At 44.3% G+C, this 144,179-nt stretch overlaps 3 protein-coding genes across 6 annotated transcripts in view; 1 reads left to right on the top strand and 2 right to left on the bottom strand.

Annotated features, from left to right (window-relative positions):
• ACACA (acetyl-CoA carboxylase alpha) overlaps positions 1-9,355 on the top strand; it is a 235,849-nt gene extending 226,494 nt beyond the window's left edge. For all 3 annotated transcript variants that reach the window (XM_081219599.1, XM_081219598.1, XM_081219597.1), the window contains 2 exons: positions 4,515-4,651; positions 6,525-9,355. In XM_081219599.1, the coding sequence (XP_081075725.1) occupies positions 4,515-4,651; positions 6,525-6,648 (261 nt within the window). In that variant the 3' untranslated portion in view covers positions 6,649-9,355. The remainder of the gene's footprint in view (positions 1-4,514; positions 4,652-6,524) is intronic.
• A 16,341-nt stretch (positions 9,356-25,696) lies between these two features.
• Positions 25,697-130,386, bottom strand: AATF (apoptosis antagonizing transcription factor). 2 transcript variants are annotated; one of them, XM_081218202.1, is made up of 12 exons: positions 130,156-130,386; positions 128,943-129,125; positions 126,088-126,513; positions 125,493-125,630; positions 93,438-93,552; positions 91,450-91,657; positions 90,745-90,909; positions 87,814-87,897; positions 61,133-61,200; positions 58,843-58,923; positions 50,849-50,920; positions 25,697-25,988 (listed from the first exon to the last, which is right to left on the bottom strand). In XM_081218202.1, exons 1-12 carry the CDS (start codon positions 130,244-130,246, stop codon positions 25,925-25,927), a joined length of 1,695 nt encoding a protein of 564 aa, XP_081074328.1. In that variant the 5' UTR covers positions 130,247-130,386; the 3' UTR covers positions 25,697-25,924. The 2 variants fall into 2 exon arrangements, with proteins under 2 accessions (XP_081074328.1, XP_081074329.1); XM_081218203.1 differs by lacking the exon at positions 125,493-125,630.
• A 4,589-nt stretch (positions 130,387-134,975) lies between these two features.
• LHX1 (LIM homeobox 1) lies at positions 134,976-141,079 on the bottom strand (the record flags this gene model as incomplete). The annotated part of the gene is made up of 5 exons (XM_081219801.1): positions 134,976-136,555; positions 136,939-137,104; positions 138,463-138,740; positions 138,839-139,065; positions 140,910-141,079. The coding sequence occupies 5 exons, from the start codon at positions 141,077-141,079 to the stop codon at positions 136,176-136,178; spliced, it is 1,221 nt and encodes a 406-aa protein (XP_081075927.1). The 3' UTR covers positions 134,976-136,175.
• Between the last annotated feature and the right edge of the window lie 3,100 nt (positions 141,080-144,179).

The raw sequence follows: 144,179 nt of genomic DNA, 5'->3' as shown, positions 1-144,179 counted from the left end.
AACCCCAAAACTGGCGCCTTTCCTCGATTCTTCAGTCAGGGATGGATATTGTACACTGTCTCTCGCAGGGTCTAAACCCTGGCTTTGCCTCAAGAAGTGACCCTCTGGTCCTTAACTGTGGTTACTGGCAGGGAAAGACAGTGATAGGCATCTGTTAGCCGTGCTGTGTGTTTTCTTCATAGAGTTTTTTTTTTTTTTTTAATCTTAATCCTGAAAAAAGAGATTCACACTGTGATGTTATATAACTGAGCAGTAGAATTCTTTTGTTTCCCTTAGAGGAGTCTGTTACCATGAGTTATGGGATTCTGTTCGAGTCCACAGGGACAGTCCCGTTGTAGGGGATAGTAGGGTTTATGGTTCACAGTTTCACTGCAGGCAGAAGAGAAGCATCACCAGAGCTCCCTGAAAAAATAGCGAGAGCTTAGATTTAAATTGGGTCATAAGAACAAGGCACACATTTGTTTCATGGGCACGTTTCTTCTCCTGATTCTTAGATCCATAGTTTAACGTATGTGGTTTTTCGGACAAGCTGATTTTTCCCCCAAGCCCAAATTGAGAAGAATGTGGAAATTGAGAAGAATGTGGTATTTGGAATCTCACACTTTTTGGATCCCAGCTTTACAATTTACTGGCTTAGACATACTTAAGCCTCCCTTTCCTCATGTGTAAAAATAGGGATGTTTATTTCACGAGGTTTATTGCGTTTTAAAGGACATCATCTAAGTGTCGGGCACCACGTTTGGCGCTCAGTTTCCTCCTCCCTCAGCACAGCACGTTAGAAGGTGGACTGAGAGTTTCAGTGCAGCTGAAATGGTCTTGGTGGGAGCCATGTGCCCAGTAGATTCTCAGTCGGTGTTCTCTGACTTGGCGTGCTCTAATTTATCCATGATCTAGGACGCCACAGTGCACCCTTACTGTCCAGGAAGCTACCCATTCACTCTTTTTAAAATTTTTATTTTTTGGCTGTGTTGGGTCTTTGTTGCTGCGCACAGGCTTTCTCTAGTTGCAGCGAGCGGGGGCTACTCTTCGTTGCAGTGTGCATGCTTCTCATTGTGGTGGCTTCTCTTGTTGCGGAACACGGGCTCTAGGCACGCAGGCTTCAGTAGTTGTGGCATGAGGGCTCAGCAGTTGTGGCTCACAGGCTCTAGAGTGCAGGCTCAATAGTTGTGGCGCATGGGCTTAGTTTCTCTGTGGCATGTGGGATCTTCCCGGACCAGGGCTCGAACCTGTGTTCCCTGCATTGGCAGGCGGATTCTTAACCACGGTGCCACCAGGGAAGTCCCAACCCATTCATTCTTAGTCTGGATTTCCAAATGAGATGAATCGTCAGTGGAGGCCCTTGTGAGGAAGATAGAGGAAAAAGCACCGTTGATAGGGTTGTTTGACTTCCACTGTCCCCAAGCTTCCCGTGGACAAGTCTCATGCACCAAACTGCTGCTCTAGGGCCAGGGAGCGAAAAGGTGAGGCAGAACCTGGGCAGCACGCCTTGGGCCTGGGGCTGAGGCTGGAGTGGCTCTCAGGAGGCGGGGCTCTCAGGAGGCGGGGCCAGCAGGCCACCCCACCCACATGGCTATTTGCTACTGTACGCCAAAGCCTCAGAAAAAATCTCTTTGCTCAGGTGTCTCCAGGCAGCTCACAAGGTGACTTATCTGCAGGGCATGGTAGTCACGGCTCACCTCCCTCAGCCTGTGCCCTGGTCACTCCCAGGCCCTGCTGTACCATTGAGTCAGGAGGGCTTAACAGCAATCCGATACGTTAGAAATGAAACTTTTCAAACAGGTCATTTAGATTTTGTAAGATAGACTAATTCCTACATACAATTAGTGAGCTGAGTAGTGCCAGAGATACTGACCCACTGATGCAGAGCGGGATATAGTGCCAGCTGAACACGTACTGTAAGGCCACTGTTGTGACATTTAATTATTGCTATTTTATTGGTATTAAAATGTTCTGACTGGGATGAGTGCAGGCAGGTGACATAGGGGCCCAGGCCTGTCATGAGGTTAGCACCCAGCATGTCACACGTGGTTAAAATCCACAGTGGGAATAATCAGCCACGTTCTCATAAGTTTAAGGAGGGAAATGTAAACAGCATAGGGTTGCCCGCCCTTCTGGCCGGAATGATGATTCCTACAGCTCCGTTCCTGGAGGGCGAACTAGGAACTGCAGAGTCCCTGACCCTCATGGGGGAAGCAGGCTCACACAGTAGCGGAAACCCTCCCAGGTCTGTCACAAAAAACCTGTGGTGCCGTGGCGCCTACGTTTGTTGATTCTTCTTGCTAAAAACGCTGTTGGCTAGGATTGTGACCCCATGGCCTTCGTGTGCTCTGTGCTGTGGTCAAAACTTGACCAGGGTTTGACTTGGTGGTCATCACCCAGTCGTATTCTGAGTGAACAGCAAATCTTTCATATAAGGGGTCTATATTTTCAAAAACTTGGAATGTGTTGCTTTAATTCTGTCTGGGAACTTTCCAGTGTTTAATTTAAATACCTAGCGTATCCTGGCTACAGGAGGGGACGGCAGAAGAGTTTTCTCTGGAGGGCAGCTGGCTTTCCAGTGCAGTGTCTGAGCATCCTTAGAAGCAGCATCTCGTTAGCTAATACATTACACCAGCCGAGGAGAGTTATCTTAAGCCACAATTAATCTGCTCCCTGGCATATGTTGATAGGAAACATCATGCTGTTTCTTAATTAAAAGCAAACGGATTAAAAATGATTAATAAGAGTATTAAATATTCTCTTAAACTAAAGGCTTTGGGATTCTTGGGTCAATCTAGGTTTTTTTTTTTCATTCTGAAACCCAAGAAGCATGCACTGTTTTCTTTTTTCCTCACCCCAAATCCTCATAAATAAGGGCATGTGCAGAAGTCCAAGTTACCATGATGGAGACGGAAACGTCAGAGTTCAGGGGCAGTGCTTAGGAGTGCAGGTGCATCCATCCCCGTGTGGGGTGGGCAGGAGCTGGCACGTGGGAGTTAAGACAGCCACACTGTGGGAAACATCACCACTGCCACCCTTGTCAGTAGAGATTGATTGATGTGCAAAACGCTTGCGTTCAGCCTCAGAGGTGCCGGGCAGGACGCGCAGCACAGAGAGGTGGGAAGGCCCCCTCAGCTTCGCACTGTCTGGGCCGCACCACCCTGACCAGGAGAGCTGATCTTTTTGTCAGTGATTACAAACAGAGATGGGACAAATTTGGGGCCAGAAAAAGAACTGGACACAAGAACTAGAAAAGGCACGTTGCTGAGCCTTAATCCTGGGGCTCCTTAATCCTTCAACTGTGAAGGACTCCTTAAGGGTTGTTAGAAACGTGGACATCAGTTACAGGACATGTAATAAACAAGCAGCACCGCGAACTCGCTGGCCAAGGTGGAGATGGGGAAGCGAGAGTCTGAAAAGAAACCATTATTTTGAAAGGCCTGGAGTAGAACCTTAGGAAACGGCACAGCACCCGGTCTCCTCCTGCGTGACGCCTCTGGCGGGCGCTGAGAACGGAGCCTCCGTGCTTTGCAGGCCCTGGGGTCCCAGCCATGGCTCGGGCGCCTCTGCTGGAATCCAGGCTTCCTGAGCCACCTCCCGAGCTCCCTAACGCACCCACCTGTTAAATTACAGCGCCAAACTCATTGGCATTCTGACTCTGACTCGGTTAGTGATAACAGAGGACAGCGCACCTTTAAATGACGAGCTTTGTGTTTAATTACCCAAACAGAATGACATAAATATGAATGAGCCCTAATGGCGGTAGTTGGTTTTCCGGAAACCATTAACAAAACGATTCCTAAATGATTTGTAAAGAAAATGAGCAGAGACGAGAGCCAGGAGAAGGCTATTAGGTTTCTAACACACTCCTGAATTATTATGTAGTCAACTACCTGGGAAATGCTCAGCTAAACGATCTTGAAAGGAGGAGGTGAGAGGTGGTTTGTTGAGACTTTCAGGGTGATGGACATCCTGACCCTTCGGAAAACTCTCACAGAAAGCGAACTGGGGTTTAGGTTTCCAACCGGCGGCAGGACTCCCCTCACCTCTGGCCTCCTCCAGCTCTATGGCAGGAGGCCTCCACGGCCAGGCTGCTCACCTGCCACACACCCCGCTGGGACTAGAGACTTAAACTTAGGAATTGTGACTCAGTGCCTCAAGAAGCACACATTTCATTTTAAAAACACCAAGTAAACAGCATTTCCCTCTCAGTCTGCACTTTACTGAACAATCGGTCAGGGGACTAAATTCCCGTAGCCTTTGTGGAACAGGTAGGGGGATGGGACCAGCGTCCGTGTGAGCACGGATGCCTCTGGGGGGGCCCAGGTGGACACTTCAAAAGCAGGGCAGGGAAGACGAGGAAGGCCCCTGTCTTGAGGCCTGCTTCCTCCTCCTGCAAAGCCAACAGTAATGGAGAGCTGAGAATGACCTTTACGTTGAGCAGGCTTTTGCAGTACACTTCCCAGATGGAGACTAGTCAGGGTGTCCAGCCTGGCCTGGGCCCTGGTGTCCAAGCAGGCGTCATCTGTTTGCAGGCCTATGTTTGGGACAACAACAAGGATCTGGTGGAATGGCTGGAGAAACAGCTGGCAGAGGAAGATGGCGCTCGCTCGGTAATAGAGGAGAACATCAAGTATATCAGCAGAGACTACGTCCTCAAGCAGATCCGCAGGTGAGACCCGCGGGGGCGGGTGGGGGTGCTCCTGGGTAGAAGTGGGACTCACTTCTCGGGGACGAGCGACTCAAGGACAAACGGTGATGATGCCTCGTAGTCTTTGTGGTCCCTTTCTGTTTGGGACGGCACAGAAGAGCCCTGAAGCACAATTCTCGCTCAGCTGCTGGTCCCCAGGGGCACTTAGTAACGATGGCTTAGTTCATTGTGCCCAACTGTTAGCTCCAAATGCAGATACTCAAACTGGATGAACGATTCTGTGAGGAAAAGCTGATTGCGTCATAGTTTCCTTGGAAACTACCTTCTCCCCTCCTCCAGCCAAGAGTTAGTTGTGTTTTAGAGGCTTCCATCTTCTCCACAGGCTGGGTGGTGGAGACTGCTGGGGACATTTTAAAAACTTTTTATTTGGACACATTTCATTTACAGAAAAACTGCAAAACTGAAAACAGTACAGAGAACAAATCTGTACCCAAATGTGCCTGGTATTTACATTTTACCCTTTTTGATACATCATTTGTGTGTGTGCTTACTCTTTTGTATGAGTAAGCACACTCGTGTGTGTGTATGTGTGTGTGTATGTATTTCTTTTTCTGAACCATTTAAGGGTAAGTTACATATGTCATGGCCCATCATGGCCCTTTACCCCCAAATAGTTCAGTATGCCTTTGCTAATAGGGATATTCTCTTACATAACCAGAGTAAAATGATTTTTATAAATTGAACATTTTATCTAAACCACCATTTGCAGACCATTGCTCATTTTGAGTTTGTCTGATGTTACCTCATGATTAGATTCAGGCTGTGCATTTGCAGCCAGAATATTACATCCGTGATGATTTGGCTTCACAAGGTGCCATATCTGGAGGCACATGATGTCATAAGCCTATCCCAATGTTAGTTTCCATCACCTGATCAAGCTGTTACTCAACTTCTCCACTGTATAATTCCTGATTTTCCCATCCCCCTTGAACCTAATAAGCAGTCTGAGGAGAGACACTTAAAGGCCATGCAGATTCCTGCTCATCAGAATTTCCACCTAGATTTAGCATCCAGGGATGATTCTTGCCTGATCCAGTCTTTATTTATTTATTTTTATTTTTGGTTGTGTTGGGTCTTTGTTGCTGCACGCGGGCTTTCTCTAGTTGTGGCGAGCAGGGGCTACTTTTGGTTGTGGTGCGCGGGCTTCTCGTTGCGGTGGCTTCTCTCGTGGAGCCCGGACTCTAGGCATGCAGGCTCTAGAGCGCAGACTCAGTAGTTGTGGTGCACGGGCTTAGTTGCTCTGCGGCATGTGGGATCTTCCCGGACCAGGGCTCGAACCCGTGTCCCCCGTGTTGGCAGGCAGATTCTCAGCTACCGTGCCAGCAGGTAAGTCCTGACCCAGTCTTTACAGTGAGGCCGCAAAAGGGCAGTGTTCCAACTCTGCACAGTCACATCTCAGCACCCCAGTTCTCCTGTAAGCAAAAGTCCTCGCTCCTCCTCCATTTAGTATATATTCGTTATTGGTGCAGACTAGTGAGTGTCTTTTTTCAATGGTTTGTAGTTCATTATTTTGATGCCCCAAATGCCCCAGATTTAGCCAGTGGGAGCACCTTCAAGCTGGGTCCACTGTCTTTGTGACTTGACCCCATCGGGGTTTTGGTTTTTGCTTTTTGAGGTTACTTCCTCACTTTCTGACGTCACAAAATGTTTTGGGTTCATGTGGTATCGTGCTGCTGGGGATGTTTTTCAAGCAGGAAAATGAATCAGGTGAGGCAGGGGCTGCAGGGTCCGCAGTGGCCTCTGGGAGCAGGTTTCTCGGGCGGTTCTGAAGCTACGCTGACCTGGGCATTGCTGCCTCTCTCTCATCCTCACCGTCCCGAACCTTCCCCTCCAGCTTGGTACAGGCCAATCCAGAGGTCGCCATGGACTCCATCGTCCACATGACCCAGCACATCTCGCCCACCCAGCGAGCAGAAGTCGTTCGGATCCTCTCCACCATGGACTCCCCGTCAACGTAGGAAGAGCTTCCTGCCCCCCCCCCAGCCCTGCCTCCGGAGAAAAGGGCTAGAGCCGCCTTCCACACCTGGAGCCGCTGTAAGTAGAAGGCACACGAGACCAGCACTGGAGTCAAAGTGGCATTGTGCTTCCCCTCGATGTTTTCAGGTTACGCATGACATACTGGGACGTAGCGTCACAAGCCCCCACTCCAGCCCACCGGTCACACCTACCCCGTTCAGTATTTATTATTACCCTGGCTGTGACGGCAGTCCTCTCTCCCTGCCCAGGACCTAAGAAGGCAATGACGGGTACAAGCACCTACCAAGAGGTCTTACTACACGCCAGCAGGGCCACCCTCCTGTCCTGACCGCCCCTCGGTCCGGCCCCAGGAAGTGGGAGCTGTTGCCAGGCGGTCAGCAGCCCGTGCTCGCCCCGGCCCCGTGAGCCTGCAGCCCCCGGCAGCAGAGGAGGGCCGGGGCCGAGGCCACAGGCCCAGCACCAGGCGTGGGGAGAGGAGGAAGCCTCGGGTCTCTTGTTTCTTACCCCCCACTCAGCCCGGTGCACACCAGGCACCCAGTTTCATCACACCAAGGTACTGCTTATGAAGAAAAATTAGAGCATGAAATCTGCAAGCTCCATGGAACTCAAAGATGAGGGCAAAACCACGATCCAAGAAGCAGAGAAAGCAAAGGGACCAAGTCACTGTTGTCGATTTCGGGGCCTCACCCTGGGGCTCCCTTCTCAGAACAAGCGCAGAGGCGGGTGACCTGCCACTGCCCCGTGTGCTGCTGCTCGGCTAGCTGAGATGCCCGGGGGTCCCACTGGCAGTGCCGTAGCCCGAGTGGGCAGAGGCGGAGCCAGGGGAGCTGCCCTCCCCGTCACTGATGGAAAGTAGTCACCGTGCGACAGTCTCTCTTTTGAGGACGCGGAAGGTTGTTACTGTTAAGCCTGGAGCTTTGATCGTTACAGGAAGTGAACGGTGCCTACAGGGCCATCGTCTCTGTTTCTGGGGCCACTCTTCTAGCAGCTGACACTCTTACTCACTTTGGGTCTCGTCTCTTCCTTGAATGTACACGGGCACAGCCGGTCTCCCCACGGCCACAGAAAGGAGCCCTGGTGACATCAGTGCTCTCGGCTCTGGGAACTGGCCTTCCCCGCTTTGGGGAGGCTTCCAGGGAACACAGAATCCATGTGACCTTAAGCTTGTCCACAACCCCACCATGGTGCTGCTGTCTTCCAGGCCCACGGGTCCCTCCCTGGCCTCCTCATGGGTGATGGAGAGTTTATTTTCAACAACCAGTTTATTCAAGGAGAGAGCTTACTGATCCCCCTGTCGGTGTTCCTGAAGCAAGAGTGGCAGGTGATCAGGGCTGGGGTAGCATCCGGTTCCTACAGTGCAGCTAATTGCATTTGTCACTGATGACCAAGGGGGAAATGACTAAGACGTCTGAGAAGCAGCAGTATGAATACTTCCGTACGAGCTACGGTTTTGAGCCTTAACCCTACGGTTCACGCACAGGAAAGAGCTCCACTCCTCCCCTCGGGAACTGTTTGTGCAGATGGGCACCGTGCGGCTGGATGGGTTGCCACCTGCCCCCAGGAGCCTGGAGCCTCGGCCCGGCTGCCCTGCTGTGGGGGTTCGGCGCCATCCAAGCCAAGAAGGGCGGGAGAAGGTGGGGAACAATTTTCAGTCCAGGAAGCACGTCCACTGTTGCTGGCGTTCGCTAACCCAGTAAGCGTGGATTCACCTTTGAGCAGATAATTCCTCTACACTTTTCTACAATAAATAAAATTCCACACACCTACAGGTGGTGTGGAGTCCTGTGCTTGCCCTGGCATTTCTTCGGGGCAGAGGGCGGGTGACACTTGTTTACCTCCCCCCAGCCCCCAACAAAATTATGACACATTAAAGGAATACATTTAGTCTCTAGAACTTGGTGATGCTCACCACCACCCCATCCCCAGGGCGCCTCACTTTAGGTCTTACCTGGACAGGGCTCTTTCCTATGGAGGAGTCAGGAAGAGACACAGCCCATTACACACACGAGGTCACCGAGGCAGGAGGAGGGTGAGCGATGTATCAGCTGAGACTCGCCTGAGCTAGGATCACCATGTTGTCCGCTCACTTCGGTCACAAAGCAGCCTTCACTTGTCTTACTGAGCATTCGATGTACGCACAGCCTGATGAGCAAGGAGCTTCAGTCAGATGTATTCTTTTCATGTTTTGTTGAAATAAACCTCCACGTTTGTAGATGAGTCACTCACTGTGTGTCACTTTAGCCCACGCCCAGCACGTCACTCTGATTCCACTCTGAGTAGGGGAGCTCTGTAAGGGCGAGACCTACCCCTGCCGAAAGCAGAGCCGGTGTAAGGATAGTGGCGCATGGTGCTTCTTCAAATGACACCATTCCCAGCCTGGGCAGTTTTCGGGTCCACATACCGTCCTTGATGGGCTGGGCGGTTTCATGGGTCTTGAAGTGAACACGAAGGTTTGAACCTCTGGGTTTGCATGATTTGTGGCATTTTCTGGGTCAGGTGAATAGCAAACCATTTTCAGAGACCACTTCGGGCCCCCTTTATGGAGAGGTTTTAGATTCTCTGAATAATTTAGCTACTTCATGGCTTTTGAACACTAACTTTGGGCACAAAAAGGCACTAGGGGCAGGAAACTCAGGCTTGTGTGCCTTCAGCCCTCTGCCTCAGTTTCTATGAATCCATGTGGTTGAAGCAGGAATAACATCTGCAAAGAAAGGCGCGGGCCACGAGAGAGGAGGGAGGGGAAGCCTTTGCTGACTATTAAACTCGGTGCCGGCTCCGTCTCTCTTTAGGATGTACAGCAAAGCAAAGGGGGGCTTTTGGCAATTTACAAAATATTTATCAGTTTGAATCACCCTAAGCTAGATGTTCTGGAAAGGGGAGCAGGAAGGGAGATTCAGGATCCGGGGGAAGGTGCCGCTTTTTGCCTCCAGCTGCTGCTCTCCATGGGCGGGGGATGCTGGGTGGCACAGAGGCCTTGGGCCTTCTCTCCCCGCTAAGCAGGCAGCCGAGAACCAGACCCCAAGTGTAAACTTGGCGCCATCCCTACTCTCGGCCAGCACCCGTCGGTGGTTCTCAGGAAGGTCAGCAGGATTCATGGGAAGAGTCCACGGCTGCCTCTGGGAACCTGCCTGATACATACGGTGCTTTACCTGTTGTTGGGGAATGCCATTTCCTTCATGAGTCTTTTTAATAAAAGAAAGTTTAAAGCTTTCATTAGTATTACTTTGGGGTAATAAGGAAAAGATTGAACAGCGAGGGTTCCATCTTTTGGGAAATGGGATCTAAGCTGGGCCCACACATCTTTCCCCAACTGAAAAACAAGAACACAGTGACAAATGCCAGTGCCTCATGACCATCACGGGGAGGACCCGAGATTCCACACCAGGCTGTGGTGAGAGGCCTGGAGAGGTGCTGAGCTGGAGGTGAACCTCCATTCAAATGCTGGCTCCTCAGCTTGGGCACCAGGAGGGTAAAACCCAGGCCTGCCCTGATCCACATGGTGAGGCAGAGGGTGCTAAGGACCACGTGAGTGTGCAGACAGTGAAGGGCTGAAGCCTATGGGCAGAGAGGCTTCCAGCTGGGAGAGTAAGGCAGGTGCCCCCGTCAAGCACTCGCATCTGCAGTTATTCAAGAGACGCTAGGAATGCTGGCTAGGAGCACAGCAGTCACCTGGGAGAGGAGGGACAACGCAATGTGAAAACCAAGTAGGCCACAGAGCATGATGAGCTTTAAGTGCTGGGCCAGGAAACAAGGTATGTTCCTGAAGAGAGTGGGTCACCTTTGATGGTCTGGGGGCATGGGGAGATTGGGTGAAAAGGCTTAGAAATCAGCCTAATTAAATGAAAAGAGCACAACCCTGGGTACCAGGAAATCTGGCTCCAAGCTCAGCTCCACGTGTGTATGTCCCTGAGCTGCAGGGGTCACCCAGGAGGGTAAGCCCAGGCCACCCCAGGAAGCACAGAAGTAGTAATGGGCGCCTGTCCACTATTTTCAGTACTCCACAGATCCTACATATACCTCAGGTGACAAAGGCTCACCATGCTCTTGTTTTTCTGGTAACTAACTAAGACATTTACCTACCCAGGAAGTGGTACTGGCTTCCTCATGCTGGCCAAAAGCTCCAATGGGCAGTTAATAAATAATGAAAACAGGACATCTTCATAAATGCAGTATTTCAGTAAGCAAAATCTTCCAAAACATGGGGTTCCCTGTGGTTCGTGGAGGGGTGGAATAGTTACAGAGCCTCAGCTCTGAGGGGACTTGGGACCCACCCAGTGGGCTCAGCCCATTAGGAACTGTAAGGAGATGAGACAGATGGCAGCTCAAAGCAGGTCGGATGATGGGCCTAATCCCAGACATCCTGATTCTATGACTGGCCTTCTGGGGCGACCAGGAAGGACTGGGGTGAGGAGAGACGGAAACAAAGACATCCAGGCCCTGAATTAGGAAAAAGCTAACAGAGCATTTTTGCCCATACTAACAAGTACTTTTGTAGCCATGTGGGGATACAACAAGATGAATGCGACCTAGAAGAGAGCTTTCGCCCTTGAAGACTATGCAAGTGACACATTATGCCAGATACAAAATGGGAAATATTGGGCGATTCCACTTATATGAGGTATGGAGAATTATCAAATTCACAGAGACAGAAAGTAGAATAGGGGATACTAAGGGCTGTAGGGAGGAGGAAATGGGGAGTTATTGTTTAATGGGTGCAGGGTTTCAGTTTGGGATGATGAAAAAGTTCTGGAGATGGACAGTGGTGATGGTTGCACAACAAAGTGAATGTACTTAATGCTACTGAACTGTGCACTTAAAAACTGCTAAAATGGTAAAGTTTATGTATATTTTACCACAATGAAAGAGAAATTCTGGAGTTGTAAAGTACAATAACAAATGAAAAATTAACTAGAGGGACTAAATAGTAGACTCAGGAAGGCAGAAGAAAGAATCTGTGAACTTGAAGATAGAGCAATAGAAAGTATCCGACATGAAGAATGGAAAGAATAAAGAATGAAAAATGAACAGAGCCTCAGAGATCCATACAACAACATCAGGTGTAACAACTGATGTGTAATGGGAATGCCAGAAGGAGAGCAGAGAAAGAGACAGGAAAAATATTTGAAGAAATCATGGCTGAAACCTTCCAAATACGATGGAAAACAACCTGCAGATCCAAGAAGCTCAACAGATCCCAAGGAGGATAAATACAAAAAGATCTATACCTAGACACTTCATAGCCAACCTTTTAAAAGACAAAGTCTTGAAAAGAGCTAGAGAAAAACAACTCATCATATACAGAAGAACAACACAACAAATAATAAATGACAAATAACAGCAATGGAAGCCAGAAGGCAGTGGGCCGATATATTCAAAGTGCTACAAGAATTTAAACAAACAACTGTCAACCAAAAATCCTACATCCAGCAAAACAAAGATGAAATAAAGACATCCCCCACCACCACCAAAAAAGGGGACGAATTCAGTGATAGAAAATTTGCTTTATAAGAATTAAAGGCAATCATTCAGATGATTCCAGACGGTAATTTGAATCTACACAAAGATATGGAGAGGCACTTGAAAAGGTAAATATATGAGCAAATATAAAAGACTGTGTGTGTGTGTTCTCTTTTAACTTTGTAAAAGAAATTACGTAAAACAATAATTATATTGCTGTATTTTGGGGGTCTATAGCATATATAAATGTGATATGATAATTAGACAAAGGGGAAGAAAAATTGTGCTATATCAAAAACAAATTCCTATATTTTATCAGAAGTTAGTATTTATCTCAAATAGATTGTAATGTAATCCCTAGAACAACCACTAAGAAAATAACTTAAAAATATATAGTAAATGCAAATGATATACCTAATAGGGGGTTAATATGCAGAATATATAAAGAACTTCTACAATTCAACAACAGAAAAACCCAAATAACTTGATTTTAAAATGGGCATACAACTTGAATAGACATTTCTCTTAAGATTAAATACAAATGGCCAAAAAGCACATGAAAAGATGCTCAGCATCACTAATCTTTAGAGAAATGCAAATCAATCACGAGGTATCACCCCACACCCATCAGGATGGCGTCTATCAAAAAAACAGAAAATAGTGTTGGCAAAAATGTAGAGAAATTAGAACCCTTTACACTGTTGGTGAAATTGTAAAATGGTGCAACCACTATGGAAAACAGTATGGCAATTCCTCAAAAAAATTAAAAATAGAATTACTGTATGACCCAACAATCCCAATTCTAGATATATATATCCGAAAGAATTGAAAGCAGAGAACATTATGCTTTGTGAAATAAGCCAGTCACAAAAAAGACAAATACAGTATGATTCCATTTATATGAGATATCTAAAGTAGTCAAGGGGTTTCCCTGGTAGTCCAGTGGGTAACACTCTGCCCTTCCAATGTAGGGGTCACGGGCTCAATCTCTGGTTGCGGAACTAAGATCCTGCATGCCGCATGGTGTGGCCAAAATTTTTTTTTTTAATAAAAAATAAAGTAGTCAAAATTCATGAAAAAGAATGTACAATGGTGGTTACCAGGGGCTGAGGGAGAGGAAAATGGGGAGTTATTGCTTAATGGGTATAGAGTTAAAGTTTTTGCAAAATGAGTAAGTTCTGGAGATCTGTTGCACAACAATGGGAATATACTGAACATTACTGAACTGTACACTTTAAAATGGTTAAGATAGTAAATTTAAGTATTTTACCACAATTTTTTTAAAAGAATAAATACATAGTAAATACAACAATGGAATTAAAATGGCATACTACTTGACACAAAAGAAGGCAATAAAGGAGGAACAAATGGACAAAAAACTTATCAGTAACTACACTAAGTTTGAAAGGACTAAACACTCCAATCAAAAGGCAGAGACTTGGGGATTCCCTGGTGGCTCAGTGGTTGAGAGTCTGCCTGCCGATGCAGGGGACACGGGTTCGTGCCCTGGTCCGGGAGGTTCCCACATGCCGCGGAGCGGCTGGGTCTGTGAGCCATGGCCGCCGAGCCTGCGCGTCCGGAGCCTGTGCTCCGCAACGGGAGAGGCCACAACAGTGAGAGGCCCGCGCATCACAAAAAAAAAAAAAAAAAAAAAAAAAGGCAGAGACTGTCAGACTAGATACAAAAAAACTCAACTCTATGCTGTCTACAAGAAACACACTTTAGATTCAAAGACAAAGTATAGAAAAACATATACCATATAAACAGTAACCATAGGAGAGCTGGAGTGACTATATTAACACTGGAGAAAATATACATTAAGATAAATATCACTAGAGACAAAGAGGAAAAATTATAATGATTAAAGCATCAATTTGTTAGGAGCTACAACAATTATAAATGTATACACAGCTAAAAACAGAGCCCAAAATACATAAGGGAAAAATTAACAGAAGTAAATAAAAGAATAGGACTTCCCTGGTGGCACAGTGGTTAAGAATCCACCTGCCAATGCAGGGGACACAGGTTCGATCCCTGGTCCAGGAAGATCCCACATGCCATGGAGCAACTAAGCCCGTGTGCCACAACTACTGAGCCTGCACTCCAGAGCCCGCGAGCCACAACTAGAGCCCATGTACTGCAACTACTGAAGCCCACGTGCCTAGAGCCCGTGCTCTGCAACAAGAGAAGCCACTGCAGTGAGAAGCCTGCGCACCGCAACAAAGAGTAGCCCCCGCTCGCCACAACTAGAGAAAGCCTGCGCGCAGCAACAAAGACCCAATGCAGCCAGAAAAAAGAAAGAATAAATAGACAATTCAACAGTAACAGGCCCTTGGATCAATAACTTCCATCCTAAGAAACTGGGGGGAAAAAAAGAACAAACTGAACCCAAAGCGAGCAGAATTAATGAAAAAATAAAGACTAGAGTGGTAACTGATGAGATAGAAAACAAAAAATAGAGAAAAATTAATAAAACCAAAAGTCAGTGCTTTGAAAAGATTTTTTTAATTGACAAGCAAGATGAAAAGAGAGAAGACAAAATTTCCAAAATCAGAAATGAAAGAGGAGACCCTACTAGTGACCTTGTACTGAAATTAAAAGGATTATAAAGGAATTTTATAAGCCACTCTATGTCAACAAATTAGACAACTTAAATAAAATGTCCTAGAAAGACACAAATTTTCCAAAACTGACTTGAGAAGAAACAGAAAATCTGAATAGACCTTTAACACGTTAAAAAAAAATTAGTAATTAAAAACCTTCTCACAAAGAAAAGCCCAGTCCTGGAAGATTTCACTGCTGAATTCGCTGTCAAATATTTAAGGAAGAAATACCAATCTTTCACAAACTTTTTCGAAGAACAGAAGAGAACATTTTCCAATTCATTCTAGAGGCCAGTACTATCCTGATACCAAAGCCAACAAAGACATCACAAGAAAGGAAAACTATAGACCAATATCTCTCATGAAGATAGACAGAAAAATCCTTAGCAAATACTAGCAAATTGAACCCAGCAACCTATTTTTTAAAAATTATACACCACAGCCAGGTGAGATTTATCCCAGGACTGCAAAGTGTGTTAAAACATCCAAATGAATTAATGTAATACACCATATTAATAGAATAAAGAACAAAAACCACATGATCATCTTAATAGATGCAGAAAAAGCATTTCGTAAAATCCAACAGCCATTCCAGATAAAAATTTTCTACAAACTATGAAGAGAAAGGAATTTCCTCAACCTGACAAAGGGCATCTATGAAAAACCTCAACTAATGTCATACTTAATGGTGAAAGACTGAATGTTTTTCCTCTTAAGATCAGGAATAAGGCAAGAATATTAACCCTTGCCACTTCTACTCAGCATTGTATCAGAGGTTCTAGCCAGTGCAATAGGCTAAATAAATAAAAATTAAAGGCTTATATATTGGAAAGAAAGTATTAAAACTGTCTTTATTCACAGATGAAATGATCCTGTGGGAGGAATCCGTTTTTTAAAACTAGAACCACCAAAAAAATCAACTTCATTTCTATATACTAGCAAGGAACAATCCAAAAATGAAATTAAGGAAAAACATTTCATTGACAATATCATCAAAAACAATAAAATACTTAGGAATAAATTTGACAAAAGAACTGCAAGATGTGTACACTGAAAATTATAAAACACTGCCGAGAGAAACTGAATATAAATAAATGAGATATTCCATGTTCATGGATTGGAAGACAACATTGTTAAGATGGCAATTCTCCTTAAATTGATCTATAGATTCAATGTAATCCCTATCAAAATCCCAGCAGGCATTGTTATAGAAATTAACAAATTTATCCCAAAATATACATGGAAATACAATGGACCAGAATAGCCAAAATGATTTTGATAAAAATTTGGAGGACTTAAACTATCCAATTAAAAAACTTTCACTGGTGTAAAAACAGGCAAATAGAACCTCACATTTATGGTCAATTGATTTTCTACAGAGGAGTTAAGGCAGTTCAACAAGGGGAAAAATAGTCTTTCCAACAAATGATACTGGGACAGTTGGATATGCACATGCAAAATTATATTTTTAGACCCTCACATCATATGCAAAAATTAACTCAAAATGGATTATAAACCTAAATGTAAGAGTTGAAACTATAAAACTTCTGAGGAAAACAGGAGAAAAATCTTTATGACCTTGGGTCACGCAAAGATTTTTTAGATCTGACACCAAAAACAATCCATAAAAGAAAAAAAACCTGATAAATTAGAACATCAAAATTTTAAATGTTTGTGACTCAGAAGACAACATTAAGAAAATAAAAAGGCTCACTACAGACTGGGAGAAAATATTTGCAAATCATTTTCTGATAAGGAATCTGTATTTAGAATATATAAAGAATTCTTACGATGTAATAAGACAAGCAACTCAATTAAAAATGAGCCAAAGATCCGAAAAGACGTTTCACCAAAGAAGGCAGATACATGAATGGCTAATAAACACATGAAAAGCCATTCCACATCACTAGCCATTAAGCAAATAGAAATTAAAGCCACAATGAGAGCCCACTGCTCACTAGAATGGCTATAATCACAATATAGACAATAAGAAGTGAGGCTGTGGAGCAACTGGAACTCTCACATTGCTGGTGGGAGTGTAAAGTGGTGCAGCCACTGTGGAAAACATTTTGGCCATTTCTCAAAAGCTTAAACATAAACTTACCATATGACCCAGCAATTCAGAAACGAACACAACATTGTAAAGCAACTATACCCCAATTAAAAAAAAAAAAAAAATTCCACACCTAGGTATCCAGCCAAGAGAAATGAAAACATGTTCCACAAAGACTTGTGATTGTTTATATCAGCTTTATACACAACGGCCGAAATCTGGAAACAACCCAAATGGTCATCAGTAGGCAAAGAGATAGATAAAATATGGTGTATCCATACACTGGGTGCCAGTCAGCAACAAAAAGAAACAAATTAACCACGTATGCTCTGCGGGATGAACCTTAAGCTCAGTGAAAGAAGCCGCACACAAAGACTACATATTGTACAATATGATCCTATTTAAATGAAACATCCAGAAAAGACAAATCTATAGCTACAGAAAGCAGATCAGCCATTGCCCTGGGGCGGGGATGGGACTGAGGATTGACTGCAAACCAGCACAAAGTTATTTGCTGGGGTGATGAAATGTTCTAAAAATGGAGCGTGTTGATGGTAGCACAGCTCTACAAACTTACTAAAAATCCTGGAATTGTACATTTACAATGTGTGAATTTTATGTTAAGTAAATTACACCTCAATATCAAAGCTGCAAAAAACTGTAACCAGCAAGGAGTAGGAGTGCACTAACCTTACCACCAACACCCAAGAGCCTGCCTGCCCTAACAGCCTCTGCTGCTGTTTCCACAAACCCCTCCTCCGAAACCCACTGTTCTCTGTGCGGAGACCCTCGCAGACTCCCCAGGGAGTGGTTTATATTCCGCTCACAGCATCGCTTGTGCAATGACTGTCTTCCTGTCTACCCTCCCACAGGACTCAGATCCTCCTACAGATCCAGAGCTGTGTCCACTAGCTCTTCCCTCCCAGTTCCTTGAGAAAGTCTTGTTGAGAGAAAAGCAAGACCCCTGGTGATCTCTCATGTAGGAATAAAGTTTAAACTTCTGTTCAGCAGCTAAACACAGAGACTGACCCTGGTACCTTTCTAAGTTAATCGAGTTACAAAATGATCTTTTTAGGATCATTTCGCTTCTATGACCCATTTTATTACTACTTTTCCTCCAAATCTATTCTGGTCTACCACCCCCTGATCTCACCCAACCAAGCCCTGCCTGTGTCTGAGAAGGCTTTGCTGGGACCAGGCAGGGGCCCAGCAGGATGACACCCGGGGTGAGGGCTCCAGTCACCTGCAAGCAACCTTGGCCGTCACAAAACTTGGTACTTACACGCACGTTTCACAATAACCAGGCAGAATCCTGCACTTTGTTTCTGTGACCTCAAATCCCAGCAGAGCCCTAGCTGATGCTCTTCCCTACAAGCCACAGCCCTGCTCCAGGCCCAGGCTGGATTGATTTACTCAGCACCCGACAGGCGTGTAAACAATATTACATCACAGGTACTCCTGCTGGTCCAGATGCTGGCTGAGTGGTGGGGAGACCCTGAAGAGGGAAATTCGAGCTTGGCCGGCCGTCAGGGAGCTCCGCCTGGCGTCACAGCCAGCAGTGAGGGGACTTCACACCTAACCCTGGTCACAAGCTCACAGGCTCAACTAACCACCAGCGGGGCCTAGCCGGGGCAGAGCAGGTGCAAACACTGCCCGGGTCGCCGACCCCTGCGAGCGGCGCTGCCTGGAGGGAAGGTGCCTGCCTGCCTTCCCACAGGGTCTCCCAGCCCCAGGAGCTGGACTGATTTGGCCCTGGGTGCTGCAGACACTACCTCCACCGCCTGATACACGCGCATACAAAAGCCAGCCACCGAAACCACGCCTAGGCACACACAAAAGCGCAATTATGGGAGGCAGAAACCTCTCAACGCCAGCCTTGCGCCTGAAACTCCACCCTAAAATATCTGCATGCTAAGTGACAAGGACAGTTACGCTGTCAAAGGGAGAAGATCAAAGTGCTGTCATCTTTTAATTTAATCCTTTTGTTGCATCAACGGTCTTAAGAGGATGAGAGAGATCAGAATAAAAGTGGAAACAAACTATACCTTTGTGGGTGTTGTGCTTTAGGCTTTTTTTCCCCTCAGTTTGGGCCACAAAATAGGTCAGCTCCATTACTGATCAGCCTTCCCACAAATATTTAAAACAAATTGAATCGCACACCCAATACCCATCACAATTACACCAGGCACAATAACTAAATTAGCAATTCAACAAAATAATTGGAAATGCGATTCTCTCTATCCCACCAGTCTCCCTCGAGGGTTTAGCCAATCTATGGGGGAAAACTCAGCTTTCCTAATTCTGCAGCTAATTAGAGACACACTTGTAAATGAAGTTGTTTGTCTTAAAGTGGAAATTCTCTTCTGGGGGTGGGGGAGAGGGAAGGAGAGAGGAGGAGAGTCCTTCCAGTCCGGAGCAAGTAGATAAACAGGTATCAAGAGCGCAAGCCTGGGTTCTCAGGAGCAGCCCTGTCTGCAATTAATAAAGCGTCACTGTTTCGCCGTCACTTATCTGGTAATGAACGACTTCGTAACAGCCGGCCTGGCCGATGGCCTCGCTGAGAGACGCGTGCCTTTTAAAGGCCCTCGAGACCGGTCGTGGGGAGCTGCAAGGCACTGCTATTTAGGGACCCACAGGGCGACAGGAGGGTCAGCGCCGAGCCCAGGCGGCATCAGCGCGGCCAGTTCCCGTGTGGACCTCCCCGTTGGGACCCGAGGAACCAAAGGCTCATCCTCCCAGGAAGCGGAGGCTCCGGTGCCAAACGACCCCCCGCCCCCGCCCCCGCCCCGCGTGGACGGCACCTGCGGGGTCACGTGGCCCGCCAGGCAGACGGTGACAGTCTGCCTCGGCCCGCTTGCTCGGGCCACTCCTGGAGAAGCAATCTTAAGGTTTCAATTAAGCTGTCCTTGGCCTCTTTTTGTTCCTTCAGAAAGGCACATCTCGGTTTAATTGCATAACTGAGAACTAGGCATTGCATTCGTCTCCTTACCCTCCTCCACGAAGACCAGGATGTGAGCTTAACACGCAGACTCTCCGCAGGGCTGCGCTCCCTCCCCTCCCCTCCCCTCGCCTCGCCTCGCCTCCCCTCCGGCCGGCGCACACCTGGGCCCGCGCTCCCGCCGCGAACAAAGGCCTGACCTTAGCAGCGAGGTCGGCAGATGAAAAGCCTCCGCTGCCGAGACCCTCCCGGAACATCACAGCGCCCAGGTGGGGGGCGAGGCGGCGCGGAGGCTGCGCGAACGCCGATAAGTGAATTCAAAAGCACCTGCTCCTACGGCTTATCTCCCCCAACAATATGAACTCGGAGTTATCACATGGAAAGTGTTCCGCATTAGCCTTACGTTTAGCTCTTGAAACCAAGTGCAGTGCGCTACAACTTTAAAGGACACAAGAGTCAAACTGGAAAATAATTTTCTGGCCTCAGGGGGTCCGTTCCCGGCCTAAACCCTCAGGAGGAGAGTGGGGCCAGGTTCGCTCCCAGGCTCCCCTTGGCCACGCTGGGCACCGAGGCGGGAAACCCCTCGCTTCCTGCCCCCTCGTGAGCCCCAGTTCACACTCTCGGCCGCCTCCCGAGCCTGGAGCAGGGCCCCCGACCCGGCTGGGCCCTTCGGCCTCCGGACAGCGGCAGCTCTCGCCGCCCCACCTGTTAGCACTTACCCGGCTCCAGCTCTGGCGTTTGGTGACTTGTGAAAGGCTGGGAAGTACCCGCATCGGCCTCATCTAGCCAAGCCGGTAGCCACCAGCCACGCTGCAAGGGCTCAAAAGCCACACGTGGCTGGTGACTACTGAATGGCCTGGGCTCCCATCATCCCCGTAAGTGCTACTGGACAGCTGTGGCCTAGACCCTCTGGACGCGCCTGGGGTTAGAAGAGGCTCCCCAGGAGGGGAAGAGGGGAAGGCAGCTGGGCCACGAAGGCGCAGGAAGCAGCCCTAGAGCCCGGAGCCGCCCTCACCGTGGAGGCCCGGGAGCCACCGAGCAGCGGCCTAGGTGCGGGGCGCTCAGCGTCAGCCCCACCTGTGTACTAACGCCCCTGGCCATCCTGGGGTCGGCGGGCTCCTGGAAGCCCACGAGCACCAGGGCTGCTGACCTCCTGCCAGGCCGAGCTCTCGCCCTGTAGAACCGGAGCCCTGGGAGAGTGATGCTGAGCCTGAAAAACGGCCAGAGCCTGGGCTGCCAGGAGTCCCGCCAGGATTAAGAGAGGCAACTCCAGCGCAGGTAATGGGTCTGATCAGACCGAAGTTAGAGGATTCAGGACTCACTCAACTGAAGGGGGGAACAGAGCCCCACTAGAGACCAGGTCACCTGCCCAAACAACCCTGTGCCCCGTAAACCTCCCCCAGCGCCTGCCACAAAGCAGGAGGTCAACACATACCTGAATGAATGGATGGGAAAAACATTCCTGCATCGGTGCTAGACCCAAGCTGCCTTTCCATAGAAACAACTGCTTTAGGACGAGGAGGTCCTCAGGAACCAGCGTGGCTGACCCTCACAGTACTGAGGAGGACCTCTGAGCCCCAGAGGTCAAAAGACGTCCTCAAGGTCACACCCTGGCAGCTCTGAGTTCTGATCCAAGGTTCTTGCCACTACGCCACCTTCTGTTCAAATCTGTCCTTGACTCAGAATGTCACATCAGCGCCCTCAAGGATGAATTCTGTGTCCCCAAGTCTCTGTGAGAGCCGGGTAACACACCCCTAAACACCTCGGGGAGGGTAGATGAGGGCGGCAGAAGCAGCTAGCGCCACGTGGTGGGGAGACTGCCGGCCGAGGGCAGCCTGAGCTCCTTTCCAGCCCAGCCATAAAGAGGAAGACAGGGATGGAGGAGGGTGGGCAGGAATCTTAATGTGTTACTGTCACCGTGCCTATTGGGGACCTTATATTCTTTTTCTACCCTATCGGTAATGTGGGATTTTTTTTTTCTCTCTACGTTCTTTTAAATTCTCTTTTCTGAGAATTCAGTGTCCTTGACCTCAACAAATGAAATGAGAACCCTGAACCAAGGAAATAAACCAAGCAAACTTCTCACGAATATAAATGCCGCTGAGGCGATGACATTATTAACAGACCCCACAGGATGGGCAAGGAAGGCCCGGTAAAGGAAATCTACAGATATGCAAGAGAAACGAAGTTAGATACGGCATACTCACTCTGCATTTGCACCACTCCCCTCCTCTCCAGACAAGGAGCAAGTAACGAGGGCTTCATCAATACAGCTGTGGGACAAACTGAACATATACAAATCAGCAGGGTGATATGGATCCCCTGGACGTAAGAATTAGTTAATGAACTTACCAAATTACTGGCAATTATTTTTGAAATGTTATGAAGAAAGACAAAGCAAAAAAAAAAAAAAAAGGAAATGAGGCAGGTAAGATTTAAACAAAAAAAGAATGACCAAGGCAAACTCAACTTAATGCCTAGCACAACTGCCCCCCCCACCCCGGTACACAAACACACACATAAATCAAAAAGTAAAAACACAAACTCAGATTCAGAAAACAAGGTTCATTCACTTTAGACAAGGCTCACTGCTTGTATTTGCCTTTCTTGAACGCCATGTGCACAGGGTAGCCTATCAGGGTGTCAGCAGACGGGCGCAAGCTGCCCTGGCAACAGAACACCCACGTTTCTGCAGCCGCAGCCCCCGGCTCCTCCGTGACACCCTTTACCTCTACTCTCTCTAGTTTTGCTGAGATGTAGCTGCCTCACCTGTGGGCCTGGCCCAGGGAGACACAGATCTTGGTGTCCCACGTACACAGTGACCCCTCCATGGTGGTGAAGATTGACGAATGTCCCATTTGCATCCATTGAGCCTCAAACTCAGCTCCCTTTGGATGAAATGGTAAGAGATAAAGAGGCAATCATCTTGGATAGAAGTCATATGCGGAGACCAGGAAACTCAACCACTAAAAGGAAACTACTTTTCCAAACTGGAGATGCAGTGTCTGTTGCTGAACTGGTCGGAGCTGGCTTTCTCTGGTGTTCTGTTGGCTCTCAGGGTTTCCAGATGATGCTCAACAAGCGTTCTTGGTCGGTGACCTGGAAAGAATGCCTACGCACCAAAGACAGTATGGGGAGGAACATAAACCCATACAAGGCAAGGAAAACCCACCAGAGAGATCCCCAGGATGAAGGCATTGAAAGTAGCAAGAGCATGAAAACCAGTGGGGAGAGTGGAGAGAAAATTATATGCGATCTAGCAGCCAGAAAACAGATAGGAGGGTCGGGGAGGGAGAGGATGGTGTCACTTCCTATTTGTCCACCATCTTTCATTGGAGCATCTCAAAGCACATTACAGGCAGCAGCTCTTTAATCCTCCCAGAGGAGGATGCTGATTTGAAGGGTTCCCTGGGGAGCAAGAAATAAACGACAGGATCAGACTCCAGGGCCAACCTCCTCTCTGCCTTTCAACACCCTTTGTTGCAGATGGTCCAGCCTAGGGCAGGTGAGAAGTGCAAGGGCCCTAAAACAAGCCTCCGTCATACGGACCAAGAGCCTTTGAAATATTTGGACTCTTTCACTTGGTTCACTTTACTCCCAAAAATCTATGCCAAAAAACCCAATAATTTAAAAAGACAACAAACAAGCTTTATGCACAAATATTTTCCTATAACATTATTCATAATAGCAAATAATTATAACAATTTAAGTGTTCAACAAGAGGGGATCTGGTTCAGTACTGAAGAGACATGCCCCCAATGGAATTATTAGTTAGCAGTTAAAATACTTCAATGAGATCTGCAAAAACGTGGAAACAACCTTCCCCTCTACTATTAGTATTAAAATGCAGAATACAATGTACCACTGGTTCTCAACAACGCTTGTGTGTTATGCGGAGGGGGACATGCTGCACGGACATTTTGTTTTTACTGTTTTTAAAAGGGTAACATTTCAAACAGTCCAGAAGGAAAAGCAAAGTCTTCCACCTGCACTGCTCCCTGGGCCCTCCCCGCAGAGAGGAGTCTACTGGGTATCACAGCATCTATACTGAAGAGGGCTACGGAGGAATACAGGTCAACTACAAGAAGGGGATCCTGCTCAGTGGTGGAGCTACAGCCGAGTCTTATTTCCATTTGTTCCTTCCACTTTTCTGTAATTAATTTTTGACGTAAAATAAACCAAGACGAGAAACCAGCCTTAACTTCTCTATCCCGAAGGGCAAAGCCCACGGGCTGCTTCCGGCCCCGGGTGCAAACCTGGGCTGGGTGGGCCCTGCGGTTTCCTCACTGCTCTGATGGTGTCTTCAGGGGCTGTGGTTTAGGAGGGTCATGCGTGAAGGAGTCAACTGGACAAAAAGAAAATAAGCCAACTCCGCACAAAAGGGAGGAATGCTTCAGTCAACACTGAAAAAGGGCCCTGGATTGAAACTCTTGATAACAGTTCTCAACTCATTTCAAAGTCAGCATTAGCCACCAAAATGTAAAGTATTCGTTTTATTAAAATGCAAATCAATCAACTAATCTGTCTTTCTAGTAACAGTTGAATTGCAGTATCCGTGTCAATTAAAATAGTTTCCAATTTATTCTTGGCTGGAAGGAGGGTGGTCCTCTGAATTTTAAAATGCAAGCCTCCCTTTACTGAAAATTCTATCCGTTCTCATCTCTCCTGATTTTAATTCATTTTAATTAAACATGATGGACTCCAAATATTTTGAAGTACCTGCTTAAATTTTTTTCTTCATCAGGTAGAGAGTGACTGTGACAAAGGTTCCATCTCTTTAGGAATCGTGGGTCTGCATCATGCTCACGGGAAGTGCCGGGTTAAGAGGTTACTTACTTGCTGTTCTAACGTGGGTTTATCCGGGATCCTCAGGCTAGATGGATGGGGTTGGATGGTCTATATTTTAAAAAGTGATCACAGTGAAGGGAGTGACTGTGGGGGAAATCTTCTGTTTCCGTTGAGTGATCTTTTAGGTAACTGGAGACACACTGAAAATTAAATGTTTCCCTGACAATCAAGCCCAAGAGGTTAACTTACCAAGACAAGAAAAAGAGATCAGGATGTACCAAGGTCCAATTAACGTGAGATGGAGAAATCCTCCTACCCCCATATGCCCCGTCCGAGCCCAGCAGACACACTCAGATGTTAATACTAAACTGTGATGCAGATTACATTCCAGACTCACTTGGTTTGGAGCCCAGCCTCTAGGCGCTGTGTCGCAGTCCCCAGACACCACGTCAATGACACGTGGGATTCCTGGGCACAAAAATCTGTCACTTGATTTTGACATTTTAAAACAATACCAAAACCTGACTCTAAAAACAATGACTAGTTATTAACTACAACTGCCCTCAGCTGCCTGTACGCAACATTCCTTTAATTCCATAGCTCAAAATACAGATTTGGGCAAAGGACCCAGGAGACGGTCGGCCTTGAGTGCGGGCAGCACACATTACTTATGCAAGATCGGCTCATTGCATACTGACCACAGCAGGCCAATAAATCCCCCTTATGGGGATTTAATTTCCAGCTTTTGACCTTTGGATGAAAAACAAGTGAATCATTTCCCCCTGCTAGATTTACACCAGAGCTAATCTCAATAAAGTGATTTAGGAATGGTGAGAATGGAAAAGGACTCTGGAAGAATCTTTATGGGTGAAAAGAGGAAACAAGAAGCTAGAGATTTGTATTTAGCAACAAATAGGCAGATGCCTCCAAGCTCCAACGCCTCCGGGGCGCAGCTGACAGGTTTTGGGGGATTCCCTGCTCCTCACAGCCGCAATCAGTCGCTAAGCGCAACTCACCCCGAAAGCCACATCTACCCTAGGATTATTCCTTCCATGAAGTATTTTATATTGTGAAAGAAGGCCATTTGGCTGGGAAAACAATGAAAACCCCTCCAAAGAACCTGTCACCCTGCGGGAACGCTACATCACTCACTCTGTGCTGCTTAAGGAATCGAGTGTCGCAGCGGCGGCGACGGTAAAAACACTCTTTATTTGTGGTGGTTCAAGGCCGTGGGGGGGCGCGAGCCCTTTGCACACGGACGCACCGGTGACACAGATGCTGGATTCCAGGTTTCCAGGCACTCGTCAGGCCCGTGTTCTGAACAGCACACGTTCCCGGGATTTCCCGAGTTCCTCTCTGTGGGGCTGGGTGTGCGGAGGTCCTGCCCCAGGCCCCGGGCCACAGGGAGATGGGCGCCATCAGTCCCCGTGGCCTTCGTCAGGGGGGTTGAGTTGGCCAAAAAGAGATCGATACAGCTCTGTCCTGGAAGACAAACGAAACAAACTGGTTAACGTGTTGGTTAACTTTTCAAGGTTAAAAAAGAACCAAGAAGCTGGGAAATACCCCAGTCTGATTCTTCAATTGGAAACACAGCCACATAATTAAAAATGCATCCCACAGCTCTTATTCACAAATACGAAGGAGGGCAGGAACCTAGAAGCGGCCAAACAGCAGAATATGTAAATAGTCCAGAGTGGCTGGATACCCTGTCTCCAGGGAACGAGTTTTCTATAAGTTTGCCCTTTACACACAGGCTCTTCAAGTACGAAAACAAGATTGAATATTTTAATAGGATGTATGAGACTGCCACATGAGGAGGAGGATTCAGTCAGACATGGGATGCAGGGGATATAATTCAGTTTTCATACATTTTCTTGGACTTGGCAGTACTTGAAAAACAATGAAAATGACCCAGCAACAAGATTCCAATTACCAGCACACGTGCAGCTGCTCGGGCACCAAGGCTCTTCCCCATACCCCGGCCCTTCCGCTATTCTCCATCTAATAAATAATTCGATTGGCTAATTTATTTCTAAAGCTGGGTCTGACGTTAAAAAAAAAATCCTAACATGCCAGGGTCTTGCGTCCCTGAAAATGAAGTAAATGGCCACTTGCCACCTCTGTTTCCACCACCACCTGGCCAAAGGCACCTGTCGGGGTGGGCGAGGCCCTCCCAGCACCAGCACCGAGCCCGCAGCTCCAGAACACTTCCCTGGATGGAGGGCAGAGTCTCCCTGTGGAGATGCCAGGAGCCAGGAGGGTCCAAGCAGGTCAAGCCCACAGGGAGGCAGGGACCACGCCCGTGCCCTCGGGGAAGGAGGGCAGGCACCTGGGCGAAGGCCATGGACCAGCAAGTAAACGACCTCGACCTCGGAGAAAGCTGTGCCTGCTCTGCTTATGTTTTCAAGATCTACAGCCTGCCCTCCTCGTTAGGAAAACAGGCTTTTCCTAACAGAACTGCTCTCATCATCTGAGAGTCATCATCAGCAAATCTGATTTTCAAAACAAAACAGAAGACAAAAAAAGCCCCACCCTTCAAACAGCTATTTTTGGTCCAGCCAGACTTCAACACAAAAACTTACAAGTGTTTTTTTTTTTTTTTTTTTTTTAAGGAAAGAACTTTTTTATTAATTTATTTATTTTTGCTGTGTTGGGTCTTCGTTTCTGTGCGAGGGCTTTTCTCTAGTTGTGGCAAGCCACTCTTCATCTTACAAGTGTTTTTGAAGTCACCTTACTATAGTGGTGTGTACCAAAAGAGACATTATAATTAGAAAACCCAGCAATAGGAATAGCATATTGAAACTTTTTGAAAGGGAAAAGTCTTAAAGAAGGAACCACAGAAGCCATGGATATAAACAAATCTTATCATGCTGGGGACCACGTGGCAGGCAGGGAAAGTGCAGCCAGAAAACAGTGGGTCTCCTGTATTATTATAGGAATTTTATTGCAAGAATTTGCTGGTGCCCTCAGCCAACCATGGTGCCCCTGGACCTATAAACAAAGGATGCAGGTTCACCCGGAGCTCCAGGGTCTCTTTTGTTCCTGAGCTGTACACATCTGCCTGGCTCGGCCTTGGCCAGGCCCCGGACATGTGCGTACTAAGACGGAAGGCAGCTTCAGACCACATGCAAATGAGAGGCAGGCAGCCTCCCTTCCAGAGGCAGTGGCTGCCAAATCACCAGCTCCATCACATAAAGGACAGCGATGCCCTGCCCAGGCGTCACTTTATCACGCGATGGCCTGCCTACTTGCCAAAAAGTACAAGTCTCTCTAGCCATGTCCACAAAGAAATTAAATGGTGGTAAGGGGAGAGTCACCATGACAAAGAGGACAGTGTGGCTTTAAGGCTGCGACATCTGATGAGAGGGAGCTGCAGAGGCGCCATGCCATTTAGCCCTTCACAATCATCCCTTCGCAGCCTCGCCGTGCTCGCCTGCAGCAGACCCCATCATTACCACTGAGCAAATGCTTCCTCTCCGCGCGGTGACATCAGCAAACCGCCTGGGCGAAGGCGGCAGTTACTGCCCGCAGCAGGGTTCACGTGTCAGGAGCAGAGAGGGAAATGCTGAAACCCATGTTTTGATAGAACATCATTTCACACTCAGGTGGGCAAAGCTGACAAACATGCAGCTAGCTGTTCATGGCAAAGCAACTTGGAAAGCTGAGTGGTCTGGGTTCTTAAAATATTTTTACAGAAAAGAGAGAAAACATGAGTAAGGGATTATTCCAATCTAAGAATCCCCAAGCAATTTCAACTTTAAGTCTTCCTCACCCATGACCACCAATCAGTTCAAAGTCTCTCAAACTTCCCTGCTCCTCCAGGCTCCATGATTTCAGATCGTACCGTCTCTTACCCAGAATGCGGTGCGAGCCTCCTAAGCGACTGTTCTGTTCCCGTCTCCTCTTCCCCCGCCTCCATCCCCCTCAGCCCCAACTCTAAGGACTCTAGAGATGGACAAAGCAGACCCTCCTGGGGTCCAGGAGCACCACCAGGATGAAGACCCCCAGACTCCGGCTGCTCAGCTAGGCCCCAGCCCCGCTTTTTCCCTGAGGAGGACCCGCCGGGGACAGAGCTGGGAAAACCACGGCCACGAAGGGTGGGGTCCAGGGTCTGGTCCTCGAGCCTCTCTGCGTACCCCCTAACAGAACTCTACAAAATCCCGCAGCCCCTGCACACATTTTTACGTTGACATATAAAATTTTTCTTGATGAAGGTAATAGTCACGAAGGATATCATTACCACAAATCTGTGACCACCAACCCTTAAAATAACTCACATCCCTTTTGTAACATGCCCAGTGGGATCTATATGCCATACCGATCTGATGTCACCACTCACTTAAACAACCCATAAACAAACTCTTTAATTTGGGAAATGTATAGCATCTTTCTCTTTTTAAACTTGTATTTCCATTTGATTTTTCCCTACAGATTTTTGTCCTAATTGTTTTATGCTTGAAAGTCTTTTATGGATCACACTATCATACTTCTTGGCCACAAAAATAAGTGTGCAAATTGAAACACTTTTTGAAATTTGAAAAGTTGAAATATTTTAATTTCTTGGGACCATAAGGCTCTAAGTAATTTTTAAAAATTACTTCTGGATTGTGTTATCATTACAATTATTATTAGGATACAACGGATATATACAATAACAATATAATAAAATGTAGTATAATTTTGGTAACATGTTAATATACATAAATATGTAAAATGTTACTGGAAATTATCTCTCAGTGATATGGATGAGGCTTTCCCCTCCATTCCCGTTCCATGGATGAATATAATTTATTGCTAGAATGAAAGAGGGCTCAGCACCAATTCTACTCCTATTTTTTAGTTTCTGCAGACAGAAGTGATGAGAAATCTTGCCACACCAACAAGCAGACGTGGGAATGGGAGAGTTTTGTTATAGCAAGGGTACTCAATTCTTTTAAGTCCTTCTGAATTAACCCCCCCCCAATCACAGAGATCTACCACCAAAACTTCGTTTTAATGATCTACCAGCTGACAACTCAATCAGGTTCTCCTGCAATTTTGCTGAGAATAAGGACCTGGAAGCCACCTGACCGGCAGGGCAGAAATTTCCTGGGTCACGGCCCGTCGCAATCCCTATACCGTATTTTCACCAGTCCTTTTGTGAGGTTCCCCACTCCAGAGTAACGTCCCATGTCAGGGTAAGGAGGGGCTTCGTGTCTGGAGAGGACAACCGCCAACGGCGAGGGAGAAGGAGAACTGGCAGCTCCAGCTCGGGCAGGCTCTCAGGCAGGGCTGCTGAGAGCCTCTCAGGAAAGAGCTGGAAATTGGATTCCTGCCACCTCTCTGTGTCTCCTTTCCGGTGGGAAGATCTCTGCACGGCCCAGGAGGAAGACTGAGGCGGGGGGTGTCCTGAGCGTTGCCCCAAACCCAGGCAGATGCTAGACCTGGGGCCAGTGCGCAGGGGAGAGGAAGGCACCTGGAAAGAAACAGGATGCGTCCATATCCCTATCCCATCCCAAGGCAGGAACACAAAACTAAAAACAGAACTAGGTAATGAAAAGCCACCCTGGGACAGAGGGTCGGACTGCCTTCTGCTGCACAAAGCATTTTCCCCTGCAGCACCCTTCCTGACCGGGACTGAGCCACCCACAGAAGCTAAACTATCAGTCCTTCAGGTTAACCTCATCTCCATCCGATTCTCCAGGGTAAGTGTACAGTTTAATACTTGAGGTCCCCTTAAGGCTATGCATAATGAAGTTGGGTTTTTAAATATATAATTCCTGCTCCCTATCACATTAAGAATCAAGATTGGAATCACTGAGCGGAAATGCCTGCCCCCCTCGGTCACCCTCCCCCCACACTCCTGGCCTCAATGGCCAGTGGGAATGTCCACTGTAGAAAATGTATTAACGTGGGTATCATGCAGGAGAATAACCTACAGAGTAATTAACAGGACTTGGACCTAAGGTAGAAGGTCGATAGCAGGGGCTCTTCCTTGAATTAAAATTTAACTCACCCTTTATTGCAACCTACAAAAGCAAGTAATGAGCACTAACATTTTTATTTCTTTTAAACTGTCATTTAGGCTATAGAGGGGATAATTACCTATCTCTAATGTAGTAGGGTTTTATAACCCTTAGTGAGGCATTTTCTAATTTAATATTTTTACTATATTATCATAAAACCTGTTTCTGGAAAAAAATGATCATGGATTAGCAGCCATCTTCCATAAAGACAGAGAGAGTGTGCGTGCGTGTGTGTGTGTACTGGGATTCGGCTTATTTATCATGTGACTCTTGTGAAGAGACTTAAGTGCGCCCAGTAGAGCTGGCTGTGAGATGCCATCACTTGAGTGGCGGGCAAGGTTTGAAGCAGCACTAAACAAAACACGGGTGGACGTGCGTCATGGTGCCGTCCAGCCACGCGCACTCCTCACTGACCGCGACACAGACCAGGGGCTTTCACGCCATCATCAGGGCAAACAGTACAAAGGAGCACCTGAACCCTGCAGAGGATATGTGCGGTGGGGGGGGGGGCGCGTGGGACTGAAGGAGCCGCGCAGGCCTCGCCCGACACCCCGCTCCTCCTCCCCCTCCTCAGGCCCGGACTCCCCCAAGCTGCACCCTGTGGCCAAAGGCGAGCAGACAGCAGGGAGAAAGCAGCCAGGCCACCACTCCCTAAAGAAACCTGCACAGCCTCCAAAAGTACATCCCATTCTCCAAGCAAGTACGATATGCAGGGATTTCAGCATGTGCCCGTAGAAACAATATCGCTACTTTCCTGATTAAAACTATACACAGAATTTGTCCTTGATTAATTTCAGATTGTTCATTAGTTACTTCACTGGGGGGGTGGGGGGGTTGTCCTCCCTAAATATACAAGACGCATCCCAGAGTGTGCCGGGGGGGGCCCTCCCTCCCCCATAATCCCCTCCCCTTCCCTGCACACCCGAGGGCCCTGTGCCGCGTGCTTCTGCGGAACTTGATGTCTTAGACATACATTTGAGAATCCAAGGGTGACGAAATACACAAAGGGAAAGTGAGACGAAGGGCTCCAATTCCAGCAGCACTCGTGTCCAGCAGAACCTCGACGAAACCCGAATCCCTGTGAGTCAGTACAGACACAGCAAGAACAGAAACTCACACTGACCACTGTGGTTGCTGACTGCAGATGTACTTTTAAAAATCACTGGCAATGTTACTGATGCATGTTTTTTCACGTTTGTGTTTGGAAAACATTTTACTTATTAGTGCGGCAGAAGCTTATAAATGTGTATTAGGTGAGGATGGTCCCTGGCCTCAAAGTATAACACAAAGGTATAATAAATTCATAAAATACACAGGAATGCCTATTTGCTCTGCTAGGTTTCCGTAGGATTGCAGAGACAAGAATGACGCTGCAGAACCTGCGTGGGGAAGGTGAACGTATCAGGTAACTCTGTCTGGACAGTCCCCTCCGCTCGGAGAGGTGGCAGTGTCCTCCCTCTCGCCGGGCGCCCCTCTGCTGCTGTGGGACCCCTCCCACAGCCCAGTCCTCCAGAGCCAGGACGGACAGCTCCTTGATCCTCCCCGTGGCAGCATTTCAACCACGGCTGCCTTCCCCTGACTAAATCTGGTCTCTTCTGGGTGAAAAGAAACAGTTCACTCCATTCCCGCTATGACAGAGCTGGAGTTCTCCTGCTGGCCTGGCGGAACCCCTCGGAGCCCTCCAGGTTGCCGAAGAGCTGACGGGGAGGCCCTCGCTCTCCGAGCCCACACCCACGTGTCTGGACAGTCCAGGCGGCCCAGGTGTGCGGGGCCAGCGCTACCACCTCCTCTGTCCTCCGCCCGTCCTTTCCTGGCCTCACAGAGCTTCTAGTCTCTCTGTTCTGCCTGACAACGTGCCCAGGGCATCCCAAGTGCCAACTGAAAAAGATATCTTGCCAGTCATCCCTTGGCACCAAACCAAGGGGTCCTCCCAACCTAACCTTCTGGCTGCTTTGAGGTCTGCCCCCCAAATACTAGAGATGAGACGGCACCTCCCTTAATCTTTCACTCCTTCTGCTCCTCTGACCCCAATCCATTCTACTCTGTATCAGAGACTTTACAGGCGAGAGGAAGATGCCTGAGAACTGTTTCTGTGACCTAAGAGGGGAACTATATTGGTCCAGATGGCAGGAGGCTGCCCTGCGCTCCTGGGGGCCGCGCGCACATCACAGCAGCGGGATCAGAGGCAGGGCCCACCCTCCGGGCCTTCATCTCTCAGGGAGCCTGCGTTGTGAGGAAGACGACGCAGGCAAAGGGACAGAAAGAAGTACGTCCTGTAAGGAGGGAGCATCACGTAGGACGACGTAAAAAAGAAACGACGAGCAGAAAACTCACAAGTCTGGAGTGCAGCCGAAAGGCCAGCCCTGAACAAAAGGTGGGTCTCGGGCTTCTTTCCCGAAACGCCGGCACGACTGCGTACCAAAACATCACACACACACACACACACACACAACCAAGAAACGTGAAAAGAGAGGAAAGCGACCTTCTCTTACTGAGGTCTTATTTCTTAACAGGATCAAGTTAGCAAAGTAGTAGTGACTCAGAGAATGCCCTCACCTATCACTAAGTACCTAAATCTGGACCCAAGGCCAATCTCCCATCACAACCAGGCTCGACTGACTCTTCACAAGCTCCGAGGCAGCCCACCGCAGCTGCCCAAATCTGCCACAAGGTGGCAGCACACGACGCGTTTCTCAGGCTCCCAGCAAACTGTGGCCATAAATCACCTGGAGTGCCTGCTCTCCTCGCCATCCTCCCCAGCGCTTGAAGGAGACTCGGGAAGGTCTGTTCCATTTCGCTCCTTTGGTCAGGTCAGAACCAGGTCCTTCAAACCTCTGCAAATGCTTTTAGCCCTACAGCTTTAAATTACAGATGATGACACGGCCTCTGGCCCGTCTCCTAAAGATCAGACCAACTCAAGATTTATAAATGCTCAAAGATGCAGGTTCAGGCCCCAAACAAAGGAACTGAACGGCTGGGAGGAGGAAGGAGAGGTGAGAGGGAGCGAGGGGTGAATCTGTAAAGGTTTTCTCCCCACTTGCGCTCCCTCCTTGCTCCCAAGCCAGTTAACAAATTCACTCCACTTACACGAGGAAGAAAAACACTGGAAACTTTCATCACCCCTACCACTAGTTTCAAGTCTTTCAAATTCTTTTAAAGAAAATTAATTTACCTTGGTGGGTCTTGCAAAAAAGTAGAGGGGGGGTGGGAGGGACTGTTGACAAAAGGGATGTCGCCTCCTCTCCTGTGCATTAATATTCCATATTCCTGGGATGATTTCCACTTTCACAGTTTCACTGTTTTATAACAGATTTGACACGAGAGAAGACAAATGGCCTCACAAAGGAAAGACGACAAATCATCTCACCGCTTTTAGCGGGGTCTTCTCTTTACTTTTATTTATTTTTATTCTGTGGCTGGGCTGCGGAGCTCTCTGCCTTGCTGGCGATGTTTAATATTAACGCCAAGCCCCCGCGATGCTGGCAATAGAGTTGGCCGGTGTTGTGTTTACAGCTTTGTGACTGCTGGCTTCAGGAAGATGAAGCTCCTTGTCCAAACAGCAGCCCCTCTAACAGCTCCTGTTAAAAGCCAGGGGATGCTTCGCTGCTTAGATGTGAATCACTTCCTTCAACCCCACGGAAAGGGAGGCTGACACTGAGTTACATTTGTATCCCTATCAGGAACGCTGCCCAACGACCCAGGACGGGACAGGGGCTGGCGTATGACGATTCTCTCAGCTCCAGTTTAAGGCTACTCTGAGGGGGTCAAAACACACAGAAATTAACAAGGGTATCTGTCCTCAACCCACAGAGTTTCAGCGAGGCATTCCATTACTTCTGGTGATATATTGGAGGATTTACTTTACCAAAAATACCCAGTCTTAATCCGAACATAAAAGCAGCAACTACTGAGCACACAAACACCGGCAGCAACTCTGGGCGGCCGTGCCCCGGGCTCGGCTCAGCCTGCAGGACACAAAGGTCACCATCCACATGCTCCCCCCAGGGTGCGACTGCCCCTGTCCCGTTTCTGCTCTGCCCTCTTGGTCTTTTTTATCTTCCTCCCATAGCCCTTCTCCTGGGTTCTGTTCTAGGCCCTCCTCCCTTCTCTCTCGACCCCTCCCCTGGCCAACGCATCCACGCTCTCAGCCCTGCTGGTCTCCTGGGTGCAAAAGCCGCCTACAGCCGGAGTGCCCACATCCCCACCTTGGCACTGCGTCCAACTCCAATAAACTGGCCACTGACGGCACCAGGCCCTCAGGGTGATTCTGCCACCCAAACTACCTTTGTTAATCATGGCAGCGGATTCTCTGTTATTCATGTCCAACACTTAACTGTTTAATGGCAGGAAGCAACAAAGTTATAGGTGCAAACACCACATTTTCTGATTAAAAACTAAAATCCTCCCTGAGATAGGGATCTTGTCTGGACAGTTCACTTACATTAAGTGATAGAATGCAAACTGAGGCCCTCCACCTGTCACTCTGTCTTGGTTTTTAATGGTTTCCTTCAAAGAACTTCCTCCTCTCCTCCGTAAATCAGAGGAGAGAAATTTGGAAAAAAGGTTTCTCCCAGACACCTGCCAGGGCACCTATCCCCAGGAGGAGTGCCCAGGAGCCCTCAGCTTCCGGGTGTCTGCAACAGGGCCACCCCCCACCCACGCGCCTCGGTTCACCAGCTAGTCGCTGAAGTCAGCAATCTGATGACCTCAGCCAGTTATGGGACTGGTTTTTAAAAGCCTGGCTGCTCCGTGCAAAATGAGTGGTTTGCGTTTCTGCCCCCGGAAGCTGGTGACTCTGTTTTGCTGCCCGGCTGTGCCTCCCCTGCAGGACAGAGATCTGGGTGAGGACGAGGAGGCCGAGCGCCGCCAGCGCCGGTAGGAGAAAGTGTGTATTGATTTCTCCCTCCTTTGAGAGGAGCACAGAGCGTTGAAGAACAGCTGCTCCTCTCCGCAGCCTTTCACATTCCACGCGCGACAGAGGGCCCAACCCCCGCCCGCCTCCGGGAAGCAGAAAGGGGCGGCTCCTGGGTGCCAGCGGCCACCAGGCTGCCTGGTCCACTGTGTGGACTCCAAACACCCCAGGCCACGAACGCCTCCCCTTCCTCGGATCCAGTAATTTCCCTCTCTGGGCTGACGTTTCCTCATCTATATTGGAAAAGAAAGAGCCTTCAGTCGTATTTACCTTTTAAGTGGAGGTGCCCAGAGGGAAAAAGAGTTAATGTTTATAAAGTGTTGTGCTCCCCAGAGGAAGACAATGGATGAAACACGAGGTGTGGCTGGCTCATTCAAGACCTCGTTTCCAGGGTGGTTAGTAACAGCTTCCCAGTACAAATGCCCTGCTTCCGAGCACCTGGAACTCAAAGAACACTCAGGCAATGCCCTTTATCTAAATATCCTTTTTTGCTGCGACACTTAATACCAACACTAAAAATAACAAAAGGAAACCAAGGACTATTATGCCTTGTTAATGCACATACAGCAGCCATTCCAGAAGTGTCTTCTTCTTAAACCAAACAAATCCTGAGAGCATTCCAAAAAAGCTGACCTACAATGAGAACTGGTCACCACAGAGCCCTGTCTGAACACTCCATGTTTCCACAGTAACTAATAATTTGTAGAAGGGCCACCAGAAACCAAACCCGGCATGGTTATCACAGCCAAGATGGGCAGGAGAAAACCGACAATATGGTACAAGTTTGTGGTGTACACTCTTGGGAGCAACTGAAATACAAGAGTCTTCTTGAAAGACCTTTTCCCAGAGTTCATCCTAAGTTAAAAGACCTCCAAAACTCTCTAAGTAAAGGATTGGGCGTGACAAGTCCCGGAGCTGGACTCTCCTTATTTCGAGGGCTTTTCCAATGTGGCCAGGAGCGAAGAACAAACTACGGAGCCGGCTCTCAGGCGGTGCGACATCCTCACGTGGACACAGAGCCCGCGGAGGATTAGGGTCGGCACTGCCGGTGAACTGCCGTGTACAGAGGGCCGTGGGACCAGAGCAAAGTGCGGACGGTCCCCGACTTACAACGGCTCGACTCAGGAGGTTTCCACTTTACGACGGTGCGAAAGCAATGTGCTCTTAGTAGAAACTGTACTTCCAGTTCTGAACCGTGACCTCTCTCTTCCCGGGCCGGGGATGTGCGGCAGATCCCCTCTTGTGATGCTGGGCAGCGCAGCCCCCGGTCAGCCACACGATCCCGGGGGTGGACAACCGGCACACTGACAACCACCCTGTGCCCAGACAGCCCTCCCGTTGTTCACTCTCAGTACAGTATTCGATCAATGACATGAGACACTCAACACTTTATTATGAAATAGGCTTTGTGTTGGATGATTCTGCCCAACTGTAGGCTAATGTGAGTGTTCTGAGCATGGTTAAGGTGGGCGAGGTTCTGGCGTGAGGTCAGTAGCTGAGGTGTATTAAATGCATTTTCGACTTATGCTATTTTCAATCTGCAATGGGTTTATCGAGATGTAACCCCACTGTAAATCAATGAAGATCTGTATATTAGAGCTAGATGACTTGGAGAGATTTTAGTAAAAGAGGCAAGAAGCCTTTGTCCGTTCATCTTATAGGGATTGTCTGCAAAAATAATCTTACCAGCAAATTGCTTACAAGCAACAGACTCATAAGCTGAAGGCCTTTAAAGGCACTTCAGACAGGAGACCTACAGCCAACTCTTCTCAGGTTTGCACAGAAATGGGTATGTCTGTGTTGCAGGCAAAGGGACAATGACATAATATGTACACATGGGAAAATGTAAATTTTGTTTATTTACCTATTTGTACAGATATCATTAAAACAGTCCTTCTCAGAAACAAAAAAATTACAAAGAACATTTCATTCTCAAGAATCCAATGAGCAAGAAGGACTATTTTCACTTTATAAAGAAGGAAACTAAGGCCCAGAGACAAGATTTCTTCAAGGTCACACTGTCTGTGAGCTGGGGCAGAACAGGTACTCAAGGACCCCGAGTCAGTCCTCTAGCCCAGAGAAGGCTGACATCAACTGGGAAGAGACTTAAATTGTTTTGCAAATAAAACTTCTGCTACAAAAATGCTATATAGTAAGTAAGGCAGGATTCAACTGGAATCAAAATATATTATTGCAAATGTATGAGTATAATACCATACATTTTTACTAAAATCTCTCCAAGTCATCTAACTCGATAATACCAAACACAGGATTATAGTAAACATACGCATACTATTGTACTTTGACTTATAAATGAAGCATTCTTAGCAAGAAAAAAACCCGAATAAGTGTTTTCGGGTTAACAGTACCCGTAATAAGTACTGTTAGAGAGGAACAAATAAAACAGGGGTTCAAGCACAGAAGAGCCACACCTCAGTCGGGGGCGGGGAACCATTAAAGGCTCTCTGGAAAGGCTGATGTGTACCAAGGACTACGAACCCTGAAACAGGAGAGGATGCAGGCAGGGCAGGGGTGAGGAGATGCTCCAGTTCCTGTGAGCAGAATTAAGAGACACGAGCGGGAGGAGGAGGGAGTGTGTCCTGGGACCTCAGGGGCCGGCAGGACAGCACAAGGAAAGTGCACACCAGACCAGGTGATGAGGAGAGAAAGGTAGCAGGGTGACAAATCACTGCAGGCCTTGAGTGGCAGGTTCGAGTATGGCTTTTACGCTGTAGGCGACAAGGAAAAGAATTTTCTAAGTGGTATTTTAGGAAGGTGCAATCTGGCAATGATGCACAGAACTAATTAAATCAGACGGGGGGTCAAGAGGCTGTTGGTGTTAACAGTCTATGTGGGAAGAAAAAAAATCTGGGCTCACAAAGAAGCCGTAGCGGGCTTCCCTGGTGGCACAGTGGTTGAGAGTCCGCCTGCCGATGCAGGGGATACGGGTTCGTGCCCCGGTCCGGGAAGATCCCACACACCGCGGAGCAGCTGGGCCCGTGAGCCATGGCCGCTGAGCCTGCGCGTCCGGAGCCTGCATGTCCGGAGCCTGCGCTCCGCAACGGGAGAGGCCCGCGTACCGCAAAAAAAAGAAAAAAAAAAAAGAAGCCATAGGACTGGAGAGTAGAGACCACTGAATGATATATGAAAATAAAGTTCCAAGCAGACCAAAAGTAAGAAATCAGAAAAAAGCGAGAGAAAATATCAGCGAACAGCTCATCCTGGGATCCAGGAGGGAATGCCTAAGCATAAAAGCAATGAAAAACACTCCTAAGAAAAAGGTGTTATATATTAGATCACATAAAAAGTAAAACTTACACATGACCAATAAAGATCGTTAATACCAACAGGTGAGCAAACGGGGAGAGCTACAAAAAATAGGAAATATGGTATATAATCATAATATGTAGAATTCACACAAACTGCAAAGAAAAATTAAACCCAAAGAAAAAATGGGACAAAGGATAAAAACAGAAATACAAATGATTAATAAATATACAGACTCTTCAAGGCTATGATTAAATGCGAAAATAAACATTAGATACTTAGGCCAGTGCCTAGCACACTGTAGGGCCTCAGTAAAGTGTCACTGTTATTGAACTCTCCATATCAGCAAAGGTAAATGACATGAGCCTCAGGTGGGGGGGGCGGTGTAAATCAGTACAACCTATCACGAACCACTGAAAGTACATCACTTTGCTGTATACCAGAAACTAACACAACATTGTAAAACAACTATACTGCAATAAAAAAACATTTTTTTAAAGGTTTTGCCTTTGACCCAGGAATTATCCTTCTACTCCTTAGAACCTATTCTAAAGAACAAGCAAAACCTAAAACATGGATTTCTATATAAATATGTTCACTGCAGCATTCCTTAAAGAGAAATAAAAACAATCAGAAATAACCTAAACGTCCAAGAATAAATATTCCATAATTGAAAATTATAAAGTCATTAAGATGTCTTTAAAATATTTAATGGTATTAAAATGCTTATAATATAAAGCTAACTGGAAAAAGGGATTCAAACATATATGAATAAATCTTTATAAAATATACACACAAAAAGTTCTGCAAGAAAATATATTAGTAGTAGTAATAATATTCAATTCCCAGTAGCAGATAACATGAATTTCCTTTGTGCTTTCTGTATTTTCCAAATTTTCTTCCATAAGAATGTTCTGTTTTTGTTTTTAAGATTTTTTTTTAATTTTATTTATTTATTTATTTATTTGTTTATTTTTGGCTGCATTGGGTCTTTGTTGCTGCGTGCGGGCTTTCTCTAGTCGCGGAGAGCAGGGGCTACTCTTCGTTGCAATGTGCAGGCTTCTCATTGCGGTGGCTTCTGTTGTTGCTGAGCATGGGCTCTAGGGGCGTGGGCTCAGTAGTTGTGGCTTGCGGGGTCTAGAGAGCAGGCTCAGTAGCTGTGGCGCACGGGCTTAGTTGCTCCACGGCATGTGGGATCTTCCCAGACCAGGGCTCGAACCTGTGTCCCCTGCACTGGCAGGTGGATTCTTAACTGCTGTGCCACCAGGGAAGCCCAAGATTTTTTTTTTTTTTTTTTTTTGGATATGGACCATTTTAAAGTCTTTATCGAATTTGTTACAATATTGCTTCTGATTTATGTTTTGGTTTTTTGGCCGTGAGGTAATGTGGGATCTTAGCTCCCTGACCAAGGATCGAACCCACATCCCCTGCACTGGAAGGCGAAGTCTTAACCCCTGGACTGCCAGGGAAGTCCCTTTTGTTTTTATTATAGGGGAAAAATGTAGTCTCTAAGGAAAGAAGGTGACAGGCACCTGAATCCGGAAGAAGGAGAACTGTCAAGAGCAAATGGACTGAATACACTGGACCAGGTTTCAAAGCTAATTATGAGGTTTAGGGTCTTTGGAATCAAAGAATGGTGTAACCATAAGAGCAGGCCTGGAAATTCAGTGATTCACACTAAACTGTGAATGGCTTAATAGGTAAAACCTTCTTATATAGAAAGCATCTTTATTATAACAGAAAGAAAGAACCATTTTAATGCAAGCAAGTTTTTAATGGAGAGAAAGGCTCTGTGTATGTGTGCCAGGGGTGGGGAGGCAGCTTCCCTTTGGCACAGGATTCCCACGTATTTCTAAAAGCTTGCTGTCTGCCCTCTTAGCACAGCAGGCAGCGCACCTGTCTCATAAAAGCTTGCTGACTTCTTGGGCTTCCCTGGTGGCACAGTGGTTAAGAATCCGCCTGCCAATGCAGGGGACACGGGTTCAAGCCCTGGTCCGGGAAGATCCCACATGCTACGGAACAACTAAGCGCCGTGCTCCACAGCTACTGAGCCTGCACTCTACAGCCCGCGAGCCACAACTACCGAAGCCCGCGCGCCTAGAGCCCGTGCTCTGCAACAAGAGAAGCCACCACAATGAGAAGCACCACAACGAAGAGTAGCTCCCGCTCAGCACAACTAGAGAAAGCCCAGGTGCAGCAACGAAGACTCAACACAGCCAAAAATAAATAAATAAAATAAATAAGCTTGCTGATTTCTTGAAAACAGGGGCAGGGGTCAGGAGCCACACTCCCAGATGCATAAGCCAGCTCCCCTACAAACTTGCTGTTTGTCTTGGGCAAATTACTCAATTGCTCTGTGCCTCAGGATTCTTACCATAGAACATAGACAATGTCAACCACTTCAGTGGTTTCTTATAAGGACCGAATGAAAATACATATCAAGAGTTTAGAACAGTGTCTGACGTACAGTAAATGTTCAATAAGTGGAATCTGAGGGAGTTCCCTGGTGGCCTAGTGGTTAGGATTCCAGGCTTTCACTGCCGTGGCCCGAGTTCAATCCCTGGTCAAGGAACTGAGATCCAAAAAAATAATAATAAGTGGAATATGAAGTTATCATTCCATGCCATTTCACTGCCAATCAGAAATAGGGTGGCAGACTTAGGGTGGATAAATCAGAGCAAAGGATGAACACAAAAACTGAGATCATCTGCACATCTTAGCAACCCAGGCTGCTCAGGTGGCTCAGTGATCACTGTGGGCAATGTATTCATAATATGAACGGATGACTAATCTAAATTCAGGTGAAAAACATTGGGTGTTGCCTACCTCCTTCCAAGTTACTTCACTGTGACTAATACAGTATCTATAAGATACTACATTTTATTTTATTTTTTTTTGCGGTACGCGGGCCTCTCACTGTTGTGGCCTCTCCTGTTGCGGAGCGCAGGCCCAGCGGCCATGGCTCACGGACCCAGCTGCTCTGCGGCATGTGGGATCTTCCCGGACCGGGGCACGAACCTGTGTCCCCTGCATTGGCAGGCAGACTCTCAACCACTGCGCCACCAGGGAAGCCCAAGATACTACATTTTAAAAGACAATAATAACAGAATACAAAAACTTAAAAATAATAATTCCTTAAGAGAAACATTTACACTCACTTTAATGAATGTGAAATATCCCTTTGGGAGAAGAATAAGATTCACAATCTTTTGAAGAAATGATGGGAACTTGACTGCAGAAATGAGCACTATAGTTAAGAAACCCTATTCTGAGGAAAGATGTATCTGTTCAGCATCTACAATCTCTTTCTAGGAAATGTGCTTTTCTCTCTCTACAACTTGCTTGGAACCAAGGCTTGAATTTGAGAATGCAAATTCTTCAGAACTGTGTGAGGACTGCAAACCAGCGAACAGGAAATATGGAAGAAACGAGAGCAGTGCTTTCTTTGCAATCCAGTTTTAGAACTCTGGCCCAAGTGTCAGGTTTGAACTTGAGAATGTTCTCTTTGTCCTTTCTGACGTTTCTGGAGGAGGAAGGCCCCAGGCCCCCTCGCTCCGTGCTGGACGCCATCTTTAATGATGATATATGGGGGTCCTTTCCCTTCAGCACTGCTGGGGGGTCAAACGTGTGATGCCGCCCTCCCGGGCATCAACAAGCAAATTATAAACTGTGTCAATCCGAGTTAATGCAAAGCTGTAATCCTCTTTAACAAGAGATCAAATCACTGCCCTGAGTTATGTTCATTCTGTAATCTGATAAGGAAGAGAGGGAACCTCTAATAAAAGAGTAATGGATGCCTTTAATGACGCTGGGGAAAGACAGCACCAGTGCCAAGTTTCGAGCTCGTTCCTGCTGATTAGATCAATGTTGCGTATTTGCTCGGGCTTGTTTCACCTGTCAGAACAACCTGTGTCTTTTTAGGAGATAAGAAGCCTCAGAGAAAACATCTATATCTTAACCATTCTTGCTCTCAAGTTTTTAACCAACGAAAAATGCTCTATGGAGGGTATTTCTGGGGTTATTAGCTGATGGGCTCTCAAATGCTGAGCAAACTTCATCAGAATATTTCACCTCGATTCAGTGCATTATGGCTAATAAAAAAGGAGGGGGGGGTAAAGTAGGTAACGGGGAATCAAAAATGGTCTAAGTAACCTCTGGATTACCAATTAGGGAGAAAAGAACACCATCAGGAGAGTGGTAGAATGTGCCCATACTTAGGGTACAGACCCACACACAAAAATGGCCCGCGGAAGATAAATTGCCTGTACAAATTCTATTGTACCGAGGCACTTCAAGAACAACGTGGCAGTGATGTTGACAAAGCACTTTACAAGGCTGGATTACATTTGTACATTTCTAAAACTCCAGATGTAAAACAATAATGTATTTGGTGCTTAGCAGTTATCATTAAAGGATTCTCTCCTTGTTCTTGCTAAAGCCAGTAGCTTTATAAAAGGAGAGGGGAAAGTGGTTTTTTATCTGGGGGCAGAGAGTGGGGGTTAAAATGAAAATTCTTGCTGTTCCTACTGAGAATTGAAGTTCTTTGCAAAGGAATGGAGTACCTACAAAATGTTGATATTGCTATCATTTTTGTAATAAGAAAAAAAGCTTCTTAGGAAAATACAATAACCTACCCTTTCAATGAACAGTACCAGAACTGGGTTTATGTAATAAATGCTCTCTGAGGCAGAAGTAAATGCAAGGCAAACACCAATTTTCTTAGGCACCAGGCTGACTGCTGACGCTTAGACCCGTTCTGTGCTGACAACAAAACCCACACGCTGACAGAGTAAGCAGTTCCCATGCATTCCCTGTCCCAAATCTGGGGCGGTGGCCAGTTCTGAGGAACACATCTCCACCTGACTCAGAGTCTTACTCAGAATTTACTTCTCCTACTTGTCACACTAGCATTTTACTATCTGACCTACATCTACTCAGCAAACGAAAAAGAACGAACTTCTTTAAAAGTCTGCCTCAGAGGATCTTTCAAAAACACAGGCAGAACCCCAGATGATTATTTCCACAACCGACAATTTCTTCCTTTTGTTAGAACCATAATAAAAGATCACCTGCATTTTCACTTCACCCTCCCTCTCTCTAGTCTAACAGCACTCCAGGGCTTTCGCACCATGTAAAGTGAGCTCTGCTTCTAAAATGTCCTTGATAAGCTCAGAATAACTTCAATAGTCAGAGAAGTGAACAGCAATCCTGTACATCATGCAAGTAACACACTGACCTGTTCTCAGTGGTGACAATACGCTTAGAGGGATTCTCTGCCAAGGAGACATCAAGCCCTTTGTCCTCCTCAGCCCACTGATAACTCTGCCTCTACGGCATCACATGACACTTCTGCCCTCTTCGCACAGATGACTCTGAAGGGCAAACAGGAGCTGCTCTGGGAGATGTGCTGCCCCGTGCCAAGAGTACCTGAGGGTCCAGCAAAGCCAGCGATCCTTCTTAGATGCGTGGTAACCCCTCTCTCGCACGCAACACATGATACAGGGGCAAAGTTGAATTTCTTTTCTTTCCTCCCAGTACTGAGAGGCAGCTATGCTAACCACCATACCACCAACGCCCCTCCCCCCAGTACTGGGAGTGTTCATCAGGCCTGCAATAGAAACCACCTGCCTACCTCCTAATACGGACCAGCAGAAGTGTCAGGGGTCACATGAGACTTTCACTAGCAAAGGAAACCTGAGGGCCTATAAAGGCATTTAAATCAGTATGCAAAGCTCACCTACAGACGCCCCAAAGGGAAATCTGGTAATACAGGAGCAAACTGGGCTACTCTGCATTTAAAAAGACTTTTTAAAAAATAGATTGCTCATACAGAAAAAAAAAAAAAAAAAAAATAGATTGCTCGAAGAGAAAATTTCCTAGCATGAGAAAAGAATATGTATCAGCAGAAATAGGAAGACGCCACTACCTTTCTAAAGATCCTTTTACAGATAGTACCTCTTCCTCCACTAAGGGTATTTTAATACCCTGTGTGAAACATCTCTGCTTTCTCTCCCTTCATGAGAGCTATGTTCTAGTCTCAAGTCAATTTGACCAAGTCCAAATTTGAGCTCAAACTGGACAACGGACATGGGGGATTCAAGGATGAGTAACCATACTGGGATTCCCCCCCCTTCTCCTCTCTTTATTAATACTGGGTATTCATCCAACTTAGGCACATGTGTGGAACAACAAATTGGACCCAAGACACAGCTAAAGAGAAGGGCTTCTCTCTCCAGACCTGGGTATGGTAGGAACCACAGGTAGAGTGGCCTCTGAGAATAAGAAATCAAAAGGGCTGGAGGGGCTTCCCTGGTGGCGCAGTGGTTGAGAGGCCGCCTGCCGATGCAGGGGACGCGGGTTCGTGCCCCGGTCCGGGAAGATCCCACATGCTGCGGAGGGGCTAGGCCCGTGAGCCATGGCCGCTGAGCCTGCGCGTCTGGAGCCTGTGCTCCGCAACGGGAGAGGCCACAACAGTGAGAGGCTCACGTACCGCAAAAAAAAAACAAAAACAAAGGGGGGGGTGGCTGGGACGGAAGCTACTAGGGTATCAAAAGCCAGTTTTATCCAAATGGCTCACAGGGCAGAAGGCTTAAGGGGAAGAAGCTCGTTCATTTATGTGATACTTCAACAGAGAAAATCAGGACCTTCCCGCCTCCTCCTTATATTATACTTTTCACAATGAACATGTCCTAGTCTGTTGATAAATGTAAAAAAAAAAAAAAATCAAATACTACAGAAAGAATAGACTAGAAAGTAAAATATGTCTTCCACTCCACCCTGCCCAGCAATAAACGCGTGAAGAGTTTGGTGTACACTGTTTCAGAGCTTCTTATTTTTTTTAGTGACACTTAATATGAATGCATCCTCATGGCAGGAAATTAGAGCGAAAAAGAAGTATGAGAAACAAAAAAAGGTGACAATCTCCCTTTGCCCTTTCCTCCTCCCAGTCCCTTCCCTGTAGGTAAACATTTTAAATATTATTGATGTATAACGTATCCATACATACGTATACATATACAGCTGTTTAATATTTACTTTAAAAACATAAATGGGTATTACATAAATGGATGATTCTTTTTCTAGTTAACAAAATAACCTGGAGATCTTTCCATGACAGTATAATATTTTTTTTGGTAAGGCACCACGTTTTCTTCAATCGTACATGTTTATTTACTCAGAAGTAGGATTATGATATAGTATTCTGTAGCCTACTTATTACATTAAACATTATGTTAATATGTACAGCTCCACTTCCTCCTTTAACAGTGGCTTATAACTTCAATGAATGATTTTCTGTGATTTATTTTAACTAGTTCCCTACTGATGGTCATTTGGATTGTTTCTTATTTTTCCCCATTATAAACAATGTTGCAATAAAGATCCTTGATACAAAAATATTTGCAAACTTGCTATTTCCTTAGGTCTCCTTAGGTCAATTCCTAGAAGTGGATTTCTCTGGGTCAACAGATACATTTACATTTAAATTTTTGAAAAACACTGCCCAACAGCCCTCCAAAGTGATTTTGCCATTTACATTCCTAACAACAGTAAGTGAAAGCATCTGCTTCCTCACACCATCGACATGAGTGATTATCACTTTTAATGTTTTCCAATTCAATAAGAAAAAAATGAAATCTCATTATTTTAATATCCGTTTATTTGATTAATGAGATTGACAGTCTTTATATTTTGGGGCCATTCGATTTTTCTTTTATGATTTCTAAGTTTGCTTGTTGACATATGCTTTACCCATTATTTTTATTGGGATATTCTTAGAGGTCTGTAAAAACTCCTTCCATGGCATTCTTACACAATACTGTTACATTGAACTTTGTCTTCTCAGTTTGTCATTTACTTATAACTTTGTTCTGGTATCTTTTTCACTGTGACTCTCATGTAGTCAGAGCTACCAGTACTTCCCCCGTGGCTTCTGGCCTTCGTGTCGTGCTTACAAAGCCTTTCTCTACTTCAAAATCATAAAGAATTCTCTGTTCATACATGCACACCAAGAATGACATATCTGTAACTTTGTTCTACTCTACCATAGATACAACTATAAAAATGGGTTGAATTTTCCCAGAAGTTTACCTTCAATAAATCTATAGCATCATTTAAAAAAAAAAAAGGGCTACCCTGGTGGCACAGTGGGTGAGAGTCCGCCTGCCGATGCAGGGGACACGGGTTCGTGCCTCGGTCTGGGAAGATCCCACATGCCGCGGAGCGGCTGGGCCCGTGAGCCATGGCCGCTGAGCCTGCGCGTCCGGAGCCTGTGCTCTGCAACGGGAGAGGCCACAACAGTGAGAGGCCCACGTACCGCAAAAAAAAAATTTTTTTTTAAATAAATAAATAAATAAAAAAGAATGATATATCTGTAACTTATCAAAACCAGAACTATTCACTTGGAGAAAAGTATCAATAGTATGCACTGATGCTGAAATGAAAGTTTCCCATTCCTCAATATTTTGTGGCATACAAAGTGAGAAACCAAATAGAACAGTGCTAGATTATTTCCAGTTATGGAATTACCTAAACAAAAAACAAAATAGGCCAAGCTATGAAGGCCTCCTTCTTAAGATACAGTTTTTTAAAAAAAGATACTACCTAACACTACCTACAGGCCCTGGAATATTTGATACCAGAAGCAGAAAGAGCTAATACTCACTTACTCTGCCTATAGTTAGTCTGGCCTATTCAGACTCTGGAGCACGAGCAGTAACGTGGATGTCTGCCCCTGTGTCCTCAAGAAACACAAGGCAAAGGGAGTGTACTTGGTAAAAACAAATGCTCAGTTCTCCAGCTGTAACACTTTTATTAAATTCCTTGTTACAAAGTGGCTAAACCACCTGGAGAACAATGCTGATAATTAGCAACGTCCACAAGGGAGAGCTTTTTCCCCCACAAACACCAAATGCCACACTGTTACCCAGCAAACACATTCCCAACCCCTCCTCCCTTGCCTGCTCTACTTGAAGTGGCAACATAACAGAGTTACGGCCAATGAGATATGAGAAGTTGTTTTTGGAGGGCATTCTGATAAAAGAAAATCAGTATGGCTGACACCACTCCTTTCCTCTTCTTCCTGCCTGGAATGCATACGTGATGGCTAAGGCTGCAGCAACCACCTTGCAACCACAGGGGGAAGACCAAGGTATGTTGGCCTTAATACTACTGAGAAGGGAAAAACCAATGGCAGTAATTACCTGCCACCCCTAGGATTATTCTGTCAGAAAAATAAACTCCCATTTGCTTATACCTCTGTAGTCATATTTTATGTTTCTTGCAAACCAAGCCCTACATAATCCTAAATAATAAAGTCGTTTTCAAATAAACTTTATGTCTAGCATATAGTAGACCCTAAAAAACTATGAGTGAATAAACAAGATTCTGGAAAACTAAGTGTCCGGAGGTATCAGGTGACTCAAGAAACATCCCAGCTATGAATGACAGTCGATTTCTACATGATCTAGTAGTACTATATTCAAAAGATGCCACCAATACTTCAACTAGGTTTCACTTTATGCCTGGGATAATAATGTCACCTTAATGGATTTTAGTTTTCAAGTGCCTAGTTTTCCTTTTCTATTGAAGTAATTTTTTCATGTCATCCTGACAGAGAACCTAAGAAGCATTCATTTTACTCTACTATTTTTTTAATTCGTTTTTTCTCTTGCTTTTATTTATTTACTTATTTATTTACTTATTTATTGGCTGCGCTGGGTCTTCGTTGCTGCACACGGGCTTTCTCTAGTTGCAGCAAGCGGGGGCTACTCTTCACTGCGGTGCACGGGCTTCTCATTGTGGTGGCTTCTCAGTGGCTTCTCTTGTTGCGGAGCATGGGCTCTAGGCGCACAGGCCTCAGTAGTTGCAGTACGTGGGCTCAGTAGTTGCGGCACGTGGGCCCTAGAGGGCATGGGCTTCAGTAGTTGTGGTGCATGGGCTCAGTAGTTGCAGCGCGTGGGCTCAGTAGTTGCAGCGCATGGGCTCTAGGACTCACAGGCTTCAGTAGTTGTGGAGCGGGGGCTCAGCAGTTGTGGCTCTTGGGCTCTAGAGCACAGGCTCAGTAGCTGTGGTGCACGGGCTTAGTTGCTCTGTGGCATGTAGGATCTTCCTGGACCAGGGCTCGAACCTGTGTCCCCTGCACGGGCAGGAGGATTCTTAACCACTGCACCACCAGGGAAGTCCCTCACTATTATTTTTAAAAACAGATCAGACCCAGAAATAAATGGAAAAACAAACAAACAAAACCCAGCCAGACAAAGGCATTCATTTGCAAAGCACAGGAGAGCATAGGAAGTCACAAAGATGTGCGTATAAATGGACTCAGTGCCACTCGTAAGCTATTTTGTACTCAAAGCACTGAACAAATGCAAACAAAAAATTGATAATCATCATGTTCAACTAAACTTGCACATCTACTACTTTTCAAGCAAGGGGGGAAATCTGATGGGGTTTATTAGCAAACTAAATACTCTCAAATAAAAAGGTTGAATGTAGCTTGAGGGATAAAGCTGGCAAAACCCACATGTGCCTACATTATGACCAATAATTTCACTTGGTGAAGACTTATGTTTTAAAATGTCTACCACAGCATTACAACAATGATAATTAAAAACAATTTAAATTTCCAACAATTAGTGAATGGCTAAATAGGTAATATTATAAAAATATTACACAGTCATTTAAATCTTTGAATAATTTTAATGACATGAAATGGTCACAGTATACAAAATATTTAAAGAAAAAATCACAATACAGAATATAATTCTATATTGTTGAATATAATTTTAATTATATAAAAAGAAAAATAAGAACATACTAAAAGGGGGACTCAAAGACTGAAAGGAAATATTCTGAGATACTAGAAGTAGTTGTCTCCTATGTATGGGTATGTGTACATACACACATTTCCTATCTCTATACGCTGAGAGAGCCTATGAACAATGACACCCAGAACAATGAGCACCCCAGCACCCAGACCTTAGGTTCTAAAAACCACAATTCACTAAAAAGAGTGAGGACTCCTTGGAGAAAGACTGATTCCAGGGCTGGAGCAGAGAAAATATAAGATGAGCCTAGAACACCTTGCTGTGGTGGAAGGTAAGGAAGCACTCAAGGAATAATTGGGGACATCTCAAAAAGATGCAAGCCAGCTTGAAGGGGCTTCTATTAACCTGAGACAATTTTAAATCAAAATAAATAATGACAGTAACGGATCATAATTAACTGAATAAAATAAAATAGGAGAGCATGAATCCATACTGATATAAATGAATAAATAAATGCTAAATAAATCAAGGAGAAGGAATATGGATAGATAAATAATATTATAAAAATATTATGATGTAGTAGAATGCCAACTAATAAATACAGAAGGAATGATTCTTTAAAAAGTGGTTATCTCCGAACTGAGTACACGTATACATTTTCTTCTGTACACATTTCTATCTTGTTTCAGCTTTGTAAAATGAGCACGTACTTCTTTTGTAAAAATACTCAAAATAAAAAAAACCTCAACAGCAGCCTGAACAAACATAACATAATGCACATCTCTAGAGCAATCTTTAGACCCATTTTTTTTTTTTTTTTTTTTTTTTTTGCGCTAGGCGGGCCTCTCACTGTTGTGGCCTCTCCCCTTGCAGAGCACAGGCTCCGGACGCGCAGGCTCAGCAGCCATGGCTCACGGGCCCAGCCGCTCTGCGGCATGTGGGATCTTCCCAGACCGGGGCACGAACCCGTGTCCCCTGCATCGGCAGGCGGACTCTCAACCACTGCGCCACCAGGGAAGCCCTAGACCCATTTTTAAAAGGAGAACATATGCATAAAACCCCCAAACACATGAAGCAAGTGTGTGTGCTGTCCTAACCCATCTGTCTAGAGAAGAGCTCCGATGTCCTAGGCAGGTGGCTAAAGTTAAAAACAAAACAAAACAGCAAAAACAAACAAAAAACCCACCAGAGGCAGCACTGAGATTTACGGAAATTTTGTTTTGGTCTTACAGTAATGATGGGAGTGAAGAGATGTGACGAGGACCCTTGCTATGATGCCAATGACAAATGGTTCACTGATAAGAAGAAATGGAGAGGGCGACAGGCTATAGAACAGGTCAATATCGGGCTGTCATGAAGCCATTTGAGACATATAATTAATCTCTTACTCACCTGGCATCATCATTCATTGTGGTATGGTCAATAGGTGCCATGAAGCTCAGAAGCTTGCTAAGGATGTGAAACCTAATAAAGTAGGAAACAAACAGGCAGTAACATTAGTAACTATTAACCTAGAAAAGAAAATACACCCTACCAGGTAACAAACTCCAGAACTGATCACAGGTGTATCTGGCTCCAGAGTGCAACAGGGAACAATTCATAGGCACGAACCACTCACGACCATAAAAACACTTTTTCCTTAAAACTACAGGAGAAAAGTGTGATAAAAGCACATTGTGAAGGACAGTAGCTCAACAGAGCTCCAAAGCCCCAAAGAAGAGCAGAGACACCCATGCCCTTGAGCAATCTACTAGCCCTGAAACATCACTCCAGACAAAGACAACGAGGAGAGGACTACCTCATCGTCCCTCCTCTACACACACCTCAATCATGTTTCAGTGTCATTAAAGCTACCTACGGGCCGTAGCACAGGTAGTGGCATACCATTCAAATGGAACACCTCACCACCACCATCACTCACTAGCTCCCTGAGTCAGAAAAGGCTTCCAGAATCACCTTCACTCACTAGCTCCACCGGGTCTTTCGTTTCGCCCTTTTTTTTTTTGGCTGCACTGGATCTTCGCTGCTGCGCGGGCTCTCTCTAGTTGCGGCGAGCGGGGGCTACTTTTTGTTGCGATGCATGGGCTTCTCACTGCGGTGGCTTCTCTTGTTGCAGAGCACGGGCTCTAGGCGCGCGGGCTTCAGCAGCTGCGGCACACGGGCTCCGTAGTTGTAGCTCACGGGCTCTAGAGCGCAGGCTCAGTAGTCGTGGCACTCGGGCTTAGTTGCTCCGCGGCATGTGGGATCTTCCCGGAGCAGGGCTCGAACACGTGTCCCCTGCATTGGCAGGCGGACTCTTAACCACTGCGCCACCAGGGAAGCCCCTTGCCCATCTTTAAATGACGCGCGCAACTGAGTACATAACAAGTCTGATCCCTAGATCTTCAGTCAAGGTGTTACAGAAATTTAAGTTATGTCACCTCCATCTCCCACCAATAGAAAAAAGGGGTATTTTTGTACAAAGTGCTTTGAGATCCTCTGGTGAAGGGGGGCTGAACAAATATTTGACTTTATACAGAAGAAATTACACCAAAGAGAATTCAAAGAAGGCATCCCTTTCTGTTCATTATAAAAGGAGAAGCTGAAGGACAATATGCATAGGATATTGGTTGGCCAAAAAGTTCATTTGGGGGCTTCCCTGGTGGCGCAGTGGTTGAGAGTCCGCCTGCCGATGCAGGGGACACGGGTTCGTGCCCCGGTCTGGGAAGATCCCACATGCCGCGGAGCGGCTGGGCCCGTGAGCCATGGCCGCTGAGCCTGTGCGTCCGGAGCCTGTGCTCCGCAAGGGGAAAGGCCACAACAGTGAGAGGCCCGCCTACCGCAAAAAAAAAAAAAAAAAAAAAAGTTCATTTGGGTTTTTCCATGTTACGGAAAACCCAAATGAACTTTTAGCCCATCCCAATAAAATTCTAACCAGAAAAACTTGTTCTTGGGCAAAACACTATCCACAAAAAAATATGATATAAATATTTTCACATGTGTAATGTTTTACAGTTTTAAAAACATTTTTACACACATCAAAGAATTTGATTCCCTACTACACCACCAATAGCCAAGCCTCCCAAATTTCATTCTTTTTTTTTTGTTTTTTGTACGCGGGCTTCTCACTGCTGTGGTCTCTCCCGCTGCGGAGCACAGGATCCAGACGCGCAGGTCCAGCGGCCATGGCTCACAGGCCCAGACACTCTGCGGCATGTGGGATCCTCCCAGACCGGGGCACAAACCCGTGTCCCCTGCATCGGCAGGAGGACTCTCAACCACTGCACCACCAGGGAAGCCCTCATTCATTTTTTTAACAAATGAATTTAAAAGAATAATAGTGATGAGATTTTTCCCATTATAAGAGTAAAACAAAAAGCATAATTCATTACAGAAAATTTGGAAAACAAACCAACTGAGCACACACAAAAATACATACATAGTTCTTCCACCTAGAGAAGAACTGTTATTAATATTTATTAATATTATTATTTTGTTAATATTTTGGTTAATTATGTTCATTTTATATAGTAATCCATACACACACATAATTTCATATCTTTTTTTTTCACTTAGCATTGTATCTCAAAGCTATATACAAAATTCCAGGAATGGAAGTACCATAACTATATTTTCATATATTTGAACATTCATGTTGCTTCCAATTCTTCACTTTTTATAAGATGCAACAACAAAGTATCTGTTCACTATACTTTTTTTAATGTCTGCTATCTCCTAATTATAAAAAATAATATATAATTTCAAATTAGGAAATGTATAGAGAGCTGACAAGTTCCCTGTAGTCCTATCCCCCAGGAATAACCACTGTTAATTAAATCACTGTTAATCATTGTTAAGTTTGTCTGTGGCATTCTCCATATATAAGACAAATACAAACTTTATATATTTTCACATAAAAATGAGACTGTAAGATACTTAATATTCTGCATTATGCTTTTTTCCACTTTGTCATATTCTATTCTTTTTCATAGTTACAGGATATTCTGTCATGTCAATATATTATAATTTATTAAACCTCCTATTGATAGGCATTGTACAGCCTATCCCCTTTAAAAACCATATTAAACAGTGCGAAAGTGAAGACTTTTTAAAACTTTTTTAGAAATTCGTTTTATTGACACATAGTTGATTTACAAAATTGTGTTAATTTCTGCTGCATAGCAAAGTGATTCAGTTACACACACACACACACATTCCTTTTCATATTCTTTTCCAGTATGGTTTATCGCAGGATATTGAATATAATTCCCTGTGCTATACAGTAGGACCTTGTTGTTTATCCATTCTATATATACTAGTCTGCATCTGCTAATCCCAAACCCCCAGCCCATCCCTCCCCCACTGCCCCCCACTTGGCAACCACAAGTCTGTTCTCTATGTCTGTGCATATGTTTCTGTTTTGTAGATAAGTTCATTTGTGTCATATTTTACATTCCACATATAAGAGATATCACATGGTATTTGTCTTTCTCTTTCTGACTTAGCTGAAGTGAAGATTCTTATATATAAATTATTGTATGTTTGTTCACACATTTCTACGGGATAAATTTTGAGATGTGGAATTGCTTTGCTGGTGAATCGAAAAGTATGCATATTTAAAATTGAAAAAGTAAGCTAAATGCCCTCCCAAAGGTTACGTTAATGTACAAGACTATAATTATTTACATAACCTTTTTATTTAAGTATAAAGTGTAAGTACAATTAATAAATATATTTTAATGTCTTTAGGCTTCGCCAAATTTCACTGTTCATCTGAAAAAATGAAAACTCTTCTTGGCTGTGTCCAAATACAGGTTTAATTTACTGTCTAGACAAAGACTATGAACTATACCTTATAGTTGTGTTGTCCAATCCGGGAGTCACTGGCCACATGTGGCTACTGAGCACCTGAAATGTGCCAAACTGAGATGTGCTCCAGATTTTGAAAACTTGAGATGAAAAAAATGTAAAATATATCACTAATAATTTTTAGAACAATAAATTGTTGAAATAATATTTTTTATATATTGGGTTATGTGAAATATATTATCAAGTTCACTTGTTTCATTTTTCCCCTTTTTTAATTGTGGCTACTAGAACATTTAAAATTACACATGTAAAGGTATTTTTATTGGATGGCACTGCTCCGTGGAATACCTTTACACTTTAATAAAATATATTCAATAACTATTAGCTGCATGATGAAAGACAGGCTTTAAGAAGTAATCAGATTTAGTAATGTGTACTTAATACAATGCATTTTACCTAATCTCAGTGCTACTGAGGATGGATGCATGTTTTAGTATTAAAACCTTTTACCAACCATACTAAGAAGAGATAAATATAATTTTGTTGCTGAAGAATAGACAAACACAAAACACAGTATGACACCTCATTATTAAAGGCCCAAGAGCTTAATTCATTTACATTATGAATTCTGCTTAAATCATGATCAAATCCAGTTACAGATAATGCTGAGTAAAAGACTGATAATCAATAATGATAATTACTTCCCAAAACCAAAACATTTCTTTTTTTTATAAGTTATTTTCTAGCATCCAACTAGCAAATTGCCACACCCAGTCTGACCAGGATGATGCCACTGACCTGCTACCATTTAAAGTAAGGTTTCCACGAGGTGATGTTCATGTTTGCTAGGACATTTCTTTGCTCTCCAACCCTATCACACAGAGCAAAGCTTGCTCACTGGTGGAATCTAGTACCAGTGATGACAGTTGGGACATCCTACCAGCTCTTCTGGGGGTCTAATTTAAGGAAGTTATTTATGATACTCTCATCTAGCCTGGGCCCCTTGTTAAATCCATCATGGCAGAATTCTAATGTAGCCAAGGTATCATTTTGGTGGCTGCAAAGGTCCTGGCCAGAGAAGTAACTCAATAGCCACAGGTTAGAAGCATGGGCTCTGGAATCAGACCAATTAGCTCAAATCCAAGTTTGTGCTTGCTAGTTCTGTAACGCTGGGTGAGTTACTTACCTTCCGAACTACTTTACATGAATTAGCTAATTCAATCTGCATAACAATCCTATGAGATGTGCCTTTTATCATCATGCTAGGTTGACAGATGAGAAAACTGAAGCACAAAGATGTAAAGTATCTTGCCCAAGGTCTAAAGGCCAGTAAGTGGAAGTGTCAGATTTCAAACCTGGACAGTTTAGCATCAGAGCCTATGCCTTTTCTACCTCGGCATGTAAATTGCTTTGCAGTGCCCAACAGAGTTTTATAAATGTTAGTTGTCGCTATTGCTAACAAGATCACTCTCATTCTGACCACATCCTGCACATTCATGTTCACAAAGAGAGCCAGGTGAATATGGATGATAAAACCGCAAAACAATTCAAAGCACATGACCTTATTTATTACTTTTCTTTTTACTTCTTATTTGGCAGTAATTTTAGGCTTATAGAAAAGTTGCAAAAATAGTGCAGAGAACTCATGTATATCCTCACCTAGCTTCCTCTAATGTAACAGCTTACACAAGTATAGTGTAATTATCAAAATTAGGAAATTAACATTGGTACAATACTATTAACTAAACCATAGACCTTATTCAAACTTCACCCCATTTTCCCTAGTGTCCTTTTTCTTTTCCAGGATCCAACCTAGGACCCCACATTGCACCTAACTGTGGTGTCTCTTTAAGTCTCCTCCAATCTGTGACAGGTGCCCAGGCTTCCTTATTTTTCAATGACTTGCTACAGTCTATGAAGTCCGAATTCTGAGCTTGCCCACAATCTAGCACTCACTTATTCATACAGCCTCATCTCCTGCCATTCCCCCATACTCAGTTTAAGTCTCTGCCAAAACAAATGAACTGCAGTTCCCAAAATGGACGTGTACACTCTCAAGTCTGTGTTTTGGCAAACATTATTCTTTGTGGCCTTTCCCTAGGCTAACTCTTCCTAGTCTGCTCACTTCACACTGTGAAGTGTGGATGCTGCATCTTACAGAAAGTCTTACGTGACGAGCGTGTTAATTTTACTGTTATAATCATCCAAAAACATGTCTACGAGAAACTACGGTAGACAGTTAAGGTTGGAACTGTCTTGAAAAAACAGTATAATACTTGCCCTCAAGGGACACACAATTATAGCTACTTGCCCTAATAGTTTTAAAACTCATAAAAATATGATAATGTAGAAAAGGCAGTTTTGCCACTCTCAGTTCTTCTGAAGAGCATATATTTGCAACAGCAACGTCAACAGATAAACATAAGAAACCAAAGAAGCTAACATTTTCGAATGCTTCCTACGTACCAGACATATTCACCTTGTTTTAATCCTCAAACCAAATCTATGAAGTAGGGATTAGTATCTCCACTTATTAAATGAGAAAAGTGAGGCTCAGAGAATAAAGAGCAACCAAAATCATAGAGCCAGACAGAGCCAGTCTCCTGATTTGAAATCCTGGGCTCCTCCCTCTAGAGAAAATTTAAAGCCTCATAAAGCTATTAAATTAATTAATTAGAAGTACAGTTGATCTATAATATTATTAGTTTCAGGTGTACAACATAGTGATTCAATATTTTTATAGATTATACTCCATCTAAAGTTATTATAAAATAATGGCTATATTCCCTGTGCTGTATAATATATGCTTGCTCCTTATTTATTTTATACACAGTAGTTTGTGTCTCTTAATCCCATACCCTTATCTCGCCCCTCCCTCCTTCCCTCACCCCACTGGTAAGCACTGGTTTGTTCTCTGTATCTGTGAGCCTGTTTCTGTTTTGTTAGGTACATTCGTTTGTTTCCTTTTTTAGATTCCACATGCAAGTGATAACACAGAGTATTTGTCTTTCTCAAAGCTATAATTTTAAAAGCACAGTACTGGAGAAAAGTCTAATCTCAAAATTAAAGAATAGGTACTTAATCAGCCTGGTCAATTACAAAGTACTAGTAATAACATTCTTCTTTAAATCCTTCCGGGGTGGGGGAAGGGTACAAAAGAGACAGGTACAAAAGAGGCATGTATGTGAGTGAGTAAGTAAATGAACATTCCAGGAGGAGACTGATCCAGTCTTGGAATAATAACAGCAATAATAATGACAGGACTGATGGCAACAGACACGTATATAGCGCTCGCTGTGTCCCTGGCACTGTTCTAAAAGCTGTATATATACTTACTCATTTAAACCTCACAGCAACCCTACAAGTCTCGTACTATTATCATCCCCATTCTACAGATGAAGAAACTAGCACAGAGAGTTTAAGGGTCTTGTTCGGAGTAACTACTAGAGTGTCATATCCCAGACTGTCAAAGCTGGGATTCAAACTCAGGCAGTCAGGCTCTTGAGACCATGCTCTTAACCAGTACACTGAAAACAAACTTGGAGAAGTATGAAGACTTGGAAACTTCAACATATGAAAAAACATAAACAAATTCTAACAATTTAACCTGAGATTTAAGAAAGTGACTTTCAATCACAAGATGATGAAAAGCTACTTTGCACTTCTGCAAAGTTAAAGAAAAATAAGCACTTCCTGATGAGTTTTGTTAAATACTAAAACAGGTTAATTGAAGTAGTGAAATCTGCTTCTCTGAAGCTATTTTAAAATGAGACAGATCCACATTTGTCTAAAGGGAATGTAATGACAGGTAGGCTCTAATAAGGATGTGGGATTAGCTATCCATCTAAAACTGTCCTAACACAATGAGTTTAACTTTTTTCTTTCAGTGTGCACCTGAATTACAAGTAGTTTCTTTGACACTGAGGCCCTGTGAGAGTGATTATTATGTAATATACAAAAATAGTTACAAGGAATCTAAGTCTGAAAGCATAGCAATGTCACTTCTACTCTTGCCCCATCTTTTGTCTCCATACTTTTAAGACTCCTTCAAGGGTTCACAGGGTTGAGGGCTTTCCTACACTCAGAAATGTCTCTCTGTTCTCATATAAATTATATTCCTCATCTCATTTAAGCACAGTGTTAACATTCTCTGGAATCCTTCATTTTTACCTTTTTAGCATATTGTGTACACGTATGGCATCATGAAAATGGACCAATATAATTCTATGTCTAAATAAGACTCCAAAATACAATTTTCATATTGTTCTAAAGAAATCATTTTTTAAAACTAAGGCAATTTCAACAATCTTGTCTTATTTCCTTACTATTTCTCTTTCAGGGAAATGCAAATATCATTTAACCCATCCATTCACAACAGTAGAACAAGAAGTAACTGAAACTATCTTTCCATTACAGAGTAAAAAAAAAAAAAAAACGGAGTCTCAAAACAAGCCTCAAATATTGCTTTAGTTATTTTTCTGCTCCTTAAAAACAGAATCATCAAAAGAAATAGAAAAATAATGTAAGAGCCAACATGCAAGAGAAGAGATAAGGATAACAACACACAAGATGAACATTTTTTCTAAAAAGTAACTCACCGAAGTTTCCTTCCTTTGCTGGCTTTCCTATCTACTTTCTTGTGGATTTTGCTTCGTAACTTCTGGATTGCAAGCCACTGCCTAGGAAATTCACAAGCGATGTTATGCATCATCACTAATGGAAATAGTTACATGTATCGACAAATGGGAATTTTTCTCACTAACAACACTGCAGAAAGAAATCATCAACCTACATCAACTTCCTCAAGATAGTCTGGGGCCAAAGCGACTAATCAACAGAAGAGGATTTGTGCAATGGCTTAAAGAAACAAAAACAAAAACAAAAACAAATGGCAGCTGGGAAATTCTACAGCAAATTTGGTTAACAATGCTCCTTAGTATTTGGAGTTACTGTGACAAGCACTAAATCTACCAATCTGCAGGAAAACCCATCAAACTGAGTATAGCTGCTTGGGTTTGCTTTTAATGTTTTAGCTGCTCGGCCTGTTCTATGACTAATACTGCAGCTGCTGTTTGGGTTGAGCACGTGAATTCTTTACATCTAACTTTCCCGCTGTTAACGCCCAACTGCTTTTTCTTGTGCTTTCCACTTTTTGCTAAGTGTTAAGAATTATCCACTATTGATACTAGTTTTACAGTCATTTTATTTATTTAATTTTCATTTCAGCCATAATATTTCAGAATGTGTTGTTCAAAGGTAAGTGCTTTTTTTCCCCCAATATAATCTCAATACCACTGTTACACCTAAAAAAAGTTGACAATAATTCTTTACTATGAAATATTCACTCTAAATTTCCCAGGTCGTCTCAATTTTACAGTTAGTTTGCTTGAATCAGGATCCAAACAAGATTCATATATTCTGCAGTCATTTTATTTTACTTTTATTTTTTTAACATCTTTATTGGAGTATAATTACTTTACAATGGTGTGTTAGTTTCTATTGTATAACAAAGTGAATCAGCTATACGTATACATAGATCCCCATATCCCCTCCCTCTTGAGTCTCCTTCCTACCCTCCCTATCCCACCCCTCTGGGTGATCACAAAGCACCTGTCTCCCTGTGCTATGCAGCCGCTTCCCACCAGCTATCTATTTTACATTTGGTAGTCTGCAGTCGTTTTAGATTAAAAGAAATTAATTTTTCAAATAAAAGATACTGGGCTAAGAAAATCTTCATATATTGCTCATATGAACAAATGTGGGGGAAAAAAAAGGAAAAACAGCAGCAGCTACTCATCTTACCTGATTTACACAATGAAAATTTAACATCAAAAAAAAAAATCCAGGGAAATCCAATTACTGTAATCTTAATATAATCTTAATTACCATAATCTATTTTATTGTAAAGTCAGATAAACGTACAATATAATCATCACTTAAATGCAATTTGCTCTATCACATTAAATTTATGGTGAACAGCTCTCTATAGCATTCCAGAGATATACAAAATATCAACATCCTACCCTAAAATTCGTATGTTTTACTCACACAAAATGATTTCATCCACACAAAGTTTTCACTGTGATCTCAAGATGTGGCTCTGCCCCAGAATCCCATTCTGATACTTGCAGCTTTTGTTTCCTTTCATGCTTTTGCAAATTATGGCTCATGGCCATTTAAATGTACACTATTCATTAGGTAGCACTCTAAATGTCCTTTTTATTTTCCAGCCACAGGATGAAGCATACACACAAGGGCCTTCCTTCACTACTTCCATTCTACCCTGACATCTGGGTAATACCACCACGTTCCATTTCTAATTGTGCCACAGCTTTCACTGGAGGGGCGGAGGTCTAAATTAGGGCAGACTCTCCCAGAGCAAGGAACCTGTTGTGCACAGTGCCACGTCCTGACAGCTGAGAGCATGCATCTGGGTGGATGCTTTTTACCCACTGGTCAGAGATTGATACAGATATAATCACAGCCCAAACCAGAGAGCAAAGAGATTAAGAAGGACTTTGTGAAACAAACCCTAAAATAAACACCTATGGGCATTTTATAATCTCTTATTCAAACTGCACTTAAGGCAATGTAGGGTAAACAATTTCCATCACTTTGTCTGTCTAGCTCTTGTTATCTTGCTTAACTTTTTTTTTTTTTTTTTTTTGGCTGTGCCGCATGACTTGTGGGATCTCAGTTCCCTGACTAGGGATTGAACCCGGGCCACGGCAGTGAACGCCCGGAATCCTAACCATCAGGCCACCAGGGAACTCTCAACTTTTATAATTATAGGGTGAATCGTTGCCTTGTAGGCTGAATTAAGGAGACTCAGAGGGAGAAACTATTATATAGGCTACTTGCATGAATAGAAAGCCATATCTAAATTACCTTCCCATGGCCACCTGATCATTGGGATCCAAGGAGCTGGTCTTCCGTTCTATGAGTTCTCGAAGGAGCTAGGGGAAAAAGGAAAGCAAGTGATTTATTTATCATCATCCAGCACCAACTGACTTTAAAAGAGCACAGGAGGAATTCTGAATGGCATAGTGACAGCTCTAAACTACAATCAATAAGGGACAACTCAGTGGCAGGAGCATGACTGAATTCCCATTAACCCTTTCATATTTATGTATCTTTAAAAAGAGCTATAAGCAATAGCTGAGAACAAAGTCCATTTGAAAGACTTATTGTACTGCAGTTCATTTCAAATGGATCAATGAGTATGCAACATTCCCTTCATTGTTTTTATGATTAGTTTTGTCCACCTCATCGATAACAGTGGAGAATCTATAAAAGGTCAGGTGGGAAGCGCTGGGTGGCAAAGAGGAAAACGCATCAGCTTCTCACCAAGAGGATAATGGTACATGGTTAACTTCTGACCTATAACCTCCAGCAGTCAGGAAGGTCTTCCTTAGGCAAAAAGCCTTTATTAGATATAACTAGAAGTGTGGACTTCACTCTCTTGCTTTCCACAGCTGGTACCCTAGCATGCTTACTAATAAATAATTTAACCGTATATGACACCAACACATTCACAGCCACAACAACTTTAAGAAGGAACCTAAAGAAAGTCGTATGTGCATACTGGGAACACAACACAGAGAGCCAGTCTCTCATCCCCACAACTAACTCCATGGGAACTCTAAATCACTCTCCTACTCTCCTCTTAATACTGGGTGTCCCACCGCATGCAATCAAAGCCTAAATATGTATCTTACACACAGATTGAAGAGCTTGCATTGGATCTTAAAGTCCCACGTGAGAAGAAGCAATGGATTTAAAAGTTAAACACTAAAGAAGGAGAATTTTAAATTACAATAATAAAACTAGATACCATCTCTCCTACACAAGTGCTATATGCAGGGAAACAGCAACAGAGATTAAAATTCCAAAAATCTTCTGAGAGGGACTTCCCTGGTGGCACAGTGGTTAAGAATCCATCTGCCAATGCAGGGGACACGGGTTCAAGCCCTGGTCCGGGAAGATCCCACATGCCGCAGAGCAGCTAAGCCTGTGCGCCACAACTACTGAGCCTGTGCTCTAGATCCTGTGAGCCACAGCTACTGAGCCCTCGTGCCACAACTACTGAAGCCCACGCGCCTAGAGCCCACACTCCGCAAGATAAGCCACCGCAATGAGAAGCCCGCGCACCGCAATGAAGGGTAGCCTGCGCTCGCCGCAACTAGAGAAAGCACGTGCACAGCAACGAAGACCCAACGCAGCCATAAATAAATAAATAAATAAATAAATAAACAAACAAACTTCTGAGAGAAATCCAAGGGAAGACACTAAAATAAACTCCTTCCTGCTTATCACCTGTCAATAACACAGGTTTGACTTTAAAACTTGTTTCTTCACAAAAATAAGTAATTATTTTGTAGGTAAGGCACGGGAGCAATATAGACACAGTTCATCAAGTTAAACAGCCAAAGTCTGTGGGAGGATAAGGAAGGAGGGATAAATTCCTACGAAAGTAGTTCACTCTCTAATTGTCACTTGTTTATGTAAGTAGGCACTGGAAGAAGCAAAACAAATTTGTAAAAATATTCATTTCCATATAGGACGAACCTTTATTGCAAAAGGGAAAAGGATATCTCAATCGCAAATAAAAAACCTACTGTGATGTTTTCTCATTTGCTTACATTATTACTACGATGGCAATTATGTTTAAAAATGCGGGGACCAGAGGCCTCTGGTTTATTATCACTAGAAAACAGCAAGCTATTTCTCTGCCCTGTTTATCTGATTGACTCCCAACATCTTTCTGGCAGCCAATCTATCAGTTTATCTCCCCTACTTCATCACAGTCACTTCTGGCAGCTAAATACAAGATCCAAATCCAGTGTTACACAGACACATGATACAGGAACCCTATGTAACACCGCTACTCTATAAACAGCTGCCCTTAAGGCTAAGCCAAAACGGGCTCTGGTTCCTAGTCAACATGATGTCAAAAGCAAGGTTAGGGGAGGCGGTGGGGGGGGTGGGGGGGTGGGGGTGGGGAGAGGTTAACAAAAATAATTTTTTCTTTTAATAAAAAAGAAGAAGAAAAAGAAGAGAAAACAAAATAAAAAAGAAGGAAAATAATGGAATCACTACATCTCATTGCCCTTACCTTGTTCCAGCCACATAAGAGATAACAGCCACGATTCCTGGTTTTCCTAATAGTCTCTGATCCCTTGAGACGGGGGCCATCACGACCACTGGGAAGGAGAGCTCAGGGAAAGCTGCCCCAGCACAACGTGGGAGGCTGGAAACGGGAGCCCCATGACCGCAGTGGGTCTGTTACACTCGCAGTGGTCTCTGCAGTTCCAACACCAAGCTGGTGCAGCATTTACTCTCAAGCATCCTGTGTACTTTACATATTCTGGGTTGCATTTTCACTACCGAAGTGATTCATGGTTAGGAAGAGAGTTTTATTAGTCTATCTGGCTGAGTCTAGTTTATTCAGTCCAATGTTTCAGAAGACCCTGTTGTGTGCAAGGCAAGAATAAGAAAGTAGCAAGAAAATAAGTAAACAAATGCTTCTCGTGGCTATTGCTATTTCCCACAGCTCTGACTATCACTGGGCTTAAATTTGATTAGGAAAAATGCTTTCAAAAAAGCTGCCGAATAATGAAGTTTTAGGGATACTGCTGAAGAACTTAGCTTTGCTTCTCAGTTCAATTTTCACAGCTTAACTTTATGACCAAACTTTTCCATTAAAATTCCAGTTTCTGTTAGTTACTGGAGCTTTTTATTTCAACAATGATGATACAATAGTCCTAATTTTCTATGTGATTTGGAAAATGGAGAGGTATATGAAATATTTTTGTTCCAGTCTGTTATAATTCCTCCAGAGAGTCAATTCAGAAAGGCTTGATTGTTTCTCTAGTTCTAGGGGAAAATCATAGATGTAGTTGGGTTTCCAGGTCAGCCCACAAAAACCTATTTAACCCATAACAACGTATGTGAGGAATGGCACCAATAGTACTATTCAGAATCGAATCAACATTTATAATACTTTGCCTGGAAGAATGCATGCCAGAATCAGTTAAAAATGGCAGTTTGAACACATTAGTCTATCTCTTCTCCCTTCTCAACTCCTCTAAAAGACAGTAGAGGGAAAAAAATAAATGTATTAACCCGCAAGGAAGAAGAGAAAAGGGAGAGCTAATGAGAGTAGCTTTTCACAAATTTTCAAAGACAGTCAGGAGATGAAGGAGTAAAAGGAAGTTATCACCCAAATGTCCAGGGGGAATAAAGGTGAGGGTGGAGCTAATGAGGCCCACAGAATCCCTGTGAGATGAGCTCTTGGAGGGCACTTACCCTGAAAGGTGGAGAAGGGGGAGGGGGGCAGAACCACTGGGCCTTCTCCATTATCCCACACAGCCAAGTGACCACCCCACAGGGAGAGAAGACGCTTTATTCTCTGGAAAAACGGAGACACAAAAGCTCCAAACTGAGAGATATGAGGCACGGAAGGCTGAGATGGGGCATAAGGGAAAGGCTCGATGCTCACCTCTAGGACCTTCTGTCTCCTTCCCCCACCCCTCTACACAGAACGCTAGCACCATGTGTAAAACTTCCTAGGCAGGAGAGCAGAGAAGCCTTTTCTGGAGAAACCGCATGGTCATCCCCTGTCTCCCCAGAAAATAAGACTTCCACGTTCTGACAACCAAGACATTAGTTCACAGCAAAATTATATATAAAGGAGCCAGAAAGCTCTGCCCAGGTTTCAGACATACTTTTGAATGCCTTACTCTGAAACACAAAGGGACAGTTAAGGATCACCAGCATCTGAGGAAAGCCTCAGACACAGACCAAAACAAACAGAAAAAAAAGGGACTTAAGAAAGCAAGGCAGAGAACAAACGAAACAAATGCACACAAAAAAAAGAAAGAAAAAGAAAAGAGAGAAAAGAACTCACGATGGATGACCTCAGAGAAGTGAGAGAAGACACATTTCCACAAGAACGGGATGCTATGAGAAAAGAGTAAAACAAGAAATTAAACGCAAAACAGAAATGTTTAAAAATTTCAGTAGAATAACTGGAAGATAAATGTACAAAAACCTCTTAGATATAGAACAAGAAGGCAAAAAGATGATATCCCCTTGATTATTTGTGAGAGAAGAAAAAAACTTAGAGGATAATCCAGAATGTCAAACACCTGCCTAACAAAGGCTGGGGGAAAATTATTAATGAAATAATTTTAAAAACTTCCCCAAATCGAAGGACGAGAATGAACCCACCACAATCTAGTGCAACCTAGTGCAATGAAGGAAAAAGGACCTTTTGTAAGATACATCATCGTGAAATGTGGAACTCCAGAAGCAAAGAGAAGATCCTAAATGGTTAGAGGAAAAATAGGTCACATGTAAAGAGGGTGACCACATGGCCCCAGCTACCCCAGAGAGTCCCGGTTAAGGCCTGCTGTCCTGCTATTCTTTCAGGCTAGCACCTCAAGGGTCCTAGTTTTGACAATGAATTATAGAGTCACCCTAAATATTAAGGACTGTAAATCTAAATGGGATTAGACATCTCAATAGCAATAACAGAGGACAGCAGAGCAAGGCCTTCAAAATTCTGAGGAAAATAACTTTCAACCTCAAGTTCCATACACAGCCAAAATACTAACCAAGTATGAGAGTTACATAAAGCATTTCACATAGGCAAGGACTCAACAGTTTACTTTCCACACGCTCCTTCACAGGAAGATGTGTCTCAGTAAAATGAGAGCACATGGCGAGAAGGACGAAGACAGGGCTTCCCTGGCAGCGCAGTGGTTGAGAGTCTGCCTGCCGATGCAGGGGACACGGGTTCGTGCCCCGGTCCAGGAAGATCCCACATGCCGTGGAGCGGCTGGGCCCGTGAGCCATGGCCGCTGAGCCTGCGCGTCTGGAGCCTGTGCTCCGCAACGGGAGAGGCCACTACAGTGAGAGGCCCGCGTACCGCAAAAAAAAAAAAAAAAAAGAAGGACGAAGACAGGAGATGTTAGAAAACAGGTCTACCTCAGGCAAGAAGGGAGGCAAGTCCCAGGACCACAGGTGGCCCAGCCCCAGGGAGCCTGTTCCAGACAGGAAGAGTCCAGGGAGCTCCAGGAGGAAGGGGGAACATGATAGGTTAAGTACACCTTTTAAAAGCGGGTATTATTCGCTCTAGGAAAAAACAAATTTGTAAGGAAATGGAATCATAGTACATCACTTGTGAACATTTATTTAATCATATATTGGAAACAATTGTTTTCACAAAACTGCGACAATAAGTACAACAGAAGAATGGAGAACTGAAGTACTGGGAGTGAGGAGGGAGCAGGCCCTCACTACCACGATGGGAAATCAAGAGAGGATTTGAAAAATGACGGACATCAATAAATCAACAGCCATATAAACACGTTATTTAAAACCATGCAAGTAGGACCTCCCTGGTGGCGCAGTGGTTAAGAGTCCGCCTGCCAATGCAGGGGACACGGGTTCGAGCCCTGGTCCGGGAAGATCCCACATGCCACGGAGCAGCTAAGCCCATGCACCACAACTACTGAGCCTGTGCTCTAGAGCCCGCCAGCCACAACTACTGAGCCCGCGTGCCACAACTACTGAAGCCCGCGTGCCTAGAGCCTGTGCTCCGCAACAAGAGAAGCCACCACAATGAGAAGCCCGTGCACTGCAATGAAGAGTAGCCCCTGCTCGCCACAGCTAGAGAAAGCCCACATGCAGCAACGAAGACCCAACACAGCCAAAAAATAAACAAATAAATTTATTAAAAAAAAAAAAAGCTCTTATATTTTTCTGTTCCCTAAAACATGAAAACATACTAGAGATAATACCAATAACATTTATTTTGATTTGCTGCAGATAAAGCCAAATAACTGTTTAAAACTTTATTGAGCTATAATTCACTTACGATACAATTCACCCATTCAGAGTGTATATAATTCAGCACTTTCTAGTAAATTCAGAACTGTGCAATCATATTTAATTTTAGAACATTTTTATCCCGCCTAAAAGAAACCCCATACTAGTTGTCATCCCCAGTATCCACCAGCCACATACCCCCAGTAGCCCTAAGCAACCACTAATCCTCCTGTCTTTATAGATATGCCCATTCTGGACATCTCATATAAAGAGGATCATATAATATACGGCCTTTTAGGACTGGCTTATTTCACTTAACAGATTCTCAAGCTTTATTCACATTGTAGCATATGTTGATACTTCCTTCCTTTTTATGGCTGAGTAACATTCCTTCGTGGATGCCGTGGCATCGTCCACCGCTGCGTGGAGCCACAGATGCAGAAAACAAGCTTACGGTCACGATAAGCAGGGGGTGGGGGATAAACTGGGAGACTGGGAATGACACATACGCACTACTATATATAAAGCAGATAACTAATAAGGACCAACTGTATAGCACAGGGAACTCTACTCAATACTCTGTAATGGCCTATATGGGAAAAGAATCTAAAAAAAGAGTGGATATATGTATATGTATAACTGAATCACTTTGCTGTACACCTGAAACTAATACAACATTGCAAATCAACTATACTCCAATAAAAATTCTTAAAATTTTCATGTTTGTAATCAAATTCATCATACAGAGTATTTTTGTATGATGTGCATAAAAAATATTCCTTTGTGTATATATACCACATTTTGTTTAGCCATTCACCACTGAGGGACATTTGGGTTACTTCCACTTTACGGCTATTATGAATAATGCTGCTATGGACATTCATGTACTAGTCTTTGTGTGGACACATGCTTCCATCTCTCTTGTGTTTATACCTAAGAGGAGAATTGCTAGGTCATACAGTTAACTCTACGTTTAACATTTTGAGGAACTGCCAGACTGTCTTCCAAAGATGCTGCATCACTTTACCTTCCCACTACCAGCATATGAGGGGTCCAACTTCTCCACATCCTTGCCAGCACTTGCTATTACCTGACTTTTTCATTATAGCCACCCTAGTGGGTGTAAAGTATTATCTCATGTGGTTTTGATTTGCATTTCCCTGATGGCAAATGAAGTTAATCATCGTTCTGTGCTTACTGGCCATTTGCATATCTTCTTTGGAGAAATGTCTATTCAGATGCTTTGCCCATTCTTTAATTAGGTTGTCTTTTTATGATTGAGTTTTAAGAGTTCTTTATATACTCTGGATACCAGTCCCTTATTAACAGCCATTCTGTGGATTGTCATCGAAGTTTTTAACTTTGATGTGGTCCAATTTTTTCTTTTGTCATTGGCGTATTTGGTATTGTACCTAAGAAGCCACTGCCTAACCCAAGGTCATGAAGATTTACTCCCATGTTTTCTTCTAAGAGCTTTATAATTTTAGTTCTTATATTTAGATCTGGGATACCATTTGAGTTAACTTTTATGTGTGGTATAAGGTTGGGGTCCAACTTCATTCCATTGCATGTGGATATCCAAATGCACCGTTTGTTCAAGGACCATTCTTTTTTTTTAAAACAGATTTATTTTTTTATAGATTTACTTTTATTTGAATACATTGTTTTTTGTGTTTTTTGGCTGCATTGGGTCTTCGTTGCAGTGCGTGGGCTTTTCTCTAGTTGCGGCGAGCGGGGGCTACTCTTCGTTGTGGTGCGTGGGCTTCTCATTGCAGTGGCTTCTCTTATTGCTGAGCACAGGCTCTAGAGCGCAGGCTCAGGAGCTGTGGCACACGGGCTTAGCTGCTCTGCAGCATGTGGGATCTGCCCAGATCAGGGATGGAACCCATGTCCCCTGCATTGGAGGCGGATTCTTAACCACTGCGCCACCAGGGAAGTCCCTTCAAAGACTATTCTTCTCCCCACTGAATTGTTTTGGCACCCTTATCAAAAATCCAAGTAATTTTTAATGCATTTGGTTTTATAGCCTCATATTCCCTGGCTTTCTGAATTTGTAACCCACAGTTACTGACTCCTACCTCTCAGGTTTCCATGGTTCATAGCCACAGATGCTTGAGATGGAAAAAAGGCTGGGGCAACCCTGTATGTAACTTACTTAGCCTCACTGAGTCAGGATTTTTCAAACTCCCTCCCCAATACATAGAGAGCATATGAAAGAAGTGCAGTCAACCCCTCTTACGTGTGTTTCAGCCCCTCCCTTACTGATAGCTATACAAAGTGGATTCACAAGGCTTGGGTTTACTCTTCCTACAGCTTCCTCTCTAGCTCCCACAAGAATTCTTAGTGAAGAAATATCTATTTCTGCTCTAACTCCTGCTTTACTACCCTTTTTTTTTTAGTTCTCAGATCTCCAGTCTTTCAAATTATACCCAAAAGGAGTCATCTGCAATTTTCATACTATATTTGAAGCATACAAAAGATAAATCCACTATATTGTCCACACCTATAGTATAAAATCGCCACAAGATGACCCAGTGCCCATAGGTAACTATTTTTTCTCTGTCCCCTTTGCACATTGCCCACTCACTCCTCAACCAACTCTGCACCACCCAACAGTTCTGGCTCCATTATTCTACTGAAACACCTCAGGCCCGGGTCTCAAGATGCCCATGTCTAATGGACATCTGTCACGACTCATCCTTCTAGACTTCTTGAAGCAGCAAGTGACGCTGGATATTCTCACCTTCCCGAAACACCCTTTTCTTGGCATCTTTGAGGCACCTCCTTCGTTTTACGCCATATTCAGCCAGCTCGTCTACCCAAACGTTAAATGCTAACAACCCTCAGACTCAGTTCCAAGCTTTCTTTTTTTTTAATTAATTAATTAATCAATTTATTTATTTTTGGCTGTGCTGGGTCTTCGTTCCTCTGCGCAGGCTTTCTCTGGTTGCGGTGAGCAGGGCCTACTCTTCGTTGTGGTACGCAGGCTTCTCATTGCAGTGGCCTCTCTTGTTGTGGAGCATGGGCTTCAGTAGCTGTTGCACGCAGGCTCAGTAGTTGTGGTTCACACGCTCAGTTGCTCTGCAGCATGTGGGATCCTCCCGGACAGGGCTTGAACCTGTGTCCCCTGCATTGGCAGGTGGATTCCTAACCACTGTGCCACCAGGGAAGTCCCAAGCTTTCTTTTCTTCTCACTCCATGTGCTCCCCCCCAAGAATTTCATTCTATTTTCAAGGCTTCAATGACCTAAGAGTTATCCCTGGAATTCCTTTTCCCTTACACTCAATATCTAATCTATCTCCGAGACTTATATATGTGATCCACCAGTTCATGAACCTGTCCGTTTTTCTCTATGTCCACTGCCTGTACCCTAGTATAGGCTGTTATCATCTTCATTCACTCCATAAACATTTAGCACATTGGGGAAGCAATGAAGAATGAAACAGACGTGCTCTCACCTGAGTTAGTGTAGTGGGCTCCTGGTATCTGCACCCGCCCCTCCTTCATTTTGTTCTGCTCCGTACAGAGTGATGTTTTCAAAATGCACGTACGCCAGAGTATACAATTCTTATTGCAGCCTAAAGGCCCCTTTACCTACCTCTCCAGCCTAACCTTCCACCTAGGTGCTCCAGTCCCACCAGCACTCCTTCTGTACCTGAAATGCTCCCAGGCTCGCTCCCACCATGCAGCCCTTTTTTGCACCTGCAACTGCCTGGATCACGCTTCCCTAGCCATTAACCGGCTTACATCCCACCTTCTCTCCTCATTCGCTAAATCTCAGCTCAACCACCGTTTCCTCAGGAAAGCCTCTCTTAACTGCACCCCACTATACACATTCACATGATGTTCTTGCTGTACTTAATTTACATTTTATTAGTGGATTACATGCCTATTGTCCATTTCCTCCACTGGCCAACTGTCTACCTCACAGAGAGCAGAGAATGTATCTGACTGTGCTCACCACTCTATCCTGTCCACTGGCCACAGAAGGAGTTCAATAAATATACATACACACAGAGGGGGAAAAATTGCTTCTGGCAGAAAATATTGAATTTTTGTTTACTTTACCACACACACACACACACACACACACTCCTTTTGTTTTTAAACAAAAGAAATTGTACTTTGTAATACCCTGCCTCTAATCCAGAGCACCACTACGTACCCAAGCAACTGAGGAACCTCCTTGTTTTTATCACTACCGATTACCAGCACCTCCTCCTCCTCAAACAATATTCTCCTTCTCTCACATCTCACACAAGGCCTAGAGAACTGGGTGGTTTAAGTGGGTAGGAATTACCCTTTTTTTTAACCATCCCAAGAGTACCTGAATTAAAAAAAACAAAAACAAAACTGTTTAATCCAAATGAATGGAAAGATCTTAAACACCTCTCATTATTTTACTGTTAAAATGATGTAGATCTAGCCTCCCTCTTGGGTCTCATTTCCCAAAGGAAAAACTTGGTTCTTCTCGGGAAGAGAAGAGAGGAAACAGATCTTTTGTGCTTCCTCTAACCACCCCCCACACCCTGACCCCTTCCTGTAGTATTTTCAAGCTGTTTTTTTACTACAAGAAAGGTGTCTTGACATCTTTATAATAAAGATCTGAATTAATTTCAGTATAGTGTTTTCTATTTAAATATCTTTTATCTATGAAATAGGTTTGTCAAATCTCAGTTGCAGGTTTCCATCTCCCATTTTCTAAGGTCTCATGCTTCCAGATATGAGCTTTCAATTCCGTGAGTGAGTGCGCCCCATGGTTCAATGTAACTGTAAACATTTGCCAATGAGTCCGTAAAACGCCAGGGCTTTGGAGTCTGACATATCTGGGTTCTGAATTCCAGCTATGCCCGTTACTAGCTGCGTAGTTTGGGACAAGTTATATGACCTCTCTGAGTGAGACTCAGTTTCCTCATAATAACTGTACCTCAACAAAGTTGATTTGTGATTTTAAAACATGTTAAAAGTAAAGCACTTAGTAAAATGTAAGTATTTCAATAAAGAGAAATACTGTCAACATCAGATAACAATACTCATCAGATAATCACAAAATGCAATTTGGGACAAAAAAATTCAACACCTTCCAGAGCTGAATCACGACAGCTGCTAACAACAACAATGAACAAGTACAGTAATTCAATGTTCCTTTCTACTGGTTGTCAACAGTGGATAACAAATAAGATATGAAATGAAGGAAAAGCAGAATGGAAGGAAGAAAATGTAAAAAGCACAGAAGATTCACAAAAAATAGTGAGTCAATACTTGCAAAGTAGGCTATTACTTGCAGAGCTTTCCCAAACTAGGCCATGCTAAATTGGGGCAAAAGCGATGCTCTCCCTTATCATTTATTCTATTAGGACAACTAACTGCTCTTCCCTTTCCATGACCTGTGACCACACCCCCACCCCTGCTCCCACAATCCCCTCCTCCTCAGCCTGCCCCTCAACCTCACCCTCCAGATCACCCTCTCTATCCTTTTGCAAGGGCCTGGATCAAACGCCATCTCCTCCCAGCAGCCTTCTCTAATTCTCCCAGACTGTTATTAATCTCTCCCTCTCCTGAATTCCTTATCACCCCCTCGCCAAGCACTCTGGTTGTCTATGTTCATGTCGTCTCCCTTGCTTGGCTGTAAGTGTCTTGAGGGCAGGGTACGCTCTCACTCAAATCCTCTCCTCCCACAGAACTCCACGCACGGCCTTGCACACAGTGACTATTCAATGATATTTCTAAAAGCAAAGAGCTGCGTTCTAGATACTGTGATCAAAGATGAAAAGCACCCAACTTCTGCAGTGGCAATTACAATATTCACCAGAATAATAACACAGGGAAGAGTGGAGGGAAATCAGGGTGTATGAATAAAACCCAAGTGCACCTTACTACTGACGTTACAGATAACCCTCCTTTGCTTACTAAAATCAGAAAATGTACAGCTAGAGGCTACCACTGAAAAAGTCAGCCTAACTCCGCCTCACTGTCCTTGGTCTCTAAGGATTTGATTAGTTTTTCCACTTTCTGATTCAGTGTTGCCTCATGCCTCCACTCCAGGGCTGGAGCTAAGGCCTGTGATTTGGAAGGGATGATAAATCCATTCACTGAATAAAGTCACATTGTTTTCTCAGCACAGTTCTAAAATATTTCAAAGGCCATGATATTTCACTAGGCTTGGCCATTTGGGTTAAAATTTATTAGTTGAAACAGAAAACTTTCTCATCAGACCCCATATGTTCCATTAGTTGTGATATATAGTGTCTCCCAATGTCTAATTATTAACTAGAAGTGTAAGTAAATCACTATCAGTATTAGGCTCCGATGTGTGAAGACGGAGTGGGAATTAGGCAATTCGACTGCTAAAGAACTTCTTTTTGCCAATTTGTTTTTCCTTTCTTTTTCCTACACGTAGAAAGAATTGTACAAGGACTAAGTGACTGCATTAAGCCACTCTTCCTTAATCTGTACCAAAAGTAACAATGTGCCAGGAGTGCTACTGTTTAGAACTTCCAACAGCCCCCATTTCCAGTATTCTGTCCCTTGGTCACCAGGCAGATGTCCTGGTGTGTGTGTATATATATATTTATTCTATCTATAAAAAAGGTGAGGAGGGGGCTTATATATCCTTTGGGACACCAGCTCAATCACTGACTATTTCTGGGCATTCTTTGGCAATGATTCTTTTAATGACACCATACAGCATACCGTTTGTACCGAAAGAATAAAGAGGGAGTCATTCAGAACTAGAGAAGATCTTACTAGAAAGGATTCACAAGTAAGAAACCGGAAGGGCAGTACTAACTTGTATTCTGTAATTAGGTCCTTTAAGGATTAAAAGCCCAGCTGAAACAAACCTCAACCTCTCCTTCCGGGATTCAGACTCCAATAATTCCTCAGCCCCACCAGGAGCGATAACCCATGGATCCTGCCACCTTTTCAGCACGCCTCCTCCTCTCCTCACACGCTCCCTTCTCTCCTTACTCAGGTGCATGTGATTCCACAGTCCATCAGGATAGTCACTCCTGGTCAACATCCTCGACTCCCCTGCACGCTGTCCCTTTGTCATACAGATTCACAATCCCTTGAGGATTGATGTGTCTTGGAATCCAGAACTTTTTCGATTTGGGGGAAGGTGATACAGTGTATATACCCCATAAACGTCCCAGTGAAGCCTGGGGCAGCAACCCGAAGTCAAACACATTAATATATTTATGCAGCAAAATACATGGAACATTTCCACTAAGTGGAACAAATAAAGCCTTATAAGTTTCTATAGCTTCAGAACCATTCAGTTCAGATGTTGCCACCACAATGTTCTACCAAACTTGCCAAAACAAACAAAACAAAACACTATGAGTTTCCAGAACTCTTTGAATTTCAGAATTGCAGATAAGGGATCATGTACCTGTACTTCCTTGGCAAAACCCCAAACCATGTTAAATCCCAGTACCTGCATCCATGCGGCTGAGCTGACTGGAGAAAAAGACAAGGAGTGAACTGGTCTCGCTCACTTTAACATCATTTCCACCAGCCTTACGTGGGTCTTCAGCGCTCCCGATAACTCCACTCGGTTCCCCACCTACTCACTCTCCCGCTCGCTTAGGTGACTCTGCCACACCTCCTCTTTTCTCAAACCTCCAGCCCCTGCACTCCGCTAAGAACCTCCACATGCCCCTACCCCACAGCTACTTGCAAGGGCAGCTACACACCTGCCTTCCCTCCAATACCTATGGACGAACTGTCCATCAGACCAACCCCTCTCGACTGTGTACTCACCAGCAATTCTGACCTCATTCCTGAAACACGCATGCTGTCCTCTACTGGATCATTTCCATCAGGAAACAAACAGCATACAAAGGACGTCTACCTTAGAACCAAACAAAAGACTCGCTCCTGACCCTCTGCGACCCCATTTGTTCCCTTTAGCGCAAGCTGCCTCGAGACTGTCTATACTCACTGTCTCCAACTCTTCTCCCTCTGTTCTCGCCTGAACCCGCTTCATCACTCTACCAAAACAGTTTTTGTGAAGGTCACCAATGGCTTCCACGGTGCTAAAACGAATGGTCAGGACTTCCCTGACGGTCCAGTGCTTAAGACTTCGCCTTCCAATGCAGGGGGTGCGGGTTCGATCCCTGGTCGGGGAGCTAAGATCCCACATGCCCCTCGGCCAAAAAACCAAAAACATAAAACAGAAGCAATATTGTAACAAATTCAATAAAGACTTTAAAAATGGTCCACATCAAAAACAAAAAAAAATTTTTAATAAATAAATAAATAAAAGGAATGGTCAATTCTCACTCCTTATCTTACTTGATCTATCTGCAACATTTAACATAGTATGTCACTCTCTTCTTTAAAAAAAAAAAAAAACTTTATTCAGATACAGTTCACGTACCATACAATTCACCAATTCAAACTGTATGATTCAGGGCTTCCCTGGTGGCGCAGTGGTTAAGAGTCCGCCTGCCGATGCAGGGGACCCAGGTTTGTGCCCCGGTCCGGGAAGATCCCACATGCCGCGGAGCGGCTGGGCCTGTGAGCCATGGCCGCTGAGCCTGTGCGTCCGGAGCCTGTGCTCCGCAACGGGAGAGGCCACGGCAGTGAGAGGCCCGCGTACCACACACAAAAAAAAATTGTACGATTCAATAGTTTTGTATATTCACTGAGTTGTGCAACCATCACCACAATCAATTTTAGAATATTTTTATCTCTCCCAAAAGAAACCCATTACTCATTAGCTGTTTCCCCCCATTTCACCCCCAACACCCCCAGCCCTAAACAACCACTAATCCACTTTCTGTTTCTATAAATGTGCCTATTCAGAGCATTTCATAAATCATATAATATATGGTGGTCTTTTGTGAATCCCTTGCTTCACTTATCACAGTGCTTTCAAGGTTTATCCAGGTTGTAACAAGGATCAGTACTTTATCCTCTTTATGGCCGAATAATATTCTATTATATGGATATACCACATTTTGTTTATCCATTTATCAGTTGACAGCCATTTGGGTTGTTTCCTTTGTGGCTATTACGAAAAATGCTGCAAATATTCAGGTACAAGTGCTGTGTGGACATGTAATTTTATTTCTTTTGGGTATATACCTAAGAGTAGAATTGCTAGGTCATATGGTAACTCTACGTTTAATGATCTGAGCAACTACCAAACTATACGCCATAGGGGCTGCACCAAGTTATATTCCCGCCAGCAACGTATGAGGGTTCCAAATTCTCCATACCCTCCCAAAGCCTATGATCTGTCTTTTTTTCTGTTTTGGTGTTTGTTGGGTTTTTTTCTTTCTGGCCGCGCTGTGCGGCACTCGGGATCTTAGTTCCTAGACCAGGGATGGAACCCATGCCCCCTGCAGTGGAAGCATGGAGCCCTAACCGCTGGACCATCACGGAATTCCCTCATCTGTCTTTTTTGATTATAGCTATCCTAGTAGTCAGTGAAAAGTAGTATTCACTGTTGTTCTGGTTTGCATTTCCCTAAAGACTAATGACAGTGAGCAAAAATCTTTTCCTTACTGGTCACTTAAATATCTTCTTTGGAAAAATGTTTATTCAGGTAATTTGCCATTTTTCAGTAGGCTATTTACTTTTATTATTGAGTGTAAGAGTTCTTTATATATTCTAGATACCAGTCCTTTATCAAATACATGATTTGCAAATATTTTCTCCCATTCTGTGGGTCTTTTCACACTCCTGACGGTAACTTTTACAGCTCTAAAGTTTTCAATTTCAATGAAGTCCAATGTATCTGTTTTTCATTTTGTCACTTGTGCTTTTGTTGTCATATTTAAGAAACTATTTCCTAACCAAAGGTCATGAAGATTTATTCCTGTGTTTTCCTCTAAAAGTTTTATAGTTTTAGCTCTTGTATTTACGTATATGATCTACTTCAAGTTAATCTTTGTGTAGGTATTAGGGAGGGCTCGAACTTCATTCTTCTGCATGTGGATATCCAGTTGTCCTAGCGTTGTTTACTCAAAAGACTTCTCTCCCCATCGAACTGTCTTGGCACCCCTGTCAAAAATCAATTGACCATAAACGTAAAGGTTTACTTCTGGATTCTCAATTGTATTCTATTGATCTATACGCCTAACCTTATACCAGTACCACAACATCTTTATTACTGTAGCTCTGCGGTAAGTTTTGAAATTAATGAGTCCTCCAACTTTGATCTTTTTCAAGACTGTTTCAGCTATTCTGGGTCCTTTGCATTTCCATATGAATTTTAGGATCAGCTCATCAATTTCTGCAGAAAGGCAGCTGGGATTCTGATAGAGATTATGTTGAATCTGTAGATCAATTAGGGGAGTACTGTCATCTTAACAATATGAAGTCTTCTAATCCATGAACATGGGATGGCTTTCCATTTATTTAGGTCTTTTAAAATTTCCTTCAGCAATGTTTATAGCTTTCCGCATACAAGTCTTTTACCTTCTTGGTTAAATTTATTCTCAGGTATTTTACTCTTTTGGATGCTATCATAAATGGAACAGCTTTCTTAGTTTCCTTTTCAGATTGCTTACTGCTGGTGTATAGAAACACAACTGATTTTTGTGTGTTCATCTTGTATCCTACAACTCTGCTGAATTTATTTATTAGAGCTAGCAGCTTTCTGGTGGCTTCTTTGGGATTCTATATATATAGGATCATGCCATCTGCAAATAAGAGATAGTTTTACTTCTTTTCCAATTTGGATGCCTTTTATTTCTTTATCTTGTCTAACTGCCCTGGCTAGAACCTCCACTACAAAGTTGAATATTAGTGGCAAGAGTGGACATCCTTGCCTTATTCCTAATATTAGGGGAAAGGTTTCTGTCTTACCACTGAATAGGATGTTAGCTATGGGTTTTCACAGATATTCTTCACTAGGTAAGGAAGTTCTCTTCTATCCCTAGTTTGTTGAGTGTTTTTTTTTTAATCATGAAAGGATGTCATATATTTTTCTGCATCTATTGAGATGATCATGTAGTTCTGGTCCTTATCTATCAATATGGTATATTACATTAATTGATTTTTTTATACCTTTATTGGAGTATAATTGCTTTACAATGTTGTTAGTTTCTGCTGCACAACAAAGTGAATCAGCTATATGCATACATACATACATTAACTGATTTTTAAATTTTTATTTATTTATTTATTTTTGGCTGTGTTGGGTCTTCGTTGCTGCACGCAGGCTTTCTCTAGCCGTGGCGAGCGGGGGCCACTCTTCCTTGCAGTAAGCGGGCTTCTCATTGCAGTGGCTTCTCTTGTTGCAGAGCACAGGCTCTAGGTGCACGGGCTCAGTAGCTGTGGCTCGCAGGCTCTAGAGCGCAGGCTCAGTAGTTGTGGTGCATGGGCTTAGTTGCTCTGCGGCATGTGGGATCTTCCCAGACCAAGGATCAAACCCGTGTCCCCTGCATTGGCAGACAGATTCTTAACCACTGCGCCACCAGGGAAGTCCCACATTGATCTTTGATGCTAAAACAATCTTGCGTTCCTTAGCTAAATCCCACTTAGTCATGGTATATAATCTTTTTTATGTGTTGCTGGACTGAGTTTGCTAGTAGATTGTTGACTTTTACATCTATATTCATTAGTGATATTGGTCTGCAATCTTCTTTCTTTATGATGTTTTTGCCTGGTTTTGGTATCAGGATGATACTGGATTTCCTCCTTCTTGAAACACTTTGATATGGAACCTGGGAAATCACTCTTCCTTTATTCTCTCTCATCTTCTCAAACACCTTTGTTGGGTCCTCTCTCTCCCCAGCCTCTAAATGTTGGAATGCCCCAGGATTCAGGCTTTGAATCTCTTCCCTTTTTCTCTCTACCTTCAGTCCCTAGGTGATCTCATCCAGTCTCACAGTATTAAATACAATCTGATGGCTCTAAGACTCACACCTTCTGTTCAGACCTCTCCACGAACTCCAAAATTATGTCCATAACTACCTCTTCAACAACTCCCTATGAATGCTTCAGAGGTATCTTAAACTTAATGTAACTGATTTAGAATCAAAATAATTAAAGCCAACACAGTCCATGGGGGGAAAAAAAAACTAGTATAACCAAAGCTGAGTTCCAGATTTCTCCTCCAAACTAGCTTCTCTCACTGTTTTTCCCCATCCCAGTAAACAGCAACTTCATCCATCCAATTGCTCAGACCAAAAACCTTAAAGTCCTGGACACCTCTCTTCCCACACTCCACACACAATCTATCAACCAATCCTGTCAGTTGAACTTTCAGCATAAATTCAGAGCCCAACCACTTCTCAAAGCATCCTAGCTCCAGCTACCACCATCCCTTACCCAGACTATCATGAGAGTCTCCTATTTCCTGTTTGCCACCCTGCCTCCTTAGAGTGTATTCTCAACACAGTCCTCAGAGTGATTCTTTAAAAATACTAGTCCAATCTTGTCACTCCTCTGTTCAAAACCCTCTAGTGGCTCCCCATCTCAATCACAGTGAAAGCCAAAGCCTTACAGTGGCCTACAAGGTCCTTCAGGACCTGGCCTCCCATTACCTCTCTGACTTCCTCTCCTATCCCACTCTTTCTTACCTACTCACCTCAGTGGCACTGGCCTCCCCGATGTTCCTGGCACATGCCAGCCTCTGCAATGTCTCAGAGACATTGGCACTTGCCATTCCCTTTGTCCCCAACGCTCTTCCCCCCAATACCTACATGGTTCTGTTGCTCGCTGCCCTCCCGGCTCTGCTCAAATATCACCGTATCCCCGGGCCACCCTATGTGAAAACAGTAACCATCCCATCCCTACCCTAGACCCCCTTCTTTCATCGTTTTCCACTGCAGGGTCACACTATCATCCTGTCTCTAAGCTAGAATGAATGCTCATGAGGGCAGGACCTGGCTTTGTTCCAGCCCCTAAAAGAGCTCCAAGAGACCTTTCTGTGATGCTGGGAATGCTCAGTGTTTGCACTGCCCACTACAGTAGCCACTAGCACACGTGGCTGCAGCACTTGAAATGTGGCTAGCGTGACTGACAAACTGAAGTTTCAACTTTCTTTTAATGAATTAACTACAATTTAAATAGCTACACGTGGCTAGCGGCTACTGCATTAGGCAGCACAGCCTAGAACAACAGTTACTCAATAATATACAGTAGATACTCACATATTTGCTGGATCAATTAATGGAAGAAAGAAATCTGAAGGCTTTTCTTCTCCTTAACTTTTTATTACAGAAAACTTCAAAAATACACAAAAGTTGGCTACAGCAAAATGAACCCTCAAATACCCATCACCAACCTGAATATGCTCCTCTTTTTTTCCTTTTTTTTCGGGGGGGAGAAGGAAGGATTTATTATTACTTGCAGCAAGTAAGGAGAAGACCAGGGATCTTTCCCAAAGCAGTGTCTCCCTGAATGCTCTTCTTCTTCTTCTTTTTAAATATTTACTTATTTATTTTGGCTGTGCCAGGCCTCAGTTGCAGTGTGCGGACTGCTTAGTTGCGGCCTGCAGACTCTTAGTTGCGGCATGCAGGATCTAGTTTGCCGACCAGGGATCGAACCCGGGCCCCCTGCATTGGGAGCTCGGAGTCTTACCCACTGGACCACCAGGGAAGTCCCCTGAATGCTCTTCTAATCTGAAATAGGTTTCAGTGGATACCGGCATCTCAATACTGGCTTCTAACAATGACTTTATGCCTGGAAAATAGTGGATTTATACTATTATCCAGAGTTTATATGTAACAGCATCTCTTACAGTCTTTTACAGGTTACTGAGACATGACTTTAGGAATTAGATTAGGTGTCTGTTGAGGGAAAACCTGTGTGCTAATGAATGTCTGAGGCACGTTTGTGAGAAGACAACACTAGGCAACTACATGTACGTTTTTATATCAATGACCTGATTGCTCTCTCGCACCATTTATTTTCTCCACTTAAATTTTACCAAAGTCATACTTTTCAAGAGGAGCTGTGTGACTATACAAACTTGAGGAGAGGGCTTCCCTGGTGGCGCAGTGGTTGAGGGTCCGCCTGCCGATGCAGGAGACACGGGTTTGTGTCCCGGTCCAGGAAGATCCCACATGCCGCGGAGCAGCTGGGCCCGTGAGCCATGGCCGCTGAGCCTGCGCATCCGGAGCCTGTGCTCCGCAACGGGAGAGGCCACAGCAGTGAGAGGCCCGCATACCGCAAAACAAACAAACAAACAAACAAAAAAACCCCAAATTGAGGAGAATCTTGCTCTTGTTAGATGACACAAATTCCTTGGGCAGGGGGTTTCTCTTATTAGTCTTTGTAAACCTAGCATCTGGTACAGCAGTTGTTAAGTGAATGAAGTTCATAATTGCACAAAAGTGGTAACACGTGAATTGTCAGAATGCAAACAGATACACTGGATCTCCAATTTCCTAAACAGATACAAATCTGAAAAGGAAACACTCAAGTGGATTTTTAAGTGTGTCAGATCAAAAGGCGGCAGAATACGCTAGAAAGAAAATCAAACTGGGAACAAGAGCACATGGGTTTCAATGTCCTAAATGGGGTGATCGTATCCTAGTCACTTACTTCCTCTAGGCCCTAGTTTGTAAAAAGTCAGTTTGGCATTGATGATTTTCAAAGACGCTATCTAACTTTACAGCAATTAGGTTCTATTCTAGATCTACAATACACACACATATTTTAAGATGCTTATTAACTTCCCCTTTCTATGCTAAGTCATGGTCCCTATAATTTACTTTAAAGGAGCTATACATTGAATATAATTTCGCAAGGAGACATCATGCCCACTTTAGTAAACACGTAGTGTTCCCCATTTCTAAAGTGGTAAATTCTTTACTTGGGTCTACTAAAATACTGCTAGAGTGCTGTGTTTAATTTACACTCAGCCAGCTGATATTGGGCTTATTAATAGTACAGAGAAGGCAATTTTGGCCACACATTTCCCTAGTAAACTGCCAAGGTACCCCTTGTGTTCGAAACGTTTCTTCGAGAGTTCTAAGCCAATTCTTATCTCTTTCCTAGCTGGCTCCATCAAATGAACTAATTAGGCTTTGTTCCGAGGTTTTTTTACCTTTGTACTGAAGTTAGGCTCCAGTGTTTTTTGTTTTGTTGTTTTGTTTTGTTTTGTTGCGGTACGCGGGCCTCTCACTGCTGTGGCCTCTCCCGTGGCGGAGCACAGGCTCCGGACGCGCAGGCTCAGCGGCCATGGCTCACGGGCCTAGCCGCTCCGCGGCACGTGGGATCTTCCCGGACAGGGGCACGAACCCGTGTCCCCTGCATCGGCAGACGGACTCTCAACCACTGCGCCACCAGGGAAGCCCTCCGGTGTTTTTTAAAGCAAGGAAACTGAAAGAAATCAGGGCCAGTCGTGTGTGCCTTCCCCTGACGCTGCCGTGTGATGAAATTTCTCGACCTTGAATTTAAAGTGTGGCTTTTGGGCTCCTGTTCTGTGCAGCCTGCACAACAGTGAGCCCACGCTGGCAATCCAATGCCATCCAATGCCATCCAATGCCATCCAATGCCGATGCTGATACTGTACTGGGTCTAAACACTGACGGATCAACAACAGCAGCACAGGAACTAGAATGCATCTCAAATAAAATTCTTACACATGGTCAAAAAATAATCTTGTAATTATTAAAACTGAGGTTTAATTGGACATTGATATTGGTTTGGAGTTTGTTTGTTTAACACCTTTATTATGTCTTAAGAAATCTAACTGATTAACTCTCTTCTATAACTTTTTTTTTTTTTTGGCTGCATTGGGTCTTCGTTGCTGCACGTGGGCTTTCTCTAGTTGCGGCGAGCGGGGGCTACTCTTCATTGCGGTGCACAGGCTTCTCATTGTGATGGCTTCTCTTGTTGTGGAGCACGGGCTCTAGATGTGCGGGCTTCAGTAGTTGTGGCTCGTGGGCTCTAGGCGCGCAGGCTCAGTAGTTGTGGCGCACAGGCTTAGTTGCTCTGTGGCATGTGGGATCTTCCCGGACCAGGGATCGAACCTGTGTCCCCTGCATTGGCAGGAGGATTCTTAACCACTGCGCCAACAGGGAAGTCCCTCTCTCCTATAACTTTAACTGTGATTTCAATCTTCAAATTTGTGTACTTCACATTCACATCCTCTCTAAAGTCACCATAAAGGTCTATATGTAATAAATGTTATCAAAATTTTAAGAAACATCATCCACATCTCAAATAACAGCAACATTTCAAAGTCAACCTAAAAATGAAATACTGCTCTGAACAGAAGGGATCTGTTTTCCAACAACAAATTAAAAGGAGGAAGTTTAAATCAAACTTTAAAGCATACTCTTAGCCATCAACTGAACCACTGGAAAGATACATGCCAACAAGAACACAGTATTGCCTTAACCGTAGGAATGGCTTCACACATCCCTTATTCACACTACGATCTAAATGCATACAATTAAAGCCACAACATCAGCCGTCCGTATTAATCACTCACCAATTTAATTAAACCAGCTTGTCACAAAGCTTGCCTCTTCTCTATTTCTTAACATTATTGACTTTTAATAGTTCACTGAATTAGTAATTACTTGTTTATGGCACTATCAAATGTCTTGGACACAAAAGTCCAGCGTGTGGCATGTGGTCAGTTACAGACATGTACTGATGGCAAATGAAAGGAGAGATTTAACCCATCAAAGTGGTCATCTAAAGAACAGAACCTATTATGCCTTTCTCCAGACGCTCCTGGTTAAATTCAAAGTGACAGGACAAACCAGATCAAAACTAAACAGAGCTAGAAGCAACATACAAAATCCTAATGAACCCTCAGAAATCCACGTACCAATCTGTCAATATCTAAGCTCAATTAGCCCTTTCAGAACAAAATACCTCATGAAGTGACAAGAAACTAGTTTGAGGTCTTGGCTATGAAAAGAATAAAGCCCGTCACTTTACCACACGGCATATTGTTGCTAAATGCAGTCATATCTCAACATGGAGATCTTGGGAGGATTAAATAAAGACGTGAGTCAAGCACCTGTCTACTCAGTCCAGGAGCTGGCACATAACTAGTGTTCAGTAAACGTTAGTCCTCCCTCGATTCTTTAAGAACTCAGGCCTATCAAGTCAAAAATCAATGGATGGTTTAAAAAAAGCAAATCAAAACAAACAGAAACTTTAAATGGAGATATACAGACAACACATCTTAAAAGCACTTAATGTTAAAAAAGTAGCAAACGGGATCGTGAAAATGAAAAATAAATACTGAACATTTCTGAATGGCTCATCCTTCATGGTCATTTGCAACCTTCATATTTTGTGAAATCATCTTCAGGGATGAGCTCTGACGAGAGCTAAGCCAGATGCAAACCGATTCCATCAGGGGGTGAGACTCGGCAACGTTTGCAGCCAGTGAACAGTTTCCCTCCTGAAACCGTCACCACCGGGCACACTTCGGGCTTTCAGCAACTCCAGTTTCCAAACAAGCCAGTAACACAACTAGAAAGCTAATTTTTTCATTAGAATTGTTAAGAAACCAGGAGTTTAATAAATTATTTGCCTTCAAAGGGAAAAAAATTACTTTCTAACACACATAATATTTCTTCTGGTTCTAAGAAAATGAAGCTTAGCTATTTACGAACTGAAAGCTGTAATACTCTAGTGAAGTCTTTTTATGGCTCACGAATGAAATGTTTAAGAAATAAAGGTATGTGAAGAACAGGACTTGACCTAAGCAGTCTTGAGGTCAAGTACTAGTGCTGCCATTTACGATATGACTTGCAGGAAGTTACTTAACGTCTCAGGGACTCAGGTTCTTGTGTGGTTCTTTTCAGCTCAAAAGCGGTATGATTACTTACAATATCTGATACTCCTCAGTGCCCCCTCTCTCTCTATGTATATGCTTACACACACATACACATATACATGTACCTTTATTAAATAATGCAGACATATTTTTTAAGTTGTAGTAACTTAAGGCCCATTGTGAAACAAAGAGAGTGTGTATGTGTTGGGTGTTCTGACCCTGAATACCATTCTCAATGGTGAGGGCATTTACAAAGCCTTGTGACACCTGAATTAACCAAGTAAGCCTTTAAACCCTTACAATGAAACATTAAAATTCAATGTGACTATAATCTCTTCCTTACAAAACATGGACCCAAAGAGTCTGGCTTCAAGTATGGTTTAAAAAAAAAAAAAAGGCAGATGTATTATATTCACCACCCAGCTCTTCCCTACGACCACATAAAAAAAGACAAATGAAAACTCACAGGCCCATTGTAATACATTGTACCACTTCTGAATGCAACACTTAGCTCAGGCTTACTACCCTGACAAATAAAGGAAAGCACTTTATGAAGCCAGTTTAATTGGGAGGTGACAGGAAACATACAGCCATGTTCTCTAGCCTTATCATTGAACTGGCTTCAGTTCCAATCTCTGGCAAATCCCACTCAACAGAAGAAATGAACCAGGTCAGCAGAACAGGTGCTACGTTGTGTCTGTCAAGGGCCTGGCATCACCACAATTACTTGCACACAATGAAGCAGTAATCTTTACAGATCATCTCTCCCAAGAAGCATATTGGGGAGGGGGAGAAAAACTGAAGGGAGGAAGGCAGGGTCGGGGCAGGGGGGATGGTAGTGGGAAGAAGAGCAATAGGAGGCAAAGAGAAAAGGCAAGAAAAGAAAATGAATGTGCAGCTGCCTTGCGGCTCAGCAGATGTCGGGATGTGATGATGTACGAGGCTAGGATACGCTGTCCTGCTGCCAAAGAGTGGTAAGTGATTAAAGCCTGCACACTTCTAAGCACCGTATTTAGAATCTGCAGGGTTTCGAGACTTGCACCCATTCCTTGCTGTGCTGCCAGATGTTGGCAACTGGTTCAGTTCCTACTGACTGTGCGTGGACGACAGCAGTTGGTACGGCAGCAAAGCAATCTGGAGAGCTTCCGGAGACGCTGTACATTCACAAGTGTCCCCCATCGTTCACCTTTACAGAAGGCTGAAACAACTCCAATTTGCTGCCACTTCCCTCTTGGGAAACAGCCAAGATAAAGTTGCACCTGGCAGCCCCATTTGTTTCACGCAGGTGTTTCAGCTGCCTTGCTGACCTCTATTAGTTTAAGTTTTAATTTAGATTAACCCCAGCACCCCAATTAACCAGCAAGGGGAAAAGCTAAGATGTGACTAGTCATAACTGAAATCAGAATTTATCAAAGTTAAAATTATTAATTGGGATAGAGGGCCAATCAAGTAATGCTATTTCTTTTTCAGCAGACCTCCAGGCCAAAAAAAAAAAAAAAAATATATATATATATATATATATATATATATGTAAATATATATATCTTTCAGACTAAGGATTGCCAGTAGAAGCAACGTCCCCCCCAGTAATTTCAGTTTATTTTATTATAAGCCTATTTATGATGCACTTTCCATTGAACAATGTACACTTCAATTAATGAAGACCGCAATATTTTTGATTGTCTCCCATGATCTCACACACAATTATACAGCATTAATATCCCATATCAGGTACTTCCTTAGACACTCTAGCACAAAACAGAACCCCCTACTCTTCTGACAAATGGATATAATGAGAAGAAAAGGAAAAAAAGAATCAGGACCTCTGACTAGGAACAGCTGGGGCCACATCCATCCTCTTTCCTATACCCTCTCATCATTACTTTTGAGACTTAGCAATAATTTTATTGAACATCACAGAGTGAATAGCAAGATTAATAAAAAGTCTCTCTTTTTTTTTTTTTAGGGCAAAACCAGAGGCATCCCCAATATAGAATCACTTGTCCTACTTGCTTCACAGTGTAATTTTCCTAAGTTCCTTCCTTCGTATCCCATATACTACATAGTACTGTCGTCATAGCTAAACCTCCAACAAGCACCTGCAAATTCTTCAGCAAAAGTTAACACTAAAAATTCAGCAGAGGAAAAAAAATTCATCTTGATAAAATAATGGCTCAATCAAAACTGGTTTATCACTGCTGAGCAGCATCCTCAACTCTCCAGAGCTAGAGAGGGTACATCCTAAAGCACATTTCATAAAGAAGTATGACTTATCAAGAGACCCAGGATTACAGGAAATTATTTTAGTTCTTTAGAACAGCCCGGATGTTTAGCCTACCTTAACGGTCACCACCATCATCAGAAAGAGCAGCACAACAGCAGATCACAGCGTCAGGGAAAGAACAGGGGAAGTGTTTGTGAAGAGGTATTGAGAACGGGACTAGATTTCAACCTCTAGCAATTCCTTCTGTCTTCAAAGCACTACACTACTATTATAATCAACAGCAGCAGACAACCTCAATAAATATAAATACTTAACTGATGTGAACATGCACACATACACAAAATTTTCAAGAGAAGAGACTTAATAGGTTAACAGAACCAGAAGTGCAATTCAAGAATTCTGGGATCCCGGCCCTTCAGCTCCATTTCCTTATCTAATAGTAACAGGACGAGAAAACAACCAACCAAACAAACAAAATCCTCCATTAACATCATCAAAGGCTGCTGAGAGAGAATAAACCACCTGATGCAAAGAAGTTGAAACTGTTTTACATATAATTCACACTCTGAAACAACTAACAACGTAGCTGTAGCTATATTCATTTCAAAAGGAAAAATATAAAAGTAAAGCACTAAATCCAGAACTACACAGTAAGTCGATTCTGCACACTAGAGTTCTAACTCCCTATCTGACTCGATCCTTCCAAAGTAAGCTACCTTTTGGTCAGAGAATTCTATCAGCTGTTGTAAAATGCTAAAGCCTGATTTATAACAAAAGAAAAGAGTGTAAAAATCATACCTGGTGGTAAAAGTCATCATCATCAAAGATTTCTTCATCCAGGTCCTTCAGGTGGGCACTGGCAGGGGCTTGAGGAAGGATCTCCTATATCAATGAGAAGGAGTAAATCCCAATGAGGTTACCAAAGTAATGCAGCTACTACAAATAATGTGTATAACAGTCAAAGCACTATTTTCCTTAAGATATAAAGAGCTCTTCAAATTAAAGAACAAGGACTTCCCTAGTGGTGCAGTGGTTAAGAATCCACCTGCCAATGCAGGGGACATGGGTTCAAGCCCTGGTCTGGGAAGATCCCACATGCCACAGAGCAACTAAGCCAGTGCACCACAACTACTGAGCCTGCGCTCTAGAGCCCGCGAACCACAACTACTGAGCCCTCATGTCACAACTACTGAAGCCCACGTGCCTAGAGCCCGTGCTCCACAACAAGAGAAGCCACTGCAATGAGAAGCCCACACACCGCAACTAAGAGCAGTCCCCACTCGCCACAACTAGAGAAAGCCTGCGCACAGCAATGAAGACCCAATGCAACCAAAAGTAAATAAATTAATTTAAAAAAATTGAAGAACAAAAACAATGCAATGGAAAAACAGGCAAAACATTAATAGGCACTTGACAGAAAAAAACACAAGCAGTCAACAGTTATACAAAAATATGTTTAATCTAATTCTAATTAAATACATGCAAATTAAAATGAGAAGACACCGTTTTTCACCTCTAAAACTGGCAATCTTCAGTAGGAAAACACAGCTGGTGGGATTGGAAATTAATGCAGCCTTTTTGAGGCAATTTTACAACATCTATCAGGATTTAAAATGCATATTCTCTTTGATTTAACACTTCCACTTCTAGAAGTCTATCCACATGTTCACACAAATACAAAAATAAAAATGCTCAGGAATGTTTCCTATAGCACTGTTTCTAAAACTAGAGACAACATAAATATCCACTGTTCAAATAAATTATAGTACACATCCATACAATGGAATACTCTAGCCATTAGGAAAAATGAGGTAGATCTCCATGTAATGACATGGAAAAGTACCTAGAATAATTTAGAAAGTTGTAAGATTTTACATATAGTTTATAACAAAAGGGAGGGGATATGGGAACATATGTATATGTGTAACTGACTAAATTTGTTATAAAGCAGAAAAAAAATAAAATTAAACTTTAAAAATAAATAAATTAATTAATTAAAAAAAACATTTTATATATTTATACACACACGTATATATATCCAACCCATTTAGTTAAAAAAAGACAACCATATTTTTATAAGTGCATACGTGTTATATGCGTGTGTGTATACATATTTATATATACAAATAGAAAATACCTGAAAGTGTGTTACAACTATGAACATTGGTTAAACCTGAGGAGTGGAGTTTTTAGACTAGGGGGAATTTTACTTTTCATTTTAAATTCTTCTGAACTTGGGCTTCCCTGGTGGTGCAGTGGTTAAGAATCCGCCTGCCAATGTAGGGGACAAGAGTTCAAGCCCTGATCCGGGAAGATCCCACATGCCGCAGAGCATCTAAGCCCGTGTGCCACAACTACTGAGCCTGCGCTCTAGAGCCCCCGAGCCACAACTACTGAGCTTGCATGCTACAACTACTGAAGCCCGTGCACCTAGAGCCCGTGCTCTGCAGCAAGAGAAGCCACTGCAATGAGAAGACCCTGCAGTGCAACGAGGAGTAGCCCCCGCTCGCCGCGACTGGAGAGGGCCCACGCGCAGCAACGAAGACCCAACCAGCCCAAAATAAATAAATAAAATTAATAAAATTTATAAATTCTTCTGAACTTAAGAAATATATTAAGTATATATTCCTACTATAAATAAAAGAGTTTCCTTTAGACAGAAGAATCTGCCTATTTCAATTCTGGATCCTCTTCTGGAGCGTCTAAACATCCAAAGGAAAGCCTAAAGTACACGCTTGCTTCGATACTGGCATTCCTAAAGAAAAAGCTTTAAAACTGAATTTTACAAATTGGATTACAGGGCTCCCCTGGTGGCACAGTGGTTAAGAATCCGCCTGCCAACGCAGGGGACACGAGTTCGAGCCCTGGTCCGGGAAGATCCCACATGCTGCGGAGCAACTAAGCCCGTGAGCCACAACTAATGAGCCTGCACTCTAGAGCCCATGAGCCACAATTACTGAAGCCCGCAGTCCTAGAGCCTGTGCTCCGCAACAAGAGAAGCCACCACAATGAGAAGCCCACGCACTGCAACGAAGAGTAGCCCCCAATCGTCGCAACTAGAGAAAGCCTGTGCACAGCAACAAAGACCCAACACAGCCAAAAATAAATTTTAAAAATAAATAAATTTATTTTTAAAAAATTGGATTACAAATGCTTCCATGACCAGACTCAGGTCAAACTCAAAATTAAGAGAAGGCTACGGGGCTTCCCTGCTGGCGCAGTGGTTGAGAATCTGCCTGCTAATGCAGGGGACACGGGTTCAAGCCCTGGTCTGGGAGGATCCCACATGCCGCGGAGCAACTAGGCCCGTGAGCCACAACTACTGAGCCTGCGTGTCTAGAGCCTGTGCTCCGCAACAAGAGAGGCCGCGATAGTGAGAAGCCCGTGCACTGTGATGAAGAGTCGCCCCCGCTTGCCACAACTAGAGAAAACCCTCGCACAGAAACGAAGACCCAACACAGCAAAAATAAATTAATTAATTAATAAACTCCTACCCCCAACATCTAAAAAAAAAAAAGAGAAGGCTACACACAATAATAGCTTCATCTTTTAAAAACTTTCCCCTCCCACATATTCTCAGTTTCTCAACAATCTAGGAAAGTAGTGCTTTTTTCCCTTTCTTTCACTGACTTCTTATACCCAGAGGAATACCTACAAGGAGATAAGATTTTCCAGTTAATCAGCCTCCTAGAAACTGCTCCCATAATCATCATGCATCACAGTTCTTACCGGCTGTCCTGGCAAACTCTCTGGGACAGGCTGGGCTGCCGGCTCAGGTTTGCCAAGAACTCGGTAGATAGAGCGCTTGGTCTGTGTCCTTCGAAGTAATCTTTCTTTGTCCATCAGAATATGATCAATCTGAGTCAAGATTGAACGTTCAAAGGCACCAAAACCCTGCAACAACATTAAGCAGTGTCAGATAACATGGAAAGTCTCTGCTGAAGGCAGCTACGTTGGTTTTCCTATTTTTCTGTGTCAGCAGAGAAACAGACAATCCTCCTTCCAGGAGGGACTTTCTGTTAAAGACTGAGTTTGTGAATGGCTCTAACTGTTCTCAGAAAAAAAAAAAAAAAAAATTAGTCCCTAAGCAGGTCTTATTAGTTTCCTATACCCAGAGATTAACTTCTGCTCCTTTAATAATAATTGTTTTAAAGTCCATTTCTTTCAAGTATTTTGTATTTTCAATACTTACAAGACCACAACTTCTAGAATAAAATACTTTTTCTAATAAAGTTGAAATCCCATGCCTGAATGGTATAAACCCCAATGGATTAGGGTTAGGGTTAGCGTTAGGGTTCAGTAAATTTTTCTACAGAAATGACTGATTACTATGACACTGAGGCATCATCCATATAAGGGAGCTGTACTTCCAATTTCTCACAGCTGCTTCAGGTTGCCATGACCTGCCTTACACACATGAGTGCACACACTTGCCTTCCCCAGTTTTCCAGAAGCCAGCTTGGTCTTATCGTGCCACTTCTGGAGCGTACGGTTCCTGTAGACGGTGAAGTCGGCGAAGCGCTTCGCTATGAAGCTGGGGTAGTCCTCAGTCTCCAGCTTCCTCTTTGCTGGGGCCCTCCTCTGCTGCTGCTGCTGCTTCTCTTCTACGAGCTCTTCATCTTCACTGGAAATCTCCTCCTCACTGGAAAACCAGTAAGAACACTGAGTCCAATGTAAATAAACGTTACCTAAATAAATACTTAGGCATGGGACTTCCCTGGTGGCGCAGTGGTTAAGAATCCTCCTGCCAATGCAGGGGACACGGGTTCAAGCCCTGGACCGGGAAGATCCCACATCCCACAGAGCAACTAAGCCGGTGCGCCACAACTACTGAGCCTGCACTCTGGAGCCCATGAGCCACAACTACTGAGGCCTTGTGCCACAACTACTGAAGCCCGCGCACCTAGAGCCCACGCTCCACAACAAGAAGAAGCCACTGCAATGAGAAGCCCATGCAACTGCAACTAGAGAAAGCCCACATGCAACGAAGGCCCAATGCAGCCAAAAATAAAATTAATTAATTAAAAAAAACAAAACAAAAAATCCTAGGCTCACATGCAGTCAAGAGTATTTGGGCTTTCCCTAAGCTGTCTGCATCTTAAATAGCACGGGAGACATGAGGACGGCTTTTTTGTTGCTGTTGGAAGAAAACGTTCGTGAGGTCAAACAAAAACTCATGTATCTTTTCAAATAAATATAAAAATAGACGGTTTCAAAATATTTTTTAAAAAGTAAGCCAACTATAAAAATAAATGAGGTTGTTCAAAATATTATTAGAAATGCACATGAACCAGGCCTATACTGCTACAGGAGGGTTTTTAAAAATTAAACATACAATCATACTTTTATGACCTCAATCCCCACATCAAAAAGGGAAACATGTCTCCCTGTAACTAACGACTCAGGAAAGCTGAGTAATATTGGTTGAACCAAACGAAGAGAAGCAGAATGTGAAGAAAACTCAAAGGGGTAGGCCACAGAATCCGAGCTAGGCTGTAATACCCTCAACTGTGTGAGAGAGCACTAGAGCCCACAGCTACGGAGCCAGCTACACTGCCTGGACCACCGACCCCAGCGCACAGGAAGTGCTTACTAAATGTGAGCTCCTCTCCTTTGTCATTCCAACTAATTCAGTAGAAAGGTACAGAGCAGAGGAGAAGCCCGACGGAAAGCAGCAGGCAGGTACCCTATGCCGCAGGCTCAAACAAAGGGGGGAGGTAGAGGAGAACCGTCATCAACTGGGATAATTTCAGGAAGGGAAAACATGTTTTCTTCTGCTATTTCCTGAAATGTTTCCACCCTTCGCAATAACTGCTTCTTCCTTCACTGAAAAGTCGACAGTTGTGACTGGCAATTCCATGTATGGGCAACAAAGTGCTTCACAAACGTTAATTAAGCGTTCATGTTAAAAATGTGCTTTCACGGGCTTCCCTGGTGGCGCAGTGGTTGAGAGTCCGCCTGCCGATGCAGGGGACACGGGTTCGTGCCCCGGTCTGGGAGGATCCCACATGCCGCGCAGCAGCTTGGCCCATGAGCCATGGCCGTTGAGCCTGCGTGTCCGGAGCCTGTGCTCTGCAACGGGAGAGGCCACAACAGTGAGAGGCCCACATACCGCAAAAAAAAAAAAAAAAAAAAAAAAAAATGTGCTTTCACCTATAATCTCACTAGATCTAAAAAGAAGGCAAGATTTTTGCAGAAGCTTACAAAGAAGCTTAGGCACAACTATGCATAAAAATCCAAAACCTAATTCCCAATTTATGTGTCATCCTGGCCACCAATTAAATGTAAGAGGCTCTTTCTATTTTACTAACATTAAGTCCGGTATCTGCCTGGAAAGGACTTGACTTTCTTTTTCATAAATCATGGGAAACCATTCAGATGAAAAGAAAATGAGCAATTCCATAGTTCCATTCCCTCCTTACCTTTCTGCTTTGGGTTTTGTCCCATCTACTAGGTATCTAGTGTCTGGATACTGGAAAAGCAACTCTTCCTGAAGATCTACCAATGACCTCAGCAATGCTTTAAGTGCCTTGTGACCTGGGAAATAAAGCAGAGAGAAGGAACAGTTAATTATCGACAGTTCTCCAAAGTAGGTGATGCCTATGACGCTGGACTCCTGAGCAGTACTGGCTGAGGGGGTGGGCACAGGGTACGCCCGGACTGAGAACTCTCTGAAATACAGAATTCCTGAAAGGAAATAATAACAGTGCCTACCTCATAGGGTCGTTGTGAGGAACAAGCAAGGTAACAATGTGTAAGGTGATTAGAAGAGCGTCTGCAGTAAACTGTGAGTTCTTAAAGTTAGTAAGTTTGACACACTCCTTCCCTGCCTGTCATCATAACCAATCATTTTTTTCCTTTGGTGCTTCTTTCTCAGATATTTTTCTACAGGTTACCCATTGACCTCTTGGATTATCCCTTTACTGATCGACTCCTTAAGCAATTCCTTCTCTTCTGAAGAGCACAGCTTAGTCCTGGGGTCCCTACCACCACCACCACCCCCCTCCCCCAGGAGATCTCTTTGCTGGTGTGAGCTACCGCCTCGTTCATTCAATCTCCCAACACATACCCTTAAGGAAGGTTCCAGTTCACGAACAGAAACCCAAGTTAATGACTTACTGTTTGCAGTACAGTCATCCCTCGGTATCCACAGGGGATTGGTTCTAGGAGCTCTCCCCCAGGATAACGAAACCCACGGATGCTCAAGTTCCCTGTATGAAAGGGTCTAGTATTTGCATGTAACCTACTCGCATCCTCCCACATACTTTAAATCATCTCTAGATTACCTACAACTAGTACACTGTAAATGCTATAAAAATCGTTGTGAATACTACATAAATAGTTGCTAGAGTTGCTGCAAATTCAAGTTTTGCTTTTTGGAACGTTCTGACATTTTTTCTTTCCAAGTATTTTTGATCCAAAATTGGTTGAATCCATGGATGCGGAACCCAAGGATATGGAGGTTCCATTGTACTGAACTGTGTATTAAAAATTTGCACACCAAGAATACGTTCTTACCTGATTTTCCTCACAACCAAAAGGATGCACGTGTAATAAAGCTGGTCAGGATTAAGTTTAAAGTCTATGACCAAGAACTTTCAGAATAAAATCTGGCCCTCTGAGAACCAAACTCTTACCTTCTTTATCAGCAAAATCCTACTAAAGGGGCTAAATAGACATTGATAACTACTAGCTAAGTTTTGACAGCACTCAGACATCTCTCTTTATAATCAAACTTTCACATTTCCAGCAACTGCCAAGAAAATCTTCACATGGATGCTCGATCACTTCCTCAAACACACCATGTCAGAAACAAAACTCTTTTTTCCAACCTAATACTTCTCCTTTGTCTGATTCTCTCACCTCTGTTTAATGTTTTCACAGGAGATCACTGACATTTTGGTGCCCTTATTCAATATATTCAGTCAGTTGCTAAATCCTGTGGTTTCCATACTTCCTATCACTAACAGTTGTCCATCTGTCTCTGGCTATGCTTCAATCACTCCTTCCCACTTTCCTTTAAGTAACTGTAATCTTCTCACAAGCATCCTTACTCTCATTTAGCAATCCCTACATTCATTTTTATTTTATATTCTAGGCTAACTTCAGCCCACACGAACTTCAGTTTAAGTGATTTTTATGAATTTGATTCTATCTCTTCTGCTTCTACCTTGCCCAGCATGAGTAGCTTCCTCACTATTTTACATCTCAACCTATTTCATATGGGACACCAACACATGACTCAGACAAGTTCTCCAAACAGATCACACTGCAGCATTCCATTTCAACATACGGCTAAGAGCTTACCTGAGAAAGCCTCCTCGGATTGGTCAGAAGGAACTCAATAACCCAACAGCTACTTTGCATTCCTCCAATAATCTCTGTATAAGACTATATAGGGACTTCCCTGGTGGTCCAGTGGTTAAGAATCCGCCTTCCAATGCAGTGGACTTGGGTTCGATCCCTGGTCAGGGAACTAAGATCCCACATGCCTCGGGGCAAGTAAGCCTGCACGCCACAACTACCAAGCCTGCATGCCCTGGAGGCCACGCGCCACAACTAGAGAAAAGCCTGAGCACTGTAACTAGAGAAGCCCGTGAGCCACAATGAAAGATCCCGCATGCCACAACCAAGATCCCACATGCCACAACTAAGACCCGTCGCAGGGACTTCCCTGGTGGCACAGCGGTTAAGAATCCGCCTGCCAATGCAGGGGACACGGGTTCAATCCCTGGTCTGGGAAGATCCCACATGCCATGGAGCAACTAAGCCCATGCACCATAACTACTGAGCCTGTACTCTAGAGCCTGCGAGCCACAACTACTGAGCCCGCATGCCACAACTACTGAAGCCTACGTGCCTAGAGCCCGTGCTCTGCAACAAGAGGAGGCACCGCAATGAGAAGCCCGCACACAGCAACAAAGACTCAACACAGCCAAAAAAAATTAATTAATAAAAATAATAAAATAAAATACTGTTCTTGTATCCAAACAAAAAAGGACTATATAAATACAACTTGCTTGTTTAAATGTAACAGAAGACCCTTGACCACATCTTTTCTAAATTCCACATTCTAATCCTTTTATAATCAGTACGTATCCACACCACTTGGGGGGACCTGCAATACCTAAATATTACCTGAAAAAAATCCAAAACGCCTTGTGTTCTAAACCCAGGTTCTTAATCTGTTACTCTGAATCTTAACAAAACAAACAAACAAAAAAAACCTTTCCACCAAATATAAAAATAAAAAGTTACTCTCATGAAGAAGAAAAAAGTAACACAGAATTATTCTTCGGACAGTTTTGGGGAAATGGATTAGGTACAAACAAGATGAGTAGTACACAAGAAGAATAAAAAGAATAAAGATATAATAATTTTAAAGACAAGAATTACTTTAAATGTGCTAAGTGTGTAACTAGGATAATGCAAAATTATGTATATATACATATGTAAATTTTTAAAGTAATGAGGAAAGCAGAGAATACAAATAACTACAAATATTAGGTTACCACAAATGATCATCTATGAAAAGAGCTGAATATTATAAACAGAGATTCCATATAGCTAAGGTTCTGAAAGTTATGTTACAGCCAGAACCTTAAGAAAATAGAAGAGACACTAATACTTGGAAGGAAGCCCATGAAAACGCAGAAATCTCCTCTCATCCAAATTCTGTGCAAATATGAACCACTGTTTTTATCTCCTTTTCTAGAAACAGCTACATCTTAAGAGAGCCCATGTTCTCCAAAATGAAACTACAAATCAATTTTGCATTTGCAAAGTAGTCTTCAAAATTCCCAAGACTAAACCTTGAAAATATTAGGCTATGTGAAATAAGTCAGCTGCAAAAGGACAGATATTGTGTGATTACACTTATATGAGATATCTAAAAAAATGGTCAGGGCTTCTCTGGTGGCGCAGTGGTTGAGAGTCTGCCTGCCGATTCAGGGGACACGGGTTCGTGCCCCAGTCCGGGAAGATCCCACATGCCGCGGAGCGGCTGGGCGCGTGAGCCATGGCTGCTGAGCCTGCACGTCCGGAGCCTGTGCTCCACAACGGGAGAGGCCACAACAGTGAGAGGCCCACATACCGCAAAAAAAAAAAAAAATGGTCAAACAGAATACAGAAGGGTGGTTACCAAGGGCTGGGGAGAAGTGGGAATGGGGACTTACTGGGGTTTTTTTTTTGGTTTTGGGTTTTTTTTTTTTTGCGGTACACGGGCCTCTCACTGTTGTGGCCTCTCCCGTTGCGGAGCACAGGCTCCAGATGCACAGGCTCAGCGGCCATGGCTCACGGGCCTAGCCGCTCCGCGGCATGTGGGATCTTCCCGGACCGGGGCACGAACCCATGTCCCCGGCATCAGCAGGCGGACTCTCAACCACTGCGCCACCAGGGAAGCCCGGACTTATTGTTTAATGGACACAGAGTTTCAATTTGGGATGATGAAAAGGTTTTGAAATGGACAGTGGTAATGGTTGCATAACAATGCAAATACTGGCTACTGAACTGTACACTTTAAAATGGTAAATTTTATGTCATATCAATTTTACCACAATTTTTAAAAACACCTTAAAAAAATCCTAAGACCAAAGTAGTAATAATTCTACCATCCCAGTCTATCTCTCTACAGAAAAAAATCGTCTACATTCCTTCAACCTGGAGCCTAGTCCAGAAGAACAATGGAATATTATTCAGCCTTAAAAAGGAGAGGAATTCTGACATGTTACCACATGGATGAACCTTGAGGACATTATGCGAAGTGAAATAAACCAGTCACAGAAGGACAAATACTGTATCATCCCACTTACATGAGGTACCTAGAATAGTCCAATTCATAGCAATAGAAACGGTGCTTGCCAGGGGCTGGGGCGAGAGGGAAATAGAGAGTTGTTGTTTAATGGGTATAGCGTTTTAGTTCTGCAAAATCAAAAAGTTCTGGAGACTGGCTGCACAACAATGTGAATATATTTAGTACTACTGAACTGTACACTTAAAGCAGGATGGTACATTTCATGTTATGTGTCTTTTTACCACAATAAAAAATCATAAGAACAGGAAAATCAAGTGCCTGTCCCTTACTTCCTCTAGGTACCATGTGTCCATGATCTAAAATATGAGATCAAGAACCATGCAGGGAAGAAGCTGCAAAGCAGCTCATAATGTTTATAGCTGCTTGCCCCCAACAAGCAAGTCATAATTTGACTCTCACATGTAACATAACCAAGAATTCGGAAAACGTCCAACAAAAAGACTACTACTTTTAAGGGCCACTTTCAGGTAGCTACACAAGCCCTTTTTTTATTGTTCAAGTCAGTTTTAAAAAATCCATCGCAGATATATTAGACAGCATATCAATCCAACAAGAAAGCAGAGAGCCAATATCAGTAAATCAAAGTGTGCCTTTCTGTTAATACTCTCTCATATGTTCTCATTTTATACACCCCTTCACCCAGTCAGAAAGTAGCCCTAAAGTATTTAAGCTCCATTCAGGGATAGCACCACCATGCATCAAAGTGTCAAGAGACCTACCAGAGGTGAAATCTGCAATTCTGTGCTTCTAACCACCACCAAAAAAAAAAAAAAAATGTTTATCCAAGTCAAGTCACCAGTGGCCAACACATGGACAACCTCCTGCGAAGAGATTTAGAAGCCAGAGCCCAATTCTCGTTTCTTTGTGATATTAGGGCCACATTTCCTTCTAGTAAAATTTTCTGTAAAACCTGAAGAGACGATGAGCCATCCTCTGCTGGTCGCGGTAGGCCTCCTGGAAGCCAGAGCTGACGAGGATGAGGAAGGACTCTCTCCTAGAGGCTCAAATCCAGTAGTGAATTCTTCCCAGCCAAAAACCAAACCAAAACAAGCAACTCTCTTTAGCATTCATAGAGGCTGAATTCTATTTGTTCAACCCTATGAATGAGAAAGGGAATGGAATCAACAGTTTCTAGTTCACCTCTAGCTTTTCTCCTAATTAGCGTCAGAGTTAAAAGTTAAGAAAAGCTGCAGATACTTTCTTCTTGTTCAAAAGAACAAGCCCAAACAGTAATACTGACAGAATTCAGAATTATGATACAGTGGAGCCTTCACTTTGTAATTCTTTGTTGAAGAAGTTAGGGCACCTGGCCACAAAACAAATGACGACTGTCAAGAACATATATGTTTATTTTGTCTTACATGGTCCATTTCCAGAGGCTTTTCCCTTAAGAGGAGATTAAGAAGGACACATGCCTCACCTTATTACCAAGATTCAACCCAAGCACCTGGGCACTGGCTTTAGGAATAATTTCCCAAGTAGAGATTAAAAAGGAAGAGTACTTTACTAAGGGCCAGAGCCCTGTATCCTAACTGACACTATCACTAACTAGTCATTTTCCACCGAGTGGACCAATTTAATCTCTCCAAGTCCCAGTGGTCTCATCTATAAAATGTAGATAATCCTTTGCCTGCTTATCTTGCAGAATTAAGGTGAAAAATAACAAATGCTTTTATATATTAAGGTATTCTGCAAATTTTTTAATGCTGTAGAAAGAGAAAGTATATTACTATCACAAAATCAGCATCTTTCACATGGTGAAAATCTCTAGCTCTGCTTGTTCTGATCTACAGCAATAGGATTGAACTAGTATTCATACATTCCTATATTAAGTATTCATTTACATGCTACCCATATGCCAGCATTCTATATATAAAATGTCACCAATCTAAAAACCATTTTCACTTAACAGCTTTATTTTTTCCCCTGATTCATCGAGGCTGTTCGATGTAAACAAAACTGTAGGCAGAGAATAAGTCTGGACATGGGCACACAGTTCATTAATTAGATTATAAACCAGTAAGTAAAACTTCTGGCAAGGGGATGGAGGGCAACGGGAAGAGCAAATGTCTAAAGTAAAATAAAATAAAATGTCTAAAGTAAAATTCCCATTTTACACTACTGTCGTACTAATATAAAGGAAAAAACCTTATCAGTTTTTAAATATCCACACCATTATTTTTAAAGTAAATCTGCAAACATACAATTTATTTATGTGCAAGTAATATAAACTCCCACATTCCTATTACCCCAGATATATACACTGAGGTAGAATATACAGATTGCAAGAGCATTTTTTTTTTCTTTCCTCCTTCCAAAGTAACTCTAGGACTGCAGCTAAACTATAGGTCAAAAGGACACACGATATACTGGCCTGAGAACAATACTTTTCATTCAGATCCATACAAGCCTGCCACTTGCAGTAGTCATCCCCGGCAATTAATCCCCCAAGAAAGACGTTTGATTAAATCTTTTCAAGCAAATCCTTTGCTTTGCTTTTGTTAGTTCACTTCTTGTCAACATCCATTAAAATATGCCTTTAATTCTCCCACAATCTTAAAAAACACCGATTCCACTGTCTTCAACTTTAATCAACTGTATGGCCGGCATTTTTCATTTCATAATAATGTGCTGCTTGGAATTCAAGAGGCAGGCTCAGCATCAATCATCTGGTAAGAATTTTTCCACTGCAATAAATATGCAAATGAGGAGAGCCAGTCAGTCGTATTTCAGGCCCGACTTGCTAGTGTTTTAAAAAAGACACAAATTTATTAATTGCCGGTGGCCAGAGGAATCCTATTACTTTGGGCATTGATTACAAAGCTGTGTGAGTGATTATTGTGCAACTCGCGGGCTACCCAGGCATGAGGAAAAATTATTAAAGCAAGGCAGAGATTATCAACTCGGAATAACAATAAGCCTTAACATTTAGGCCCTAACTTCTTCAACAAAGAATTACGTGAAGGCTGCACTGTATCATAATTCCGAATTCTGTCAGTATTACTGTTTGGGCTTGTTCTATATTCCCCAAGCAGAATGCCGTTACCAGTAAGAAAGAGCACTGCAGGTTACAAATTCCTTAACACCCACTGTGTGGATGAGTCGCTATCATTTCCAGTGTGGGTGCAACTAGAATTTTTATATATCCGCATAGGTATACACATACACAGGTGTGGGCACATATATATCCCCCCGATTTATTAGAGAAACAGATGTACTCTTAGGAGGACCATGTTTCGACTGAAACAGTAGAAGATTTTCTGTCCCACTGTGTTGGTTGGTTGTGTGAACCAAAAGTAGGATTTTTTTTTTTTAATGGTACAAAATCACCACCAGGATAACTTTTCCAAAGCAGAGCGTGGGGACTTATATTCTAAAATCATGACAACTAAGCCAAAAGCAGACTTGGGTTTTCCGACCTCAGGGAGCCCCACGGCGGAAGGCATGCAGTCTGTGCAGGGGTCTATGGAGGAAACGATTTGATGGGCTAATTCTGAATGCAAAGTATTTTTGTGAGAAACATTCAGCCTAAGACATATTAAATCAAGTAAGAAAGAGGACTCAGTGGACAAAACTTATTTTTTCTCTTAAGAGAATGATGTAGGGAATTGGGGAGTAAGTGGAAGTTGAAATAAGGGAGAGATGAAGAGACATAGGATAAAACATGTTGGGTGAGCCCCCTCACAGAAAGAAACCAAAAGGAAAAATCCTTCCCGTTTTACATTACTGTCGCACTAAGTAACATGATAGATAGTGTGCATTTGAGTTCTGTGGAGGGACATCCCACTCAAGCTGTGATTTCTGACCAGGTATGAATGTGTAAGGAAGGGAAAAGAAGTGCAGAATTTCTTAGGTTTCCCTGAACACTCTCTCAAATACCTTGATGAAGTGTGTCAATAAATCCTTAAAAAGCCCTACAGGACACAGCAATCTAACTGATCAATGTACTTCCCGAAATCCACTAGCTACCTTCCGTTTCACAGTTCCTAGACAACCTCCATTGTTCCAGAGTACTTACCTGAAAAGGGAAATTTATTTTTCCCCCTTTAAACAGAAAGGGTAAATGCTCAGAGCACGAGGTACTTAAAATCCAAGTTTATTTACCACAGTAATTGTTTAAACTGTCTAATATAGGAGTTACCTTGGGAGAGTGGGGATACTTTCATTTTTATTTGATACACTTTTGAACTGTTTGAATATTTTATAAGCACATATTACTTACAATTTAAACTATTAAAGTTTAAACTCTGAAGTAAGGGAACTTGTTAAAAATAAAATTAAAACCACAATCCAAGTAACCTTCTGATTCATATAAAATAGTCTGATCCTTTCATATTAAAAATCCTTTAAATAAACAGGTAGTGAACTGTCCCGAACCAAGTGCCCAAATTCTCTCTACAGTATGGGTCTGGAAATGGGGGTTCCCATGCATTTAATCCTTCCTCTCTCAGTATCCTTCACAGCATTGCTACAACACATATTGTACTGTGCACGTTGTAAGCAGCTTGAGACACAGACCTTGTCCTGCCACTCTAGCAGCCAACACATCACTTGGGCCATAAAAAGTACTCTACAAATATTTCAGTTCCAGAGAATTGATGCCCAAGTCACATGACAGAACATCTAACTACACTATCATTTCCAAATCTAAATGCTGACAAGCAAACAAAATGTGGACTCCCTATCTGCTACCTTCAATAACTGTGTATCCTCAACAAACTGACCTTTTGTTAACGGAAGCAAGGGAATCAAACTTAACTTTTTCCTGATTTGAACACGCCAACTATAAGATGTATAGGCTACTCCTAAGAGTCTCGAAACCACTATATCAGATCTAAGAACTTACAAACATGAAAATAATTAACAATTTTTGTTAGGCATGTTACAATGCATTCTCATGAAAACAATCATTATCGCCACTTGGATAAACTGAGGCTCAGAAAATAAAAGATTATTGGGATATTTGCGTTCCTTTTAATATTAGTGAAGGTAAGCACGCTTCTTCATCAACCCAAAAATGAAACACGTTGAGACGTTGCTTTCATGTAAAAACATTTAAATGATGCTTTAAAAGTGGTTTACCTATCTCCACATCTTGCTGTGAGCATCCTGAGGCAGGGACTGAACCGCTCACCTTGGTATACTGGGTGTTGGCAAACGGCAGACTCTACATTGTTGAATGAATAACTGAATAAAAATGACATCCTAATATTCTTTCTGGCATGTGCTTTTTGTGTGTGCATTTCAAATCTCCAAAGAACTAACTATAAGTATAGTACCAGTATTTATTTATATAACCCTTTTAAGAAGAGGGAAACAAATACTGTGGCCACAGAGCTATAGCCTAAGAAAAAAACTATTACCACTATTAAGATTAATAGCTAACACTTATCAAGGACCTACTAAGTACCAGACACTAGCCTGAGCACTTTTCATGTAGTAACTCATTTAAATCCTCACAACAATCCTTTCAGGTACATACTATTATTATATCACCATTATACAGATGAAGAAAATGAAACACTACTACAAGCTTTAAAAAAAAACCTGTACGTTTTTCATTTTCTAGATCAATGTACCCTTATGGGATATGTATCAAAACTACCTGGAAAACGAAATGAAATTTTCAATTCCAAAAAAATGACAAAACTGCCCTCCTCCATACCTCGACACAATAAAAAAACACTAGTGAGGGGACTTCCCTGGTGGTCCAGTGGTTAAGACTCCACACTCCCCAATGCATGGGGCCCGGGTTCAATCCCTGGTCAGGGAACGAGATCCTGCATGCTGCAACTAAGACCCAGCTCAGCCAAATAAATAAACAATTTAAAAAACAAACAAACAAAAAACAGTAGTGAGTTTCTGTTAAAATGCTGTATCTAAATTTGGTCCTCACACGTGAAAAAACAAAGGGGAGAAACTAAAGAAAGCCCAAATCATATGGATGGAAGGCAGGTCCTGTAAGACAAGATAAAAGAATATTTGCTTAACCCGAAAAAGAAAATGTTAAGAAATGGATTAATAGTCTCCAAAATTCAAACGGCCAAATACATCCAAAAAAAGATGCTTAGCCTTACTTAAAAAAAAAAAAATTAAAACAATGTGATAGTTTTCTGATAGTGCTTGATGCTGGCAAGAATGTGAAGGGGCACTCTCCATACACAACTGATAAGAGTTAATTAGCACAACAGATCCAGAAAGCAATCTGGCAAAATGTATCAAAGTTTTACACACGCATACCTCCTGACCCTACTATTCCACTTCTAGAAATTAATTCTAGAGAAATAATCAGATAAGAAAGCAAAGAGGTGGGTACAAAAACATTTTTAGCTTTTTTTTTTTTTGCGGTACGCGGGCCTCTCACTGTTGTGGCCTCTCCCGTTGCAGAGCACAGGCTCCGGACGCGCAGGCCCAGCGGCCGTGGCTCACGGGCCCAGCCGCTCCGCAGCATATGGGATCCTCCCAGACCGGGGCACGAACCCGTATCCCCTGCATTGGCAGGCGGACTCTCAACCACTGCGCCACCAGGGAGGCCCGTATTTTTTTTAAAGAAAGAACAGGTGGGCTTCCCTGGTGGCGCAGTGGTTGAGAATCTGCCTGCCAATGCGGGGGACGCGGGTTCGGGCCCTGGTCCGGGAAGATCCCACATGCCGAGGAGCAACTGGGCCCGTGAGCCACAACTGCTGAGCCTGCGCGTCTGGAGCCTGTGCTCCGCAACGGGAGAGGCCGCGAGCGCACCGCGATAAAGAGTGGCCCCCGCTCGCCGCAACTAGAGAAAGCCCTCGCACGAAACGAAGACCCAACACAGCCAAAAATAAATAAGTTAATTTTAAAAAATCCTTCCCTAAAAAAAAAAAGAACAGGTGAGAAAGACATATTTATTAACATGGGAAGATGGTTCTAGTTCAACGTATCCTTGTGATCTCATTTACGGTTTAAAAAAAGGTTAAATTGACATAAATACCTAGAAGAATATACACCGAACTGCGAGAGAGAGTTCTCTCTGAAGAGCACTATTAATAGAAAGGAAAAAGAGGACTTTCACAATCCATGTTACGTATTTCAGGATTAGGTCAGGGGGAGGGGGATAATTAGTACTGTTTGAAAAAGAATATTTTTTTTTACTACAAACTTCACTTTAATAATTTTTTTAAAAGCTGATAAAGATTAAATAAATATATTCAAGAATACAGAGAGGTCTTCTGAGGTAGATATAATTCTTCCTGTCAACAGAATAATCAAACAAAAAGACAGATTAAAATAAAATTAAAAAAAAATTAGAAGTGGCCATACATTTGATTGACAAGGAGATAACCCATCCCTAGAACTAATTTAAAATTTTCCCTGTATGACTCACAAAAGAAATGCGAAAGACCAATAAATGTAAGGAAAAAATGTTTACCCTCGTTAAACACTGGGAAATGTAAATTTTTTAAAAACGCAAATTAAAAGAAGCAGAAACCATTTTCCACCTATCAAAGTGACAAAGATGAAACAAAATTATAATATCCAGGGTTGACAAGGATAAGGGAAACTGACATTCATATAAAGAAGATGAGAATGTAAACTGATCTAGCTTTTCAGGAGGGCGACTTGGTCATACAGATCAAATGCCTTAAAATATCCTTAAAACACATACTAATTCCACATCTAGAAATTTATTTTATGAAACAAAGTAATCACAGATGTGAGTAAAGATTTACTAATAATAATGTTTATTGCATTATTTATAAAAATGAAAACCTGGAAACAATCCAAATGTCCAACAATAAAGAACTAGTTAAACTACCCATATGATGGAAAGTCTCTGCTGCCATTAAAAATAATGCTGTAGAACAATATTTAATGACATGGAAAAATATTCATGATCTCTGTTAAGTAGAAAAAAGCAGACTGCAAAACAGAATATAGAATATGGTTCCATTTTTGTTCTAACTACACACCCACAGGGGGAAAGAAAACCAGAAAATATTTATACCATATACCAAAATATTAAAAGTACATAACTCCAGCTGCTGAGATTGAGGAAGATTATTTCCTTACTTTTCCTTGGCCATTTTCTAAATTTTATATAATGAATATGTAGCACATTTATAATAAGAAAAACACATTTTTATCTTTTTCTTTATCACTTAAAAAAAGTCTTGCCTGCCTATAGGGGAGGGGCTAGATCATCTGATCCCCCAAGGGCCCTTCTAGCCCTCTTACTGAAAAAGCAGTACGCAGGAATGATCTTTAGAAAAATTGAAGGATGCATTTACGACTCACACTCTAAGCCTTCTGTTTTACAACAAATTCATCTCCATATCTCTCCTGCCTTCATTCCTTTAAGCTCTGGCATTTATTCCATTTCTTTATTCCCTCATACTTTCTTTAAAGGGAAGATTAAAAAAACACAGATTAGAGTAGTTCAGACTATGTGCATAGTGACGGCCTAGAGCAGTGGTTCTGAAGCAAAGCAGACGTCATACTGGCCTTGCCTCTAACTGTGTGGCCTTAACCAGGTTACTTAACCTAAGACTTGATTTCCTCTTCTGTACAACATAGTTATCAGCGAGCCCTTAGTTCACAGGCTGCCAGGAGAACTAAATGAGACATTCGTAAAAACTTAATACAGTGCATGGGGAGTAGTGACAACTAACAAATGGGAGCTATTTTTATTATTTTTAGAGGATAGTGGCATCCTGCATTGTACTTGCTCAATAAAATACCAAGATAGAAAGAAGTAAATTAACCATCCCGATTCTCAAAAGGTCACTTCTGATTTCTTTTCCCTCGTGTCCTTCTACCACATGAGCCTTACTGAGGACACGGGAAATGCTTTCTAATCACTCGAGTTAGCACGTTTGTCTCTGCCCTCTTCCAAACCCCCACCACTGCTGACATTCACATAGCACAGATTATGTACCATCTTAAGGACGAAAGAATCTTTAATATTATCTGAACAGCCCCTCCACCTATAAAAATTTTCCTCGCATGAAACCAGTGTGAATAGCTAGTAAAAACTCTTCTCAAAATAGTAGCATTATGGACTTATCCAGAAGCAAATTTATTCAACTGCCTCAAGAAAAACAGAATCTGGGAGATTTGAGACTTAAACAAACACCAAGCGAAACAATCAATATTACATGAGAGCAAATGAAAAATTACCAAAGAACTCAAACGAAAGTCAAGTGTACTCCAAGCATAACAAACTTTCAAAGCAAGTAATATGGGCAAACTTATTTGGGGACAGGTAATAAATATAATAATTATAATAATCAAGAGAGAATTATGTCTAAAGGTATCATGACATACTGACTTTCTCTAAGATAATTTATAACTAACATAATAATAGCCTTTGCTTTTTTTCCCCACACCTCCCAATCTCCTCTCCTTGTTAAACTTCCATTAAAGCTTAATGGAAAAATATATATAGTGTAAGAAAGTATATATTAAATATATTAAAATATCTGGAAGAATACACCTCCATTGTTTTCTCTGAGAAGGAGGTATGGGGATTTGGGAAAGTGGAAGAACTTTCACTTTTTCTTTTGCATACATCTCTACTGTTTATGTATTTTTTTTACAGTGAAGATTTTACATATACCTTTATATATAAAGATATATGTAAAGATTTTACATATATATTGTAATGGAAGACTATAAGGACAAATTAAATTAAGTCCCATAAAAGCCCTAGCAAGTTTCATAAATATCAGGTGAAAAAACGTCTCCACTCTTTGGAAAAATGCTTTGCAGCTTCTCATGGTATTTTTAAAGATGGACTAGCTACTGTTGGGAAAATACATTATGAGTATGTAAGCATTAGCCATGGTTGAAACTGGAAAGCAGGAACCTGCTAAACCGGTGATCTGATTTCACATTTCCAACTGCTTTTATTCCATCTAACATATCAAGACGGAGACCACCTCCGGCTTTGACCAAGGCGTCCAAAATAAATGGTAACAGAACCCAAACACTTTGGAAAGTGATTTCATGAAAAAGAAACTCAAAAAAGGAATATTATGAAACAGCATACTTGACATAAGCACAGGGGTATGTTCTTCTAGATGTCTGGGGTTATTTGGATTATGAAAGGCAACCTCATTTATCAGTACAACTACTATTACCAAGAGGAAAAAAAAATCTGCAAATTCAGAGTAAACAGAATTATGCCTCCTAGATTTAGCCAAGTGAAACAACCAACAAAAACCAAACACATAAATTCTCTATGTCTTTCAGAGGTTTTTTCCCCTTTAAACAAAGGATTTACTTTCTGGTCTTCCTGTGGCCCCCTACATTTGGATCCCTCCCTCCTACTTTGGTACAATGTATCCCTAAGTAGTTTCAATGAGTTGTGAATTAATTGTCATTCACAAGCCAAAAAAAAAAAAAGAAGAAGAAAGAAAGAAAAAGCAAGATTAGCTGCAATTGCCACTACAACTGAGAAACTTGCATCTTGCACTCTTACCATGTAAATAAGGCACAGATCCTGCAGGAACATGCCAAACACCAAGATTCTTAATTAATGGAGCTCTTTAATGTGCAAATCAGGAACAAATTGCAAGTTCTGACTTGCATTGATTATGAAAACATTAATTGAATGAGCAAGACCCTAAAAAAAAGACACAATCCTAAGTCTTCAAAGAGACCAAACGAATACAAAGCTCTGGAAAACAGACAAGTCTGACCAATGTGTAAAATGCAAACCTAAAACTGAGGCCTGCTCACTAGTACACAATGAATTTAAAAACGAGAAACAAAAACCTCAACAGTTTAATCAGAAAGCAATCACCATAAAAGCATCTATTCCACCAACATCTAGCATTAAGCAGAAAAATGACTGTTCACTCCAGAAGCTCAGACACTGCTTTAAGGAAAAAAACCCACTTTATATATATACACACTTATATGTATATAGGTATAACAAAACAATGCTGTCTCTTTAAAAAGAAATTCATCCTATATAAATTATAGCCATAAACTTTTCCTGCAGTGCAGTCTAATTAATTCTTGTTCTATACACAAAGGGAAATGCTGGGTGACAAATGGGTGTGAAGCCAGAAAGCTGCCAGGTCTGCAAAACATTTTCTACTTCAATTTATAAGCAATTTTGCAGTAAATCATCAACCAGAACCTGGAATCTCAGGAATCTCTGAGTGTCCAAACCACATTATATCACTTATCAAAGAGAGAAGGAAAAGGAGTTTAAAGACATCTCATTTTTCAGTTCTAACCCACATCAAAATCTAGAAGCTCTGCATAATCTATTATTCTCTTCTATGTAAGGTTTTAGTACCAGAGATATATTTTTCAAGCAAAAATGACACTATAGGTTGATGTAGCCCATTCCTCCATCCCTAGAAGTACTGTATCATGTACCCATTACCATAAGAAATATTCCCAGAGTTATGTGGGAATAACCACACAACTATTTACACCCCTCCCTCAATCTAAGCAAAATGTTCACAATCAAGCCAAGCGGAAGGGTTCAGAGGCAAGCCGGCGGACAAAATTTAGGCACCAAACACTCCAAGGAAATGAGTCTACGGAAGAGGAAAACAGAAACTTACAGGAAACAAAGAAGAAAGCAGGGCTGCCCCTTTGTAGTCAAACCCTTCCCCCACCCCTAACCTCGGCCAGCCACTGATCTATTCTCCATCCCTTTAGTTTTACTTTTTCCAAAATGCCATATAAATGGAATGTTAAAGTATACGTATAATATTTTGAGACTGGCATCTTTCACTAGCATAATACCTTTGAGATTCATCAGTGATGCTGCGTTTATCAATATTTTGCTCCTTTCTATTGCTGAGTAATGTACCACAATTTATCCGTTTGTCTACTGAAGGACATTTGAGCCGTTTCCAGTTTTTGGTGATTACGATTAATGCTGCTAGAAACACACACATACAAGTCTTTGTGTGGACGTATGTTTTCATTTCTCTAGGGAAAATATCTAAAAGTAGGATTGCTGGATCATCTCGTAAATATGCGTTTGACTTTATAAAAAACCAGCTTTCTTCCACAGTGGCTATACCGTTCTGCATCCCCACCAGCAATGCACGGGAGTTCCAGTTGCTCTGTACCCTTGCTGACACTTGATGTTGTCAGGTGTTTGTTTTGAGTCATTGTAATAGGTATACAGGGGCATCTCCTTGTGGTTTTAATTTGCATTTCCATCAACACTAATGATTATGTTAAATCAACATCTTTTCATGTGCTTATTGGTCATCATATATCTTCCTTGGTAAAGTTTCTGTTCAAGTATTTTGCCCTTTTTTTTTAAAGGGTATTTTTTATCGTTGGGTTTTGAGAGTTCTTCATATGTCCTGGACACAAATCCTTTGTCAGATGAGTGATTTGCAAATATTTTCTTTCAGTCTGTAGCTTTTCTTTTCATTCTGTTAATGCGTCTTCCACAGAGCAAAAGATTTACTTCTGATTTAGTCCAATCATCAGTTTTTTCTTTTAAGGATTATGCTTTTGATGATCTAAGAACGCTCTCTAACAAAAGGTCATGAACATTTTTCTCCCATGTGTTCTTCAAAACACTTTATAGTTTTATGCTTAACATTCAAGTTGATGAACTATTTTGTGTTAATTTCTGTATGAAGTATGAGCTGTAAGTTGAAGTTCACTTTTTTTGCAAGTGAATGTACTATTGTACTAGCACCATTTGTTGAAAAGACTATCTTTTCTCCACTACCTCTGCACCTTTGTGAAAAGCCAATTGCCTATACTTGTGAGAATCTATAGCTGAACTCTCTATTTTATTCCACTAGCTAAAATAAATTTAAAAGGAACAAACCCACAAAGGAAGGACAAAGTACAAGCACACCTTGTTTCATTGCACTTCACAGATACCCTGTGTTTTACAAATTGAAGGTTTCTGGCAACCCTGTATCGAGTGAGTCTATAGGCACCATTTCCCAACGCATTTGTTCACTTCGTGTCTCTGTGTCACAGTTTGGTTAGTCTCACAATATTTCAAACGTTTCCATTATTATCATATCTGTTTCGGTGATCTGTGATCAGTGATGTTCGATGTTACAGTTGTGACTGTCTCGGGGTGCCACAAACCATGCCCATAGAAGACGGTGAATTCAACTGACTCTTGAAATGACAGCAAAGGATTTAGAACATTACATGAACTTAGCTGATAAAGCAGTGGGAGGGTTTGAGAGGACTGACTCCAATTGTGAAAAAGGTTCTACTCTGAGTAAAATGCTATCAAACAGCATCGCCTGCGACAGAGAAATCATTCGTGAAAGGAAGAGTCAATCACTGCAGCAAACTTTGCGCCCCCCCCCGCCCGCCTCCCCACAATCAGTCAGCAGCCATCAACAAGGCAAGACCCTCCACCGGCCAAAAGATTACAACTCACTGAAGGCTCAGATGACAGTTAGCATTTTGTAGCATTAAAGCATTTTTTAATTAAGGTATGCAGATTTTTTTTAGACATAATGCTATTGTTATTATACACTTAGTATAGTGTGGCCATAACTTTTATATGCACTGGGAAACCAAAACAGTCATGTGACTCACTTTACTGAGATATTCACTTTATTGCAGTGGTTTGGAAATGAACCTGCAATATCTCTGAAGTATACCTGGATAAGAGACATGACGGCAACTAAGTTTTGTAAAAGCTAAAAAGCCAATGACTACACGGTTATTGTAATGTCGGAAATTAAGAAGACTGACCATGCCAAGCGCTAATAAGGATGTGAAGCAAGTGGAACTTTTAGACACAGCTGGGAGGACTGTAAAATGGTATAATCACTTTAAAAAACAGCTTGGCAGTTTCTATGAAAATTAAACATGTTTACCATGTGACCCAGCCATTCCATTCTTAGTTCGCCAGGAGGCATGGAAGTATATGTCCATACAAAAACATGCACACAAATGTTCATGGCAGCTTTATCCATAACAGCTAAAAACCAGAAACAAAACAAAGCAAACGTGCTATATCCATATAATACTACTACTCAGCAATGAACTACTGATATAGGCAAAAACATGGCTGAATCTCAAAATAATTACACTGAGTGAAAGACAAAAAGAGTACAAACTGCATGATTCCATTTATAGAAAACTCTAGAAAATGCAAACTAATCTACAGTGACAGAGAGTAGATTAGCGGTTGCCGAGGAATGGGGAGGGACAGAAAGAGAGATTACAAAGAGGCTGAGGAACTTCTGGGGATGAGGAATGTGTGAACCGTCTTGACTGTGGGGATGGTTTCTCGGGTATACACAGAGGTCAAACTGTACAGATGCTGCTGACAGGTGAAGTAGGACAAGGACTGAGAACTGACCATTTAACTCAGCAACATGGTGGTCACCTGTGACCCTGAGGAGGAGCAGTTTTGGTGGAGCAAGAGGGATACAGGCTTGACTGGATCACGTTCATGACAGAACAAGAGAAAGGGGCTCAAGACAGTGAGTACAGACAACTCTTTCCAGGGATGCTGTTTACAGGGTTAGGGTTACAGAAATGGGACCTATATGCAGTTTACTGTATGTCAATTATAGCTCAATAAACCAGGTTTTTTTGGGGTTTTTTTGCGGTACGCGGGCCTCTCACTGTTGTGGCCTCTCCCATTGCGGAGCACGGGCTCCGGACGCGCAGGCTCAGCGGCCATGGCTCACGGGCCCGGCCGCTCCGCGGCATGTGGGATCTTCCCGGACCGGGGCACGAACCCGTGTCCCCTGCATCGGCAGGCAGACTCTCAACCACTGTGCCACCAGGGAAGCCCCAGTTTTTTTTTTTTAAGCAGATGGACAAATAACTGTGACTTAGCAAACCTGAGCTAGTTGACCTTGGTGCTGGCAGTGAAGAAAAAGAAGCAATCCCCTCACGGTCCACAAATACAACCCCAGAAGCTTCAAGAACTAGCAGTGCCAGGCACCTCTAGGAGAGTAGAGGAAGGTAGGGCTACAAACAGTCAATACACCTCTTTACTCAGGCAGACGTTTAGAGGTTTATCCCTTGAAGAGAGTTAAACACAGGGTCTCTGGACAGGGGGACACCAGACACAGTTGAGGCAAGGGCATAATTCTCGAAACGGGGAATAAGCAGAAGTTCACAGATTGAATGCTGAGACCCCCAGCCTACCCACCTCCTACAATGCTGGCAGCCAGACAGGAGATTAGAAGTTCTCTAGCAACTAAGATCCCATAAAGAGCAAAGATCTAAAAATACTGACATGCGGGTTTCCCCACATGGCCCAGATAGATCACTTTACAATGGAAACCACAGACAAAGAGCCTCATCCAAACATACAAAGCTGCTAATCAGCTTTTGAGTACCCACTCTTGAAAGTCACCAGTGGACAAAAGATCACCAAATATTTGAAGAAAACATCTAACATATTACATCCAGGTTAAAACAAAAGAAAAGAAAGCAGCTTGGAGGAAACAGACTACTCAGGAAGAACTCTTAATGCTATGTGTATATATATATATATATATATATATATATACACACACACACACACACACACACACACACACACACACACACACACACACCAGGTATATCCCCAGAGAAATAAAATGTATGACAAGAAATAAAAATACTTAACAGATGAGAAAATAAAGCTGAGGAAATGTCTTAGGAAGTGGGCGGGGGGGTGGAGAGAAAAGAAAAAAAAAAGACAGAGAGAAAGAACTGGAAAACTGAAGAGAAAAAAAAAGAAAATCAGAGGAAAAGTCTAACACTAAATGATAGGCCTTGCAGAAAAAGAAGAGAAAACAGAGGGAAGAAAAATCACTAACAAAATTTCCAAGGGCTGAAAGATACGAGTCTCCAGCCTGAAAAGGCCTGCAGGCACTCTGCACAATGATGAAACACATCCACAACAAGGTGCAGCATCATGAAATTCCAGAATTCTTTGGACAAAGAATTCAAAACAGGGAGGAAAAAACTGTAAGATCAGGGATCAGAATGGCTTCTGACTCACCAACAGCAACTTTGGAAGGTGGAAGGCAAAGGAATATTCTATAGACTTCTATACACAGTCAGTGAGTCAATCAATTGTGATGATAGAGTAAAGGTACTTTCAGACTGTCATCAAGGTCTAAAAAAGTTTCCCTCTCATGCATCCTTCCTCAGCAAGCTATTAGAGGGTGTGCTTCACCAAAATAAGGGAATAAGCCAAGAAAGATCCTGACAAGGAGATCCACACAAGTGGGAAGTGAAGGTAATCCCTAGGATGGTGGTGTAGGGAGATCCCAGCATGATAGCCGGGCACCGGAGAAGGGTAACAGTCCAGATTAGAGCAGGTCAAAAGGTTCTGGGAGATGGGGCTTCCCTGGTGGCACAGTGGTTAAGAATCTGCCTGCCAAGGCAGGGGACATAGGTTCGAGCCCTGGTCTGGGAAGATCTCACATGCCGCGGAGCAACTAAGCCCGTGTGCCACAACTACTGAAGCCCACGCACCTAGAGCCCGTGCTCCGCAACAAGAGAAGCCACCGCAATGCGAAGCCCGTGCACCGCAACAAAGAGTAGCCCCCGCTCACCGCAACTAGAGAAAGCCCACGCACAGCAACGAAGACCCAACTCAGCCATAAATAAATAAATTTTTTTTAAAAAAAGGTTCTGGGAGAGACTTCTTTAGGAAGGTAAGCTGGCAGAAGAGCTGATGCAACTGATTATCTTGAGGGGAGATTTAGACAACACGAGAAAAGTTCAGGCTTGAATTACAGCATAGAAAACAAAATAAACAAAAAAGTAACAGTTATTAACTCTAGAAAACAAAATGATGTGTGGGAAAGGAAAAATAATCACGGCATATATATTACACTGCTCAGCTGTGAACAGTGTTTACACAGACATAATAATGTAAACACTGACTACTGATCTAACCAAATTACAATACAACCAGGAAGGGACAGAAAGTGTGCGTTGAGTGTAGTAGGAACAAGGGCTAAATCCGCATTTTCATAATGAAGAGTCAATAAATAACGCCTAAAACTGAAAAATCTAGTAGAAATGAAACATGTCAATTAGAGATATGGAGATAAATTCATGAATTCAAAAAATAATAATAATAATTTAAAATATAATTGTTGCTTTAGGAGAGTGGGTTATGTACGGCAAGGTAGTGGAGTGTACAGTCAGCAGACATTAGTTTTCATAACAAGCTCTGTAGAATTATTTGACTCTTTAAATTGTATACATGTTTAAACTTGGATAAAAATGTAAAAGAGAGGAAAAAAGTCCAGAGTAAACAGAAAAGCTGGTGGAGATAGGAATACTTCTAAGAACTAAAGTGAATATAAAACAAAAGCAAAAGAACTTTAAATGTACATAATATACTCTAAGTATATTAATTATATAGAAAAGGAACACTCAGAAAACAAAAGATCTTTTAGAGATTAAAAATATGATTGCGGGCTTCCCTGGTGGCGCAGTGGTTGGGAGTCCGCCTGCCGATGCAGGGGACATGGGTTCGTGCCCCGGTCCGGGAAGATCCCGCATGCCGCGGAGCGGCTGGGCCCGTGAGCCATGGCCGCTGAGCCTGCGCGTCCGGAGCCTGTGCTCCGCAACAGGAGAGGCCGCGGCAGTGAGAGGCCCGCGTACCGCAAAAAAAAAAAAAAAAAAAAAAAGAACTAGGAAATCAAACTCAAAATTTTTCTGAACACAGACACAGTAAACCACAGAAAGATGGAACGTGTCAGAGAAAAAACAACGCTAATCCAGTTTAATACCTAAAAGAGAGCAAAGATGATGGAGGGAAGCAAATTAGCAAAGAAATATGAGAAGAGATTTTCCCAAAACTGAAAGACCACACAATCTTCAGATTAAAAGGGCCCAGTAAGTACTCAATAAAATGAATAATAAAGGACCCATACCTAGACATAGCTTCGGGCAATTTCAGAAAACCAAGAATAAACAGAAGATCCCAAACATTTCCAGAGAACAAAAACAAGTCACCTACAAAGGAATGAGACTCAAACCAGCAACCACCTTCTCTTGGACAACATCTGGATGAGAGAAGACAATAGGGCATGTGGAAGGCTGAACAATGGTCCCCGAAGACGCCCACATGCCATTCTAATCCCCAGAACCTGTGAATACGTTACTTTACAAGGCAAAAGGACTTCCTCGCAGGTGTGATTAAGTTAAGGATCTGCAATGGGGAGAGGATCCTGAGTTAGCCAGGTGGGCCCAATGTAAACAGGAAGTCCTTACCAGAGAGAGGCGATAGGGTCAGTCAGAAAAGGAACACTTGGTGTGATGGGATTGCTGGTTTTGAAGAGGGAAAAGAGCCATGAGCCAAGGAATGCAGGCAGCCTCAAGAAGCTGGAAAAAGCAAGGAAACAGACGCTCCCCCAGAGTCTCTGGAAGGAGCACAGCCCTGCTGACCACCTGGGTTTTAGGATTTCTAGCCTCCAGAACTGTGAGACAATAAAGTTCTGCTGTTTTAAGCCACTAAGTCTGTGGTAATTTGTTGTAGTAACAATAGGAAACTGGGACTTCCCTGGAGGTCCAGTGGGTAGGACTCCAAAGCTCCCAATGCAGGGGACCCGGGTTCAATCCCTGGTTGGGGAACTAGATCCCGCATGCATGCCGCAACTAACAGTTTGCATGCCACAGCTAAAGATCCCGCATGCTGCAACTAAGACCCAGTGCAGCCAAAATAAATAAATAATTAATTAAATATTAAAACCAAAAAACAATAGGAAACTTATACAGGGCAGTACTTTCAAGTTCTGAGCGAAAGTAATTTTCAACCCAGAAATTTATACCCAATCCATGAAGAATATATTGCTATCAATGACAAATGACGCAGAGCATTTTTAAATCTGCAAAAAATCAGATCATTTACTCCCCATCCATGTTTGGCACCAAACTGACAAACCGAGATACAGGAAGAGCCAGAACACAGCTCCACCCTAGAAGAGCAAGGAAAGGAAGTCCCAGGAGGACCCAGTGCGCTAGACCCAGGAGAACAACCCACTCAAACTGGGAGAATGTAAGAGGAGAGACCGCATGATCTAAAGTTTGGGGGAAGAAGGATTGAGATGATAAAACTGAGCTATCAGGGGAAAAAAAGAAAATCTAGAGACCTAGGAAAAAAATGATATAATAGATAAACAGTCTAAATGTGAAGCAAAAAACAAAAACAAAAAAAGAAAAAGAAAAAAACACAAAAATAAAAAGAAGAAAAAAACAAATGTGAAGCAAACTAAAATACAGCACGGTTTTAAGCAACTGATGGAGGGTTATAAAAAATCTACTTGAACCAGGAACTAGGCACTTGTACTGAACTAGGAACATACTCCTACAGACAGGCCTCTGAACACACGGGGAAGAAAAAGTCATTTTCCAGTCCCTCCCTGCCCTGGTATTATACCCTTATTTACATGATAAGAACACATTGTAAATGCAGTTGACTGGTTTTCAATTCCCAGGGTCAACATATGGATAGAGCACGGGAATCTTGGTTGCAGTTGCAGGGCAGAATGTAAAAATGTAGTGGAAGAAGAATGGAATGACTACCTCGTACCTTTTCCTCCAAATTTCTACCACCTCCTTCCTTACTCCTCATTCGCAATGTATGACCTTGGTTTCTTTCTATTTCAAAGAAAATAGAACGAGCAAAAGAGAATTTTCAGAGACTCCTACCTATCTGTGTCTACTCATATACTGTCTTCCCACCTGTCACCACGATTAAACTGTCCCCACTATCAAAGGCCACCATTCTCTAAGGATGTCCTAGTCCCATCTCACATACCTCCTCAAGGACATTGCTACAGATATCCCCCCCCATCATCATCAATTTCCCTTCTGCTGCATCATTCTTATCAACATACAAACATGCTGTTATTGCTCCCATCTCAAAAACAAAACACTTCTCTCGACTCCACATCCTTCGCCATCTAACCTCCTATTTCTCTGCTCTCCTCTAAAGTAACATTCCTAGAAAGAGTTGTCTATACTCACTACCTCAGATCCACTTTTTCCCGTCCTCTCACAAACCCATCCCAGTCAAGCCTGCATCCCTCCCACCCCACCAAAACTGCTCATCAAGGTAGAGGATGGCCACCATGTTGCTAAATGAAATGGTCACTACTCAGTCTTCGTCTTAACCTGTCAGTAGCATTCTCATCTTTCATACCAGAGGATAAAGAAATCAAGAAATAGAGATCTAAACAAATTATTTAAAATTATAAAAGGAAAACGAAATAAAATGAGACTGAAAGTAAGGCAAAGGACTGTTGTCTTCCTGAATGCTTCTGTGCTATTTATCATATTCATGTATAATTTTAATAAAGTGATTTAAGGATAAGTGTTAAGACACAAATAACAATAATAGAGTAGCATCTTTTTGCAGTGGTCAGGTTCTAAAGTCTGAGCATAAAGCAAAAATCAAGTTCTCACAAAACTGCTTTAAAAATCCCAAAAATTGGGCTTCCCTGGTGGCGCAGTGGTTGAGAGTCCGCCTGCCGATGCAGGGGACACGGGTTCGTGCCCCTATCCCGGAAGATCCCACATGCCGCGCAGCGGCTGGGCCCGCGAGCCATGGCCGTGGAGCCTGTGTGTCCGGAGCCTGTGCTCCGCAACGGGAGAGGCCACAGCAGTGAGAGGCCCGCGTACAGAAAAAAAAAAAAAAAAAAAAAAAAAAAAAATCCCAAAAATTGCCCAGAAAGTACAGCACCACAGTCTCTGTGCAAGTTCAACATGGTCAGTTTCTCCCCTCAAACACTACAGCCGCTTCGTCGATTAAACACAAGATGATTACGTTTGGGGACCGTGCTGGACAGAGACTGCAGGCTGTAACTGCAACCACTAGATTCGCAGTCTGTCTGACGAGATGCTCACTGGAGAGGTACCCGGAACAAAGAATAACTATGGCAGCCACAGATTCCACCTGCCACCCATGCTTACTCCAGGGCGTGAGCACGCTGAAAAAGACGGCAGGCAGAATCACCGGCACTACTTACGCTGTCTCTCTCTCCCTCTTTTTCTTTTGGCCAGGCATATATGGTTAAAGGTGAGGTCATAAAATGTCCATATAAAGAGACTCCAACATACACTGATGTGTACGGCTTCACTGTGAATCCAGTGGATAGGGCAATTCTACTACCTATGTTACTACTACTATGACGACGATGATGATGACTATTACTTACTACTAGTACTACCTAGTACTACTACTGCCTACTACTAGTACTACTACAAGTCCGGGTTGCTTCCTTATTTAACTCATCACAATTAAAGATGGTTTCAGGCCTGAAGACAACCTTAATTCCTAAGAAACCCAAAACAATAAAACAAATGTTCTGATGAGATTGGCTGCAGTAGTTTTCGAGCTTCCACAGCTCTGTGAGCCATCTAGGGCTCATCTTTTCAGAGTGGGTGAAAGAATCTGACACTCTCCTCCTGGGTCCCCCACTCGGTTGCTTTGGAAAAGCACTTGTTCTGTTGACCCCACTTTACTTTCTACATAGTATAAATGCCTAATTAACCACGTTGGACAAATTAGGTAGTAGCTCAATATGGACCAAAAGTCCTCCTACATAGAACTCATTCTCTAAGAAACAGACCACAAACATAGCATAGATTTCAAAGCTAAGTCAAGAGGTATTATGTAAATATCAAACAGAAAGTTATCAAGAAATGATTGTCTTCATTTCTCACCTACAGTTTAGGAAAAATAAGAGGATCAATAATACTCTGTGGTGGCACGAGTCCAGGAAAACAACTGTTACAGATGAGAATTAAATGGTTATAATTCTTCTAAGGGCCAACTTGGCAGTATCTTCCAAAGGCTTAAAAAAGAAACAAAAGTACAATCCCTTTGTCCCAGCAATCGAATTTCCAGGAATGTAGATCTGTGCTGTCCAAGTCAGTATCCACTAGTCACATGTGGCTACTGAGGACTTGAAATGTGGTTAGCCCAAATCGAGATGAACTAAATGTAGAATACACTCTGGATTTCAAAGACTTGACATGAAAAAATATACGTAAGATATCTCATTAGTATTTAAATATTGACTATATGTTAAACTTATAATATTTGTTATATACTGCATTAAGTAAAATATGTTACAAAAATTAATTTTACCTGTTTCTTACAATTTTCTAAAAATTTGATTACTAGGAAATTTAAAATTCGTATGTGACTTGAACCATATTTATATTGGACAGTGCTACTTTTAGGCAAAATGCTCGAATATGTATGTACAAGAGTGTTTATCAAAGCATGCTTTATAAAAGTGAAAGGCTGAAATAAACCTGAGTATCCATCAATACAGATTGGCTAAATAAACTGCAGTAAATCAATAAAATGGAATATTCTGTAGCCACTGAAAATGCTGATGTACATCTAAATATACTGACATGAAATATGTTAAGTAGAAAAAAATAAGCTTACAAAATAGTACATATGTGTAAGATTCCATGTTTGTTTAAAAAAGTGTGTGTATGTATATGTGTAAACACAGAAAAAGGTCTGAAAGGATATTCATCAAAATGACAACTGTCGGTTACCTCTGGGTAGTAAGATTACAGGTAATTCTTATTTTCTTCTTTATGCTCTTATGTATTTTCTGAATTTCTGAAGTAGGCATGACATGATTTTATTATTAGAGCAGTAAAACTATTTTAAAAAATAGTAGCCATCAGCTGAAACAAAAAGATCAATCTTCCTCACACCATCTTGGCTAGATGAAGTCTACAGTAATAAGAGTCCTTAATCCTACACAATGCTACACTTGGAGAAGCTTGCAAGTGCCTTCGTCCCAAGCAATACTTAAACCTATCCCAAGTAATTACGAATATTCCAGGGTTCTACAGATCATTTGTGAGAACTCGGTCATGAACCCACGAAGCATTAATCGAGCTAACACTGAAATAGATGTTCATGGATGTGTCACCTAAGGCAACTAAGTAATTAACAAAGGGGGAAATTTCGCTGACAATATTGGTTGCCTATGGGATAGGGGACTGGGTGGCAGGGGTACGGGGTGGGAAGGAGGATTTCCTCTACAGAGTCATTAGCATCTTTTGAATTTTGAGCCATGTGAATACACTGCCTACTTAAAAATAAATAAAATTTAAAAAACAAAACAGGAACATTATCTATCAAGATTCCGATTGCCATGACTTACTCAAAATTTTAAAAGTTGTTCTTTAAGGTGTCTATTAGTGCTGTGGTCAAATTGGCATTAAAATTTTTAGTCTCTTCAAGTCAAAATAGTTGAGGGGCTGGGGGAAGGGCCACAGAGGGATGAGAGGGTGAACTGCAACTAGAAGTGGGAAGATGGGGGGCGGGCACCAACAAAACGTAACTTCTTAATAGTGGAATTTGTGTTTATACTCTAAAGCAAGTAAAAAAGCTCGACACTTCCTCTATATTTATATTACATTATACTGTGTTCTTGGGGGGGTTTTGCTTATAGGAAATATCAAAATGTCAACCATTGTTTCTATTAAAGGTCTTTAATGATATTGCATTTTAGACCTATAATGAAACATGGTGCTCACTGCAATCTGTACTGCATCTCATTAAATACATTAATAACATGCATTTCACTAAAAGGTCAACTTATGATGGCTGAAGTTTGGCTTTCCTTTAATCATTTCATTTAAAGCTATAGAGCAAACTCTGAAAAGACAATAGAGAGCACCTGTTACAGGAATGCTCCCTCAATTCCCCCTCCATTCAAACCAGTTATGCTTATTAAGAAATCACTGTTAGTGTTTTTGTGTGGGATGATATTGTGATTTTTTTTTAAATGCTTTTCTCTTAGAGATCCATGCTGATTTACTGATAAAATGATAGCATGTCTGGTGTTTGCTTCAAAATAAAGCAGAAGTGGGGGTGAGTTAGTATAAGTAGATGAAATAAGATACACCGTGACTTGATAAGTGTCCAGCTGGTAAAGATATATGGGTTCACTATACAATTCTCTCTACTTTTATATAGGTTTGATATATTCCATAATGAAAAGTTTTAAACAACTCATGCTGAGGTTTCCTTAAATAACATGCCTTTTTCCTTATACATTGCTGCTACCAACATAAAAGAACTGCCTCCTAATGCTATAAAAGTTTTTAAAAGAAAATCAGAGAGGAAAAAGCTAACCTCTTTAGAGGAATGGTTTTGTGCATGGAAAATCCCTTAATTTTGCTAAGGTTACTTCATGACTTACCACTTATGCAACTACTGAAATATCAAAAAATGCCTCTGAAATTATTTCACATCGAGAGGCATAATCACCAACATTTCGTATCAGGGTGATTTGGGGACTAAGTGCGTTGGGGAAGAAATGAGATATCTGTTTAGTTTCTGAAAAGTAGAGTTTAAGGTGCTTAGGGTACAAAGGCATGCTGCTCGGGACTTGACTGTGGCTGAAATACAGCTGCAAGTCTGCTCTGTTCTAGAGGCTACTGTTAGGACTATGAGAATAAACGACAGAGCCAAGGAGAGAATATGCCAAGAAAACACAGCCTGAGAACAGGATCTTAAATGCAGTGAAACGGACACTGAGAGGATAAAAGAGGAGTCGGAAAAGCAGGAGAACCCACACATCACGTGCAGTAGCACCAAACCCTAAGGGAAACATTCCAAGGAAAGGCTGAGAGCTTCACGGTGGCAGCAGCTGGGTCTGGCAATAAGGAAATGTCTGGGCGCCTTCTCACGGTCATAGAGGCCGAAGCTGAACCGTATTACAGTAGAACCTAACACTACTGGGCTTCCCTGGTGGCGCCGTGGTTGAGAATCCGCCTGCCGATGCAGAGGACATGGGTGCAAGCCTTGGTCCGGGAAGATCCCACAAGCCGCGGAGCAGCTAAGCCCGTGCGCCACAACGACTGAGCCTGCGCTCTAGAGCCCGCGAGCCACAACTGCTGAGCCCGCGTGCCACAACTACTGAAGCTCACATGCCTAGAGCCCATGCTCCGCAACGAGAAGCCTGCGCACCACAACGAAGAGTGGCCCCCGCTCAACACAACTAGAGAAAGCCCGCGCACAGCAATGAAGACCCAATGCAGCCAAAAGTCAACAAATAAATTTATTAAAAATAATAATAATAAAAGAATATAACACTACCCATTTTCCAGAACAAATGGTTAATTTAAATTACATAGGGAATCTGAACACTAACAAAAAGTCAAAAAACACTAGAGACAGTGGGGACAATGGTTAGTTACAGCGACGACCGTGATTCACGGGGCTGACCGCTGCCAGATGCCTCTTTCCGCAGAAGAGAACACATGTTCGTAACATTTGCGGTGTGCAGTGTGCCAGACACTGTGCTAATGCTTTATATCGATTACGTCTTTTAATCTTCACAATCATATTATCCCCATCTTACTGTGAAGTTAAGTAACTTGCTCCAGGTCACTCAGCTAATCCACTGCTGAGATGGAATCTAAACCCAGGCAGTCTGACCTTACTGTAAGACCAACCAAACTGAAAAGAGATTTAATTAAAGAAATGAAGTTCCAGTGTTTGTTCTGGGGTCAGTACACATTCAGCCTATGTTCCACACCAGCTGTATAACAGAGCATAAATTGTTCACCCACAGTAACGTAACCAAGAAGTTTTTCTTAAACTCTGCTCACCAAGATAGGGAAATACACAACATATTATATCATATTGTCATAAAGGTAGAAACAAGAATTAGCTACCCTTCAGATGCATAGAAATTCTGGTAATCAGAAAACGCTCCTAGATAACTAATAAGGATCTACTGTATAGCACAGGGAACTCTACTCAATACTCAATTCCACAATGGCCTATGTGGGAAAAGAATCTAAAAAAGAGTGGATATATGTATAACCGATTCACTTTGCTGTACACCTGAAACTAACACAACATTGTAAATGAACTATACTCCAATAAAAATTTCAAAAAAAAGAAAACTCTCCACCCTCCCACCTGAGAATATGTGAGACCAAATAAACAGTCCTTTCTTCTCCCTCCTCCGCTGCAACCCATCTCGTCAGATTAGGAGACATCTGTCAGATTAACTGGAATTCATCAACCAGGCAAAGAGGCAATTGGTTAAGTACAAAAAGAGGTCGGGGAATTCCCTGGCGGTCCAGTGGTCAAGGCACGGCGCTCCCAATGCAGGAGACGTGGGTTCAATCCCTGGTGGGGGAACTAAGATCCCACATGCCACATGGCACGGTCAAAAAAATAAAATAAAATAGTTTTTTTTTAAGTGTTTAAAATGCTCAGAACTGTTGCAAAATAAAAGTTAAATAACATTAAAACAGCTAAAGAAACCGAACTGTATCCAAGAGTAAGAATGTGTCCCTTATACTGAGCACTGATAAACCGTTAAAATATCTACATTTTGAGATGAATCCCCAAAAAAGAGGGGACAGGGTTGGCTCAAACAAGAAGAGTAATGAGTAACAACATGGAAAAGGCCTTATTGTGAAACATTTAAGACATTTAATCTAGGTCTCATTCCAAAGGCATACCGGAAATCAGGGCACTAGGGCGTTAAAAATAACAGAGGTGTGCTCCAAAAATCTCAAAAACGCTGAAAACCACCAAGCTATCATTTATTTGAGGGAGGAAGCAGCAGGGAAGAGCTGGAGGAGGGGCTACAAAAGACTGACGCTCACAGTACCTGCAGGGTTCCTGACTTCAAGTGTGTCAAGACACACAATCTAAAGACTGGCCCTCGGGAAGTAATTCCTAATTAAACCAAGTAGTCCCCACCAAGAAAGGTTCACACAATTCCTTACCCTAGAAATCCTACTCATTTATCTTAAATGGTTTAAGGTGATTCTACCAAGAGGCAGACGCCAAATCAGACTGATGTCCTCCTCAGGCCCCTTCTCATGCTAACTCCATGATATTATAAAAACAAGTTTGAAAGAGCAAATGACAACACTAAGTCTCAGCGTGCAAGCAAGGGATGGAGATTCCAGCCTCTGTGCGCTCACCCCGCATCTCTCTCCTCGGCCCCAGTCCTCTGGGCACCCAGGAGGCAGCGTGGTGCAGAAGGCAGCCCCTAGATTATAAGGCAGAAAAGCTGGAGGAGGCTGTCTCTGCCATGCATGATCGAGCTTTGTAACTTTGGGCAACTCATTCTCTTTGGGCTTTGGCTCTCTGCTCTGTAAAATGAGGGAGCTGGGAGCCAAATAATTGCTAAATTCCTTTGCTCTTCTAAAATTCTTGGACTTTACAGCCCAGCAATTCTCTTTCACAACTTTTTCCTCCCTCTGCGGTCACCATCCTTCATCACCCTCTGTAACCCAAAGGGAGACAGGAGTAAGGTCATCTCAGCATTTTGTTCCAGAAACCACCCGACAAAGAAAGGCATCCTTTAAGCACATGATATACAAGTTAAGGGAACTGAGGTTAGTCATTCACTGTCTCCCTTTCGTTCTATGCCAGTGGTTTTTCCCTGAGCACTAAAGCAGTAGCTCAGAAAGCCAAGAGGAAGGGGAGGGAAAAGTGAGAGCAGGGCTGGAAAAAAGAGGAACAGACATGACTCAAGCACCCAACCTGTTTCGATCAAAGTTGCCTTCATTTGATAAGAGGGTTATACTGCTATTTTTTTAAGTTAAAAATCACCATTTTATACCATATTATGACTAAAGCCAAGTCTTCTCAACTCTGTCGTGCTGTGAATACAATCCCAGTATATCCCAGTGAACCCCAGTGGTTTTAAGCATCACAATATGGGATAAGTATTCTTACTGTTTTTCAAGGCGCTGGCAAATTCTGGGCCACCTTTGTCCTTGAAAATGGGGAAAACATCTGGTTGAGGAAGCTGATTGGTGGTCAGCAGAGCTTTTTGTAGCTTTATCCTTCCTTCCAAGAGCTGGTCCCACAGTGCTGAGAAAGAAAAAAGAATTCCATTCCTCAGTTAATAAAATCTTCCTGGGGCAGGGAGAGAGGGAGGGACTGGAAATCAAAGCAGTCCCTCAGCAGCACGGCTTTATCAGCTTCATGCCATGGAAACACTCTATTTATTACAGGAAATAAATCCGGTGTCTGGACGCAAACTGACTTGCTACATGAGAGAGAGAATGCTACAGACCAACGAGAGGAGACAACGCCCTTCTCTTCAACCTTCCACAGCTGCCAGAAGTACTAGAGCAGAACCAGCAAAGCAGCTGAGTGAAGCAATAGCAGGCCAAGCACAGGGGAACGGTGCTTTGGGCCTCTAGGTAAGTGGGGCACGTCACCAACTAATTGGAAGGACACAGGTGAGAGCAAACAGCCACAAACAAACAAAAAGGAGATCCAATGTGGACACTCAAAACAAGCAAACGGCAAGCCGTGTACAAACCTATCTGGTTCTTCACAGCTTGGCCTTTCTCCACTTCCTCGGAAACTCTGACCTCGGAGAAGGTCATCACCAGCCCGTCGTCCTCACTGGTCCTGTCTGCAGCCTTGTCTTCCTCACTCTCACCTTCACAGTCTTCCTCACCATCCCCTTCCTCCAGACCACTCTCCTGCTCTTCGTCTTCCTCCTCCGCACTGCTACCGAGGTCATCCGTCCCCTCAGTAAACTTTTCAAAGTCACTGATGCTCTGGACACTGACGCCCGACGCCTCCCTGGAGTGGCTTCTGCTCCTCTGTTTCCAGGCCAGGCTACTGACACCATCGCCACACTCCTGTTCCTCAGCACTCATGGCATCCTCACTGGATTCCTCCAGGCCCAGACCCTCCGCATCTCCATCTCCAGACCCTTCCTCATCAGATATTTCTTTATCTAAACAAGGGAGGGAAGAAGGAAAAAAAGAAAAAAAAGTTACCTTAAAACAAATACTAGGCCATGTCTTTCATTTTAACTAAAGGATCATGACATCTATCCAAAAAAAAAAAGTATTACTGTTTTCAATGCAACTCAACCAACATTTATTACACATCTACTATCTCTAAAATGCTAAGGGAGAAACAAAAATGAATAAAACATGGGTCCTATGGGATTTCCCTGGCGGTCCAGTGGTTAAGACTCCGCGCTTCCAATGGAGGGGGCTCGGGTTCGATCCCTGGTTGGGGAACTAAGACCCTGCGTGCCACACGGCGTGGCCAAAAAAAAATAAACGAACAAACAAACAAAAAACCAAAAAACATGGGTCCTATCCTACTGAACGGCTCTAGTGGGAAAGACAGACCCATAAAAACTATAATACAGAGAAGAACTAAAAGCACTTTGACAAAGTTTTGGTAATCAAGAGGAGGAAGAGATTTTAACTGTGGAGCAAGTGAATTTAAGCAAGGTTATAAGGAAAAGGCAGCCTTTGATCTGGACCTTGAAAAATGGTCAGATTTCATCTGGTGTAAGGGAATTACTGGTTTTCCCAAACCTGCATCTGACAAAATAGAGTTTATCACTAACTGTCCCAAATGCACAATCTCTGACACCCTAGTGATGCCTATTAAACACTTATTAAGCACCTATTATGAACCAGCCATGGATGAAAACTAGAGACTGACAAACAGAATGTAATATCTGTGGGGACGGGTTCACAGTCTGCTAGGAGTGGTAGATATGCATAACCAATAACTACATTACAATATCATTAGTACAGTGTATACAGAAGGGTGAGAGATGGCTTCATGTAAAGGACACATTATAGTTTTACTTATTAAGCATAAGTAACAGGTCATCAGACAGAGAAGACGGAAGGAAAGGAAAAGCAGCAGATGCAAAGGTCCAGCACACAAAAGTGCACTGGGGTACAGAATGTTGGGATATGAGCCCAGAGAGTTGCTCAGGGACCAAATCAGGAGGGGTCTTGTCTTCCACGGGAAGGAGTCTGAACTTGATCCTTCAGTAAATGGAATATTAGTTTTGGCTCCTGATTTTACTTATGCTTGGGGTATCCTGACACTTACAAGTCTTTAATGATTATCCAACCTCTTCCATGGTAGAACACAGGAAGCATAATCATACAGGGACCTGTTACCAACAACTTTCTTCATAAAATAAAGATTTTTATGAAAACATGATGTCATAAGTACTTCTTTAAGTAAAAATATATAAACTCAAGACAGAGAAGGCTGTCAAAAACAAATATACAGAAACTAAGTGCCAAATAGTAAAGAGAAATAATCCTTTAAGTTCTTTAAATGTATGCCATTTCTCAGATAAAGAAATATTCACAGAGTAGTAGTTTGAAGTATAGATCTTAGAGTCAGACTGCCTTATTTGAGTTCCAGCCTGCACTTACTAGATATATGACCTTGAGCAAGTTACTTAACCAATGTGCCCCTCAATTTCCTTATCTGTAAAATGGGGATAAACAGTCCCAACCTCACAGGGCTGTTGGGAGGATTAAATGAGATAATACATGTAATGATATGGTGGTAACATTTTCTGAGGACTTACTATGTACCAGGCTCTTAGAATTTAAAGGACTTACCACAGTGCCTGACACATGGTGAGAGCTCAATAAACATTATACTGGTCCCAGGACTGGTCTGTTTATCATTCTCTAAGCAAAGAATATGAAATGACCTTATCATCTGGGAGCCCCAAGGACTGTATCAGGGACTAAACCATGGATATCACAACATGAGTGACTGTTTCTTTTATATTATCTGTAGATTCTCAACACGGTCCCTCTGACCTCTCTAAAGGAAAACAAATAGCATCCACTCAATAATCACCATATCCCGCCCCCTTCTTCCACTCTGAGAAACTCACAACCTTTAAAACTATAAGCTCACATCCTCCTAACTGTTGGAGGGAACAGGGAAGGATTATGAAATTTTTACATTGGCAAAAGATGAGTGTCACAAATTAATATTATCCAGTGACTCGATGCAAGACTTGACAAACCAAAGGAAAAGGGTCAAAATCCATGAGTAGCATGCTCATCAGACACAATGCTTTTTCAACACATAGCCCTCTCCAAAATCCAAATATGCAAGGCCTTTTCTCTCACTCCATTTTAGGGTGAGCCATTAGTGCAAACATTAGGAGTATAGCAACTTAATAGCTCCAGACTTCAGATTCCTTACCAAGTGAAATTCAGTACTTCAAAGGGCCCTTTCTAATGCCAAATCAGTGGTCTCTCCTAAGACAGTAAGTGGGGCATCCGGACTAGTTCTGCAGAGAGCATCAAAAAAAAAAAAAATTTAACCCCAAAAAATCAGGAAAGAAAAGAGTACCATGGAAATACGTCTACTCACCAGATGAACCTGGCAGAGTCTGCTCCCAATGGTCTGCCTTCCAAGCTCTTCTAGAGGTGGTCTCGCCAGAGTACCTCTTGTCTGTGTCCAAGAGGGAGGCTGATGCCAGCTTTCTAATGCTACCCACCGCCAGGAAATCATCTTCCCCATCATCAAACCTGTCAATCACTCTGGCAGCAGTGGCTGTCGGGGGAGGGGGAAAAGTAATCAGAATCTCCTGGTTAGAACAAACTTTAATGGTAACCCTGTTGAGCCCTTTAAATTCACGCTTGAACGTCCTCTACAAAATCCCCACCAACTTCCAAGAACAGGGACCTCATCACCTCCCAAGGCAGACCACTTGCTACCTTGCTGCTGCTGTTCCTGTACAGAAAGCTGACTCTCTGCATCTACTAGAAGGATATATTTCCATGCCTTGGATCATAGAAAACTAGTCTAATCCCTCTTCCATGTGTGACAGTCAGCTCAAATATTTTAAGTCAGCCATCATCATGTTCTATCCCACTCCAGCCCACCCCTCAGGGAGTTTTTTGTTTTTTGGGGTTTTTTTGCGTATCCTGGCTAAACAGCCCCAGTTCCCTCAACTAATTATTCCTAAGAAACGGTCCAGCACTCACATTTATCCCTCCGTATTCTCCCTTCCTCACACTTCTCTGACTCAAGCCTAAAGGAGGATTACTCCCAACTAGACCTTGAACGTCAGCTTACAGATCAGAAATATCATTCGTCAGCCGCTAGGCAAGTGTGCTGAAGCCTGAAAGGGCTGAAACGGCACCACGGAAGCCTACTTCTTCCTTCATCCTCCAAGTAGGTTCTCAGGGACAGGCAGAGGTTTTTTTTTTAAAAAAGGATGAGACTTTTTCTTCTCATTTCTAACGCAATGCCAGTAAGGGCATCCTGAAAGATAACTTCCAACCTGCTACCAGACTCTGGCTGCCTGCAACAGCACTGGATCAACAGTTAACCCAAGCCTGAGTCCTCCGGACGCTCCGCCCACCCGAGCACCAAATCTAGAACGCGCGTCCGAAGGATTCCGAAGCCCTCCTCCCCAGCCCCGGGGGCCACCCTCCCGGGAAGCAGTTTTCCTCTGCGCAAGGGGAAGGAGAGTAGGCTAGGCGGCGAGGCCCAGCTGCCGGCCCCTCACAAACCGCCTGGGTCCGCACTGGGCCCGGCCCACGGCTCCGCACGTGGCCTTGCCCCCATCAGGCCTCACCCTCCTCCAGGTCGGCCTCAGGATCCGCCTCGCGCGGTCGCGGGTTCAACAACTGTTCCAGCTGTAGTGCTAGAGGCTGCGGCCCCGCCATGGTCACCAGGTCTCGCCCTGCGCCGCGCTACTGAATGTCGCTCTCTCCCTTCCGAGTCCTCTCGCCCAGAGACTGAGCCCCAGCACATCTAGGGACGCCCGGAGCCGTGCACCCTGCTCCCGGCCGGCAACTTCCGGAAGGCTCCCGGGAGGGGGCGGGGCTTGCGTCACTACGGGCGTTGCTAGGATGAAGGCGGAAGCGCCCGGAAGGCTGACGCGTGTGCGCGTGCGCGTGCGCCGAGGGGGTGTGTTGGGCAGCGCGGGAGCGTGCAAGGGCACGGCACCGCTGCTGGCCCCGAGCCGAGAGAGCCTTGCGTGCAGCCTGTGTCCTCTTGTATAAAGTATGTCTCAAGATTTGATCGAGATTTGCTCAGAAATAAAGTGTAGTGTAACCGTGACCCGTGGTGGCTGATTTGGGAAGGAGGAGGAGTCAAGGGTAAGCGTCTCGACGCTTACGTGTGCTTTAGGGCACGCACAGACTGGGACCAAAAGAAGGTTTGGCATTTCACAATTTGGAGGAGTCTGGGGCCGGGCACACGCCTCTGGCTCCGCGATGGCCACGATTTGGAAATCGTGCCTCAGGGATGGGCATGTGTAAGTGTGCGGTGCACTGCTGACATTTTTATTAATAGGAATTAGCAAGCGCTATAGCTGTGCGTAAATAAAGATCGATTCTGTAGCTTCTGCAAGTAGCCTTGTCTGTGCAGGGAAAAGGGGTGGAGTGGGGATTACTCTACTGCACACCCATCGGTATTGATATCCTTGCTGTTCAACGATAAGGGCATACTCAGACACTTGAAAGTAGTGCACAAATGCGGGAAAACTCAGGGCTACAGTTAGAGGGGCACAGGTAGACTCAAAATATAAAGACCCAATAGGATCAATTTAACTGCACCCAGGCGCATAGAAAAATACAATCCCTTTATGTGCTCTTTCCTTCATCAAGCATTCCCTGACTGCCCGCTATGTGGCAGGCACTGCTAAATGAGATACAAAGAGGAGTAAGTTAGATTCTCTCTGGCAGTGATCAGCCTAGGGGGGCAGACAAACATGTAAACAGAAACTGCAAAAAGGGATGATCAGGGGAGTAGAAGGTGGTCTATCCTTCCAGTATCTGTTTGAGGTCACCTGTAAAGACCTAGAAGCGCCTAAATGGACACTGCCTCAAATGGATCCAGAAAACAGGGTCAGGGGTGCCCTGTGCCCTTCCTGGGAACAGCCGAGGCCAGTTGGATCCCACAGTTGAACAGCCTGGGGAACCCTCAGTTCTCCAGTGTCTCCTGTGGAACCCAAGGGACATGAGGGTCCCTGACTTCCCTAGTCTCCATACACCCCCCCAGCGTCAAGAGCAACAAGAGACCACTTGTCCCATGTCCCTTCCTAGGTGGCAGCAGGAAGCCCTCGGGGTAGATGCCCACAGACACGGGAAGGGAAAGCACTCCAGGCTAGGATGGTGGCACCCTAGGCAAGGCACTGAGGCAAAGAAAACTGCTTTTTACCACCTGCAATAGAATTCAGTCGAAAACAGCTTTAAAACAAAAACAGAACAAAACAAACCATATCCCCTGTAATTGCAGCCTGGTGCCTGCGTCTGGGGCCTCCAGAGTAAAAGCATGCTCCACGGACTGGGACAGCCATGGCCCCGGGCTTTGAAGGACAAAAATGTTTCCCTCACCCCACATTTAGGAAACTACCTCCCCCGTCCTCTTCCCTTCCTATATGGGACACTAATAAGCCTTAGGAACCTGGCCTTGGGGTAAAGAAAGGGGAGAAAAGGAGCCAGGAGGTGAGGCAAGGCAGAGAGTACCTCTAGCTGTCGTGCAAACAGGACACTGCTGGCTAATTCTGGGCAGAAAATGCCTGCTTCCCTACTCTTCTGCCTCGTCTCTGTCCAGGCACCTACTGACTTGGGAAGCCTTTTGAGGAAGCAATCAAGACCACTCTACTGCTGCACACAATCCAGGGCCCCCAAAATGCTTCCCTGGCTTTCTCACCCCATCCTGAGAGTAGGGAGGGCACTCCAGGAGTGGAGGAAAGCAGAAAGAGTTCTAGGACTTAAGATGCAGCTCAGAGATGTGGAGGCACGAGGCAACAACCTCCTAAATCCCCTCTCTGGGGGGGTCCTGCCTACTTGATTCTAGTTTCTTGAGAAGGGAGGAGAGGTTTCCTGATGGGAGTGGGAGTGGAGATGGAAGGTGGACTATGGGAGGGGCTATTTCAAAAACTCTACCTCTTAGAAGAAATGTAAACCCTGACTGCCCTTGAGATGTGAGCAGATGAGATGAGGAGGGGGAAGGGAATAAATGCGAGCACGCTCCGAAAAGAACAGTCCTCTCCAGAGAAGGTCAGAGGGTCTCCCAGTTCATGGTCCCTCTGCCTGCTGCCTAAGGGCTGCAAAGTGGCACACAGATGTAGGAAGAGCAGAGGATAGGCAGGGGTGACATGGGATACCACACCCCCCCATTGTCCCAATCTCCTGTCTGTTCAAGAGTTTAGGGAAACCATGTTCTTACCTTTCTCTCTTCTCAGATACTATCAAGCATCCCAGGCCCCTGCCAATGCCTGTCCTGGCTCTCCACGCATCGCCCTCCCCGACCTTGTCTAGCCCTAAAGCAGTTCCCACTTTCCCCCATCCTGGAAAAGAGAGGTGGGTGAGCTATGCCTCCCTCGTCCAGGGCAGATGGCAGCTCCCAGTCGCCGGAACCCTGAGAGCAGGTGGCTAGAGGCACAGAGGTGGCAGCTTTGAGATGGCTGCGGGGAGAAACCAGGCTGCCAAGCCCAGGCAGGAGAGGAGACTGCGTTGGGGGTCGGAGGGGACCGCCTGGGCGCTCCCCTCCCACCCGCACGCCTCTCCGGGGAGTGCCCAGGCACAGTGGGATGGTGCAGGACTCCTCTGTACCTCAGGGCCAGAGGTGGGCAGCACAGCTCTGATGGCAACAAGAACAGTCCCTGACATCCCTAGACCTCCCCACCTCGGGCGGCTCCAAATTTGACTGCTGAAGTTTGCCACCTGTCCAGGGATTCGTTAGGGTTCTGGACACAGCTTCCAAGGGGAAAGACCGAGCTGCTGCCAGAGAGAAGTCAGAGAGAAGAACTGTGTCCACACCGAGCACCCAACTCTAAAATGCTTATCAAGTACCGGATTCCACAATAAAGCTGCTAAATAATTCAGCAGCCTTGATAGGAAAATATGGCTTCCCCATGAGCATACGTTCAGTTAAATGAATGTCTTTAAAGGAGGCTGGCTATAATGAATAAGTTGGCTATGATTTAATGTATAGAAATGCTAAAAGGGCAAAAACAAGGCGATCTGCATACAAAGCAGGTAAACAAATGGGCTGCATGCAGAGGCTAGGAGTTTCAAAAGTCTCCCCAGTATTTCATAAATTTGGATTTCTGAAAGAACACTGTCAGATTCCACCCCGATAGTCCTCCCCATTGAATAAGCTGTCATGTGGATGCAGTGAAATATTTATTTTAAAGCCTTCTTAGCAAGAAAGATACACTTGGTTGTGTCTTAACAAAATATAAAAACAACACTGGAAATTGCATACCATTTCATGTAAAACCCTTGATTAAAAAAAAAAAAAAGGAAATAAAGAATCCAGACTGAAATGTAGGTGACATGGAAAAGAAATTCTGGAACTGTGGTAGTGTCTGATAGTAAAACACACACACATATATTTCACAGCAGATAAAATATTTAAATTCCTTCCATGTTTAATGAAGACTTGGAAGGGATTGAACTACTTTTCAGAACATTATGGCTACTCTCAGTTGAAATCTGATTTCTATATTGGTTATTTTTACTCCTCTTTCAGAGAAAGTAATATGTATCTTGTGCCAAGCAAAATAGTTTTCCTTCTGGGAAACTTCAGATGAAACAAATACTATAAAACAACTATTTCACATCGGTTCTGGGAAAGGGATTAAAGTATTTCATTTATAGCTGTACTGTACATTCATTTTATGTTATCTTTCAATCCACCAAGTTAGAAAGCAGGATTATCTATGGGAAATGAATTGAAATAGAAAAGGACCACCTCTAACTACCTATTTATAGGTAACTGACGTTCAGAAATCTGGTTTTGCCTGTTTAGAGGAGAGAGGGAGAGAGTGCATGGGGTCTCATGCTTTATGACAGACTGGGACCACTCATTTTTAGCCATGGATTTGATTTCTATTTCCAGTTTTATATTAACTTATCAGCAAACATCTCTTCTATTGTATCCGTTAAAATTCACGGAATGCAAATCTGTAGTTAATAACAGCAGGAAGGCACAGAGAAAAGCTCGGCTGGCATTAGCAAAGGGGTTCAACTACAGCCAAGGTAAAAACAGATCCACCAGTCCTGTCTCTCTTCCTCCGGGCTTCTGAGAGGTCATTCGGCTCCGTCACAGCTCAATTCTAGTTGTTAAAACATCAAATAACACACCAGTTATCTAAACATCAGATTTTCTATTTTTATTAAAAACTCACAAATTTATTCAACATGTTTTCTTTCATACAGTGAATGGTCTAATATGCACTGGAGGTCACACAAGCTTAGGTTTATCAGAACAATAAAAGACATATGAGAAATTTAATATATAAAGAAAAAAGTAGCAGCTGTTGACTGCATATTTGACCATAAAATTTAAATATTTTGGACTTTTATTTTAAAGACACAAAAATAAAACCTGTGTGGGTCTATATAAGTCATATTAACAATTCCATGAATGTTCAACAGGACTAAAAATTAGCAAAGATGTTTTTTTTTTAAACCTTGTAACACTTTTTTTTTTAAACACTTTTTCAGGTTGTGGTGCCAGGCACCTTTACAGTATTTGTGCTATAATTACTCTATTTGGCAAGTGTCTGAATATCACATTTTCTCTTTGCCTTGTGTAAACAACACCTTTTTACATACTAGCACAGTGAGCTGTGAGCCCTGTAAATCTGTCAGAACATCTACAGGAAAAGAAAATGAACAATTTTGGTTGATTGCTCAAAACATTTTGTTTTGAACAAGAGGTTTCAAAACAGGATATATTAGTAAAACACTGAACTCCTGAATTTAACGTTATACGTAAACAGTTGACTGTTTTTAGTTCAATAGTTTTTTTTTTAATTTTGTGTGTGTGAAAGGTAGAATACTTTTCTTGTACAGCTGATGTTCAAGTCATTTTACTAAGAGGTCTGGCTGGAGACCATCCTATTGAGTGTGTGTGTGTGTGTGTGTGTGTGTGTGTGTGTAGAGCTTTGTGAAGGTAGAAGAGTTGATACTGAGGGCTTTACATTTAGAATTTTGCAATTTTGGCAAAAACAAAAAAAAACCAAAAAACCCAGAGAGACAAAAAATATATATATATATAGTCCCACCTGATGCACAGCAGGTCGGCGTTTCTGAAGCTGTAAGTTTGCTGTCGCTGTTGCTGAACTCTGAGACAACACTAATAAATTTCCCAGAGCCAGAACCCTCCAGGCTGGCCCGGGAGCGCCCCGGCCGCTTCACCGCCCTCAACCGGCTGCGGGCGCAGCCTCCCTCCCCGCGGCTCCTGGCGTCACCACCGACTGGCCGCCCCCTGCGGCTGCCGTGGGTGTTTTTATGCAGCCCGTCGGGCTCTCGCTCACGCCGGCGGTGTCTGTCCAAGGATCCGGGTCCAGGTGGGAGGTGGGGAGAGGTCTGCGTTTCCCTGCGGGAGCCCCAGTTCTGCACCTTGCCAGCCAGCGCACGGATCCCAGTTTTACCTCCAGGCGGATTTGGATTCTATTTCGTGTCCCCCTTTCCCATCCGGTCTCTCCAGACGGAAAATGGTCCCCCAAGCTGGAGGAAGTGGGGGGGATGACTTGCTTTTATGGGGTTTTTTTTTTCTGTTTTTTTCCTGTTTTTCTTAAATAAAGGTTCGTTTCTGTACAACCACGAACTCCGCGGATCGTGCGCGACTCCGCTACCACACGGCCGCCTCGTTCATTTCGGGGGGGTGAGACAGGTGGTTTCCGTAGCTCGCCCCGCCGTTGACCGACAGCGACGAGAAGGGTGGGCTGGGCCCGAAGACCTCGGCCGACATTGAGTGGAGAGGCCCAGGCAGGCTGGGCTCGGGGCTGGGCGAGTCCCCGGGAGGATGCGCCAGGATGTCGGTGAACCGCTGAGCCTCGCTCGACGGGTGGTGGCCGGGCAGCGGGTGCTCCAGGCCACCCAGGGGTGTCCCGGAAGGCCCGGACGACGGCACGAAAGGCAGGTCTACTGGCGTCTGAGCCTGCGCGGACGGGGGGCCTTGCGGGAAGAAGTCGTAGTTGCCTCCGGGAGCGTAGTACTCACTCTGGTAATCTGCGGAGCAGCGAGGAGGCTGTCAGGGCGGGGCCCTGGGTGGGGCGGGGTGACAGGGCGGGAAGGCGTGCCCGCGAGCCGGCTGGGGAGGGCAACTCGGGGAAGTCGCCACTCGCCGGGCTCCCCTGTCGGGCCGGGAGCACGGAGAAGGCTGGGTGCGAACGCTGGAGCTGCTCCCTACCTGCCCATTCGCCTCATTCAGGGTCGGGAATTCGGTCCGGTCTCACTGCCTCCCCTCGATTTACTCCCCAGCCTCCACCCATCTCTTGCCTACTCTCCACTTCTCTATAGAAAGCCAGAAGCGCCTCCGCGCTGCCACCCGCTTCGGACGAAGCCAACCCCGCCCGCCCTGCCCGCGCCCTGCCCCTAGGCAGCGCACCCACCTCCATAGAAGGAGAAGGGCCCGTTGGGGATGAGCTCGCCCGGCTCCAGGCGGTCCACGAGCGGCCGCATCCGGCGCGGACTGCGGAAGAAGGCGTGGCGCCGGGCGCCCAGCGCGCTTAGCTGCTTCATCCTCCGTTCCTTGGACCGTCGGTTCTGGAACCAGACCTGAAGCACACACGCGGTGGCGGGGGGGGGGGCGGTGAGGCCCCGGAGACCCCACCTCCGACTTCGGGTGCGCCGCCGGACCTGGCCCCTCACCGTCTAACTCGCGGATTCCGGGCCGTGTGGTGTGTCTGTGTGTTGTATATGGGGGGGGGCGCGGACTCTGAGTAGGACCGCGCAGGGTGGCCCTTGCGCCCATGGTGAACAGGATTCCCGACAGAGGAAGCTGGGCAAGCCGCCCTGCTCAACATAAGGCAGTTGGAGTTGTTTCTAATAATTCCACCGACACAGTTACAGCTTCCCGGGGGCCGTACACACCGAGGCTCAACCTCCCCAAATAGTATCAGGCACACAGCTTCCCTTTCAGGGACCCTGGTAGCCCCCTCCCCCGCATGACAGTGACAGAGATCCAAACAGCCTCCTGTTGACACTCAGTCTCCCAAAGATAGTGACACCAAAAGCCACAGTCTCCTTTTCCACCCACGTACAATCTCCCAGTGCCAAACGTACTTATCCACAGCCTCTCACTGGTAGTGACACAGACAAGCAGCCTCCCCTTGCCCTGCGCACAAGATCGCACAACCTTTCAGAGGCAGAGGGCCCCCGTGGCGGGCAGCCTGAATAGTGCGCCCAGGCACACAGCCTCCCAGGCACATCCACCCATACCGTCGCAGAGCCTCCAGGCACCGGACACCTAACCTTGGGCCCAAGACTCGGGCCCCGGTTCACACGCAGTCTCAAGACCTCACAGTGGGCACCTGTGGCCTGGATGGCCACCTCCCATCCCATGCTACTCTGTACAGGCCTAGGTAGAGCTGACTCCCGCCCCGACCACGTTCCCTTCAAACCTGGACAGCCCACCTCTCTTCGGAGGGGAAGTCTCTGCTCTGGGGCTTAACTGGGGCAAGAGACCCACAAAGTTGGGGGTGGGGACCCGCAGAGGGAGATCACGTAGTGCAGAAGCCAGCGGAACCGATTAATTCCGGGAGGCACAGCGACCTCTTAGCTCCTCCCGAACAGGGGTGGTAGTGCAGACAGATGGGTCCCAACTCTCGTCGCAGTGTCCGACGGTGTCCCCTCCTCCAGCCTCACGCTCCCCGTCCCTCCCCCCACCGTCACCACTCTCACCTGCGCTGGACCAGGAAGACGAGGAGGTATAGGGAATTCCAGATGCTCTGCGCATCTGGCGACGCTTCGAAGTTCGAACCGGGTAGGGTTGTGTCTGCGCCTCTCCCCTCCCCCTCCGCCAGCCTCCAGGGACTCGCACTGCTCCTCAAAACAGCCCCCCGCGCCCCAGCTCGGCCTGCACGGAGTAGCTGTGTGGGCCTCTAGGGAACTGAGTGGCACACTCCGGCCCTAACCTGAATGACACGCATGTTGAGGCCAGTCTCCTGAGCCAGCTGCTCGCGGATGTGGCGCGTGGGCTTGGGTGTAGCGGCAAAGGCGGCCTTCAGCGTCTCCAGCTGCTTGGCCTTGATGGTGGTGCGCGGCCCTCTCCGCTTGGCCCCCAGGTTCTGGTCGTCATTCTCATTGCTGCCGCCTTCCTTGTCCGACACGTTGGCGCTCTCCGAGTCCTTGGCGTCATCCTGCGACGGGTCTTGGGAGTCCGGAGACAAACTGGGGTCACTGCCCGTGGTGGCTGGGGAGAGGGAAGGGACAGGTGAGCAGCAACCTTGGCGGCCCTTCCTCCCCCCCAGGACCCACCCGCCCCTAAGGAGCCGGGAATTAGGGCCTCACCCGAGTGGAGGCTGTTCTCTTTGGCGACGCTGCTGTTGCTTAGGTAATCCTCTTTGCAGACGAACTTGTTCTCATCGATGATGTAGAGCTCCTCGCCGGTGGAGAGCTGCTTGTTACACATCATGCAGGTGAAGCAGTTCAGGTGAAACACTTTGCTCCGGGCTCTCCGCACCAGGTCGCTAGGGGAGATGCCCTGCGCGCAGCCTGCGCATTTGGTACCGAAACACCTGCAGGGGGGCAGGTTGGCGAGGGCCAAGGGAAGACAGAAACAGGGAGAAAGAAAGTGGAGGAAGAAGAATAGGAAAGAGGAAAAGGAGAAAGAGAGAGAGAGCCAAAAAGAGAGGCAGAATGCCGATTAAGCAGGCAAGAAGGCAGGAGAAAGCGCGGGGCACCAGTGAAAAGTCAGGGAGGAGATACACATGGTTAGAATGATGGAGTAAGGAGCTCAAGCTGCCCCCACCCCTAGCCTCACGCCCAGCGTTGTTCCAGAGGGAAAAAGCGCTGCCGAAGAAGGCGGCAAGGTGGCGACGGTAAGGGAGAGGGAGGCACCTATTTTCCGATTAGATTCAGAGAACAAAATTAGAGCGCCATACAAATGCGTCTCGATCGCCGCTTTTCTCTATATTGCCTCTCCTTCGTCGAAAAAGAACGCGCGCACGGGCTGGGGGCTGGCAGGGTCCAGTCCAGCCGCGGGTAAACAAACAGCCGCGGAGAGCCCGGATGGCCACAGCCAGGCCGTCGCCACGTTCAAGCCCAAAGCCCAGCAGGTTGGCGCAAGCTAGACCGCATGGGGGCTCTAGGTGCCGGGCCGCGCTTCGCGGGAGCCAGGCTTCTGGGGCCCACTGGCAGTCGGCACCGTTCGCCGCTCCCTGGCTCGGCTCCCGCCAGTAGCGGGAGGCCCGGCAGCACCGGCCGAGGCCCAGAGGCTCAGCCTGCGCTTGCTCTCGGCAATACCAGCGGACAGAGCTTTGCTCCATGGTCCGCCGCAACCAGAGCCGCGCGTCCCGGGCATGCACTGGGGACAGCGCGTCCCAGGCCTCTGAGCAAAGCGACCCGGGTGGCTTCGAACCCCCACCCTGTCCCCCAGTTTGATCTGTTACCACAAACTCAGAGAAAAGCAGAGACCAAGTCAGCCAAGTAAACTGGGAGATTTCAAACGGGCACAAGGGAATTTCAATTCGAGTTTGCTACAGTTCTCGTGTGTTGTGTAGATTTGGTGGCAAGATAGTAACTTTAGGAGGATTCGATTAAAATGTAAACGGAGGAGGGTTGTCGGGAGAAGTCCCCCGGCTCCGACGACCCGGGTCTCGGCTTTTCCTCAGGTTTCGGCAAGGAGGTGGCGGGCTGTGTCGGGCAGAGCCTGGGAGAGCTCCGAGCGGAGCCTGCGCCTCAGAGCTGAGGTCAGCGTTGGGCGGAGGCCGAACATCCCGCCAACCCGGGCAGCCGGATAAGGTCTAGGCTACCGTGCAGTAGTGTGCCCAGGTCGGCGCTGGGAGGCCCAACCGGGTTTCAGGAAGACCCTGGGGCGTGCAGGATAGGCACCATGGCCGAGCGCTTCCCTGCCGCTGCCACCGCAGGCGACTCGGACACTCCATGCAAAAGGCTCGGCGGTTCCCGCCAAGACTTCTCGGAGACGGAAAGGACAGTGGCATGGAGCTAGCCTGGGCTTCCAAGCTCAGCCTGGAGGACGAGCAAAGCCGGGAGGCCCGGAGAATGCAGTCGCTGGAGAGCTCTGCAAGGGGAAAGGCAGGAGCCGGGGCTACGTCTCCTGAGGCTGAGCTACCTCCTTCCAAGCTTGGAGAGGCTTCTGGCTCACAGGCGAGCTCACACTCTTTCTTCCCAGGCACGTGCAGCCAAGCCCGGACCCACAATTTCCAGGACGAAAGCAGGCCGCGTCCCGGGGAGCCCAGCGCGCCAGCTGGCAAAGAGGCGGGAGCCCCCGGGACTTGGCTGCCCTCTCCAAAAGCAGCTCCTAACGCGGCCGCCGCGGCCACGCTGACCTCTGATCCGAAGCTGGCTGGGAAGGGCCCGCGGGGAAGGAGCAGCAGAGGCGCGCGAAGGAAGTACTCACCGGAAGAAGTCGTTTTTGCAGTAGAGCTTGCCTTCCCGGGAGAAGCACTTCTCGGTCAGGTTGCATTTACATTCACAGCACTGGACGCACTTGACGTGCCAGGCCCTGTCCAGCACGTTCAAGAGGAAGCGGTCCAGGATGGGCCTTTTGCAGCCGGCACAGTGCACCATGGTCTTTGGTTTGGTCGGGTGAGGCCCGGAGAGAGAAGCGCAGGTAGAGCCGAGGGGATGATTCACCAAGACGACCGGCAGGAACTCCCCAGTCCCTCCAAAATGGGGAGACACACTTGGCAGTGCAAACCGAAACCCGTGCCGGAAAATCAGAGAGAGGGAGGAGGCTGATGGGGGGCGGGGGGCGCCTCGGTGGAGTGTGCAGCCCGACAGTCCCGGGGCCCCGGGGCACAGCAGCGCCGCCGCCGCTCCTGGGGCGAGGAAAGAGTCTCAGGCGGGCGAGAAAGCGACTCTTCTGCCCAGAGCCCGCGAAGGAGTGAAGGTCACCGAGAACGGCGACGGGAACGGAAATAAATAAATAAAACGGAGTCGGAGAAGGAAGAGGACGACGCGGCGAGCTCGGCTTGCAGGGAAAGCGCCGCTGAGTTCTCTCGGGCTTGAGGTAGAGCTGTCAGAAGTCAAAGTGCATCTGCTTTTGTCGGGGTATGAGGGCGGGTGTGTGTGTGTGTGCAGGGCTGCCCGTCACGGGAATTTCCCCTCCTCTTTTTATAAAAGAGAAGAACCAAACGACTAGGGAAGCTTTGGGTCCTAAACTGTCGGCCCCGCGCAACGGGTCGGGACGCCCTGGGAGCCTGCGGTGGGCCTGGGGGAGGGGGCGGGGGCAGGCCGCGGGGGAAGGGAGGGAGGGAGGAAAGGAGGAAGATCTCGTTGTTGATTGTTGTCGTTGCTTAGGTTTCCCCCCTTCTGGAGAAGTGTTTGTGTCAATCGACAGTGAGAGGGACAACTCCGGGCGGACGCAGCCAGGTGCGCGCGCCCGCTCCCCGCCGCCCCAGCCCCGTCACCTCGGCCCGTGGCCTGCCTGGCGGCCTCCGTCTCCTCGGGACGGCCCTCCCTGCGCCTGGACTCCTTCGGGGAGGGGTGCCGTCTTGCTCCTCACCGCGCCTGGCCGTGCATCGTGGCTCCAGTAGCAACTCGCGGCCGCCTGGGCGCGCAGCCCCACATCGCTCGGCCCACGCTCCAGCTGCCTGCGTGCAACCCCAGTCTCTCGACTTCCTTTTCTTTTCCTTTTCCCCTCTTTTTTCGTTGTGATGGCAAATCTGAGTTTCCTTTCTAGCCTCTTTCCTTCCTTCCTTTTTTTTTTCTTTTCTTTTGCAGCGGGAGGAGTCGGGGGGAGGGGGAGTAGCTTGAAGAGCTTTTTAAAAAACGTCCTGGTGCAGCGGCTACAGTTCTGTGCGGCTGGAACAGCTCGGCACGGGCCGCCGCTCTCGCCTTCCGGGCCGCAGTTCGTTGCAGGCTGTCCCCGGACAAGCGTCCCTCTGTCCCTGGTCTCCTGGCCCAGTCCGCCGCCCCGGCGCGTCTCTCCCCAGTTCCGGCGGCTCGGTCACTGCTCCTGGCTGTTGGCTGGGCTCTGGAAGCCCCCTCGCCTTAATGCAGCGCCCGCCGACGTCACGGCGGCCTGCGACCAATCAGCGGCTCGTGGTCCCTCTGTAAACCATTCTGCATCCCCCGGCTGGGGAGAGTGCCGGGAGACCGCGTTTAGAGGATCAGTGGCGGCGGCAACCGCGGCCCGGCGCGGTGCGGGCGGCGGGCAGCGAGGTGCCCGGATCCACTGCTGCTCCGGTAAGGCGTCGGTTTCGGTGGGAGAGACTGAGAGCGCGCGGGAGCAGGCGCAGGCGGAGGGCAGAGTTCTGCCGGAGAGGGGCAGTAACCCAAGATCGAGGCTTGTTGGAGGTTGGGGTGCAGCGGGGTCCGGGAGCCTCGGCGGCCCAGGTGCACTCTTTGGCTTTGCAGTTCAGCGGGTGCTGGCTTTTTTTTTTTTTTTTTTTTTTCTTTTCCTCTTGCTTTCTTGGCCTAGAAGTTTGCCCCGGGCGCAGCGCTTGTCTTTTGGGGAGCTGGGCGGGGGAGGGCGTTTGGCAGCACAATCTCCTTCCTCCGGTCCCTCCTTCTGTGCCCCCTCCCCCAATCCATCCAAAGTCCACAGGGTCCGGGTCTCTGGGAGATCTGGGTGTCTGTTTCCCGCAGCGCAGTCTTGGAAAGTTGATTCCGGCGGTTTCCTGGTGGGGCGGGGGAGACCGGAGGCGCGGCGCCGGGGCGGGGGAAAAGAGTGGGTGGGGAAGCGCCTCGGTTGAGGAGTTGCAACCCCGGCGAGAAGTTGTGAGAAAACTGTGATCCGGAGACACCTTTTCCATACAAAAACAAAAGACTAGGCGGGAAACCGTGGGGCAGTAGCGGCGGCTGGGGGGTGGCGGCAGTGACGGTGGGAACGGGGACGTCCTGGGGGCTGCACGGCGAGGCTGCAGAGGATTGGGGTTTGCAGAGTACGGGCCCGGCCGCCCTGTCCCCTTTTCCAGGCTCCGGGCTGGCACCAGCTTCCCCGGACAAGCGCAGAACAACCTCCGGTAGTTCACGTCTTAGGCACCCTATACTTCCCTAATTTTCCTCAGGGTATAAACTAGGGACCACTGCCCACGGGGGCAGATTTTCCCAGAAGTGGGGGGTCGGGTCCGGGTCCTGAGACTCTTAGCCTCGAAAAGTCACTCTAGTTCCGCGGCCCACACCAGTCAAATACCAAATTCCGTTTCGACAGCACCATTTCTATGCCTAACCGGCACTTCTCCCCAAGTGAAATCTGAAGGTGGCAGGGCTGGGCGGTCCCGCATTTGCTCCTCGTTTTTGTTTTGGGGGGGCAGGGGTGTTAGAAAGGCGCATTCGGCCCTAGTGTAGAAGGAAATAAGGGTGGGCAGCCAGCCAGCAAGGTCTAGCCGGTATTTTGAGAATGGCCTTTTGACCCCCCACGCGGTGCTGGGTTCAGACATCTCACACAGGGCCGGAGCTAAGTTGGGAGAAATGCGCCCTGCAATGCAATTGTTATGAACGTGGCAGGCAAGGAATCCAGTTCTTTGCAAAATGGAATACCCTCTTCGAACGAACCGGTTAGCCGCTACAGCGAATTTGGTTTGCGCTCTGTGGACTGGGATTTTAGGACTCTGCCAACACTCTTTTCCTTCCTCTAAGCCTCTGCCCGCCCAGCGCTGCACCCCCGAGGCCCGCCGGCAGCCCCCGCCTTGCCGCCCGCGTCACCTTTTCATTGGAAGCCGCA

Source organism: Mesoplodon bidens (genome assembly GCF_964165515.1).
Source record: "Mesoplodon bidens genome assembly, chromosome: 19".
NCBI lineage: Eukaryota > Metazoa > Chordata > Mammalia > Artiodactyla > Ziphiidae > Mesoplodon > Mesoplodon bidens.
Note: the sequence above shows the minus strand (reverse complement) of the source record. Positions and strands in the feature narration are given on the sequence as shown.

Bases quoted from the DNA above. Each gene is read 5' to 3' on its own strand.
- AATF (XM_081218202.1), bottom strand. From the start codon at position 130,246: ATGGCGGGGCCGCAGCCTCTAGCACTACAGCTGGAACAGTTGTTGAAC. The intron at 129,126-130,155 runs GTGAGGCCTGAT...CTCCCCCGACAG, and splicing joins TGAGGCCGACCTGGAGGAGG to CCACTGCTGCCAGAGTGATT. The intron at 93,553-125,492 runs GTAAGAATACTT...TTTATTTCCCAG, and splicing joins TGCCAGCGCCTTGAAAAACA to GTCACAAGGCACTTAAAGCA.